The 144,179-nt window shown below is 41.3% G+C and overlaps 4 protein-coding genes and 2 long non-coding RNA genes across 9 annotated transcripts in view; 5 read left to right on the plus strand and 1 right to left on the minus strand.

Moving 5' to 3' along the window:
- Positions 1–1,264, plus strand: part of LOC106586782 (uncharacterized) — a 30,080-nt gene extending 28,816 nt beyond the window's left edge. For all 3 annotated transcript variants that reach the window (XM_014174407.3, XM_014174404.3, XM_014174405.3), the window contains 3 exons: positions 1–180; positions 272–392; positions 517–1,264. The exon at positions 1–180 is cut by the window's left edge and continues 953 nt beyond it. In XM_014174407.3, coding sequence (XP_014029882.3) covers positions 1–180; positions 272–392; positions 517–722 — 507 coding nt within the window. In that variant the 3' untranslated portion in view covers positions 723–1,264. The remainder of the gene's footprint in view (positions 181–271; positions 393–516) is intronic.
- Positions 1,265–1,557: 293 nt separating this feature from the next.
- On the plus strand, positions 1,558–4,004 carry LOC106586744 (uncharacterized). The gene is made up of 3 exons (XR_001324244.3): positions 1,558–2,098; positions 2,219–2,356; positions 2,566–4,004. It is a non-coding gene; the product is annotated as an uncharacterized LOC106586744 (long non-coding RNA).
- A 4,656-nt stretch (positions 4,005–8,660) lies between these two features.
- On the plus strand, positions 8,661–9,958 carry LOC106586743 (uncharacterized). The gene is made up of 4 exons (XR_001324243.3): positions 8,661–8,962; positions 9,063–9,122; positions 9,286–9,428; positions 9,531–9,958. It is a non-coding gene; the product is annotated as an uncharacterized LOC106586743 (long non-coding RNA).
- A 2,185-nt stretch (positions 9,959–12,143) lies between these two features.
- Positions 12,144–84,126, plus strand: LOC106586781 (alpha-1,3-mannosyl-glycoprotein 4-beta-N-acetylglucosaminyltransferase A). Of its 2 annotated transcripts, XM_014174400.3 has the most exons (17): positions 12,144–12,494; positions 12,648–13,195; positions 41,324–41,491; positions 45,153–45,293; positions 61,783–61,916; positions 62,771–62,817; positions 62,982–63,095; positions 70,150–70,225; positions 72,741–72,855; positions 74,126–74,256; positions 74,328–74,435; positions 74,645–74,719; positions 74,976–75,094; positions 78,840–78,918; positions 79,854–79,914; positions 80,472–80,584; positions 80,708–84,126. In XM_014174400.3, exons 2-17 carry the CDS (start codon positions 13,102–13,104, stop codon positions 80,732–80,734), a joined length of 1,602 nt encoding a protein of 533 aa, XP_014029875.1. In that variant the 5' UTR covers positions 12,144–12,494; positions 12,648–13,101; the 3' UTR covers positions 80,735–84,126. The 2 variants fall into 2 exon arrangements, with proteins under 2 accessions (XP_014029875.1, XP_045563820.1); XM_045707864.2 differs by lacking the exons at positions 12,144–12,494; positions 12,648–13,195; positions 41,324–41,491; positions 45,153–45,293 and adding an exon at positions 54,487–55,349.
- Positions 58,241–60,606, minus strand: LOC145864079 (uncharacterized). The gene is made up of 3 exons (XM_082969154.1): positions 60,307–60,606; positions 59,193–59,689; positions 58,241–59,084 (listed from the first exon to the last, which is right to left on the minus strand). The coding sequence occupies exons 2-3, from the start codon at positions 59,597–59,599 to the stop codon at positions 59,003–59,005; spliced, it is 489 nt and encodes a 162-aa protein (XP_082825280.1). The 5' UTR covers positions 59,600–59,689; positions 60,307–60,606; the 3' UTR covers positions 58,241–59,002.
- A 311-nt stretch (positions 84,127–84,437) lies between the features above and the next one.
- Positions 84,438–85,634, plus strand: coa5 (cytochrome C oxidase assembly factor 5). The gene is made up of 3 exons (XM_014174318.3): positions 84,438–84,678; positions 84,990–85,073; positions 85,179–85,634. The coding sequence occupies exons 1-3, from the start codon at positions 84,577–84,579 to the stop codon at positions 85,218–85,220; spliced, it is 228 nt and encodes a 75-aa protein (XP_014029793.1). The 5' UTR covers positions 84,438–84,576; the 3' UTR covers positions 85,221–85,634.
- The last annotated feature ends 58,545 nt before the right edge of the window (positions 85,635–144,179 follow it).

The following is a 144,179-nucleotide window of genomic DNA, read 5'->3' on the forward strand; positions in this document are numbered from 1 at the left end:
ACAACAACCCCAGTCCAACTCCTAGTGAGAGGTGAGAAGTTCCCTAGCGACCACAGGAATAGTGAGGGGGCGGCTGTGTCAACAGAGGAGAGGGTGGACCGGGACAGGCCATTGACTGTGGGAGGGACGGCAGCCTTTTTGGAGAAACGGGCAGAGTGGACCCCTCCTGCTGGAAGCAAGGTAACATCCCTGCTCTCTCTCACACATCATCTGAGAACAGAGGTGTCAATCAAATAGAGTTTCAGTTCACTCTCACTCCTCCCCAATACAGGTAGAGCTCAGGAGAACCAGAACCCCACCTGAGTCTCAGCCCACGGCTGAATTGGCTGCTCCTCCCAAAGCCACAACTATTCACAGAGACGCTAAAGATGCTAAACTCGACAGGAGGCCAGGTAGAGCGATGTTAACACATTGGATGGTTGAAATAGTGACTGATTTATATGTTATAGTAGCCATTAAGATAGTGTCCTATTCATTTCTATGGTCATCCTAACAGCCTCTGTGTTCCCCTCTTAGAATCGAGCCCAACCATAGTGGCAGGCAGACTTGCAGACCGAGAGGACAAATGGCTGAGGAAAAACATGCCAACTTCATTGTCTCCTTCATCATCACCTTCGTTATCATCCCCCTTGCAGACCATTTCTGACAGCGGGGGTCAGCCATCTTGGATGGAACTGGCCAAGAGGAAGTCAATGGCCTGGAATGACAAGACCATGGACTGATAGAATGAGAAAGAAAGAAAGAAAAGAAAGAGAGCGTCAGGGGGATATGTACTGTATATAGGGAGATAAAAAGAGAGAAGGGGGAGTTCCTTATTTGAATGCACTTATTGCTAATTGCTCTGGACAAGAGCTCCTTTGTAAGTTGTGAGAGTGACAGAGGGAAAGAAACATCAACAATGGTAGTGATGGGAATGTAGAGAGACTGAATGACAAAGTGAGATGTTGAGTTCATTGAAGTGGAATTTAATTGACCTTGGAAGCAACAGCTATTGGTCGAAACATGCTTCCCTTGAATGTACAGACGTGCTGTGTTTGCGAAACAACGTTTGTACTTCATGTTTCTTGTATGGGATAACTATGAAGCTGATTGGTTTTCTGTCAGTAAGTTCTTATCTTTTGAGTTTTGATCCAAACATATTTTTTTCCCCAAAGTCTGGGCTTATGTTGGAGATGGAAATAATATTGTTTGAATTATCTATGAATGCTTCATCAGAAATAAATCATTTATATGATACAGTAGTTGTAATAAATGTTGATATATCGGTGTGTTTTCTGTCAATAAGACAGTTGTCTGTCATTGTATTTTTGCTGACTATACAAACAGAGTATTAAAAGTACCCTGTCTGTGAACTCACTCCCCACAGGTGTCTCAGGTGGAGTCGGGATATGCAAAAAAAAACATTTCCAATAGGACAAATATAATCACACACAAAATGATTTAAGCATTTAATATCAAAACTATTTTGGTTATTCAAAGACAATGTAGGACTTCAGAAAGCTGCACAGAAATATAAAATGTGTCAAACCACATTTAAAGCAGCATGTATGACTAGTTCTGGCCTGGGAGAATTTCAGAACGGAGGGCGACATTCTCCCAGTCATTACGTGCTGTACCAGGGGGTGGCGCTGTGGCAATTCTTGTCTACCCCTTGCGCAACTAGTGTCTCCGCCTATCGCTCTCTGCTTACAATACGAAAACACACATACATGATTCACTAAACAGACAACTTCTCAAAGTTTTATGAAGACATACCATCTTTCCCAGGTATTATTTGGCGCTACACTCTTAGGAACTCTTGGGCTGTCGCGTCCAACGACCCCGTGTCCGAGTAGGAGGTCGCCCCCGTTGTGCTAGTGGACAACAGCGGGCTTTGGAAACCGGCATAACCGCACTTGGTGTTACAAGATGGTGCGGAGAAGCCCAAAGAAAGCGTCAAATCGAAAACCAAGGATGCAGCGCCCGTGTCCTCTGCGTCCAGGGTGTTCTCCTATCAGATGGAGGAGATGCCAGTGCCCCCTCACCAGGAGACGGCGAGGACCGCCAGATACATGGCCCACTACAGCGGCTGAGGATATCTCACCACCATCAAGACAAGGTACAGTACTACATTACAATTGCTCCATGAAGCACATTATCACTCAACATTTAGTATCATGTGTTGTGTTCAGATAACAGCCAGGTATAGCCTGTGTATAACAATATTTTGTGTCCACAGATAAAGGGCCTTCCTTTTGGGAATATCTTCTCGACAGGAGTCCTCTATTTCTACGTCACCCTGATGGACTGTAGCAGACCTGAGAAGCTTCCCATTCGCCTCGCTCACTTTCTCAGAGGCAGAGGGAGACTAATGCAGGTAGAATGGAGAGTGTGTAGTGGGTTGTGATACAACCTGTGATCGAACCAGGGTCTGTAGTGACACCTCTAGCACTGAGATGCAGAGCCTTAGACCGCTGCGCCACTTGGGAGCTCTTGGGTCCCCATCCAGTAATACATTGAAGTGGCACATTAAGGCTTGCTGCGTGTATGTCTGTGTTATGGTTCAACATTGTTATGTCTCCCCAGGCAGCAGATGTATGATCCTGAGGACCCTCGCTGTGCCAGACTGACTCTGACAGGCAAGATGGTGGAGGTGGAGTTCGCCAAGAAGGCCATGTTCTCCAGGTGTGTGCGCAGGGCACACTAATTGTTCGTCCTCCCTGAACATGTTTTGAGTGTCTGTCCAATTGTCTCTACATATGTGCAATGTGTGTGAGCCTTTGTACTTAGCATACCTGTCTGCGTGTTTATTGAGTAAAATGCTCTTGCTCGTCGACACCCTGTGATGAAGAAATGGCCAGTGGGACACAACTGGTTCTTGATGAAGCTGCAGCTAACCCAGGTCTGGCTCCAGGATTGGGTCGGAGGAGTGTCACTCATCCCCCTGGAAGACTACTTCAAAGCCACACCCTACTGAGAGGAACTTCATCCACAATGTATATGAAATCTGCTACACCGTGTCAGATACAACACACGGTACCAATACAAGACTGGTGCCTCCCTGTATGGCACAGCAGCTGTCATCACATTCATCACCACAAACACAACATAATGGGAGGCTCTAGAACCTTCAAACTCAACTCTGGACCTAGATGCCAGTTCCACTGTGTTTTTTCATTGTTGCCCTCTAATCAGGGACTGATTTACACCTGGGATACCAGGTGGGTGCAATTAATTCTCAGATGGAACAGAAAAGGGTAAGAGTTGAATAGCCCTGCTCTAGAAGCTTTTGTTCTGGAATATTTTGAAGTGAGATGGGAAATATGAAGAGGGTTTAGACCTTCTCTAGGCAGAGTGTGGTCTTACCATGGCTCATGCAGAGTAACAACAAATGTAAGATGTCATCCAGTTCAAGGGAAAGCTTCAGAATGTGAATATACAGACGTAGATATAGATGCCTTTAAGCAGACACTGGAGATTGTTAAATGTACAGAATGATTTACTTGCTTTGCAGATGTTGTTTATCCAATGCTACCACAAAGCTTTTTCACATAATCTTCTGTCCAACAGCTAGACAATGACAAACCAAAAACCTAGCTAAAACAGGCTCATGTCTGGTGGACAATAGATTGACTCTGATCTTGAGTTGTCAAGTCACATTTCTATTTTCTGCATAGGTCAAATAATGGACATGTTTTCCCAGTCTTTCAATCGCGGTATTGATGCAGTAGCCTAAAGCTGATAAAGTGTTATGATTTTTCATTTTTATAATTGAACCACTGTCAATGTAGGTATGCTCCTAATTATGCACCGATCAAAATGCCTTTTTCTATATTAACTGCTTTTCAAAAAGTATTTTGGTTGCACTTGCAGGCTATTCTTTGATTGCTGAAATCTCGTGTTTCCAGTCCGTCCACACTAGTCGCGGCGTTGAGTTTAATTGGCTACACATTATTAAAACAATTTTAGTCTTTGGTAAATAAATACTGGACCGATTCAGTCCAAACTGCATACAGTATTTCTAATTTTGTTGTCAATGTATTTGTTAATTTGTCAAACAGTATTTTGGGATTTTGGTGCTGAAGAGAGTGGGCTCCAGAGTGGCGCAGCGGTCTACATCTCAGTGCTAGAGGCATCACTACAGACCCTGGTTCGATTCCAGGCTGTATCACAACCAGCCGTGATAGGGAGTAGGGTTGCACATTTTGGGGAGTATTCAGAGGTGGACATTTTCCGTGGGAATTAACGGAAATATATGCAAATTAATATTAATACCATTTAAATATAGATGTTTTTTGCATTGGATATATTTACCATATCATATGGAGACAGAAACATAAACCTTTTACCTTATCATAAGTAGACATAATTGCAAATGATTAAATCCTTCCAATAGAAATTTAAAAAACGATTTAGTTACGAATTGAACTTTAATTAAATGAGTTGACTCTTCACATGGGATGATTTCACTGAACAACAAAAGAAAGGGAATATTGAATGATCCCCAGTGATCCATCGCATCTCCCAAAAACGTTTTCAACATACATCTGTAAAATGATAGTCTAGAAACTAAAGCTTTGGTTGTCTTCCTCTCAGGCTTCCATGTCTTCTCCCTGGACCTCCTCAATGTCCACCTCTTGAACATCAGACTCTGAGGCCTCATCTTCACTGTCACTTTCCAACCTTGTCAGGCTCAAAAAGCCTCAAATTTGCCAGGATGGCTACCAATTTTTCAACCCATGTATTGGTCAGCCTGTTGCGTGCTTTGGTGTGCGTGTTCCCAAACAAGGACCAGTTGCGCTCTGAGGCGGCTGATGTTGCTGGGATTTGGAGGATGATGGAGGCAACAGGGGAAAGAGCCTCAGATCCACAAAGTCCCTTCCACCAGGTGGCTGATGAGATATGTTGGCACGACTGCCATATTGTATCTCCATCCCAAAACCCTTGCTTGGAAGTGTACATCGCCAGACTGCCAAGAACCTCGACCTCATCCAGGCCAAGGTAGTGAGACACGGTAGTGATGACACCATAGGCCTTGTTGATCTCTGCACCAGACAGGATGCTCTTGCCAGCATACTTGGGGTCCAACATGTACGCTGCGGCGTATATGGGCTTCAGGCAGAAGTCTTCACGCTTTTTGATGTATTTCAGAACTGCAGTTTCCTCTGCTTGGAGCAACAGTGAAGTGGGCAGGGCAGTACGGATTTCTTCTCTTACATCTGCAAGCAGAGTCTGAACATCAGACAGAATGGCATTGTCTCCCTCAATACGTGCAATGACTACTGCTATAGGTTTCAGGCTGCTTACCACTCTCTCCCAAAGTACATCATCCAGGAGGATCCTCCTGATGGGGCTGTCCACATGGCCATTTCTTGGAGAGACTCCTTCCCCTCCAGGAGACTGTCAAACATGATGACAACACCACCCCAACGGGTGTTGCTGGGCAGCTTCAATGTAGTGCTCTTATTCTTCTCACTTTGCTTGGTGAGGTAGATTGCTGCTATAACTTGATGACCCTTCACATACCTAACCATTTCCTTGGCTCTCTTGTAGTGTATCCATTGTTTTCAGTGCCATGATGTCCTTGAGGAGTAGATTTAATGCATGAGCAGCACAGCCAATGGGTGTGATGTGAGGGTAGGACTCCTCCACTTTAGACCAAGCAGCCTTCATGTTCGCAGCATTTCCTGTCACCAGTGCAAATACCTTCTGTGGTCCAAGGTCATTGATGACTGCCTTCAGCTCATCTGCAATGTAGAGACTGGTGTGTCTGTTGTCCCTTGTGTCTGTGCTCTTATAGAATACTGGTTGAGGGGTGGAGATGATGTAGTTAATTATTCCTTGCCCACAAACATTCGTCCACCCATCAGAGATGATTGCAATACAGACTGCTTTCGCTATGATTTGCTTGACCTTCACTTGAACTCTGCATCCAGCAAATTAGTAGATAAAGCATGTCTGGTTGGAGGTGTGTATGCTGAGCAAAGAACATTCAGAAATCTCTTCCAATACACATGGTCTTTGAGCATCAGAGGTGAACCAGTTGCATACACAGCTCGAGCAAGACATTCCAGGAGGACCATGAGCTGTTGCTATCGATAAGGTGTCTGATTCATCATTTTCACCTCAAATAGAAGTATAGGGACTTTTGTCAGAGGTTGTGAGTGCTGAGGGAACTTTATGCACTTGGCCAGATTATTCTGCATCATTGTTGCATTCTTCACATATGATTTGGTTTGTATTTGCAAATGTACACAGCTTTCCTTCTACATTAGCTGCAGTGAAATGTCTCCACACATCACATAGTGCCCGTGGCATTTTCCTGTAAAGATTAGGAAAAATATTGTAAAAAAATCCCAAATACAATTCCATGTACAGATAAGTATTTAAGCAGTTAGATTAAACAACTCCTTTGTAAGATAAATGTTTTAAAATGAAACATGTATGGAAACAGGTGAATTAACACTCCTCAGTTAGCAGGCTCAAGCAAGCTAAAACCCACATGGCAGCAAAAACTAGCAGAAATTGTTAACAAGTTAGAAATGATTTAAACACACTTTGCTGTGGGCTACTATTTACTAGTTAACAAAAAATAATGTATGTCATGTAAAATATATTCACCCCACCCAGCATTGTAATCAAAACTTACCAGAAAGCATGTAGTCGTTGGCTCAGACAGTGTAGTAGTGTGGGCTCAATAGCATCTCATTAGTGTGCAAGATCTTGAGAATCCGCTGTACATGTGATGGAAGAGTGCACTGTGCACGCAGAGGGTTTAACCAAAATATGCCACAAGACCTATAATTGCCTTGTGTATCCCACAAAAAAGGTTCACTGTTAAGCTAAAATATTTGATGAATTTTAGCAAAATTACCCAAATTCCAGGGCTTAACTTCCCATGGAAAATTTCCGGAATAATTCTGGAAATTTACCGGAAAGTTTCCGATCCTTTGTGTAACCGATGTGAAATGGCTAGTTAGATGCTTCGGGGGGTGTCAGTTGTTGATGTGTGCAAGGGTCCCTGGTTCGAGCCCAGGTTGGGGCGAAGAGAGGGACGGAACCTACACTGTTACATTTGCAACCCTAATTGGGTGTCCCATAGGGCGGTGCACAATTGGCCCAGCGTCATCCGGGTTAGGGATTGGCTGGAGTAGGCCGTCATTGTAAATAAGCATTTCTTCTTAACTGACTTTCTTAGTTAAATAAAGGTTGAATAAAACATTTTTTAAAGAGTGGTGTGTGTTTTACTAGCTCGAGCATCCCATAAATTCTGCACAGCGCAGGTGCGTGTTGACGGTTAATACTTGGCAACCAATGGTGTCAAAAATGGTTGACAGATGTTTGGGAGACCAGTGCAGTGATTATTCCTTTGAAAACCGTAATTTGGCCACCTTCGAGAATAAATGCATTTCAGACAACAGTTTAGGGCATCAGGTAGCCTAGTGGTTAGAGCGTTGGTCCAGTAACCAAAAGGTTGCCGGATCAAATCCCCGAGCTGATAAGGTAAAAAAGAAAATCTGTCATTCTGCCCCTGAACAAGGCAGTTAACCCACTGTTCACCGGTAAGCCATCATTGTTGATAAGACTTTGTTCTTAACTGACTTGCCTAGTTAAATAAAAAATACCAGAGGGTAAGTGTGGCAAATGTAGTTTTTAATGGTTGTACTGTAATTTAGATTGCAGGTATCAAGTAATTAGATAACTAGCCAGCAGGTTCCGACTCTACCTTATGCTTGTTTACACTGAGCTGCGCTGGTGTCGGAACGCAATCATGGTTACATTACGACACAATGGAGCTGGCTTGAGGTATGGGTCAGAAAACATACCTCAATGCAGGGATGGGATCCCAGATAGCAAAAAATGTGATCCCGCTTGCTATTTGCCGTAGCCTTTATGTCCAAGGCTATACATTTCTACTACAAGTGGGCAAATGGCAAAGTTCAAGACCTGGGCCCAGATTCACAAAACCTTCTTAAGAAAAATTGCACTCATGAACTATCTTATGAGCTTATTATTTTTATTAAGACGCTTCTTAAGTTTATGCATAAGAAGTGTTTTGTGAATCTGGGGCCAGATTTGCATCTCTGTCGGATAGCCTCCACTCATAAGCCCTTGCTTGGCAGGCTGCTTTTGCACCTGTGTTACACCTAATGCTTTAGTTTAAGTAGATTAATGATATATTGACTATGGCCAAAAATAGCCTACATTTTTGCCATTGATTTAATATACTATATAATTGAGGCAATACAAACGGTTCCTTTCTAAGAATAAATGTCACTCACGAAACCGCTGTACCCACTTGAAGAAAAGTGTTGATCACTACGTACCTCTTAAACACCACAGAAGTAGCCAAAAAGCCTCAACAGGAAGTTATTTGTTACCATCTTCTATCGAGTTTACAAACCAAAGAAATTCCACAGGCTTTTGGAACAAAATTATTATTATTTTACATAACTAAACATTTGGAAATACCAAACAATAACACACTAGCAGCACCCATTCAGTCGGTTATGGATAGATGGAGCACCAATTCACTATCCTGGATTTTGAATCATGCATGGAGTGGCTCATTTGCAGGAGACAATAGACCCCGTTTGCTAGATAGCTTAGCTGGTGTTTTTATTTTTTTATTTATCAAGTTAAACCTAGTTTATATTCTGTTAATTTACCAGATTGGAATGCAAAGTCAGTTTGCTCAAGTAACTAACATTTACTGCTTTTCTTCATTTGTGAGTAGTGTTACTTGTGTAATGTTAACGTCAATGAGGACAATAACGCTAGATTGCCTAACTAGTTAACGTTACTTGCTAACGTTAGCGAGCTTAACTAGCTAGCTAGCTAGCTAGAAACATAAACTTGGCTGTTGCTAGCTAGCTAAATTATGGTAAATGCGGTTAAGTTGGGTAGTTTGCCATCTGGCCAGTAATGGCCAGCCCCAGCATCGTATTCACCACAGCACCATGTGGATGTGATAGCCATGGAGGTATGTAACGTTACATTCACTTGCCCAGATAAGACTGCCTATCTGTTCTTGCACAGTATTTACTTCATTTCAATGTAAGTAACGTTATTGTTTCAAACAGGGACAGGAGTGAAGCATTACGACGGGCCAACTGTGCCATGTTTGGGCTGCAGACATGAAGGTAATAACATAAACTGTTACCAACTTAAATGTAAATACTTATTGGAAATATCTGCCATCTATCTTTAGACTGTCACAATAAACGTATATAAAATATAGGGGGTGGGGGAGGGAAATATGTTAACATAGTGTGTAATTTCTAATAATTCTCTTGCATTTTGTAGCTTAGGTTTCTGTCTGTAATGGGGCCAAGGACCTGAAGTGGACAGTGTGGTGGATGCTACCTTGTATTCTGTCAGTCTTGCCACAACCTGGACAGGGGATAAGGCCTGTTTCAGGGACTGGTTTCTGAAGACTGTTATTCACCGTAAGTTGTGTTACTTGTTTTCTCTACTTTTTAAGAATATTCTTAAACTCGTAACTACAGGTGCGATTCAAATGTAACTCAATGTTCTTACTTTGTGTATAGGAGCCATTCGGAAGAACCATGCAATCCGGCATGCCACAGATGAGGGGGTCCAGATTCAGGTCACCCGTTACCTGAAAGGGGCCTCCGGTTGGAGGCGGCGCACAGGGATTCGCTGCAGTGAGGGTCAACATCAAGTCTCGGACAACCTGTCTCAAAGCCTGCTTCTACCCCACCAAACCACAAGACTGTTCCAACAGCCTGGGCTGACTACTGCACTCAACCACACACTTAACAGTTATTCATATTCTGTACACACTGAAATCCGTTTTGTCTACCGGACCAATGCAATAGTTCTGTCACCTTACTGCACTACTAATGTATATACATTTTACATTACATTTACGTCATTTAGCAGACGCTCTTATCCAGAGCGACTTACAAATTGGTGCATTCACCTTATGATATCCAGTGGAACAACCACTTTACAATAGTACATCTATATCTTTTTGGGGGGGAGGGGGGGTTAGAAGGATTACTTAATCCTATCCCAGGTATTCCTTAAAGAGGTGGGGTTTCAGGTGTCTCCGGAAGGTGGTGATTGACTCCGCTGTCCTGGCGTCGTGAGGGAGCTTGTTCCACCATTGGGGTGCCAGAGCAGCGAACACTTTTGACTGGGCTGAGCGGGAACTGTGCTTCCGCAGAGGTAGGGGGGCCAGCAGGCCAGAGGTGGATGAACGCAGTGCCCTTCTTTGGGTGTAGGGACTGATCAGAGCCTGAAGGTACGGAGGTGCCGCTCCCCTCACAGCTCCGTAGGCAAGCACCATGGTCTTGTAGCAGTCATATGATTGATATGCTGCAACTGCTCTACTTATTCCACTCACTATGCACATGGGCAAACAATGTCCATAGCCTACTATATCCCTATAGGCAATAATAAATAAAGGTTTATTTTATCTGCTGCCTGTTGTACCTGATTTTGTTTATTTAGTATTTTTATATTAGTATGTTATATAATTACAATATCACTAATTTGATTGCTTTCCTATGTTACTTATTTGATTACTGTCACTTTTGTCACCGTTGCACTGTGAGAAGCCTGAAAATACATAGCAATAACATTTTATTTGGCTGGATTTGATTTGTCGTCACCAGTGGATCCAGGTGAACAGGACTGGCCCACGTTATCTGATATTTTGCACACACAATCATTTGCAGTACCTTTCCCAATGGAGATGGCATCCAATGTACCTTAAATAATAAAAATCATAAGTTTTTTTAAATGTTGGCGACAGAGTAGGCATGCCACTGACTTTATGCTGAAAAAGTGTCTTTCCTCCGACTGGGCAGGTGAGGCTGTGTGAGGATTATTATATATTTTTTTAAAGTTGCAGCACGGCCTCTGTGGCGGGACGCCGGCCTCCCAAGTACTCATTGCTAACTGGGATTTGCCACTGTACTTCAAATTTTACCTTTATCCACACTGATACATCAAGAAGATTGAAGTACTGCAAGGTTTGCTGGAAAACTGCCCTTTTTGTACTCATGCTAGTTAGCAGTAGCCACCGCTAATATCATTCTATTATAGAATGTGTGTGCTGAATTGCATGCGCAAGCCAAGCGCCACCACTACAGTCAGTAGCACTGTCAAAGCTGTTTAAATAAAAAATATTTAAGTCTGCAAAAAAGCACAAACATCGGCCACAACGTGTTTACAATACCTTGTTGGTAAGCCATTATTTGTTCGACCGAATGGAAAAACGTCAATGAGCATTTGAGGGAGCAGGATCAAACATTTTAGCATTCTCCCAGACATGCAACCATCGCATAGGTAGGGAGAAAGGATGGTGATCCTGATGCTTCTGCCTGCCAGCCACATACCAAGCAGTTGCACCTGATTCCTCCTAGTTAGTCAAAATACAGAATAATAATCAAGCATTTTGTCAACATTAATGACCGTTTGGAAACTTGAGGTAGGCTGTCTCCCTACTACGTTGACTTCGGTTTGCAGTATGACAATCACAAATATCTTTGATCCAAATGTTATTAGCACTTCTGGGGTAGCTAGCGAGCTAGCTTTAGCTTGGTCAAACTTAAATTTATGTAATTAACTAGCTAGCTAGATAACAAACTAACAAGATAGCCAGCTATCTATCCTTGTTTCCCCAAGCTAACATTATAAGCAGCTAGCTAGCTTCATCTGGCCGGGTCCGACCATCATCAACCAAATACAAAAACTGTCTTATAAATTAGGGTTATTTCAGATGATGACACCTAGCTATATACATGTTGTTTTGCTATGTTTTTTTGTGGGAGAACATTGTTTGGATCCATCAGCTAGCTAGCTTTTTTTCTGATCAGCCTTGTCCCAGAGCTTGGGGAAGTGTGTCTGCCTCCTGCAGTAGGTGCGCAAGACAACTTTACCAGCATCATAGTATAGGTCTCGGTGAATCGCTGTGACATGAAATATAAGTGATTGTAATCAATGTGTAATATCTACATAAAACATTTATGAATGTGTTACATTATTGTACAATGTACAGTCATATTCAGATCCTGATTGGTCAACAAGCTTATTTGACACATATATGTTTTTACATGCAAAGACCCAACCCCTGCATTGTGGTACGTTTTCCATGATTGCGTTCTGACCCCAGTGCAGCTCAGTATAAACAAGCATAACAGTAGGGTCGGAACCTGCTGTCAAACTAGCTAATTTTATGCTGAAGAGTCAACGGAACAAGTCGCGAGCGAGCGTGTTGTGTGTGTGCTGTGCAGCAGTATAGCTAGCTAGCTAATCAGCCAGCGTGGGAGTCTAATCAGAAGACAGGTATCCAACTGTGAAGCTAGCTATATGTAGCCTGCCAGCCACTAGTGTAGTTAAATATTTTAATGAATCTCTTTAACCTTATCTTGCGAGGGGGTATGATAACTAGCTACGCTTAGGTATATGAAGAAGCACATCCACAACTTGGACTGGTTCCCAGCAAAGACTATCCTCTACACTCCATCTGCTGAATGTGTCAGGTAGCTAGTTACTTGTTTTTCTACCTTATAACTTACATCAGCACGTCAGTGGTTGCTGCTTGCTAACTTTGATCAGCTGAAAATACATATCTAGTTCATGCAGAGGTTCTCTTGTCAAACCAGTTGATTTCGGTTTGCTCTTGCTGTCCCCAGAATCATCCGAGTGCAGAACATTAAGGAGCCGTGTCAACACTTCTGTACAGGACCTTTCAGTTATCCTAATCACTTTGTGCAGTGAGTGGAGGGGAATAATAGCACCGCCCGACCATGCTCACATTTAAAAAAGGAAGAACTGCCTCGTGATTTACCACCCTCAAGCGAGAGAGAAATCATCATCATCCACCATAGAGCGAGAGGAGAGATCATCAGTCACTCACGGAGACGACGCGGAGGACTCGTCACGGCAGACGGGGACAGAGAAAGACGTCCATTCCCATTTCCAGTTAGCTAGCTTCTCAAACCTCCTCGCTTCCTTCCAACGTCCCCCCAGTACTACCCGAGTTGGGCGACCGTAATCACGCGCCTCCGCCTGGACTGACAACCCCGAGGGCGAGAGGCACGGCAGCCTCCGGTCCCCACGCTTCGTGGAGAGAATCGCTGAAATGAGATGAGGCTCAGAAATGGAACGGTTGCTACTGCGATAATTTTCTTCACGTCGTTTCTCAGCCTGTCTTGGTACACATCCTGGCAAAATGGCAAAGGTAAGTAAGCAAAGTCGGTTGTCAGCAGCTATGGTGTACTACCACTCGATTTCTGGCATAAGAATTTCCAGTTGGCTAGCCAGCAAACGGGCTTGACAGCTATTTGTTATGACTGGTTGATGGACAGAAAGCTAATATTTTCTAACTATATAGCTAGCTATGCCATTTAGCAGACGCTTACATTTTCCATATGGGTTGTCCTGGGAATCGGTGCCACTGCCCTGGCGTTACATTCACCATGCTCTACCAACTGAGCTATGGAGGACTTAATGCAGTGACAGAGAGACACTAAATATGAGTTGTTTTGTTGGCTGACTATGAAGCTTTATCTTCAAACCTGGACGTTGGGATACTGACACAGACAGCTACATAGAAGAGGGCTATTATGTGTACTGGTTATATATGGCAACCAGCCCTACACTGTCACAGTTAAACATGGCTTTCCATAAGAATGATATCATCCGGATGTCTGATGATAGCAGGTACCGAAGCCAGATACAGTAAAGCTATGTAAATCCACAGCCGTGCGAGATGAGGACAAGATCGATCCTCTTGCTCGTGTATTTTGACAGTTCGACAGTCAATAATTCCCCAGTTCGACCCGTCTAGTTATCGATTACAATAACATTTACATACACTTGTGCACTAAAAATGTAGTCCTAGTTTGTTGATAAGAAACCAACTGGTTTTTCTTTTTCATCCTGTTTCTTTCTTCTATCTTTTCGCGTTGAACCATATTTGGTGCTTAGTGAAATTTTCTGAAAGGATGCTTCATTTATACATCTGGCTCCTATCTGTGGTTTGTTATCTGCAGAGTGTAAATAATTGTGTCTTTTAGATCAATTCTAAGCCAAGGCATGTGATTAGGCTGTTTATCTTACCTTTATTTAACTAGGCAAATCAGTTAAGAACAAATTCTTATTTACAATGACGGCCTACTGGGGAACAGTGGGTTAACTGCCTTGTTCAGGGGCAGAACGACTTTTTTTTTTACCTTGTCAGCTCAGGGATTCAATCCAGCAACCTTTCGGTTACTCGCTGGCCCAACACTCTAACCACTGGGCTGCATGGTGCAACTAAAGGCTATTGATGATTTGAGAAAGTAGCAAAAAAAGCTTGTGCTCTGTGTTCCTTGCCTCAGGCTGCACAGTTGTTCTCTCATCAAGTGATCATATTTTCACCCATCAGACTATTCTCAATTTAATCTGGTCTTTACTAATATGTAAAATTAGTTTAGATTTAGAATGGCCCATTATCAAATGAACAGGGACAAAGGGGGAAAAACCCTGTCATCGGTTTACACTGTTTTGTAGGCTACTTGGGTTTTATAGCGTGAGATTAACCTGTCTGGGCTAGGGGGCAGTATTTTCACGGCCAGATGAAAAACGTACCCAATTTAAACAGGTTACTACTCTGGCCCAGAAACTAGAATATGCATATTATTAGTAGATTTAGATAGAAAACACTCTGAAGTTTCTAAAACTGTTTGAATGGTGTCTGTGAGTATAACAGAACTCATATGGCAGGCAAAAAACAGAGAAAATTCCAAGCAGGAAGTAGAAAGTCAGAGAATTGTAGTTCTTCTTTTGGTTCTCTATAGAAGCTACAGTGTCTGTGGGGTGACGTTGCACTTCCTAAGGCTTCCATTGGCTGTCTAAAGCCTTCAGAAAGTGGTTTGAGCATTCTCCTGTCACTGGGCAGATAATAGGAGCTCAGTTACTGAGTGGTCTGCCTGGCAACAAAGGGATTGGATATGCGCGGTCACGCAAGCACGCCGTTCCTTCTTTTTCTTCTTGAATGATTATGCTATTGTCCGGTTGAAATATTATCGCAATTTTACGTAAAAAATACCCTAAAGATTGATTTTAAACCGCGTTTGACATGCTTCTAAGTACGGTAATGGAACATTTTGACTTTTCGTCTCTCGTTCCACGCTCGCGCGTTATGCCTTTTGATAAGTGATCTGTACGCACGAACAAAACGGAGGTATTTGTACATAAATATGGATTATTTCGAACAAAAACAACATTTCTTGTGGAAGTAGCAGTCCTGGGAGTGCATTCTGACGAAGATCAGCAAAGGGAAGAGAATATTTCTAATACTAATTCTGAGTTTAGGTTGCCCCGAACTTGGCGGGTGTCTGAATAGCTCACCGTGATGGCTGAGCTATGTACTCAGAATATTGAAAAATGTGCTTTCTCCGTAAAGCTATTTTAAAATCTGACACAGCGGTTGCATCCAGGGGTAGTCCATCTATAATTCTTTAAATAATTGTTATATATTTTGTCAATGTTTATGATGAGTATTTTTGTAAATTGATGTGCACATTCACCGGACGTTTTGGTGGGAATACATTTTCTGAACATCACGCGCCAATATAAAATGCTGTTTTTGGATATAAATATGAACTTTATCGAACAAAACATACATGTATTGTATAACATAATGTCCTAGGAGTGTCATCTGATGAAGATCGTCAAAGGTTAGTGCTTCATTTAGCTGTGTTTTGGGTTTTATTGACACATGTCCTTGCTTGGAAAATGGCTGTGTGATTATTTTTGTCTATGTACTCTCCTAACATAATCTAATGTTTTGCTTTCGCTGTAAAGCCTTTTTGAAATCGGACAATGTGGTTACATCAAGGAGACGTGTATCTTTAAAATGGTGTAAAATAGTTGTATGTTTGAGAAAGTTGAATTATGACATTTTGTTGTTTTTGAATTTTCCGCCCTGATATTTCAGTGGCTGTGTCCCGCAGGTGGGATGCTAGCGTCCCACGTAGCCCATAGAAGTTAATATGTGCAGCTGAGAAATAAATTGAAGAACACTGCATGCTCTCGCTGCCAGGCAGGTGAAATTCCTGTTTGAGGAGCATGCTTTCGCTGCCAGACAGGTGATATTCCTGTTTGAGGAGCATGCTCTCGCTGCCAGACAGGTGATATTCCTGTTTGAGGAGCATGCTTTCGCTGCCAGACAGGTGATATTCCTGTTTGAGGAGCATGCTCTCGCTGCCAGACAGGTGATATTCCTGTTTGAGGAGCATGCTTTCGCTGCCAGGCAGGTGAAATTCCTGTTTGAGGAGCATGCTTTCGCTGCCAGACAGGTGATATTCCTGTTTGAGGAGCATGCTTTCGCTGCCAGACAGGTGATATTCCTGTTTGAGGAGCATGCTTTCGCTGCCAGACAGGTGATATTCCTGTTTGAGGAGCATGCTTTCGCTGCCAGACAGGTGATATTCCTGTTTGAGGAGCATGCTCTCGCTGCCAGACAGGTGATATTCCTGTTTGAGGAGCATGCTTTCGCTGCCAGACAGGTGATATTCCTGTTTGAGGAGCATGCTTTCGCTGCCAGACAGGTGATATTCCTGTTTGAGGAGCATGCTTTCGCTGCCAGACAGGTGATATTCCTGTTTGAGGAGCATGCTCTCGCTGCCAGACAGGTGATATTCCTGTTTGAGGAGCATGCTTTCGCTGCCAGGCAGGTGAAATTCCTGTTTGAGGAGCATGCTTTCGCTGCCAGACAGGTGATATTCCTGTTTGAGGAGCATGCTTTCGCTGCCAGACAGGTGATATTCCTGTTTGAGGAGCATGCTTTCGCTGCCAGACAGGTGATATTCCTGTTTGAGGAGCATGCTCTCGCTGCCAGACAGGTGATATTCCTGTTTGAGGAGCATGCTTTCGCTGCCAGACAGGTGATATTCCTGTTTGAGGAGCATGCTCTCGCTGCCAGACAGGTGATATTCTGCCCAAACTCTGTATGCCATGGGCTCTCCAACCCTGTTCCTGCAGCTACCCAGTGCTTAATTTGGGAAACCAAGTGAAATCTGTACGGGAACACCAATAGTAACATGTTTATGCAACAAAACATATTTTGCTAAACTGTTGACAGCCCGTCTGCGGGGAGAGAGAGGAGGAGAATGAAACGCATAGTGGTGAGATATTCTGTAAAGCTGAAGGTAATGTCACTTGGTTATGACAATAGAAAAAAATGCCCTATTACTAGGCTATTGAAAATCCAAAACAAATTCAGTAATTGTAGGCTAACTGTAAGCAGCCCTGCACATACCAACAGCATCGCCTAGGGCTATACGTTCTCTCCCAGACTCATGGATAGACATTTTGGAGTGTAGCATATGGTAACCAGTCCATCCAGTATGCATAATAACAGTCCACACTCAGAGGTGATTACTGAAATACGTAATATGCGGTAGGCTATATATTGTATAACGACACAATCATCATTTTAATTCCCCCCCCCCAAGAAATTGGGGCTTGGGCTCATAAGCCTATGCATAAGCTCTAATATGCATATGGCTGTTTTGAATGAATCATCACCTTTAGGAAGCGCTGTCCATTTCGTTGTAAGGCTTTGAAACAACATCTACAACAACCATGTTTTACACTGTTTCAACCTGCTGTTGAACTTTCTTCAAATTGATCATCACAGTGAGGTGAGTTTTAAAATATGATAGGCCTACTGTTATGATAAGTGTTTTGATGTGATTTTCGATTGTATTTCCATTGATGTCAGTGGTTAGACCAGGGGTGGGCACTCCAGTCCCCCCCCCCCCCCTTTTTTTCCCTCCATCCCTAGCAAACACAGCTGATTAATCAAATTGTATTCTAAACTGAAGATCATGATTAGGTGATTATTGGAGTCAGGTGTGTTAGCTGGGGCAAAACTGTGACACCAATCAGGCCCTCGAGGACTGGAGTTGCCCACCCCTGTTAGAGGGACAATAGAACCCTGAGGACCAGGCCATTAGGACCTGATTTTTGTTAGCAAGTTGGGTACTACAAAGGCAAGTCCAGAGTGCATAAGAGGAGATTACCGTGACTCAACGGTCACATGGAATTTGACTGCAGTCATGATGGTAATATGGTCACCGCAACAGCCCTAGTATTAATTACAGTAATTTACCGTTCTAATTCTTGAAGTGGAAACGTTTGCAGAGTTCATGACCTGCTACATTTGTGAGAAACAAGTTTTGGTTTATTTCATAACCATAATTTACGAGATTTGTAAAATAAAATAGTCTAATGTTGGAGTGCTCCATGTGTCTGGTTTCTCTGTCCTGATAATGTTGAGGGAGCGCCCCAGCATGTCTGGTTTCTCTGTCCTGATAATGTTGAGGGAGCGCCCGAGCATGTCTGGTTTCTCTGTCCTGATAATGTTGAGGGAACGTGTGCGCCCGAGCATGTCTGGTTTCTCTGTCCTGATAATGTTGAGGGAGCGTGAGCGCCCGAGCATGTCTGGTTTCTCTGTCCTGATAATGTTGAGGGAACGTGTGCGCCCGGGCATGTCTGGTTTCTCTGTCCTGATAATGTTGAGGGAACGTGTGCGCCTGAGCATGTCTGGTTTCTCTGTCCTGATAATGTTGAGGGAGCGTGAGCGCCCGAGCATGTCTGGTTTCTCTGTCCTGATAATGTTGAGGGAACGTGTGCGCCTGAGCACGCATAGAAGTACCCGGCCTGCTGCGCATAAATGTAGGCAAGTGTTTTTTTTAACATCCATTGTGAATTATAATATATGAACTATAGTTCCTCACAGTAAGCTATTTGAAGAATCTTTCCAACAATCTCCCCCTCTAACCACCAATCCTCAGTGTGAAAGAGCAATGGAAGTTGTAGGCCTACTGCTGCATTGGCCTATAGGCTATGAGTTCCATGCACTCATTTCTTTAGCCGTTGTCGTGGAAATGTTCGTACACAGGGACACTCAAAGTCGATCTTAAATTAATCATTGTTTATTGTCAGCGTGCTGGAGAGGTTCCAACCAACTCAATGCACCATAGTACACGTCAATCAGGAGCTCTCCCTGGGCAGACCCAGCAGTGTTCTTATACGGCTATACACAGACATGTTATTTGCATGATTTAGCATAATTAATTAATCATTACCATTTTGTTTCATTCATGTGACCGACCAATACTGGTTCTTAACATGTGACAGACCAAAACCTCACGAGGCTTCTCCTCTCTCTAAGCTGAGACATTGAAACTGAAATATCTTTCTTGTTCTCAAAACAACGTCTGGGCGTACTGCCAAATTGCAGCTACTGATAGGTGATTTGTACAGTCAGCCACGTGCATGAACACAGAGATTGGTTTATAGAACAGCACATGAATAGAACACAGAAATGTGTTATAAGCACAAACATAAAAATTCCCATTACACCGCCAATGAATCACGGTGTATCAATGTGTCCATAAGGCAGCGGCTGGTGAGCTCACATTAGTTGACTTTCAACTTTTAGGTTTTTATCATTTTAATTCAGATTTTTATGATTAACCACATGACAATGATTTTGAGAAACTAAAATATTATTATTGAAATTAAACTGTTCCACGAAAATACGCATATTAAAATCAACTGGCACTCAGACAATAGAAATGGTCGGATAAATTATAAGCTTCCCCAAACTTAACTCACAAGCCGCCTATTTAATTGCCTCTACGTTTCCAATGTTGGAATAAGCCTATAGGCTACTTTGAAGCAAGATAAGACCTGCCTCATAACATGAAATAAAACATTCAAGGTTTCAAACATTTTTAAGTATATTTTCAGAATGAGTACAGCCTCCAGCTCACATTGTAAAGTGGTGGGTGACACGCTGATAGCCTGTTGCCTGCACTTGAATGGTGAATGGGAGGCTTGCTTCAATTACCAGTTGAGAAATAAAAATAGTAGCTCTTTTTAATCGTGCACCAAAACAGTTTTTAATAGGTGATTGCATTTAGAATTGTTGTGCAATGAATTGGCTTATAAAAGCATGTTTTACTTCAGCAGCAACCCGCCGAGGAGCTACAGGATAAATCAACTCAAAATAAGCTGTGCGCTTGTGTATTAGTTGTGTTGGATAAATAAAACACATGACTGATGGAAATACACAGATGACAATTTTAATTCCACAAAATTATGCAAATGTACCTATAGACCGGTAAGCATGACGGTCATATGTATTTCCATTAATTAATAAAAAGCCTTCTTTTGCAAAGATATTTTCTTCGCTGGTCAACAGTTTTATTTGTAGGCTTTTCATTTTTTTAAATTAATTGCCAGCTAACGGAAACCCTGCCACACACATACTGAAATCAGAAATCCTCACAAATGAAAAGAACGAAAAGGGAACGAGAGACACCCAGGAATAGGCCTTGCTCTTGCACTGCATGATCTAACATTTCTGTCTGTCATCGTTAATTCCTAAAACTGGAGGAAGGATTGTGAAACTCACATTTATTTGTCACATGTTTCGTAAACAACAGATGTGGACTAAAAGTGAAATGCTTACTTACAGGCCCTTCCCAACAATGCAGAGAAAGAAAATAGACAAATAATAGAAAAGTCAAATGCATAATAATAGATGCACAATGAGTAATAATAACTTGGCTTTCGGAAAGTATTCATACCCCTTGACCTTTTCCACATTTTGTTACAGCCTTATTCTAAAATTGATGAAATTGTTTTTGGGTGTAAACTGTTGTATGCCAAGCAGTTGCCATACCAAGCTGTGATGCAGCCAGTCGAGATGCTCTCAATGGTAGAGCTGTAGAACTTACTGAGGATCTGAGGGCCCCATGCCAAATCTTTTCAGCCTCCTGAGGGGGAAGAGGCGTTGTTGTGGCCTCTTCATGACTGTGTTGGTGTGTTTGGACTATGATAGGTCCTTAGTAATGTGGACACCTAGGAACTTGAAGCTCTCGACCCGCTCCCCTTCAGCCCTGTCGATGTGAATGGGGGCGAGCTCAGCCCTCTGTTTCCTGTAGTCCACGATCAACTCCTTTTGTCTTGCTGACATTGAGGGAGAGGTTATCCTGGCACCACACTGCCAGTTCTCTGACCTCCTCACTATAGGCTGTCTCATCGTTGTCAGTGATCAGGCCTACCACATTTGTGTTGTCCGAAAACTTAATGATGGTGTTGGAGTCGTGCGCAGATCGCAGTCGTGGGTGAACAGGGAGTACAGGAGGGTCAGCGTGTTGGATGTGTTGTTGCCTACCCTTACCACCTGGGGGGTCTCGTCAAGAAGTTCAGGATACAGTTTCAGATGGAAGTGTTCAGTCCCAGGGTCCTTAGCTTAGTGATGAGCTTTGAGGGCACTATGGTGTTGAACGCTGAGCTGTAGTCAATGATCAGCATTCTCATGTAGGTGTTTATTTTGTCCAAGTGGGAAAGAGCAGTGTGGAGTGCAATAGAGATTGCGTCATCTGTGGATCTGTTGGGACGGTATGCAAATTGGAGTGGGTCCAGGGTGTCTGGGATAATGGTTTTGATTTGAGTGCTATGGGGAGATAGTAATTTAGACAGGTTACTTTGATGCTCTTGGGCACAGGGACTATGGTGGTCTGCTTGAAACATGTAGGTATTACAGACGGTCAGGGAGAGGTTGAAAATGTCAGTGAAGACGCTTGCCATTTGGTCAACGCATGGTCGCAGTACATGTCCTGGTAATCCGTCTGGCCCTGCGGCCTTGAGAATGTTGACCTGTTTAAAGGTCTTACTTGCATCAGCACGGAGAGCGTGATCATGCAGTCGTCCGGAACAGCTGGTGTTCTCATGCATGGTTCAGTGTTGCCTGCCTTGAAGCGAGCATAAAAGGCTCTCAGTTCATCTGGTAGGCTTGTCATTGAGCAGCTCACGGCTGGGCTTCCCTTTAATCTGTCATAGTTGGCAAGCCCAGCCACAGCCGACGAGCGTCAGTGCCGGTGTAGTTAGTCGGTCTTAGTCCTGTGTTGTTGCTTTGCTTGTTTAATGGTTCGTCGTGTGGCATAGCATGATTTATAATAAGCGTCCGGGTTAGTGTCCCCCTCCTTGAAAGCGGCAGCTCTAGCCTTTAGCCCGAACTGGATGTTGCCTGTAATCCATGGCTTCTGGTTAGGATATGTACGGTCACTGTGGGTACACCGTCATCGATGCACTTATTAAGGATGCCGGTGACTGATGTGGTAAACTGCTCCAAGTCATCGGATGAATCCCGGAACATATTCCAGTCTGTGCTAGCAAAACATTACTTTAGCATAGCGTCCGCTTCATCGGACCACTTCCGTATTGAGCTTGTCACTAGTACTTCCTGTTTCGAGTGTTTGCATGTAAGCAGGAATCAGCAGGATAGAATTATGGTCAGATTTGCCAAATGGCACTGCATGCATTCTTCCTCCACTCAAGCACCCAGCCTTGTGCATGTGTGGGTTTAGTGATGTTTACACCCAGCCTTGTGCATGTGTGGGTTTAGTGATGTTTACACACCCAGCCTTGTGCATGTGTGGGTTTAGTGATGTTTACACACCCAGCCTTGTGCATGTGTGGGTTTAGTGATGTTTACACCTAGCCTTGTGCATGTTTGGGTTTAGTGTTCTGTTTGTGTCTGCGTTAGGAGGAGGAACACAGACAGACGGACACCTTCCAGGGGGAGTTACAGAGCAGAGTAGTGTGGCACAATACTTTGTATTCATAGACACTCATTGGCTGCTCCCACTGGCCCAACAGTCAGTCAGACTCCATAGCTAAGCAGAGTTTTGCTGGCTATGGATAAGTGTCTCTTGTGTTTCTCACATTCAGACCAGTGTGTTGTCTGGGCACGATAGCCAAGTGTTGTTTAACCTCCCGGTTACCGCTCCCTCCCTGGGATGTTACTGATCTTGTCTCTCCCTGGTATACATTAGGTTAGATAAACACTGATTGGCTGTACCATAGCTTGCGTCTCTCCCTGGTATACATTAGATCAGATAAACACTGATTAAGCCTGAAGAGCTTGTTTTACAATTCATCACTTCCTCTCACAACCACTCCCCTGTCTTTCTGTCTCTATATCCCTCTTTCTTCTTTTTTTCTCTAGTCTTGCCCTCTTTTGCTTGTCTTTCTCGTCACCTCTCTCGGGGTCTCTGATCGTCCCCTCTCTCGGGGTCTCTGATCGTCACCTCTCTCGGGGTCTCTGATCGTCCCCTCTCTCGGGGTCTCTGATCGTCCCCTCTCTCGGGGTCTCTGATCGTCCCCTCTCGCGGGGTCTCTGATCGTCACCTCTCTCGGGGTCTCTGATCGTCCCCTCTCTCGGGGTCTCTGATCGTCCCCTCTCTCGGGGTCTCTGATCGTCCCCTCTCGCGGGGTCTCTGATCGTCACCTCTCTCGGGGTCTCTGATCGTCCCCTCTCTCGGGGTCTCTGATCGTCCCCTCTCTCGGGGTCTCTGATCGTCCCCTCTCGCGGGGTCTCTGATCGTCCCCTCTCGCGGGGTCTCTGATCGTCCCCTCTCTCGGGGTCTCTGATCGTCCCCTCTCTCGGGGTCTCTGATCGTCACCTCTCTCGGGGTCTCTGATCGTCACCTCTCTCGGGGTCTCTGATCGTCACCTCTCTCGGGGTCTCTGATCGTCACCTCTCTCGGGGTCTCTGATCGTCACCTCTCTCGGGGTCTCTGATCGTCACCTCTCTCGGGGTCTCTGATCGTCACCTCTCTCGGGGTCTCTGATCGTCACCTCTCTCGGGGTCTCTGATCGTCACCTCTCTCTATCTAGTGTATTTCATCGTCTCCCCTCTCTTTCACTCTGGGTCCTACTTTCTTTAATTCTCGTTTCCGTGTGGGTGTTTAGTCTACTTAGCCTCAGGCAGTGAGTCACTCTGAAAGTGAAGTATTTGAAAGCTCAGTGTTAGTGGGCATGCAGAGAACACTGTGGGAATGGTGTGGATAGGCCTAGATGCTAACTGTGTCTGTCTCTGTGGCTTTAGACCTATGTTTCTTGGATTGTGTAAGGTGGCTCTGCATTTAAGAGACTTGAGTGTGTTTGTGTGTAACCGTTGATTTTGTGTGTGTCATAATTGCAAACAGTTGTTTTCGCATTATTGAGTAATCCGACCTATCAATTTATTGCCGTCTCGTCACATGACTGAATAAGGGCTCTGAGAATCAGCTTTCTAAATGGCCAAGCAGCCTACTGAATGACCCACAAGAATGTGCACTTCTCAATCTGTGAGATCTCGGAATGTAGGGCAGCAAGATCTCCGACTGAAGTATCCTCCCAGCAGTGTGCTACTCTCTATTGACCAGACCTTGCTAATGGAGGTCAGTGCAGAACCTATGGAACAACAACTGCTCAATGGAACAGAAGTCTAAGTGCTGATATCTGTGGTGAGAGTTGGCTGCTTTCAGTAAAACGTAATGGAAGGAGACATTACTATTTGGCTAATCAACACAGTTGAGGTTAAAATAAATCCCTCCCTCCAGTTCTACCTCCATTCTCTCCTCTAACACTTCCTTCCATTTTCTCTCTTTCCGTCCGTGGGCATGTTTCTCCTCTCAGCTCTGGTCTGTCGTTCCTTTGTCTGTTCATGGCAAACACAATGGTCCCAAAATAGCTGGAGAAAGGTGTTATTATGACAAACGAATGCTACTGACTCTGAAGATAAGAGGGGAATTCTGATGCCCGTAGAGAGAGGGAGACAGAATGAGAGCGAGAGAGAGAGAGAGAGAGAGGGACGGAGATAGAATAAGGAAAAGCCTGTATATATCTCTATCTCTTTTGTGCTGTGTGTGTGTGTGTGTGTGTTGCTATGGGTTGTGTGGTGATATTTTCTGACGCTGAGAGATAGGGACTCTCTCAGCCAGATGCTTGTAATGGGGCCAAAGGGAGAGAAAGACAGAGGGAGGCGAAGCCAAGGGCCCAGATTATAGAAGGGAGGGAGAGAAGCCGGGGAGGGAAGGATTGAGGGGGGAAGAGGGGGAGGGAGAGAGTGCTGACAAAACCCTTCGCCCTGAAACTCTGGTGAAGTGTTTGTGCCCTGCTCTTCAGGATAAGGGTACACAGTACGAGCACGCACACAGTACACAGTACGAGCACGCACACAGTAAGAGCACACACACAGTACGAGCACACACAGTACACAGTACGAGCACGCACACACAGTACGTACACACACACAGTACACACAGTACGTACACACACACACGTACACACACTAGGGCTGTGGCGATCATGTAATTTTGGATGACTGTAATTGGCCAGCCAAATGATTGCAGTCACCGCAATAACCGTTCAAATAGCATTTAAAAAAAATATATGTGTATGTATGTGTGTATATATATATATATGTATGTATGTGTGTGTGTGTGTGTGTGTGTGTGTGTGTTATGGCAGTAATTCCATGTTGTCCATCCATAACCGTGGGTTATGCAGTAATTGTGGCAGCCCTAACACACACACACACTATCCCAGATGTAGGTCTACCTCCTCCTCTTAATGAACAGACTTATACAGTCTGTCCTCCATTAAGTCAGTTAACTAACGCTGCACTTTTTCCTTCCTCTTCCCAGGCTGAGTGTCTTCGTCTGCTGCACACTACTTCATTCATCCCTTCTCCCGTTCTCATCCGCCCCCACATTCAAAATCCTGATTAGGGAGGAAACAGGACCGTTGTCACAGTCTTATGGTTGTTCTTGTCCACTATGGACCACACATACCATTCACACAACCTATTTTCTTTAAGGCTGTTGCTTGACTGAAATGTCGACATGGTTCCTACTGCTGTCTCTTCGCCAAACTTCTGTGTCTGTCTGTCTGTCTGTCTGTCTGTCTGTCTGTCTGTCTGTCTGTCTGTCTGTCTGTCTGTCTGTCTGTCTGTCTGTCTGTCTGTCTGTCTGTGATGTTACAACGTTAGCATTATGGACCTGCCTTGACTCGGACGGTGGCAGTCATGTCTGTCTGTCTGTGATGTTACAACGTTAGCATTATGGACCTGCCTTGACTCGGACGGTGGCAGTCATGTCTGTCTGTCTGTGATGTTACAACGTTAGCATTATGGACCTGCCTTGACTCGGACGGTGGCAGTCATGTCTGTCTGTCTGTGATCTTACAACGTTAGCATTATGGACCTGCCTTGACTCGGACGGTGGCAGTCATGAAATGTTGTCATGCAGAAGACGGCTGGTCTTCTGACCGTTAATTAATAGAAACACATTTAGCATCTCCAGGCCTCCACCAAAAAAAGCTAGTGTGTGCAGTTGGAACATCTACATAAAAAACTATCACAATAAATCCAATATTTATTTTAGTCAGGTCTAAAGAAACATGATATGAAGAAAATGTATTTCAGAAGAACTGAATGTGGGTTGGCCTACTGTATGTGATCTGGCTATGCACCAGGCCATGCACTGCATTTCAAACAGTCAGCAACAATGTAATGAATTCAGGGCTTGTGAAGTTATACCTAGGCTGAACAGAAGACTTCCACAACCATAAGACCCACTAATCATTTAATTATTTATCTAAATAGATTAACCTGCTTTTTTTATTTGCAATGATCTGGCTTTCAAGTCTATGAAAATGACCTTTGTTACATATTTATCTAGAACCTGCATAATGCACATTCACTAATAATAGCTAATGTCTTGTAGCAGGCGTTTGGCTATAAAAAATGAACACAGGTCTCAACAGTCTCTCAAGCCCTCGTGCTAGTGATTAGCCAGCTAATCTTTATATTTCAAGTTTAGCCAACTTCGCTCTATTTGCTAACAAGGTTGAACGGTTGAGTTGTTATGAACACACCCTTCTGTTTGTCTCCAACTGTTTGAAAAGCATGTTAGCCTGTCCACTTGGTTCAGATGTTGAAATCAAGTGGCCTACCTTGTTTCTCAGAATGAGAACGAGTTGCCAATTCCTTATAATTATGTTTTATGCTTATTGCACATTTCTAAAACGCAGACTAGACAGCTAGTATAACAGTCTTTGGTTAAAATGCTGCTAGTGGTATGCCAATGCCGTGCGCGACAAACTGAGCATTTTCCAGAATCAATGTTAATTTATGCTCTCGTTTTAGTAGTCTGCTTTGCAGTCATTTTAGGAGTTGAGACATAAAAGGGTATTGTTAGACAAGTTAATTTCTCCTCTATTTCAGTAAAATAATGTCAATGTGTTTTGGTGTCCATATCACCGATTCTGTTGGACCGAAGCTCAAATGCAAATAGCGAGTTGAAACCGGATCTAAGCTTGTCGCCTGCCTTCCTGCCTTTGGGACAACGACTCCCATTATTTGGGCGGAGACGTGCATCTCGTTATTATACAAAGATCTCTGGTGTAAATGGGAAGGTGCACAGAGGAGTGAAGGAGACGAGAACAAAAATACAACATGAGAACAAGCAGACATAAACGCTCATGAAAACCAAAAATAACAAAACCATGATTCTTCCGATACAGGCATATGGAATATGGCGCAATTATAACTTTATTTTTATTTTTATGAATTCGATATATCGCCCAGCCCTAGTAGCATCCACATTCATGTTGAAATGTTTCTAAATGTATTCTATTCCTATTTACAATAAAAGTGACTCCAAAGTAACATTATTTACCATTCATTTCTATTGGGCACAAAATAATCTGAAACACAACCTAAACAAACGGCAAATGCATCCAACAAGTTTGGAGTCACACGCTTTATGTAATCATTGCGTGCTAGGAATATGGGACCAAATACTAAACTTTTACATACTCTAATATGCATTTAAGTGAATTTGTCCCAGTACTTTTGGTCCCCTAAAATGAGGGGGATGTAAACGCTTCACCCGATATGGATGAAAATACCCTCAAATTTTAAGCTGACAGTCTGCACTTTAACGTCAGTCATTTATATCGTTTCAAATCCCAAGTGCTGGAGTACAGAGTCAAAGAAAACTCACTGTCCCAATAGTTACAGAAGGCACTGATATTGAACTTAGCTCAATAAAATATCAATATTTTTCCCATTTCAGAGCAAGTGTGCATTTGAAGTGGCACGTTGAGCGTAAAAGTGATCATTTGAAACAGGTCCTATATGCTAGATTTAGAGTTATTTGGCAGCTTTAGTTGTGAATGATACAAACCTTAGAATGTCTTAGAAATCAAGACATATATGGGCTGCATGATGCGACTAAAGGATATTGATGATTTGAGAAAGTCACAAATAAAGCTGGCTCTCTCTTCCTTGCCTCAGGCTCCACCCGCTGTTCTCTCAAGTGCTCATATTTTCACTCAGCAGATTATTGTCAATTTAATCTGGTCTTTACTAATATGTACAATTTGTTTTGATTTATAATGGCCCATTATCACAGGGGCAGGAAGAGGAACAGGGGCAGGAAGAGGAACAGGGGCAGGGGCAGGAACAGGGGCAGGAACGGGGGCAGGAACAGGAACAGGGACAGGAACGGGGGCAGGAAGAGGAACAGGGGCAGGAACAGGGGCAGGAACAGGGGCAGGAACAGGGGCAGGGGCAGGAACAGGGGCAGGAGCAGGGGCAGGGGCAGGAGCAGGAACAGGGGCAGGAGCAGGAGCAGGGGCAGGAACAGGAACAGGGACAGGAACAGGGGCAGGAACAGGGGCAGGAGCAGGAACAGGGGCAGGAGCAGGAACAGGGGCAGGAACAGGGGCAGGGACAAAAAGACATGTCATCCATATGCACTCTAATAGTGAATGGAGGCCACTTTCCTGCTGGTTCGTTCTCAATCATGCTGGGTAGGCTACTCTGGTTATTTCACTCCACGCATCAACCACTGTTTGAGGAGCATGTAGCCTCTTGCTGCGTAACAGGTGATATCCCACCCAAACTCTGTATGCCATGGGCTCTCCAACTCTGTTCCTGCAGCTACCCAGTGAAACCAAGGGAAATCTGTTCAGGAACATCAATAGTAACATGTTTTCACAACAAAACAATGTCATTAAACTGTTGACAACCCCTCTTTGTGCGCTCGAGAAAGGAATGAAGGAGCGAGAGGAGATTGAAACGCACGACAGCCTATTAATTATGAAAATATAAAAAATGTCCTATTACTAGGCCATTCAAAATCAAATACAAATGTACTATAATTGTAGGCTAACTGTAAACCGTCTTGCATAATCAGTGAAGCAACATCATCGCCTAGGCCTATACGTTCTCTCCCAGACTCTTGTATAAAGAGTTTGGAGCATGGCATAAGGTAACCAGTCCATCCAGTATGCGTAATAATACAGTCCAGACTCAGAGGCCATTACTAAAATGTGTTTAATTTTGGAGTATAGGCTAGACCAGGTATTCCCAAACTGGCCTACGGGGGGACGCGCAATGCCGTCGGGGGTACGCCGAATAAAAAAGTGATTCACTTATATATATATATATACACACACACACACTTTTATTCTTCACATTTTCAAACAGTCCATTTATATTTTCCAACGGGGCTATACATTTAGGGGAGTTTTTTTCCTCACCTGAGTAGCCTCGTTTCACTGCCAAAAATAAAATTAAACCATCTAGTGTTCAGTGAAATAAAAACACAATGTCAAATACAGGTAGCCTAGTCAAATAATTAACATCCAATCACATTAACCGTTACTCTCTCGCAGGAATTCCACCCCGTATGTAGCTGCTGCTCATTCCGTTTGCTCGAAAATTGATAAATGGTTAAAAAAAAGTAAGGCCGGCATCCATAGAGACACATACCAGCTCTACTGGTAGTACTGCTACTACCTGTCGACGACACAAGTTGTTCTGCTTCCACAAGCACATCCAATGCTTAACATCAGTAATTCTACATGTGTTGTTAGCCCAGCTAGCATGGACACTGACAGTTGTGAATCTGATGCAGCCGAAGAGCTACTGCCCCTTTACCCGGGAAAGCACCAAACAAAAGACAGGGACGGTGGACCATCGAAGATGCACAAATATGATGAGAACTACATTGATTTGGGGTTTCACTTATATTGGGAGTAGTGCCTTTCCTCAGCCACAGTGTGTTATATGTGTAAAAGTACTATCTCACAACTCCATGAAACCTTCACTGTTGAGCAGACATTTAGATACAAAACATGCCAGTTTGGAATATAAGCCACAGGAGTTTGAGTGAGAATTAAGACGACTTTCAATTAGTAAGACGTGTATAAAAAGCAACAGATACCATTAATAAGAAGGGACTAGAAACATCTTATATGGTGAGCTACCGAGTGTCTAGGACATGCACGCACCATACTATTGTGGAGGACTTCTTCCTGCTGCTGCAGATATGACTGAGACAATGCTGGGGGATTGGGCCAAAAAAACTATACAGACAATCTCTTTATCAAACAACAGTTTCACAACACATCAGTGACATGGCAGGAGATGTTTTGAAACAATTATTGCTTCACATACAAGCCAGTGAATTCTATGTGTTACAGCTGGATGAGTCAACAGACGTGGCGGGCCTGGCACAGCTCCTGGTATATGTCTGTTACGTTTCTGGGGGGTCAATTAAGAAAGACATCCTCTTCTGCAAACCACTGGAAACCAGGACAACATGAGAGGATATTTTTTAAGTACTGGACAGCTTTGTGACATCAAATGGACTTTGGTGGTCAAGTTGTGTTTGGTATCTGTACTGATGGTGCAAAAGCCATGACAGGGAGACATAGTGGAGTGGTAAAGTGCATGCAAGCAGTTTCTCCCGACGCCACTTGGGTACACTGCAGCATCCACCGAGAGGCTCTTGCTGCCAAGGGAATGCCTGACAGCTTGAAATATGTTTTGGACACTACAGTGAAAATGGTTCACTTTGTTAAAGCAAGGCCCCTGAACTCGTGTATTCTCTGCACCATGCAATGATATGGGCAGCGACCATGTAACACTTTTACAGAAGTGCGCAGGTTATCAAGGGGCAAAGTATTGACACGTTTTTTTTTAATTGAGAGACGAGCTTAAAGTTATCTTTACTGACCATAATTTTCACTTGTCTGACCGCTTGCATGATGACGAGTTTCTGACATGACTGGCCTGTCTGGGTGACGTTTTTTCTCTCCTGAATGATATGAATCTAGGATTACAGAGACTCTCCGCAACTATATTCAATGTGCGGGACAAAATTGAGGCTGATTTAAAAAGTTGGAGCTCTTCTCTGTCTGCAATAACAAGGACACCACACAGGTCTTTCCATCATTGTATTATTTCTTTTTTGTATGCAAATGAACTCAAGCTTATGGACAATGTAAAATGTTATATAGCGAAGCACCTGAGTGAGTTGGGTAGGCAGGTACTTTCCTGAAACGAATGACACAAACAACTGGATTCGTTATCCCTTTCATGCCCTGCCTCCAGTCCACTTACCGATATCTGAACAAGAGACCTTTATCGAAAATGCAACAAGCGGTTCTGTGAAAATGGAATTTAATCAGAAGCCACTGCCAGATTTCTGGATTGGGCTGCGCTCAGAGTATCCTGCCTTGGCAAATTGCGCTGTTAAGACACTGATACCCTTTGCAACCTAGTACCTATCTGAGAGTGTATTCTCGGCCCTCACTAGCATGAAAACAACTAAATACAGGCACAGACTGTGTGTGGAAAATGATTTAAGACTGAGACTCTCTCCAATACAACACAACATTGCAGAGTTATGTGCATCCTTTCAAGCACACCCTTCTCATTAACCTGTGGTGAGTTATTCACAATTTTCAATGAACAAATAAGGTTTTATATGTAAGATGGTTTAATAAAGAGCAAAATGTATTGATTATTATTTGTGCCCTGGTCCTATAAGAGCTCTTTGTCACTTCCCACGAGTCGGGTTGTGACAAAAACTCACAATCATTCTTATGTTTATTAAACATATCGTATAGTGTGTGTGTGTGTGTGTGTGTGTGGCAGGCTTACAATGATGGCAAAAAACAACATTTGAGAGTGCGCTGACCCTGGTGCTAGAGGGGGTATGCAGCTGGAGATTGAATGTTTGAAGGGGTACGGGACTGTAAAAAGTTTGGGAACCACTGGGCTAGGCCAATCATGTACCAAAGACATCTTAAATCAGTTTTGTTTTAGGTTTTTCTGCTGTGTGTAATATGAGGTAGGCGATGTATTGTATAACGGCACAATAATTATTTGAAGGAAAATTTGTTACATTTTGGGCTTGGTCTTGTGTATAGGTTCATGCATTTTAATATGCGTATGGTGTTTTGAGTGAATCACCTTAGAAAGAGCAGCCCATTTTGTTGTGTTAGACTTTGAAACAACATCCACAATGACCATGTTTTCCACTCAACCTTTTGTTGAACTTCTTTCTTGAAATTAATCATCACAGTGAGGCGGAAAAATATTTAAAAAATTAGACTTAAAAAAAAATAGATATATTTGAAGCACGGTACTGTTTTGATAATAAATGTTTGATTTTGATTTTTAATTGCATTTGTATTACTGTCAGAGTGGTTAGAGGGACGATAGAGCCCTGAGTACCAGACCATTAGCGACCTGACGGTCATTAGCGTGTTCGGAGTGCATAAAATGAGATTACAGTGACTGCTGGTGTGGCAGTAATACAGTCACTACAACAGCCCTAGCCATGCCTCATAGGGTGGTGTCATTTCCTCTATCATTCTCATGGTTGTGACTGGGTCATGCTCATCTGTTGAAGCATAAGTCCATTGGTCTGTGTAGCCTGTGTTTGTGGATGGAGAAAAGGGGTTTTGGAAGGGCATTCGGAAAGTATTCAGACCCCTTGACTTTTTCCACATTTTGTTACGTTACAGCCTTATTCTAAAATGGATTAAAAAAATAAAAAATCCCCCCCTCAATCTACAGACAATACCCCATAATGACAAACAGGTTTTTAGAAAATGTTTCAAATGTATTAAATATAGAAATAGCTTATTTACATAAGTATTCAGACCCTTTGCTATGAGAGTCGAAATTGAGCTGAGGTGCATGATTGGAGACTGGCGCAGGAATACGTAATAGGGGGTAGTGAACGGAATGAGCAGCAGCACCGGGGGAATGCGTGACAACCTGTGGTAAATTCTATTGATTGGACATGATTTGGAAAGGCACACGCGTGTCTACATAAGGTCCCACAGTTGACAGTGCATGTCAGAGCAAAAATCAAGCCATGAGGTCGGAGGAATTTGTACATAGAGCTCCGAGACAGGTGTCATGATGTGACTTTCATTAATCTGATGACTTATGTATCGAATCAACTAACTATGTTTAATTGTTACTCTATTAAATTAATCATGTAACAATTAACTATTAGGATTTGGGACACCACGGAATACGTTTAACGAGTTACCATCTCCTGAATTAAACTCTAGATGATATAAGATATCTATTGATAACAGTCATTTATTTATCATTACTGATATCTATTGATAAGTCATTTATTTATCATTACTGATATCTATTGATAAGTCATTTATTTATCATTACTGCATATCAGTCTCAATTCTGAATGTCGCATACTCCTTGCATCTGCACAAAGCCCAGCTTTACTGATCATTCTGTACCACACGTTGATTTAATTGTTTATTTACTAACTAAATGATAACACAGGATACACACACGGTAAAGGTTATTGATTAGAAACTTAATACGGTCGCTAGAGGACTAACAACAAAATGACTGCTTGTTTATCAAAAGAGGGAGGAGTAGAGAGGAGAAAGAAAGAGAGACACGGAGGAAAGTACAGAGAGATCATTGAAGAAAAACTGCTCCAGAACGCTCAGGACCTCAGGGGCGAAGGTTCACCTTCCAACAGGACACACAGCCAATGTTATGCAGTAGTGGCTTCAGGACAAGTCTCTGAATGTCCTTGAGTGGCCCAGCCGGAGCCTGGACTTGAACATGATTGAACAACTCTGGAGAGACCTGAAAATCGCTGTGCAGCGACGTGCCCCATCCAACCTGACAGAGCTTGAGAGGATCTGCAGAGAAGAATGGGAGAATCTCCCCAAATACAGGTGTGCCAGACTTATAGCGTCATACCCAAGCAGACGCTAGACTTTAATCGCTGCCAAAGGTGATTCAACAAAGTACTGAGTAAAGGGTCTGAATACTTACGTAAATGTAATATTTCAGTTTTTTATTTTTAATACATTTGCAAAAAATAAATGTTTTTGCTTTGTCATTATGGGGTATTGTGTGTAGATTGAGGGGGAAAACAATTAAAAACATTTTTAGAATAAGGCTGTAACATAACAAAATGTAGAAAAAGCAAAGGGGTTTGAATACTTTCTAAATGCACTGCAGATAGAGTAAGGACAGGGACAGAGAGAGCAGGATGAGGAGAAGGAGCAGGGACAGACAGGGATGCTGAGGAGGAGGTGTGTGTGTGTGTGTGTGCCAGCCTTGAAAGGGCAGTGGGGTTTGGCATGATGACATGAGAGAACATTACACCAACTAGGGCTGGGCACACCAAACATGAAGATGTTTCCCGTTATAAATCAGACCTTTGGTAAAATGGTGGGGGCGTGAACGATCATTATAACTCCGCAATAACGTCCTTATTTGCTGTATACTTTGGAAGTACTGAAATTAGGCAAAGACCGTATCGAAAGGAAATAGCAAGTTCACCTTGATCAAATGTCTTTTTGAGGTGTTGGCAGAATGTTTTCTTTTCCAGTATCTGACCATTTATGAAAGACAAACACAATTGCAAATCATTGTGGACCTGGAAACAGATCGTTTGAATGCAATAATGTTTTGCATTCAATTTTTCCAGTGAGACATTGTCTACTCTGTACTGTAGTTTACTTCTTTCAGTGGTGCCCTACACACTACAATGCAACAGATCAACTGTCTGTTCACCTGTTAAATTCTACTCTGTTATAAACCGCACCCCCTGTCGTCTGCATAGAGCTAAAAGTAGACATTCTAGTAACTTAATAGGTCCAGCTAAATCAGAGATGCGCATGTTCATTTGTTATATGGCTACTTAGGGAATATGAACTGATCATGGCCAGAAAAGGTGAGTCATTTATTCTGCAATGGTTATGGTATATAGATGATGTTTATATATGAAATATTGTCTACTTGAGAAATTTGAAATTACATAGTTTACAAAAAGTGAACCATCTGTTCTACTATTAAACTGCACTTCGGATCGGATCACACAGAACAAAATAGGCTGCTTGAAACAGCTTATCTATTTACTCCTGCAAAGTGGCTCCAATCAAATGAGAGATGGGAGGAATGGTAGCCTATCCTAACATGTAGGCCTATAGGCTATTTCACAAGTAGAAAACCATCACAGTCAGAAAAGGTGAGGAATTTATTCTCCAATGGTGATGGAAATAACATGGATAAGAGTAAACATGCCTATTTTTTTTTTTAAATTAAAATATAAATTAGATTCTTGCTCTTCTCACTAACAGCAAATGAGTGCATCTTGTTATATTTAGCTACCTGTTCTTTTGTTATGAATAAGAGGGACATATTCCTGCACAAGGCTACTACTAGTCTACTGTTACTTTCTTGCTATGCAAGACTTCAGCCACTAGAAACTGATCCTCGTGGTCTAAAGTTTGGGGAGGATAAGCACATTCTCATGTCAAGTTCAGTTTTCATAAATGCCAATTTCTGCATGAAAACAAAGGTACAGTTGAAGTCGGAAGTTTACATACACCTTAGCCAAATACATTCACGCTTTTTCACTATTCCTGACATTTAATCCAAGTAAAAATTCTCCTATCTTAGGTCAATTAGGATCACCACTTTATTTTAAGAATGTGAAATGTCAGAATAATAGTAGAGAGAAGGATTTATTTCAGCTTTTATTTCTTTCATCACATTCCCAGTGGGTCAGAAGTTTACATACACTCAATTAGTATTTGGTAGCATCTGCCTTTAAATTGTTTAACTTGGGTCAAACGTTTTGGGTAGACTTCCACAAGCTTCCCACAATAAGTTGTGTGAATTTTGGCCCATTCCTCCTGACAGAGCTGGTGTAACTGAGTCAGGTTTGTAGGCCTCCTTGCTCGCACAAGCTTTTTCAGTTCTGCCCACAAATGTTGTATGGGATTGAGGTCAGGGCTTTGTGATGGCCACTCCAATACCTTGACTTTGTTGTTCTTAAACCATTTTGCCACAACTTTGGAAATATGCTTGGGGTCATTGTCCATTTGGAAGACCCATTTGCGACCAAGCTTTAACTTCCTGACTGATGTCTTGAGATGTTGCTTCAATATATCCACATAATTTTGCTCTCTCATGATGCCATCTATTTTGTGAAGTGCACCAGTCCCTCCTGCAGCAAAGCTCCCCCACAACTTGATGCTGCCACCACCGTCCTTCACGGTTGGATTGGTGTTCTTCGGCTTGTAAGCCTCCCCCTTTTTCCTCCAAACATAACAATGGTCATTATGGCCAAACAGTTCTATTTTTGTTTCATCAGACAAGAGGACATTTCTCCAAAAAGTACGATATTTGTCGCCATGTGTAGTTGCAAACCATATTCTGGCTTTTTTATGGCGGTTTTGGAGCAGTGGCTTCTTCCTTGCTGAGCGGCCTTTCAGGTTATGTTGATATAGGACTCGTTTTACTGTGGATATAGATACTTTTGTACCTGTTTCCTCCAGCATCTTCACAAGGTCCTTTGCTGTTGTTCTGGGATTGATTTGCACTTTTCGCACCAAAGTACGTTCATCTCCAGGAGACAGAACGCGTCTCCTTCCTGAGCGGTATGATGGCTGCATGGTCCCATGGTGTTTATACTTGCGTACTATTGTTTGTACAGATGAATGTGGTACTCTCAGACGTTTGTAAAATGCTCCCAAGGATCAACCAGACTTGTGGAGGCCTACAATTTTTTTTCTGAGGTCTTGGCTGATTTTCTTTTGATTTTCCCATGATGTCATCAAAGAGGCACTGAGTTTGAAGGTAGGCCTTGAAATACATCCACAGGTATACATCATTTTCTGGAATTTTCCAAGCTGTTTAAATGCACAGTCAACTTAGTGTATGTAAACTTCTGACCCACTGGAATTGTGATACAGTGAATTATAAGTGAAATAATCTGTCTGTAAACAATTGTTGGAAAAATGACTTGTCATTCACAAAGTAGATGTCCTATCCGACTTGCCAAAACTATAGTTTGTTAACAAGAAATTTGTGGAGTGGTTGAAAAACGAGTTCTAATGACTCCAACCTAAGTGTATGTAAACTTCCAAATTCAACTATGTTTTGGGGCATATTTTGTTTGTTCGCACAGTTAATAAATGAGACCCCTGGGGATTAGTGGCTTTGAGACAATTTGATGTGACTGCTCTTCTCTGTTCTGTTCTGCCAATCATTCTATCCTCTCTCTTTATTTCTCTCTCCACACATGCTCTCAGCATCACACACACATTCTCCATTTTCACTCTAATTGGGTATGACACAGCAAACAAACCTCTAATGAATGTCTTGATTTATTTTGATTGTGCCCGTCTTAACATGTTGTATGGGAATTGTTCCAGTCCCCTACCCCTATACAGGGTATTGCCTTTTGCAGAGATGCCTGGTTCTCCAGAGGACGCTAAAAGAAAGAGGGAGGATGGAGAGGGCGAGAGAGAAGGGGGTAGAGGGTAAAAGAGAACATTTCAGTAGGAAGTTAACTCAGCCACCCACATCCACATAAATATTGCAACACATACACACTAATACTGTCCCTTATTAACAGTCATGATCACACGGTCAGCTGCATGAATCGGTGACTGAGTGTTAGTGTGGGAGGGGATATTGTGGGTTGAGTATGGGTGTGAGACTGGATATTGTGGGTTGAGTATGGGTGTGAGACTGGATATTGTGGGTTGAGTATGGGTGTGAGACTGGATATTGTGGGTTGAGTATGGGTGTGAGACTGGATATCGTGGGTTGAGTATGGGTGTGAGACTGGATATTGTGGGTTGAGTTTGGGTGTGAGACTGGATATTGTGGGTTGAATATGGGTGTGAGACTGGATATTGTGGGTTGAGTATGGGTGTGAGACTGGATATTGTGAGACTGGATATCGTGGGTTGAGTATGGGTGTGAAACTGGATATTGTGGGCTGAGTTTGGGTGTGAGACTGGATATTGTGGGTTGAATATGGGTGTGAGACTGGATATTGTGGGTTGAGTATGGGTGTGAGACTGGATATTGTGGGTTGAGTATGGGTGTGAGACTGGATATTGTGGGCTGAGCATTGGTGTGAGACTGGATATTGTGGGTTGAGTATGGGTGTGAGACTGGATATTGTGAGACTGGATATCGTGGGTTGAGTATGGGTGTGAGACTGGATATTGTGGGCTGAGTATGGGTGTGAGACTGGATATCGTGGGTTGAGTATGGGTGTGAGACTGGATATTGTGGGCTGAGTATGGGTGTGAGACTGGATATCGTGGGCTGAGTATGGGTGTGAGACTGGATATTGTGGGCTGAGTATGGGTGTGAGACTGGATATCGTGGGTTGAGTTTGGGTGTGAGACTGGATATTGTGGGTTGAATATGGGTGTGAGACTGGATATTGTGGGTTGAGTATGGGTGTGAGACTGGATATTGTGGGTTGAGTATGGGTGTGAGACTGGATATTGTGGGCTGAGCATTGGTGTGAGACTGGATATTGTGGGTTGAGTATGGGTGTGAGACTGGATATTGTGAGACTGGATATCGTGGGTTGAGTATGGGTGTGAGACTGGATATTGTGGGCTGAGTATGGGTGTGAGACTGGATATCGTGGGTTGAGTATGGGTGTGAGACTGGATATTGTGGGCTGAGTATGGGTGTGAGACTGGATATCGTGGGCTGAGTATGGGTGTGAGACTGGATATTGTGGGCTGAGTATGGGTGTGAGACTGGATATCGTGGGTTGAGTTTGGGTGTGAGACTGGATATTGTGGGTTGAATATGGGTGTGAGACTGGATATTGTGGGTTGAGTATAGGTGTGAGACTGGATATCGTGGGTTGAGTATGGGTGTGAAACTGGATATTGTGGGCTGAGTTTGGGTGTGAGACTGGATATTGTGGGTTGAATATGGGTGTGAGACTGGATATTGTGGGTTGAGTATGGGTGTGAGACTGGATATTGTGGGTTGAGTATGGGTGTGAGACTGGATATTGTGGGCTGAGTATGGGTGTGAGACTGGATATTGTGGGTTGAGTATGGGTGTGAGACTGGATATTGTGAGACTGGATATTGTGGGTTGAGTATGGGTGTGAGACTGGATATTGTGGGTTGAGTATGGGTGTGAGACTGGATATTGTGGGTTGAATATGGGTGTGAGACTGGATATTGTGGGTTGAGTATGGGTGTGAGACTGGATATCGTGGGTTGAGTATGGGTGTGAGACTGGATATCGTGGGTTGAGTATGGGTGTGAAACGACACACACAGCATGCAAGCGAACAATGTCATTAGTCGGTGTGTTGTGCTGCAATGTTATTATTGTGTGACTCTATTCTGGTGGAAAGAGCGTTGGGTTAAGTGGGATGCTGGTGGAAAGAGCATTGGGTCAAGTGGGATGCTGGTGGAAAGAGCGTTGGGTCAAGTGGGATGCTGGTGGAAAGAGCGTTGGGTCAAGTGGGATGCTGGTGGAAAGAGCGCTGGGTCAAGTGGGATGCTGGTGGAAAGAGCGCTGGGTCAAGTGGGATGCTGGTGGAAAGAGCGCTGGGTCAAGTGGGATGCTGGTGGAAAGAGCGCTGGGTTAAGTGGGATGCTGGTGGAAAGAGCGCTGGGTTAAGTGGGATGCTGGTGGAAAGAGCGTTGGGTTAAGTGGGATGCTGGTGGAAAGAGCGTTGGGTTAAGTGGGATGCTGGTGGAAAGAGCGTTGGGTCAAGTGGGATGCTGGTGGAAAGAGCGTTGGGTCAAGTGGGATGCTGGTGGAAAGAGCGTTGGGTCAAGTGGGATGCTGGTGGAAAGAGCGTTGGGTCAAGTGGGATGCTGGTGGAAAGAGCGTTGGGTCAAGTGGGATGCTGGTGGAAAGAGCGTTGGGTCAAGTGGGATGCTGGTGGAAAGAGCGTTGGGTCAAGTGGGATGCTGGTGGAAAGAGCGTTGGGTCAAGTGGGATGCTGGTGGAAAGAGCGTTGGGTCAAGTGGGATGCTGGTGGAAAGAGCGTTGGGTCAAGTGGGATGCTGGTGGAAAGAGCGCTGGGTCAAGTGGGATGCTGGTGGAAAGAGCGCTGGGTCAAGTGGGATGCTGGTGGAAAGAGCGCTGGGTCAAGTGGGATGCTGGTGGAAAGAGCGCTGGGTCAAGTGGGATGCTGGTGGAAAGAGCGCTGGGTCAAGTGGGATGCTGGTGGAAAGAGCGTTGGGTCTAAGTGGGATGCTGGTGGAAAGAGCGTTGGGTCAAGTGGGATGCTGGTGGAAAGAGCGTTGGGTCAAGTGGGATGCTGGTGGAAAGAGCGTTGGGTCAAGTGGGATGCTGGTGGAAAGAGCGTTGGGTTAAGTGGGATGCTGGTGGAAAGAGCGTTGGGTCAAGTGGGATGCTGGTGGAAAGAGCATTGGGTTAAGTGGGATGCTGGTGGAAAGAGCGTTGGGTCAAGTGGGATGCTGGTGGAAAGAATAATAAGCAAGTGTGTGTGTGTGTGTGTGTGTAAGGACAGTTTGAGGCTTGTCAGTGACCCTGTCCTGCCCCATCCCACCCTCATCACTACCTACCATGAATAAATCAACCACCTTTACATGAATCACACTGACAATTATGACAGGATGGCACTGGAGAGAAGGGGGATGTAGAGAGTATTAGAGGAAGGGTCGAGGAAGGGAGGAGTGTACGGGAAATACAGTGAGGAGAAGAGGTAAAGGAGGGGGGACGGAATGGGGGAGGGGTGTGTAGAGGGAGGAAGGAATGAGAGGATGAGTGACCGGAGGAAGAGGAAAGAGACAGGTAGGGTGTAAGAGATGACAAGGAGGTAGAGGAAACAGGCGATAAGGGGACTAGAAAAGACAGAAGAAGAGAGGGAGTGGTTGTAACTGCACTGAGGATGACAATTCTTCTATTGACCCAAGGTTCCTCTCCACCCCTCCCCCACCTGCTCTAGTCCTGGGGAGAGAGGGAGAGAGCTCTTTGTTTGTTTGTTGTAAACATGTTATCCTCAAGGGGGAAGTGGTTTAGGAGCAGAGTCATCCATAACAACAGACACTTTTAACAACTCAATAGCTATGTGTGTTTTCAATCTAGAAAATGGAGTATGCCTGCCTGAAGCAGAGCCAGATTGGGTCTCAGAGCGATCTTTTGTCACAGGGTTTATTGCTTGTATTGGTTGTTGTTTTAAGCACTGCTAAGGGAGAAGCGTACTGCCCGCTCACAGAACAGTTTGGAAGGTTCTAAGAGCACTTCATATTCTATTTTGTATTAGAAGGTGTTACATGACTATTAGCCTACACTGGGACACAGTGTTGGACTAATGAGCAGAAGATCTAACCCCCCTCTCTCTCCATCCCTATAGAGAGGTTGGTAGCGTACCAGAGGGAGTTCCATGCCCTGAAAGAGCGCCTCCGTGTGGCTGAGCACCGGACCCTACAACGATCCTCAGAGCTCAACAACATCCTGGAGCAATTCAGACGGGCCATTGCAGAGACCAACAGCAGCAAGAATGCTCTCACCAACTTCTCAGGTCACACACACACACACACACACACACACACACACACACACACACACACACACACACACACACAGAGAGACAAATCCATCCATCCATGATGGATCTACACACGCCCGACACACATCCATCCAGGATGGATCTACACACACCCAGGATGGATCTACACACACCCGACACACACCCAGGATGGATCTACACACACCCAGGATGGATCTACACACACCCGACACACACCCATCCAGGATGGATCTACACACGCCCAACACACATCCATCCAGGATGGATCTACACACACCCAGGATGGATCTACACACACCCGACACACACCCAGGATGGATCTACACACACCCAGGATGGATCTACACACACCCGACACACACCCATCCAGGATGGATCTACACACGCCCAACACACATCCATCCAGGATGGATCTACACACACCCAGGATGGATCTACACACACCCAGGATGGATCTACACACACCCGACACACACCCATCCAGGATGGATCTACACACGCCCAACACACATCCATCCAGGATGGATCTACACACACCCGACACACACCCAGGATGGATCTACACACACCCGACACACACCCAGGATGGATCTACACACACCCAGGATGGATCGACACACACCCGACACACACCCATCCAGGATGGATCTACACACGCCCGACACACACACCCATCCAGGATGGATCTACACACAGCCGACACACACCCATCCATCCAGGATGGATCTACACACGCCCGACACACACCCATCCATCCAGGATGGATCTACACACGCCCGACACACATCCATCCAGGATGGATCTACACACGCCCGACACACACCCATCCAGGATGGATCTACACACGCCCGACACACACCCATCCAGGATGGATCTACACACGCCCGACACACACCCATCCAGGATGGATCTACACACGCCCGACACACACCCATCCAGGATGGATCTATACACGCCCGACACACACCCAGGATGGATCTACACACGCCCGACACACACCCAGGATGGATCTACACACGCCCGACACACACCCAGGATGGATCTACACACGCCCGACACACATCCATCCAGGATGGATCTACACACACCCAGGATGGATCTACACACGCCCAACACACATCCAGGATGGATCTACACACGCCCGACACACATCCATCCAGGATGGATCTACACACACCCAGGATGGATCTACACACGCCCAACACACATCCAGGATGGATCTACATTTACTAGCCTCTCAGGTTACCGATCACAATATACACACACATAAAGACCCATTCAAGCTGAATCCCCCCTTTGGGAACTCTGCCATTAATGTAGAAGAGATAATAGACTGGATCATTCAGTTCTCCTCCTATCTAATAGTGCCTTCCCCCTTAGTCTTACTGCTGCTCTCAGGCTTCAGACCATCTCCATCCTAACCAGGCCTTTAGTCATGCTAGACTTGAATTAACATCATGCTCTACTCCTCCCCTCCACCCGGGACTTTGCTCTGAATGGAATTGTTCTACTCGTTCTGCTTCTATGATTCCGTTTTTTCTCAAACATTCTGCAAATTCTATAATGACTGATTCTCAACCGGAGGTGATTACGACAACAAATGACTCCAAAGAGAAGACGTGGATATACATGTATGAATTAAATTCTGTATCTCCACATGGTTTAAACGAAGAACTAGATTTCACCTCATTCCTATAGGCCACATTTTACACTGTTAAACAAGAAGACTGTCCATAGCAGATTTTGCAAATCGTTTGAGTCGGTCCCACATATTTATGAACAACTGAGGCTGATACCCTTTGTAGTAAGCTATCTCATGTAATGATATAATGTATCCAAGTGAGCAGACACCTACAGTACCAGTCAAAAGTTTGGACACCTACTCATGAGGTAGTCACCTGGAATGAATTTCAATGTACAGGTATACTTTGTCAATTTGTGGAATTTATTTCCTCCTTAATGCGTTTGAGCCAGTCAGTTGTGTTGTGACAAGGTAGGGGTGGTATACAGAAGATAGCCCTATTTGGTAAAATACCAAGTCCATATTATGGCAAGAATAGCTCAAATAAGCCAAGATAAATGACACTCCATCATTACTTTAAGACATGAAGGTCAGTCAATCCTGAACATTTCAAGACCTTTGAAAGTTTCTTCAAGTGCAGTCACAAAAACCATCAAGTGCTATGATGAAACTGGCTCTCATGAGCACCGCCACAGGAAAGGGAGACCCAGAGTACCTCTGCTGCAGACGATAAGTTCATTAGAGTTACGAGCCTCAGAAATTGCAGCCCAAATAAATGCTTCAGAGTTCAAGTAACAGACACATCTCAACATCAACTGTTCACAGGAGACTGCGTGAATCAGGCCTTCATGGTTGAATTGCTGCAAAGAAACGACTACCAAAGGACACCAATAAGAAGAAGAGACTTGCTTGGGCCAAGAAACACGAGCAATGGACATTAGACCCGGTGGAAATCTGGCCTTTGGTCTGATGAGTCCAAATTTGAGATTTTCGGTTCTAACCGCCAAGTCTTTGTGAGACGCAGAGTAGGTGAACGGATGATCTCCGCATGTGTGGTTCCCACCGTGAAGCATGGAGGAGGAGGTGTGGGGGAGCTTTGCTGGTGACACTGTCACCAGCAAAGCGGTCTCTGATTTATTTAGAATTCAAGGCACACTTAACCAGCATGGCTACCACAGCATTCTGCAGAGATGCACCATCCCATCTGGTTTGCGCTTAGTGGGACTATCATTTGTTTTTCAACAGGACAATGACCCAACACACCTCCAGGTTGTGTAAGGACTATTTGACCAAGGAGAGTGATGGAGTACTGCATCAGATGACCTGGCCTTCAATCAACCGACCTCCATCCAATTGAGATGGTTTGGGATGAGTTGGACCTCAGAGTGAAAGAAAAGCAGCAAACAAGTGCTCAACATATGTGGGAACTCCGTCAAGACTGTTGGAAAAGCATTCCAGGTGAAGCTGGTTGAGAGAATGCCAAGAGTCTGCAAAGCTGTCATCAAGGCAAAGGGTGGCTACTTTGAAGAATTTGTTTAAAACTTTTTGGGGGGGTTACTACATAATTCCATATATGTTATTTCATAGTTTTGATGTCTTCACTATTATTCTACAATGTAGAAATAGTAAAAATAAAGAAAAACCCTTGAATGAGCAGGTGTCCAAACTTTTGACTGTTACTGTAAGTCAATTGATTCATGAATTGCCCTTCGTGCCCGCTCTCATACCCTATAATTCTGTATTTCTTTGTAACTAACTTGTATACAGGTAGACCAGAAAAGCCACATCCCTGATTGGCAGATGAATGTCAACCCTGATTTTGAAGCACCAGCTACTCATCAGTTGTTCTTTACAAATGCTCTTTTGAATTCGAATAAAATTGTACCTACACACTGAAGAAGGCTGCAAAGCCATAATGTCTGTTTACGCAATGCGGTGAAAATAATAAAACATTTTAAAAATGAAGTAAGCTTTATGCGCCATCTTTTTGAGTGCAGACCCATTACCCTTTTTATTTGTCTGAATTTGTGGGTTTAACACAACAGCCAAGCTTCTGGGAGAGTGCGATGGTCCCCTTTTCTCAACCATTCTACCAGTTGTAACTCTGATTCCTTCCTGTATCTCTATCAGATGAGACCCAGAAGCTGCTGAAGGAGCTGGCCAGTAGGAAGCCTCTCCAGGTGCCAAACATCTACCACCACCTGCCTCACCTGCTCAAAAATGAGGGCAGCCTGCACCCCGCTGTCCATGTCGGCCTGGGCCGTACCGGAGGTGAGAAACACACACGCATACAGGCAAGCACGCACACACTGCCTCTGTTTCCCGCCCTCTCAGTCCATGCTTCTTTTGTCATAACAGTTCTTACGTGGCCTGTGGCCTGGCTGATACATGTATTGTTAGCCCTGTTCTAGGCTTGTGTGTTCTCTATGGCCTGTTCTAGGCCTGTGTGTTCTCTGGCTGTTCTAGGCCTGTGTGTTCTCCTATGGCTGTTCTAGGCCTGTGTGCTTCTCTATGGCTGTTCTAGGCCTGTGTGTTCTCTATGGGCTGTTCTAGGCTTGTGTGTTCTCTATGGCGCCTGTTCTAGGCTTGTGTGTTCTCTATGGCTGTTCTAGGGCTAGCGTGCTTCGCTATGGCTGTTGTAGGCTAGCGTGTTCTCTCTGCTCTAGCGTGTAAGGTTGTGTTACACAGCCTTCCATCAGGACCTTTGAGCTCACAGCACAGTTGTGTGTGTGTGTGTGTGTGTGTGTGTGTGTGTGTGTGTGTGTGTGTGTGTGTGTGTGTGTGTGTGTGTGTGTGTGTGTGTGTGTGTGTGTGTGTGTGTGTGTGTGTGTGTGTGTGTGTGTGTGTGTGTGTGTGTGTTACTTCAGGCATAGATATGAGCGATTAGTCCCTCCATTGTAGCTGGGAGGCCAAGCTAGGCTCCAATCTCACTCAGTCCCCTATTGTCCCACACAGCCCGACCAGCCTGCTAACGTTACCCCGACCAGCCTGCTAACGTTACGTTAGCACTGCATGAGTCAGCCAGTTGCAATCTTCACCTAGCTTACAGCTACATTAAAGTAAACCAAAGTTTTGGAAATACATAGTTATCAAATAATGTTACGAGTATATGCAGTTAGCCAGCCAGCTAAAGTTGTTGTTACTTTTACCCCTTTTTGTCCCCAATTTTGTGGTATCCAATTGGTAGTTAGTCTTGTCTTATCGCTGCAACTCCCGTACGGACTCGGGATAGGCGAAGGTCGAGAGCCATGCGTCCTCCCGAAACACAACCCTGCCAAGCCGCACTGCTTCTTGACACACTGCTGGCTTAACCAGGAAGTCAGCCGCACCAATGTGTCGGAGGAAACACCGTCCAACTGATGACCGAAGTCAGTTTGCAGGTGCATGGCCCACCAGAAGGAGTCGCTAGAGCATAATGAGACAAGGACGTCCTGGCCGGCCAAACCCTCCCCTACCCCGGACATCGCTGCGCCATTCCGGAGGCTTTAAGTTCATTTTAACCTACTAACTAGCCTAGTTAGCCAACCACCACGGTCAACATAGCTAAGTAGTGAGCCAAGGAAACAACTAGTGTAGCACAGGTCCCAACCAACAGAACACAACAACAAAAACAACAACAAAAATCCAGCAGATAGAAATTAGAGAGAGCGGAGAATTACCGATTGACAGCTGAGTTAACTACCAAAGTCACAGAAGAGCCAAGGAGAGGCCGTTTCACCGGCCGAGGGAGAGTCAGCTAATCCAATAGTGATATAGTGAGGTAAATCTACACAGAATTTACCCGATTTACCTCCATCACTGCTGACACTCGTGATGTACCGGTAGGTCAGTAGGAAATACAGGTTGCAGGCTTCACACTCGGCACAGCACCTGGTTTCAATCAGTCTCGTACCGAATCCTGCATTCCGCTGGTTATACATACTAAGCCATCGAAGTCCTCTGGGTTGAAATGAGCACCACATACAGTAGACGTGCTCACTGTCTCAATCCCCCAATCCGCTCGCTTCCAATACAAACGGGTCCAAACTCAAAGCTAGCTTCTCGTTTTTGGGCCACAAATGAGTCGTTACACCGTCCTTGTGGGTATTACTGCACCAACGACGAACAACAGAAAACTGCTACAGTGCTCGCTCGACTACCAAACGCGCATGAAGTTATATGGTTTCTTCTTCGTGGATGTACATGGTAGCTCACCAGCGCCAGCACTTGGTTTGGAATGTAATTACATGCTAGCATGGATAGTAGCTGACGTTAGCCAGCTGGAACTAGCTCGGTAGCACCGGTTCTCCATATGACGTCGAGAAATCATGCATTGTGGGTAGTTCCGAAGATATCCTGAAATAAGTTAATTAATATATGTAAAAAAACAAAAACCCGCTAAAACATAAATATGTTTGTAGTTGTAGTCACGATCTGGTTACCTATAACTAAGTTACTAAGTCTTTGACCACACTGTGTTGTTACTTTGGTGAGTAAAAACCAATGCGTACTACCCTTTAAGATGATTATGGGCGGGGTGGGTGTTTTTGTGTGTGGCTTGTGTGTTAGACAGGGTTTAGGAGGATGAGCCGGGTCAAGGACTGGGAAGTAAGGTAAGGTGAGGAGAGTGTTAAAAATTGGGGACTTCCCAGTGACTAGACAGGCTTTAGGGAGGACAGACCATATTATAAAGGCTTTAGGGAGGACAGACCATATTATAAAGGCTTTAGGGAGGACAGACCATATTATAAAGGCTTTAGGGAGGACAGACCATATTATAAAGGCTTTAGGGAGGACAGACCATATTATAAAGGCTTTAGGGAGGACAGACCATATTATAAAGGCTTTAGGGAGGACAGACCATATTATAAAGGCTTTAGGGAGGACAGACCATATTATAAAGGCTTTAGGGAGGACAGACCATATTATAAAGGCTTTAGGGAGGACAGACCATATTATAAAAGGTAGAGAACACAGATTGGCAGTTTGGAACAAACACACAACACTGTGTCCCCTCTCTCTCGTCTCATCAAAGCCCAGTGACCCATCAGTATGAGGTTTTTCCAGATGGACCCAGAGACAAAGACAGAAGAAAACAACAATTTCTCATTTTTCTGTATGTGCGTGTGTGTGTTACCTGTGTGTTACCCGTCGACGTGGTCTTTCAAGGCTCTATGTCAGGTTTGTCTTGGAGGTAGAGGCTCTGATCCTCTGATGAGGCTTCTGTAGACAGATGATGCCTTCTCCTTTGTTGCCCTTCATTTAGTTTAGCCTCAGAGTTGTTTGGGTGTGGTGTGGGAGAGAGAGGGGTGGTCTTACTGCATGGACACGTTGTTGTTGTACTGCTCTACTGACAAGCCTCTGGGTTAAGATGAGACTAGTGACTGATAACAAGCCTCTGGGTTAAGATGAGACTAGTGACTGATAACAAGCCTCTGGGTTAAGATGAGACTAGTGACTGATAACAAGCCTCTGGGTTAAGATGAGGCTAGTGACTGATAACAAGCCTCTGGGTTAAGATGAGGCTAGTGACTGATAACAAGCCTCTGGGTTAAGATGAGACTAGTGACTGATAACAAGCCTCTGGGTTAAGATGAGACTAGTGACTGATAACAAGCCTCTGGGTTAAGATGAGGCTAGTGACTGATAACAAGCCTCTGGGTTAAGATGAGGCTAGTGACTGATAACAAGCCTCTGGGTTAAGATGAGACTAGTGACTGATAACAAGCCTCTGGGTTAAGATGAGACTAGTGACTGATAACAAGCCTCTGGGTTAAGATGAGACTAGTGACTGATAACAAGCCTCTGGGTTAAGATGAGACTAGTGACTGATAACAAGCCTCTGGGTTAAGATGAGGCTAGTGACTGATAACAAGCCTCTGGGTTAAGATGAGGCTAGTGACTGATAACAAGCCTCTGGGTTAAGATGAGGCTAGTGACTGATAACAAGCCTCTGGGTTAAGATGAGGCTAGTGACTGATAACAAGCCTCTGGGTTAAGATGAGGCTAGTGACTGATAACAAGCCTCTGGGGTAAGATGAGGCTAGTGACTGATAACAAGCCTCTGGGTTAAGATGAGGCTAGTGACTGATAACAAGCCTCTGGGTTAAGATGAGGCTAGTGACTGATAACAAGCCTCTGGGTTAAGATGAGGCTAGTGACTGATAACAAGCCTCTGGGTTAAGATGAGGCTAGTGACTGATAACAAGCCTCTGGGTTAAGATGAGGCTAGTGACTGATAACAAGCCTCTGGGTTAAGATGAGGCTAGTGACTGATAACAAGCCTCTGGGTTAAGATGAGGCTAGTGACTGATAACAAGCCTCTGGGTTAAGATGAGACTAGTGACTGATAACAAGCCTCTGGGTTAAGATGAGACTAGTGACTGATAACAAGCCTCTGGGTTAAGATGAGACTAGTGACTGATAACAAGCCTCTGGGTTAAGATGAGACTAGTGACTGATAACAAGCCTCTGGGTTAAGATGAGGCTAGTGACTGATAACAAGCCTCTGGGTTAAGATGAGGCTAGTGACTGATAACAAGCCTCTGGGTTAAGATGAGGCTAGTGACTGATAACAAGCCTCTGGGTCTAACGCACCCTGAGAGCTAGTGACTGATAACAAGCCTCTGGGTTAAGATGAGGCTAGTGACTGATAACAAGCCTCTGGGTTAAGATGAGGCTAGTGACTGATAACAAGCCTCTGGGTTAAGATGAGGCTAGTGACTGATAACAAGCCTCTGGGTTCAACGCACCCTGAGGACTAGTGACTGATAACAAGCCTCTGGGTTAAGATGAGACTAGTGACTGATAACAAGCCTCTGGGTTAAGATGAGACTAGTGACTGATAACAAGCCTCTGGGTTAAGATGAGGCTAGTGACTGATAACAAGCCTCTGGGTTAAGATGAGGCTAGTGACTGATAACAAGCCTCTGGGTTAAGATGAGGCTAGTGACTGATAACAAGCCTCTGGGTTAAGATGAGGCTAGTGACTGATAACAAGCCTCTGGGTTAAGATGAGACTAGTGACTGATAACAAGCCTCTGGGTTAAGATGAGACTAGTGACTGATAACAAGCCTCTGGGTTAAGATGAGACTAGTGACTGATAACAAGCCTCTGGGTTAAGATGAGACTAGTGATAATTACTTGGTTTAGGATCAAGAGCACTTTCTCACTCTCACTTTCCCTCATCTCTCTCTCATCTCTCTCTCATGTCTCTCTCATCTCACTCTCTCCCTCTGTCTCTCTGTTAGGGTTATTTATTTATAGCAGTGTAAATTGGGACATCACGCATGCTTCTGCCTGCCCACCACCTTCAGAGTGAGCAGGGGGTTACTGAACGAATGCGGAGCGAGAGATGGAGTTAAAAAAAGGAAAGTAGAAAGATGGAGTAGGAGGGATTTCTCTCCCCAGCCTGTCTTTTATGACTCATAGGGAACATAATGACTTATTGTATCTATTCATATTAATTCCGCTTTTTTTTGTCAATTTGTCTACGGTTTGTATGTTCTATTTTCATATAATAGTTTGGGAATGAGTGGTGTAAACCAGTGGTATTCAACCAGGGGTATTTAACCAGGGTTCCACGGGCCCAGGGGGTTCGAAAATATATACAGTGCATTTGGAAAGTATTCAGACCCTTTGACTTCTTCCACATTTTGTTACTTTACAGCCATATTCTAAAATGGATTAAATTAGTTTTTCCCCCTCATCAATCTACATACAATACCCCATAATGACAAAGCAAAAACAGGTTTTTAGAATCTTTTTGCAAATTTGTTACAAATAAAAAACTGAAATCACATTTACATAAGTATTCAGATCCTTTGCACAGTACTTTGTTGAAGCACCTTAGGCAGCGATTACAGCCTTGAGTCTTCTTGTATTTGGGGAGTTTTTCCCGTTCTTCTCTGCAGATCCGCTCAAGCTCTGTCAGGTTGGATGGGGAGCGTCGCTGCACAGCTATTTTCAGGTCTCTCCAGAGATGTTAGATCTGGTTCAAGTCCGGGCTCTGGCTGGGCCACTCAAAGGACATTCAGAGACTTGTCCCGAAGCCACTCCTGCGTTGTCTTAGCTGTGTGCTTAGGGTCATTGTTCTGTTGGAAGGTGAACCTTCGCCCCAGTCTGAGGTTCTGAGCGCTTTGGACCAGGTTTTCATCAAGGATCTCTCTGTTCTTTGCTCCGTTCATCTTTGCCTCGATCTTGACTAGTCTCCCAGTCCCTGCCGCTGAAAAACACCCCCACCGCATGATGTTGCCACCACCATGCTTCACCGTAGGGATGGTGCCAGGTTTCCCCAGACGTGACGCTTGGCATTCAGGCCAAAGTGTTGAATCTTGGTTTCATCAGACCAGATAGTCTTGATTCTCATGATCTGAGAGTCTTTAGGTGCCTTTTTGCAAACTCCAAGTTGGCTGTCAAGTGCCTTTTACTGAGGGAGTGGCTTCCATCTGGCCACTCTACCATAAAGGCCTGATTGGTCGAGTGCTGCAGAGATGGTTGTCCTTCTGGAAGGTTCTTCCATCTCCACAGAGGAATTCTGGAGCTCTGTCAGAGGGACCATCATCTTGGTCACCTCCCTGACCAAGGCCCTTCTCCCCCATTGCTCAGTTTGGCCGGGCGGCCAGCTCTAGGAAGAGTCTTGGTGGTTCCAAACTTCTTCCATTTTAAGAATGATGGAGGCCACTGTGTTCTTGGGGACCTTCAATGCAGCAGAAATGTTTTTGGTATCCTTCCCCAGATCTGTACCCCGACACAATCCTGTCTCTGTGCTCTACAGACAATTCCTTCGACCTCATGGCTTGGTTTTTGCTCTGACATGCACTGTCAACTGTGGGACCTTATATAGACAGGTGTGTGCCTTTCCAAATCATGTCCAATCAATTTAATTTACTACAGGTGGACTTCAATCAAGTTGTAGAAACATCTCAAGGATGATCAATGGAAACAGGATGCACCTGAGCTCAATTTTGAGTCTCATCGAAAAGGGTCTGAATGCTTATGTAAATAAGGTATTTCAGTTTTTTTTACATTTTTTTTTATTACGTTTGCAAAAAAAGTCTAAAACCTGTTTTTGCTTTGTCATTATGGGGTATTGTGGGTAGATTGATGAGGATAAACAATTAATTTAATCCATTTTATAATAAGGCTGTAACGTAAGAAAATTTGGAAAAAGTCAAGGGGTCTGAATACTTTCCGAATGCACTATATTTATAGTTTTATTTATTTTTTACAAAGTGGGAAAAATGTTTTATGTTTTTATTAATATTGCTAGCAACAACATTTGAAAAGAGGAGAACACCTTCTTTCTAATGATGTCAATTTTATTTCTCAACTCCTAGTTTTGAGAAAATTATACTCATCGTAGCCAATTACGCTCACTAGAGCATCTGACATACCACGTTAATGGAATTACGCTGTGACTGATTTTCACTAGAAATGTATGCCAAACAAAAACCATTGAATTCAAAGTTTTAAAAAAGCATTCAACTCTATGCACAATTATTACTTTGACATTTATTGGAAATACTGTGCAGATGCAAAGTTTGTCAACAGAATAAAACTGAGTGAGATTTTACCATAATTCTGTTATCAAACTTTGTATCTGAGCTGTTCTTCATGTAAATTTGTTTTTGTCAAATGTTCTGTGTAAATTTTTAAAGGCCCAGTGCAGTCAAAAACATAATTTGCTGTATTTTAAATATATTTCAACACTGAGGTTGGAATGATACTGTGAAATTGTAAAAATGATGATAATGCCCTTTTAGTGCAAGAGCTGTTTGAAAAGACCGCCTGAAATTTCAGCCTGTTGTGGTGGGATGGAGTTTTGACCTGCTTGGTGACATCACCTGGCAATAAATGAGTTAATAGACCAGTAAGAAAGGGTTCCAAGCCTCTCTGCCAATATCCGCTAGTTTTCAGGTGTCCCCTCTCCTAGACAGTTTTATCTAAATTCTTGCTTGAGAAATTACTCTTTGCTAAAAAGCGATTTTTGTTTCTTTTTGACCATTTTAATTGTAAACAATTACATTAAGTTACTTAATTGTTACCCAGAAATGATTTGATGTTGAGATTAAATTGGCTGCATTGGACCTTTTAAAAGCAGTCCTTGTGCATAGAGTTCTAGGGTTTGAAATCAATGGTTTTTGTTTGGTATACATTTTGTTTAAATAAAAAATCTGAGTCTTAGTGTTATTCCATTATCATGGAAATGCCCCATAGACTTTGAAAAGCACCTGCGAATAGGCTACCAGCGAGACAAGTGGCTGCTCGAAAGCTTTCTTGTGACTTGGACATTAATTTTTGCCAACACATGGCTAACTTTTGTTTAACCAGCTAAACAGCTGCTCTTTGCAAAAATGTGTTTTGAAATGTTGATTACTTCTTCTTGCCATTATCATTCACCTGATGACAAGACGTGACCTGTGATGGGGGTCCCTGGGTTGCCGGTTTGCCTGGGAAGGGCTCCCTGGACAAGGACTGGTTGAAAACCCCTGGTATAAACAGATGGGATTGCCATGTAGCCTTATATTTGAGTGTTATGCACTAGCCTAGCTAGCAGATAGCAAGGGGAGCTGATAGCATTCAGGTCCATTCAGCACTACTGGTACCGAATCTGATGTCTGAGAGTCTTAGGATCTAAACTCACACACAATACTCTTCTCTATCTCTACTAGGCCTTTCTATACACACACACACACACGTCAGTCGGTCCGTTCCGTCTCTGTGCGGACGTCAGATCACCAATCACCATTTACTTGTCTGTCAGAGGCACAGGTGGGTGTGATAATCAGGGTTATTTTCTGAGGGGGATGAAGGGGTTCAGTGATGGCATAAGAAGTCTCTCCCCCTCCCTTTAGCTTCTTGTATTTTCTGTCTCACTGTCTCCCTCCCCCCTCTCTCGGTCACACTCTCCATCCCTCCATCATCAGTCTGTCTGTCACGATCTCCCTTTTTTCTCCCTCTCAATTCAATTTCAATTTAAGGGCTTTATTGGCATGGGAAACATATGTTTACATTGCCAAAGCAAGTGAACTAGATAAACAAAAGTGAAATAAACAATCAAACATTTACACTTCCAGAAGTTCTCTCTGCCTCTTTTATTTGTTCTTTTCTTTCTCTATCTCTCTTTTTCTCTCCTTTCATCCTCGACCTACTTTCCTGGTTCTGTGTGTCTCTGTGCTGGGTGGAGAGACACAAAGCAAACCGAGGACCGATTCTCCACGCTGCACAGATCACACGCCACCATTCTGACACTTTCATTCTCTCTCTCCCCCTTCACTCATTCATTCACTCTCTTTCAGTCTGTTTATTGTGCCTCCCTCTTCCCCCATGTTTTCCAATGTTTGTCTCTAGAGCTAGCCCCATAAGAGATTAAAAACACACACACACACACACACACACTCCGTTGTTCTCTCACTCCTGGTGTGGTTGGATATTTTTTTTTGGGGGGGGGGGGGGGCAAAGCAAATATATGCAAATATTTTCCTGTTTTTCTGCCCTCTAATTTGAATATTTTGAAAGACAAACGTCTCCGGTCTAAGATAAAGATAGGGAGGGAGCGAAGAAATATATGTGCATAATGATCTGCTTGTCATTGTGTCAATAAGGAGAAAACACTGCATGAAACCACCTTTACTGTTCAGTTAAGACACACACTCTCCCTCATAAAGACAGACTCTCCCTCTCTTTCTCCCAAACACATACACACTGTTCCCAACTTTAAAAGCGTTAGGCACCAAACAGAATGTAAGGAGCACCAAAAATAGTATTTTTTTATACTTTAGGTTTCCATTAGGCCTATATGAATCCTACCTTTGATACATCTCATGAGTAGCACATTTTCATAGACCTACTGTCAGGTTACCAGGTTGTTAGCTAGCTAGGTAACATGACTGAACAAAGTTGTTTGTTATCAAACCAATAATTAGTGTCCGGATTTAGTTTAAAAAAGGCCCCCTGGTTTGTGAAATGAAATCAAATGCGCGCGACATCGTGCAGAAAGAACAAAAGGTATTTCTGGTAATATGGGTCATATTTTTAACCGTTTGAGATAGAGACGAGCCGTTTCTTTCCTGTAAAGCTGCAGACATGCCTCTTGTAAACAGGGTTTCCTCTCTGCGTGACGGTGAATTTCCAAAGCCTATCAGACTGGCCTGTACTGAGTACAGTGTATTCTTGGTTATACATTGTATACTTTCATCCCTGGTATCAACTTTTCTCGCTCTGCACGCTGCTCCAATGTATCAAATGTAAGAACAGAAGACTGACCAGGTTCTGCATCGCCCCTGGCTGTCACGGCTAAATGACATTGTAAAAACGGATGCAAGAAGAGGGACGGAGAGAAGCAGGTGAGTGGTGTCTGGAAGGGGGTACGGCTGGCGGGCTACGGCTGGCGGGCTACGGCCGACGGGCTACGGCTGGCGGGGTACGGCTGGCGGGCTACGGCTGGCGGGGTACGGCTGGCGGGCTACGGCTGGCGGGTTACGGCTGGCGGGCTACGGCCGGCAGGCTACGGCTGCCACACGTCATATGCACATGAAAGTGAAGTGGACTTTATGGAACTGGCGCATACATGAGACTAGTTGCAAAACTGACTTCATAAACATTTTTCTAACAGGTGCCAGCGGGTTGTTTAGAATGGTAGAAATGTCGTAGTGATGGGTTTGTATTTCTGAGCTTTAACTATTGTTAATCATTAGGTATAATAGCGACATGAGGGGGGCCATAATGAAGCTTTGGAGGGGCTGAGTGCAGCGGAAATGGTCACATGTGGCAGTACTGATAAGGGGAGGAACCGTTTAAGGCCCATATCACTCAGCTCCCAGCCTAGCAATAAGGATGCAATGTTTAGCGATAAGGAGGAGACTCCACCCAAAGTGGGGTATGTATACTACCACGGGTGGAACCATGTCCTTGTCTGTTCAGTTGTTCGATCCTTTGGGATCTTTGTTTAAACTTTCTTTAAGCTTTCGTATTGTCCGTCGAGTTATTACCCTGATAATTAGTACAATTTCATATGATACTACTGTTAGGTTCTACGGTATTCTAGAATGTTGGTATCATGACGTTTTGGTACTGCGATATGACCGTAGTACTAGTATACTATGCCACACCAACACACACGCTGTTCCCCAGTGAAAGAGATCCCTGGGCCTATTGTGTCAGTGTGGGACAAATGGAGGGATATGTGTTTAGTATTTCAGTGTGGTGTGGTTTTCAGGGGATCACCCCCTCTAAGGAAGATAATAGTCTGTCTGTATTCCCTATTCTACTCTCTCCCTTCAGGACACAGAATACAACTGAGAGCCAGGAGTATAACAATAGCTGCTGTCTCACCTCTCTCTCTCTCTCTCTCTCTCTCAATTCAATTTCAATTTAAGGGCTTTATTGGCATGGGAAACATGTTAACATTGGCTAAAACAAGTGAAGTAGATAATAAATAAAAGTGAAATGAACAATAAAAATGTACAGTAAACATTAAACTCACAAAGTTCCAAAATAATAAAGAAATGTAAAATGTCATATTGTGTGTGTATATATACAGTGTTGTAATGATGTACAAATAGTTAAAGTACAAAAGGGAAAATAAATAAACATAAATATGGGTTGTATTTACAATGGTGTTTGTTCTTTCCAATGTGTAAAGTAATTATCTTTTTGTTTTCTCATGATTTGGTTGGGTCTAATTGTGTTGCTGTCCTGGGGCTCTGTGGGGTCTGTTTGTGTTTGTGAACAGAGTGCCATGACCAGCTTGCTTAGGGGGCTCTTCTCCAGGTTCATCTCTCTGTAGGTGATGACTTTGTTATGGAAGATTTTGGAATCGCTTCCTTTTAGGTGGTTGTAGAATTTAACGGCTCAATTCTGGATTTTGATCATTAGCGGGTATCGGCCTAATTCTGGTCTGCATGCATTATTTGGTGTTTTCTGCATGCAGAGTCTCAATTTGGTGTTTGTCCCATTTTGTGAATTCTTGGTTGGTGAGCGGACCTTACAACCATAAAGGGCAATGGGTTCTATAACTGATTTAAGTATTTTTGGCCAGATCCTAATTGGTATGTCAAATTTTTTGTTTCTTTTGATGGCTTCTTGCCTTGTCTCTCAGATCGTTCACAGCTTTGTGGAAGTTACTTGTGGCGCTGATGTTTAGGCCGAGGTATGTATAGTTTTTTTGTGTGCTCTAGGGAAACGGTGTCTAGATAGAATTTGTATTTGTGGTCCTGGCAACTGGACCTTTTTTGGAACACCATTATTTTTGACTTACTGAGATGTACTATCAGGGCCCAGGTCTGACAGAATCTGTGCAGAATATCTAGGTGCTGCTGTAGGCCCTCCTTGGTTGGTGACAGAAGCACCAGGTCATCAGTAGACAGTGACTCACAACCTGGATTCCGTCTTATGTAGCAACATTTGAAATATTTTTTACATTTTTTTTTACAGTGGATAAAAGTAGAGTACAAAATGGAATATCATACACAGCATTTTTGAGGAACAATGGGAAAGTATTTCTACTTTGAAAGTTGATACACTTGTAAACTCACTTTTGAGAAAACGGCCTTTGAATGTTTTGGTACCTACTAGAGACCTCTTTGTCTCCACCCATTCAGCATTGTTCACACCCTCTTAAGCCTTTGCCCCACCCATCTCTTTATGATTCACATGTGAGGTCATGTGCTAAACATTGAGTAGTGTAATTAAAGATTAGACTAAAAGTGGTAGTAGCCTACAATAAGGAAAAGTTCCAGGTAAACAAAGTGTCCAGAAAAAAGATTTAATAAATATTAATGATGCTTACCCAGACACACTTGTCTAAATTGATGGGTCATGTGAAAGAAATGCTAGAACCCCCAGCCACATCTAGTGGTGGAAAAAGTAATATTTGAATAAAAGTATAAATCATTTCAAATTCCTTATATTAAATATATATATATTTATTATTATTATTATTTATTTTTTTTGGGGGGGGGGGGACGGAGAGCCAGACACTCAGTCATAATTTACAAACGAACCATTTGTGTTTAGTGAGTCTGCAAGATCAGAGGCAGTAGGGATGACCAGGGATGTTCTCTTGATAAGTGTGTGAATTGGACAATTTTCCTGTCAAAATGTAACAAGTACTTTTGGGTGACAAGGAAAATGTATGGAGTAAAAATTACATTAATTTTTTTAACGAATGTAGTGAAGTGAAAGTTGCCAAAAATATAAATAGTCATGTACAGTTACCACAAAAAAACTACTTAAGTAGTCATTGAAAGTATTTTTACTTAAGTACTTTACACCACTGCCAAAATGCCTTCACACCTCTACATTAGCATACTTTATACTGTTACACATGCACTTATCACATAGTATTCCATACGTAAGTTAAGGCCATGCAACCTGAGTGATTAAAAATGTTCAGTACTGTACATAAACAGATGCATGCGCCATATTTATGTGGTGGACACTTGATACGGTCACATGATATTGTTGTGGTATGTCACAAAATCACGTTATGACTACACCTCAATATTCATTTTATATATCAATATTTTGCTAAGTCTTGCTAAGAGGATGGTCTCTACAGAAGATGTAAACGGTACAGCTAAATGGTTACTTGCATAGCAGTAATATCAGAAATAGTGTCAATATAAATAGCATATATAGTATGTACAAGAACAATATCAATAACGATATCAGTGATATGCATACAATCAGGTGTAAAGTGGCTGAGCAGCAGGATAAACAATAGTAGCAGCAGCGTATGGTGTGTGTGTTAGGAGAGAGTCATGTGAATAGAGGCACTGCAGATAGGGATGATGACTGGTCCATCCAAACCACACATGAACAAGGGAATCTATATTCGGAGAGTCTGTTTCTGTCCTACCCTTGACTTTGGTGCAGGGCATGTGATGTCCATAGCCTCTTCGTCGCAAAACTCCCTGATCTTCTCAAAAATATTTGTCTAGCCGTGTCCAGTCCAAGTGGTGCTTGTACAGGCAGACCATCTATGGGAGGAAGGATGTCAGCGTTGCGCAGCAGCTGAAACCTGGTCCAGACAGTCTGAACGCTCCTTGGCGACAACACCAGGCTCAAGAGCATCGAAGCTGTAAAACAGAACAACAAAAAATCTGAAGACATTACAACCCTGCACAACATCAATTCACCTCTCAAGTTTAGATAAGAATAACCTCATAATGAACATGATTTTTTACCTGAAGTGTTGGTACTGCTTGATCTGTGGCAGCTGCCTGAAGTACAGAGTCAGGTGTTGTTGCCAGCCATAGCTTTCCACCAGCATCCTACCGTCCTCCAGTCCAACCAGCTGTGGGATGTTGACCCCTGTCACAGTGCTGTCCTTCACAACACCAGCAATCTCAGATAAAGTGTTCACTCTGGTCTTTCTGAAGGGCTGCTTGATGAGGCCGAAGAACCAGTCGGAGGCAAACTTGGTGTGGCCTGTGATCAGGAAGTGAAGGTCCAGATTGTGGTAGAGCTTGTGCATGGTCCACCAGCCACAATACCAGAGCACAAACTTGTTCTTGTTTTGTCCACTGCAGTTATCACAATTCAGGTCCACACGTATTTTCCCAACTCCGTAGTTGGTGAGGAAATGGTGCATGTAGTTGACGACTAGCTGCTGCCTTTGCTTGGGCCAGCTCTCTGTTTGATGACTGGTGGATTAGAGTCAGGCGTGTTCTACTGATTAATGCTGAAAGACACATTCCAGATGTATTATTATATAATCGATGCAAAATGGCATTCTGAGAGAACATCACTACACACAGTTCATACAGGTAATGTTAGCTACTGTAGCTAGCCAGCCATCTAATGTCAGCTGGCTAGCTAACAACAAGCTTTAACTAGCAATGCAAACCGATTGTCATATCTAGCTAAAGCTAACCAATAGGTTCAATGTTAGCTACCTAACATTAGGCTATAACTAGCAATGCATAATGGCATTCTGAGAAAACATCACTAACGTTACATACACCTCATACACATAACTTAATGTTAGCTAGCAAGCCAGCCACTCAGCTAACGTTAGCAAGCTAACAGCAAGCTTTAACTTGGGATCTTTTGTTTAGACATGTCACGTTAACGTTAGCTAGTTAAAAAATGAACTATACTCCCAATCCATAGAGTAACATTACTAGCAATACAAACCAGTTGTCATAGCAACCAAATAACGTTAGGTTTAATGTTAGTTAGCAAGCCAGCCACCGAACTCCAGCTGGCTAGCTAACAGCAAGCTTTAGCTTGCAATGAAAACAACTTTCTGACAAAATTAGAAAGGTATAATATCTGAATCTGTAGCTAGATTCTTACCTGTGTACATGGATGAAAGCTTCATGGCAGACTGCAACCCCTTTTATCAGACATCCTCTGTGCTGTTTCCGTTTAGTTTGCACAGCTTGTTTGGCCCGTTGTTTTCCACTGATTTCAAAACGTGTTATTTTCAGATTGAGAGAGAGAGTCAGCATTTGTCGTCCAGAAAGTAGTCCATCACAACTTTTTCCCATTGACCTTTGTCGATAGTGCCTGATAAATTCAGGGCAGCAATGTTATTGAGAGCAGTAGCAACATATTTGCAGTTCTCCATGGCTAAAGTAAAAAAAAAAAAAAAAATGCAGTAGAAAGGATTATCTAGGCATTATGAGCAGCTCATTTCATAGACCCCAAGAAGGAACACCGCAGACCAATCCAAACTCATCTCTCTGCATGTCCAGCCCACTCATTATTTCAGCCAATCATGGCTAGCAGGAAGGTTGCTGCCTTTCTCTGTGGCTAAACCAATTAGGCTCGTAATATAACAATTGTATTCGTATTTACAGATGACATACACGTTTGATATTAAGGCACATGAAAGTTCACATGTTCGAGAAGGCATTTTTGCAAAAAAACGCATTTTGATAAACATATTTTTTACGTTCAAAAGGCTCTCCTGTGAAGTCGTGACTTGCGACATACGCCTAGTTTCCTGAATCGGGTCACATTTGACTTCAGATTCTAATAGAGTGAGGACGGGTGCTGCAGACTGTTCTAGTGCCCTCACCAATTCGTTGATATATATATGTTGAAGAGGGTGGGGCTTAAGCTGCATCCCTGTCTCACCCCACGGCCCTGTAGAAATAAATGTGTGTTTTTGCCAATTTTAACCGCACACTTGTTGTTTGTGTACATTGATTTTCTAACGTTGTATCTTTTTCCCACAACACCACTTTCCAACAATTTGTATAGCAGACCCTCATGCCAAATTGAGTCAAAGGCATTTTTGAAATCAACAAAGCATGAGAAGACTATGCCTTTGTTTTGGTTTCTTTGTTTGTCAATTAGGGAGTGCAGGGTGAATACGTGCTTTGTCGTATGGTAATTAGGTAAAATGGCGATTTGATATTTGCTCAGTACATTGTTTTCACTGAGGAAATGTAGGAGTCTGCTATTAATGATAATGCAGAGGATTTCTCTCTCCCCTCCCTCTCTCTTTCTTTCTCTCTCTCTCGCTCGCTCTCTTTCTCTCTCTTGTGCTCTCTCCCCCCAACTCTTTCCCTCCCTCTCCCCTCCCTCCCTTTCTTTCGTCTTTTCTTTCTCCCTCCCACCAGTCTCTCTCTTTCTCTCTCTCCCTCTCCTACCTTTTCCTCAGTTAAACTTCTGCCTTCCATTCATTGAAAATTTTTGTTTTCTTGAAATACAAAGCAACTTAGTTACTACATTTAACACGTTCAGTTCTCAGCCTGTGTGTTTTTGTGTTTCTTCCTCTATGGTCTGACTCTGTTTTTACCTGGGTCATTTCATCTCCCCCAGTCTCCATGGTGATGGGTATTCCTACCGTAAAGCGTAAAGTGAAGTCGTACCTGGCTGAGACGCTGCACTCGCTCATCAACAAGCTCTCACCTGAGGAGAGACATGACTGTGTCATCATCGTCTTTGTAGGAGAGGTGGGGGGAAACACACCACACACACACACACACACACACACACACACACACACATCCACCAGGGTTTCTCACATTCAAAAAAGAGAGAAATTTACCGTCCCAATATGCATTGGGTGCGTAACCTGATTAAGGCGTCCACCCACGGTGCTCAGAAATACAAATCACATTGAGATTATGGTAATTTGTCTTTAAGATGTTAGAATAACTGCCACATTTACTTTTCCTCAGCCAACAATACCAGTAACAAACAGCAAAATCAGTAGCGTATGTCAATCTACTATCCCCCATAGTATAAAAGTGTACCTATTAAATTGGTCAGCTTGTCGTTCTCTGCGAGAATGAAATAGCCTATTCCAAACAGACTCTGGGACAGTTGTGGGACGATAGATCACAGATTCCTACAACCAGTAGACCTAGGCTACATCAAAACAGTGACACTGATGCAACAGACTTGGATTAGCTAACACAACGTGCCATTGGAACACATCAGTGATGGTTGCTGATAATGGGCCTCTGTACGCCTATGTAGATATTCCATAAAAAATCTGCCTGTTCTAGCTACAATAGTCATTTACAACATTAATAATGTATACACTGTCATTCTGATCAATTTGATGTTATTTTAATGGACAAAAAATGTGCTTTTCTTGCAAAAACAAGGACATTTCTAAGTGACCCCAAACTTTTGAACGGTAGTGTAGCTCATTCCATTATTCTGCTTTTAATTTTTTTTAAATGTGCCCAAATCCCTGACACACACACACACACACACACACACACACACACACACACACACACACACACACACACACATTGTGACATACAAATAATAACATTATTTTCTGTCTCTGTAGACGGACACAGAATACGTCCAAAGCGTGGTGACCGGACTGGAGAAAGAGTGAGTGACCTCACTTCCTGTCCCTAACTTCACACAGCTTCCTGTCTTTGTGATGACTGTTTCCTGTCTGATAATTCCCCTGACGGTTTAAAGAGAACAGAAGGAGAATTAAAAAAGTGTGTGTGTGTGTGTGTGTGTGTGTGTGTGTGTGCTGTCTATCCCAGGTTTTCTACAGAGTTCAGTTCAGGCCTGTTGGAGGTGATCTCTCCTCCTGCCAGCTACTACCCTGATCTCAAAGACCTCAAAGAGACCTTCGGAGACTCCAGAGAGAGGGTCAGGTGAGGGGAAACACCCAGTAAAACACACCACATTTGAACAGGGCTCCAGACATACATTTCTCCCTGGTGGCACTGCTGACACTAACATTTCAGTTTGAAATGTTTTACTATGAGGAGGTGAGTCTCGCTCATTACAGCAGCCGTCCCCATCAACACAGACAGACAGGCAGGGACAACAGCGGGAGCCTGGAGCCCTGTCATCTCCTCTGTCCCGTTCAGTCTGGAGCCCTGTCATCTCCTCTGTCAAATCAAATCAAATCAAATGTATTTTTATATAGCCCTTCGTACATCAGCTGATATTCTCAAAGTGCTGTACAGAAACCCAGCCTAAAACCCCAAACAGCAAGCAAAGCATGTGAAAGAAGCACGGTGGCTAGGAAAAACTCCCTAGGAAAAACTCCCTAGAAAGGCCAAAAACCTAGGAAGAAACCTTGAGAGGAACCAGGCTATGAGGGGTGGCCAGTCCTCTTCTGGCTGTGCAGGGTGGATATTATAACAGAACATGGTCAAAATGTTAAAATGTTAAAATGTTCATAAATGACCAGCATGGTCAAATAATAATAATCATAGTAGTTGTCGAGGGTGCAACAAGCACGTCCGGTGAACAGGTCAGGGTTCCATAGCCGCAGGCAGAACAGTTGAAACTGGAGCAGCAGCACGGCCAGGTGGACTGGGGACAGCAAGGAGTCATCATACCAGGTAGTCCTGAGGCATGGTCCTAGGGCTCAGGTCCTCCGAGAGAAAGACAGAAAGAGAGAAAGAGAGAATTAGAGAGAGCATATTTAAATTCACACAGGACACCGGATAAGACAAGAGAAATACTCCAGATGTAACAGACTGACCCTAGCCCCCCGACACATAAACTACTGCAGCATAAATACTGGAGGCTGAGACAGGAGGGATCAGAAGACACTGTGGCCCCATCCGATGATACCCCCGGACAGGGCCAAACAGGCAGGATATAACCCCACCCACTTTGCCAAAGCACAGCCCCCACACCACTAGAGGGCTGTCCCGTTCAGTCTGGAGCCCTGTCATCTCCTCTGTCCCTTTCAGTCTGGAGCACTGTCATCTCCTCTGTCCCCTTCAGCCTGGAGCCCTGTCATCTCCTCTGTCCCTTTCAGTCTGGAGCCCTGTCATCTCCTCTGTCCCTTTCAGCCTGGAGCCCTGTCATCTCCTCTGTCCCGTTCAGCCTGGAGCCCTGTCATCTCCTCTGTCCCTTTCAGCCTGGAGCCCTGTCATCTCCTCTGTCCCTTTCAGCCTGGAGCCCTGTCATCTCCTCTGTCCCTTTCAGTCTGGAGCCCTGTCATCTCCTCTGTCCCTTTCAGCCTGGAGCCCTGTCATCTCCTCTGTCCCCTTCAGCCTGGAGCCCTGTCATCTCCTCTGTCCCTTTCAGCCTGGAGCACTGTCATCTCCTCTGTCCCTTTCAGCCTGGAGCCCTGTCATCTCCTCTGTCCTCTTCAGCCTGGAGCCCTGTCATCTCCTCTGTCCCCTTCAGCCTGGAGCCCTGTCATCTCCTCTGTCCCGTTCAGCCTGGAGCCCTGTCATCTCCTCTGTCCTCTTCAGCCTGGAGCCCTGTCATCTCCTCTGTCCCTTTCAGCCTGGAGCCCTGTCATCTCCTCTGTCCCGTTCAGCCTGGAGCCCTGTCATCTCCTCTGTCCTCTTCAGCCTGGAGCCCTGTCATCTCCTCTGTCCCTTTCAGCCTGGAGCCCTGTCATCTCCTCTGTCCCTTTCAGCCTGGAGCCCTGTCATCTCCTCTGTCCCTTTCAGCCTGGAGCCCTGTCATCTCCTCTGTCCCTTTCAGCCTGGAGCCCTGTCATCTCCTCTGTCCCTTTCAGCCTGGAGCCCTGTCATCTCCTCTGTCCCTTTCAGCCTGGAGCCCTGTCATCTCCTCTGTCCCTTTCAGTCTGGAGCCCTGTCATCTCCTCTGTCCCGTTCAGTCTGGAGCCCTGTCATCTCCTCTGTCCCCTTCAGCCTGGAGCCCTGTCATCTCCTCTGTCCTCTTCAGCCTGGAGCCCTGTCATCTCCTCTGTCCCTTTCAGCCTGGAGCCCTGTCATCTCCTCTGTCCCTTTCAGCCTGGAGCCCTGTCATCTCCTCTGTCCCTTTCAGCCTGGAGCCCTGTCATCTCCTCTGTCCCTTTCAGTCTGGAGCCCTGTCATCTCCTCTGTCCCTTTCAGCCTGGAGCCCTGTCATCTCCTCTGTCCCGTTCAGTCTGGAGCCCTGTCATCTCCTCTGTCCTCGTTCAGCCTGGAGCCCTGTCATCTCCTCTGTCCTCGTTCAGCCTGGAGCCCTGTCATCTCCTCTGTCCCTTTCAGCCTGGAGCCCTGTCATCTCCTCTGTCCCTCTTCAGCCTGGAGCCCTGTCATCTCCTCTGTCCCTTTCAGCCTGGAGCCCTGTCATCTCCTCTGTCCCTCTTCAGCCTGGAGCCCTGTCATCTCCTCTGTCCCTCTTCAGCCTGGAGCCCTGTCATCTCCTCTGTCCCTTTCAGCCTGGAGCCCTGTCATCTCCTCTGTCCCGTTCAGCCTGGAGCCCTGTCATCTCCTCTGTCCCTTTCAGTCTGGAGCCCTGTCATCTCCTCTGTCCCTTTCAGCCTGGAGCCCTGTCATCTCCTCTGTCCCTCTTCAGTCTGGAGCCCTGTCATCTCCTCTGTCCCTTTCAGTCTGGAGCCCTGTCATCTCCTCTGTCCCTTTCAGCCTGGAGCCCTGTCATCTCCTCTGTCCCTTTCAGCCTGGAGCCCTGTCATCTCCTCTGTCCCTTTCAGCCTGGAGCCCTGTCATCTCCTCTGTCCCTTTCAGCCTGGAGCCCTGTCATCTCCTCTGTCCCTTTCAGCCTGGAGCCCTGTCATCTCCTCTGTCCCGTTCAGCCTGGAGCCCTGTCATCTCCTCTGTCCCTTTCAGCCTGGAGCCCTGTCATCTCCTCTGTCCCGTTCAGTCTGGAGCCCTGTCATCTCCTCTGTCCCTTTCAGTCTGGAGCCCTGTCATCTCCTCTGTCCCGTTCAGTCTGGAGCCCTGTCATCTCCTCTGTCCCTTTCAGTCTGGAGCCCTGTCATCTCCTCTGTCCCGTTCAGCCTGGAGCCCTGTCATCTCCTCTGTCCCTTTCAGTCTGGAGCCCTGTCATCTCCTCTGTCCCTTTCAGCCTGGAGCCCTGTCATCTCCTCTGTCCCGTTCAGTCTGGAGCCCTGTCATCTCCTCTGTCCCTTTCAGTCTGGAGCCCTGTCATCTCCTCTGTCCCTTTCAGCCTGGAGCCCTGTCATCTCCTCTGTCCCTTTCAGCCTGGAGCCCTGTCATCTCCTCTGTCCCGTTCAGTCTGGAGCCCTGTCATCTCCTCTGTCCCTTTCAGTCTGGAGCCCTGTCATCTCCTCTGTCCCTTTCAGCCTGGAGCCCTGTCATCTCCTCTGTCCCTTTCAGCCTGGAGCCCTGTCATCTCCTCTGTCCCGTTCAGTCTGGAGCCCTGTCATCTCCTCTGTCCCTTTCAGCCTAGAGCCCTGTCATCTCCTCTGTCCCTTTCAGCCTGGAGCCCTGTTGGAATCTAAACAATCACAGGAAGTTTCTCCGCCTTTCATCTTCAATTGGTGACAAACATTGGGAAACTTTCAAATAACGCCCCCACTCCGCCACTTTGGCACCTCTCCAGCCCAGCTCCACTGCTCACGCCCCATTGAAAATGACTTTGTTCTGGCTGTTGTTCGTGGATGTGTCATGTCCGTTGGGCATTGCTAGTGACAGGATGGCGAGGAGAGGAGAGGAGAGGAGAGGAGAGGAGAGGAGAGGAGAGGAGAGGAGAGGAGAGGAGAGGAGAGGAGAGGAGAGGAGAGGAGAGGAGAGGAGAGGAGAGGAGAGGAGAGGAGAGGAGAGGAGGGAGGGGGATGAGCGGGATGGAGGAGTGGGCCAGGTACTCAGTATTCCACAGGCATCCCTCAAAGTGAGCTCAAGGTCGATTGCATTCTTCCCTCTCTCTCCCACCCTCCCCTTTTCCCTCACTCCTACATTCTCTGCTGTTTGAACATCTTTCTCTTAAACTTCTGTACTTTTTTCGAGAACATGAAAAATGGTTCAAATACCACAATTCATGCACACACTTCTATTCAGCGGTACTGTGGTTAGGCCTAGGCTCCACCCAGTTTATCAAGAGGTTTACTATTCAAATAAATGATTACCGTTATGCAGTTACATTGGTCAAATCTAAGGCGAATTGATTGTATGATTTCTTTCATTTATTCATTAATGCATACATGGCTGTCTCTGATTTTTAAAATGTATTTAAAACATTTCAAATGTAATGATATTGAACTCAAAAAAGGGCCAACGATTGAACAGAGCAGTAGCTGGGTTTATCAGTCTTGATCAAGTGCCATTTTGTGACTGGCTAATATGCCTTATTCTTTTGCCCTGGTATCGTGTATCGAGTATTGTGATACTAAACCTGGTATCGGTATCAAAGTGCTGGTATCGTGACAACACTACTCTCGCTTTCTAATTATATCTTTCTTTCTTACTCTCTTTTCCTTTCTCTTCTTCTCTCTTCCACCTCCTTCTTTTCGCTCTCTCCCTCCTCGCTCTGTTTTATCTCTACCGCTTTCCTCTGCACACCCCTCCCTCTGTCTGATTGATGTTATCATATCATCCCTTCTCTCTCGCTCTTCTAGAAATGGTTTATCGCTTTAATTTGTTCTCTCTCCCTCTGTTTTCTCCGGCTTTCTCTCCCTCTGTCTCTCCCTCCCTCACACTCCATCACTCTGTGTCCCGTGAGAATCAGTGTTCATCCAACGCGACCACACATCTGACAGCGTGTGTGTGCTCAGTGGGATTTTTATTTCTTTAAAAAGGCAAGTCAGTTAAGAACAAATTCTTATTTACAATGACGGCCTAGGAACAGTGGGTTAACTGCCTTGTTCAGGGGCAGAACGACAGGTTTTTACCTTGTCCGCTTGGGGATTTGATCTTGCAACCTTTCGGTTATTGGCCCAACACTCTAACCACTAGGCTACCTGCTTCATTCTGTAGTTAGAGGACTCCTGATATCTCCAGGAGTGATAAATATCATTTTCGTCTTGTTGTTTAGTACTGTCTAGGGCCATCTACTTTTTAAGGGTCCACACCACTCTCTCAATTAAGTATCTTACCTAGTTGTTTTCGGATTATCTCATTTAGCATTTTTGTAGTTCTTTAGTCAAGTATGTGTGTGTTTTCTGTACCTGTTCGCTCCTGTCACTGTAGGATTTACAGATTCTCCCCACCCCTTGGCTGCAACCCTTCTAATTTAATGTGCCCTGCGTGCACAACCCATGTGGAATTCCTGGAACTGCTGATCTGCGGTCAAGAACGCTGAGTTCATCTCAGCCTATACTGCCCTTCAGTCCCTAGACTTTTTGGCCCTGACGGAGACATGGATCACCCCAGAAAACCCTGCTACTCCAGCTGCTCTCTCTTCATCTGACTAAGTTTCGACGTATTCTCAGTACTGGTGTCCCCCAGGGCTCGGTTCTAGGCCCTCTCCTCTTCTCTCTATACACCAAGTCACTTGGCTCCATTATATCCTCACTTGGTCTCTCCTATCATTGCTATCTGGATGACACTCAACTACTTTTCTTTTTCCACCCTTCTGACACCCAGGTGGCAACACCTATCACTATGTGCCTGCAGATATCTCAGCTTAGATGACGGCCCACCACCTCAAGCTCAACCTTGACAGGACGGAGCTGCTCTTCCTCCCACTGAAGGCCTGTGTCCCCCTCCCAGAGTGCAAAGAACCTTGATGTGACCCTGGACAACACCTTGTCGTTCTCTGCAAACATCACAGCAGTGACTCGCTTCTGTAGGTTCATGCTCTACAACATCCGTAGAGTACGACGCTACGTCACACAGGAAGTGGTGCAGGTCCCACAGGAAGTGGTGCAGCTTCCATCTGGACTACTCCATCTCGCTGTTGGCTGGGCTCCCGGCTTGTGCCATCAAATCCCTGCAATTTATCCAGAACTCCGCAGCCCGCCTGGTGTTCAGTTTTCCCAAGTCACCCCGCTCCGCCGCAAACTCCACTGACTTCCAGTCAGAAGCTTGCATCCACTACAAGACTTGCCTATGGGGCAGGAAGAGGAACCTTAAGACTATGCTCAAACCCTACACCCCAACCCAAGAAGACGTTCTGCCACCTCTGGTCTGTTGGCTCTCCCACCCTACGAGTAGACATCTCCCGCTCTGCCCCGTCCAAGCTCTTCTCTGTCCTGGCACCCCAATGGTGGAACCAGCTTCACCCTGAAGCTAGGACAGCAGAGACCCTGCCCATCTTCCCAAAACATCTGAAACCCTACCTCTTCAAAGAGTATCTTAAATAATCCCACAGCCCCCCCCACATAAACCCTCATCAACCACACATCCAACCCCCCCCAACAAAAACACTTGCCTTTCCTGAACTAACGCTCACACTTTTCCCCCTTAGTAGCTGTGACTTTGCTGATAACTGCATTATTGAGGAACATGTACCTACTATGACTGAGATATGTGGTTGTCCCACCTCGCTGAATGCACTAACTGGAAGTCGCTCTGGGTTAGAGAAGCCTTTATTCATCCTACTATTCTTCACAGGCCTTTATTCTTCCCACTGCCCTCACATCAGAAATGTGTTGATGTTCGTTCTCTCTCTCTCTCTCTCTCTCTCTCTCTCTCTCTCTCTCTCTTTCACAGTGTTTGAACTTAGTCTGATGTGTGCCTGTTGTGTGTTGCCCTTTGTAAGCACTATTCTTTTTCAGGGGGCTTATTGAATATTAATGAGAAGCCCCCTGGACTCCCTGCTGCTGGAAAGGTGGAAAGATTAACACAACTGTGTGTGTGTGTGTGTGTGTGCACGCCTCTGAGTGCATGGTGAACAGAGCTCATTAGAGCCACTTACAGCAGGAATTGACTGTACCTACTGCCCACCTGCTGTGTGTGTGTGTGCCAGCCTCAACACCTGCTGTCAGGCAGTGATGTGTACACCTGCTCCCTCCAGCCACCATGCATCAGTCATTTAGCAACAGGGTAGGAGGAAATGATTCCTAATCGTGTGTGTGTGTTGTAGATGGCGGACCAAGCAGAATCTGGACTATTCCTTCCTCATGATGTATGCTGTGAGCAAAGGAGTCTACTATGTCCAGGTATGTACGTTCTTGGAACACACACACATTCCGCCCCTAGCCCTATTAAAACTGCGTTCCCATGGCAACATGTTAGAATGTGCCCGGCAGGAGCAGTATGTGTCTGGGGCAGAGTTGTAGTACACCTAGTACCAACACACACACACACACACACACACACTTACTTCAGCATCAGAGGATGCGTTACCACGGAAACAGTGATGAGTCTGCAGTTTGGAACAATACATGCCCAATTTGGGCATGTTCTTTACATCAAACAAGGCCATTTGCAATTGTGTGTGGGTCAGAAGAGCATGGCGGAGAGAGATGGAGTTGCCTGCTCTTTTGTCAGATTTGGGCAGTATTTTCTCCTCCTTGTGAAGATCAGAGCTACTGTGATACTTTACTGGTTGTTCTGTCTGTTATATCATACCACCTGCTGATCCCTCCCTCATTCCCATAGACAGCAAGCATACATAGATATAATGAGCTACCACATCTCATCTTCTGTTAACCCCATCTGTCCTTTGTTTGTTTGTTTGTTTGTTTGTGTTGTGGTTGATGTTTTAATGTTCCATTCTGTGTTGACGTTGTCGCCAGGGGATGACAGAGGTACTGACTTCTGTCATTAACACTGTGTAGTTGACTTTACTGTTGTAGGCCATAGACCTTATGTACAGTACATTCAGAAAGTATTCAGACCCCTTGACTTTTTCCACATTTTGTTACATTACAGAAAAAATATATATCATCATCAATCTACACACTATGTTTTTAGATTTTTTTTTAGCAAAGAAATTAAAAACAGAAATACCCCTTTTCTATGAGACTCGAAATTGAGCTCAGGTGCATCCTGTTTCCATTGATCATCCTTGAGATGTTTCTACAACTTGATTGGAGTCCACCTGTGGTAAATTCAATTGATTGGACATGATTTGGAAAGGCACACACCTGTCTATATAGCAGTTGACAGTGCATGTCACAGCAAAAACCAAGCCTTGAGGTCGAAGGAATTGTCTGTAGAGCTCAGAGACAAGATTTGTGTCGAGGCACAGATCTGGGGATGGGTACCAAAAAATGTCTGCAGCATTGAAGGTCCCCAAGAACACAGTGGCCTCTATCATTGTTAAATGGAAGAAGTTTGGAACCACCAAGACTCTTCCTAGAGCTGGCCGCCTGGCCAAACTGAGCAATCGCGGGAGAAGGGCCTTGGTCAGGGAGGTGACCAAGAACCCGATGGTCATTCTGACAGAGCTCCAGAGTTCCTCTGTGGAGATGGAAGAACCTTCTAGAAGGACAACCATCTCTGCAGCACTCCACTAATCATGCCTTTTAAGTTAGAGTGGCCAGATGGAAGCCACTCCTCAGTAAAAGGCACAACAGACCGCTTGGAGTTTGCCAAAAGGCACCTAAAGGACTCTCAGACCATGACAAACAAGATTCTCTGGTCAGATGAAACCAAGATTGAACTTTTTGGCCTGAATGCCAAGCATCATGTCTAGAGTGGCTTTTCCCTGTGGCTCAGTTGGTAGAGCATGGTGTTTGCAACACCAGCATGGTGTGTGCAATGCCAGGGTTGTGGGTTAGATTCCCACGGGGGGGGCCAGTACAAAAAATTACTAAAATAAAATAAAAATTAAATAAAAAAGATGTATGAAATGTATGCATTCACTACTGTAAGTCACTCTGGATAAGAGCGTCTGCTAAATGACTAAAATGTAAATGTAGAGGAAACCTGGCACCATCCCTACAGTGAAGCATGGTAGTGGCAGCATCATGCTGTGGGGATGTTTTTCAGCAGCAGGGACTGGGAGTCAGGATCAAGGGAAAGATGAACAGAGCCAACTACATAGAGATCCTTGATGAAAACCTGCTCCAGAGCGGACCTCCAACTGGGTCGAAGGACAACGACCCTAAGCACACAGCCAAGACAACGTAGGAGTGGCTTCGGGACAAGTCTCTGAATGTCCTTGAGTGGCCCAACCAGAGCCCGGACTTGAACCTGATCAAACATCTCTGGAGAGACCTGAAAGTAGCTGTGCAGCAACGCTCCCCATCCAACCTGACAGCTTGATAGGATCTGCAGAGAAGAATGGGAGAAACTCCCCAAATGTGCCAAGCTTGTAGCATCATACCCAAGAAGACTCAAGGCTGTAATCGCTGCCAAAGGTGTTTCAACAAAGTACTGAGTAAAGGGTCTGAATACTTATGTAAATGTAATATTTCAGTTTTTCATTTTTAATACATTTACAATAATTTCAAAATAACTGTTTTTGGTTTGTCATTATGGGGTATTGTGTGTCGATTTTATGAGGGGGGATTTTTTTATATTTTTTGGCTTTAACGTAAGAGAATTTGAAAAAAGTCTGAATACTTTCTGAATGCACTGTACACAGCCAGTGTTTCTGTAGCCGCTATGCACAAGCTTAGCTCAGTGAGAGGGACTTGTATGGTGTTATGTTTGTCAGCTGTACCCCTGCAAGCCTCTCACCTCACCAGTCACTCTTTCTCCCTCACCACACCACCTTCACCTCAGTTGGAGGATGACATTGTGGCCAAACCAAACTACTTTGCCACCATGAAGAACTTTGCGCTACAGCTCTCCTCTGAGGACTGGATGATCCTTGAGTTCTCCCAACTCGGCTTCATCGGTAACGCACATGAACACACACACATGTACACACACACGTGCACAGTCTGAACATTTAGCAACCCTTTCTTTGCATGGGCTGCGTCTCCATCCACTGCATGCGCCGATGTCGGCCTTCCGCATATGTGGTGGAAGGTGGCAGAGCTACAGCGCTACAGTGTTTGTCAAACCAGGAGCCATTTTGAAAATCGGCCTTCTAACGAAATGTCTGTACTGTCCGAATGGTTCATGCTGTAAACGAATGACATCACCATCGAAAGCAGAGACGATTACGAACACGTTGTTTTGCCCTACGACACCCACAAGCCTCACAAAGCTGGTCTGAAACTAACCCGGTACCAGTTAAAAATATTCATGGCAGTACCTCAGTGCCAACGTAAAAAAAAGGGGTGAAAGCTGCAATATCTATCTTTTTGGGCATCCTGACAAAATTCACATAGAAGTCTGAGTTATAAAGATCTGTATTCTCATTGAAAGCAAGTCTAAGAAGCTTGGCAGGTAGCCTAGTGGGTAGAGCGTTGGGCCAGTAACCGAAAGGTTGCTGGATCAAATCCCTGAGCTGACAAGGTTGTACAGCTGACTAGGTATCCCCTTTCCCTTATTTGTCTTTGTACACCAGCTTCAAACAGCTGAAAATACAATATTTTTGGTTATGGAAAATATATTTCATAGCGGTTTCGACGGTACAATGATTATCTACACGACTGCTTGTTTTGTCACATAAATTGAAATTAGGTGAACTATTAGAATATTTGCAACCAGGAAATGGCACCACAAAAAATCATAAAAATAATTTCCTGAGATTTGGTATATATCTCAGATATGGGCTGACACTTCAAAAAAAAATTTGACTATCGTTTTTTTCCCCATGGATGAATATGTTATTCAATGTGTTTCTATGGGCTAATAGCAGTAAGGCCAAATTCAATGTTTCATCAAATAATCAAATAGCTTTGTATGACCATATTAAAACAATTCCATATGTTAGCTTAGTAGAAACCTAGACCCTTAGACTCCATGGGGTTATTAACGAACACTGACTGTCAGCTAAAATTACGGAACGTCAGCAAACATCAGGAGGCTTTTAGAGTGTAAAAAAACAAAGGTTTGAGTGGCCGTCCCACTTAACATACAACTTCTATGCGCTGTCTTCCACTCTCCATCTCGCTATCGATCCCCCAACCACCCCCTCTCCCTGTTTCACTCCCTCCTCCTTCTCCTCTCCCTCTCTCTCCCCATCGACCTCTCCTCTGTCTCCCTCCCTCTCTCAGGTAAGATGTTCCAGGCTCCAGATCTCAACCTCATAGTAGAGTTTATCCTCATGTTCTATAAGGAGAAGCCCATTGATTGGCTACTGGACCACATCCTCTGGGTCAAAGTGTGTAACCCAGAGAAAGACGCGGTACGTAGAAACTGTGTGTGGGGAGGGGGTATCTTCAACTTTTTTTCACCATCTACCCTTTCTTCCTGCAGAAGCATTGTGAGAGGCAGAAGTCGAGTCTGCGTGTGCGGTTCAGGCCCTCTCTTTTTCAACATGTGGGGCTGCACTCCTCTCTGGCCGGAAAGATCCAGAAACTCACTGTGGGTCCCAAACCTCTCATCCTCTCTCTAGCACCCTCCGTCTCACCCAAGATCACTCTCTCTGCATCAGCCTTTTACCATATGTCCAAACACCACCTCCATGTACCCAAATATCTCCTCAATCCTCCATACTAGGCCATGCTCACTTCCCCCTGGTATGACCACTTCCGGTCATATATGCTGCTGTCTCACTTCCACTTCCTGTTTAGGATAAGGACTTCCTGAAGCCCCTGCTCCATAAGATCCACGTGAACCCGCCTGCTGAGGTGTCCACATCTCTCAAGGTACAGCACCTTTAAATCACCCTCACAGACACCTTTCTGGCTTTACCTTCTTATGAGTTGAAAAATATATATTCTTTTAAAGCCTGTTTCACCATTGGCTTTTTATTTCAAAATGTAAGGTAGTACGATATTATTGTTTGATATAGTTATTTGTGAAGTATACTGAGATGTTTTGAATGCATTCAGCTGACTGCTGTGCTGTGCTCCGCTGTGCTGTGCTGTGCTGTGCTGCGCTGTGCTGTGCTGTGCTGTGCAGGTGTACCAGGGCCACACTTTGGAGAAGACCTACCTGGGAGAAGACTTCTTCTGGGCTATCAATCCTACTGCTGGAGACTACGTCCTCTTCAAGTTTGACAAGCCCATCAACATAGAGAGGTAAGGAGGGAGAGTGAGCTGTGTGTGTGCATTTCTGAGGGAAAAGGGATGTCGTGCCATACACACAATCTTCCTCTTCCACAAGCTTAAGCGTGCCTTTCTGGGGCTCAGTGTCTGCTAATGAGGATGTTCTAAAATAAGAACTCCCAGGACACCCTGGGTGATTCACAGAAAGAAAGAGCGGAAAGGGTTGGAGGGAGAAAGAAAGAAAGCACTAAGAAAGCGAGGTGGTGGAGGAAGGAGACAGAGATGAGGTGATGTGGATGGAATGGATGAGTAGAAAGAGGCTATAGAGGTGTTAGAGAAGTCAGGGAGCTTCAGGGTGATTGACTAAGAGGGAAAAGAGACCAACTCATCATTCTGTTTCATGTGTAGTGTTTCTGTTTCATGTGTAGTGTTTCTGTTTCATGTGTAGTGTTTCTGTTTCATGTGTAGTGTTTCTGTTTCATGTGTAGTGTTTCTGTTTCATGTGTAGTGTTTCTGTTTCATGTGTAGTGTTTCTGTTTCATGTGTAGTGTTTCTGTTTCATGTGTAGTGTTTCTGTTTCATGTGTAGTGTTTCTGTTTCATGTGTAGTGTTTCTGTTTCATGTGTAGTGTTTCTGTTTCATGTGTAGTGTTTCTGTTTCATGTGTAGTGTTTCTGTTTCATGTGTAGTGTTTCTGTTTCATGTGTAGTGTTTCTGTTTCATGTGTAGTGTTTCTGTTTCATGTGTATCAAATCAACATTTTATTTGTCACATGCGCCGAATACAAGAGTGAAATGCTAAACCAACAATGCAGTTTTGAGAAAATACCAAAATAAAAATAAGAAATAATTAAAGAGCAGCAGTAAAATAACAATAGCGAGGCTATATACAGGGGGTACTGGTACAGAGTCAATGTGCGAATGTGCGGTGACACCGGTTAGTCGAGGTAATATGTAAAAAAAAAGTAAAACCTTTATTTAACTAGGCAAGTCAGTTAAGAACAAATTCTTATTTACAATGACGGCCAAACCCGAACCAATTGTGCGCTGCCCAATGGGACTCCCAATCACGGCCGGTTGTGATACAGCCTGGATTTGAACCAGGGTGTCTGTAGTGACGCCTCAAGCACTAAGATGCAATGCCTTAGACCGCTGCGCCAGACCGCTGCGCCAGACCGCTGGAGCCCTACATGTTGGTAGAGTTATTAAAGTGACTATGCATAGATAATAACAGAGAGTAGCAGCAGCATATAAGAGGGTGGGGGGGCAATACAAATAGTCTGGGTAGCCATTTGATTAGATGTTCAGGAGTCTTATGGCTTGGGGGTAGAAGCTGTTTAGAAGCCTCTTGGACCTAGAGAGAACAGTCTATGACTAGGGTGGTTGGAGTCTTAAACAATTTTTAGGGCCTTCCTCTGACACTGTCTGGTATAGAGGTCCTCGATGGCAGGAAGTTTGGCCCCGGTGATGTAATGGGTCGTACGCACATACCAGGCAGTGATGCAACCCATCAGGATGCTCTTAATGGTGCAGCTGCAGAACCTTTTGAGGATCTGAGGACCCATGCCAAATCTTTTCAGTCTCCTGAGGGGGAATAGGTTTTGTTGTGCCCTCTTCACGACTGTCTTTGTGTGCTTGGACCATGTTAGTTTGTTGGTGATGTGAACGCCAAGCAACTTGAAGCTCTCAATCTGCTCCACTACAGCCCCGTCAATGAGAATGTGGGCATGCTCGGTCCTCCTTTTCCTGTAGTCCACAGTAATCTCCTTTGTCTTGATCACGTTGAGGGGGAAGTTGTTGTCCTTGCACCACACAGTCAGGTCTCTGACCTCCTCCCTATAGGCTGTCTCGTTGTTGTCGGTGATCAGGCCTACCATCTGCAAACTTAATGATGGTGTTGGAGTCATGCCTGACCGTACAGTCATGAGTGAACAGGGAGTACAGGAGGGAACTAAGCACACACTCCTGAGGGGCCCCCGTGTTGAGGATCAGCGTGGCGGATGTGTTGTTACCTACCCTTACCACCTGGGGGCGTCCCGTCAGGAAGTCCAGGATCCAGTTGCATAGGGAGGTGTTTAGTCCCAGGGTCCTTGGCTTAGTGCCCACAAAGCTCATCACTATGGTGTTGAACGCTGAGCTGTAGTCAATGAACATCATTCTCACATAGGTGTTCCTTTTGTCCAGGTGGGAAAGGACAGTGTGGAGTGCAATAGAGATTGCATCATCTGTGGATCTGTTGGGCCGTTATGCAAATTGGAGTGGGTCTAGGGTTTCTGGGATAATGGTGTTGTGAGCCATGACCAGCCTTTCAAATCATTTCATAACTACAGACGTGAGTGCTACGGGTCGGTAGTCATTTAGGCAGGTTACCTTAGTGTTCTTGGGCACAGGGACTATGGTGGTCTGCTTGAAACAAGTTGGTATTACACACTCGGACAGGGACAGGTTGAAAATGTCAGTGAAGACACTTGCCAGTTGGTCAGCGCATGCTTGGAGTACACGTCCTGGTAATCCGTCTGGTTCTGCGGCCTTGTGAATGTTGAACTGTTTAAAGGTCTTACTCACATTGGCTGCGGAGAGTGTGATCACAGTCGTCCGGAACAGCTGATGCTCTCATGCATGTTTCAGTGTTACTTGCCTCGAAGCATAGCAGGATTTCTTATAAGCTTCCGGGTTAGAGTCCCGCTCCTTGAAAGCGGCAGCTCTACCCTTTTAGCTCAGTGCGGATGTTGCCTGTAATCTATGGCTTCTGATTGGGGTATGTACGTACAGTCACTGTGGGGACGACGTCATCGATGCACTTATTGTTGAAGCCAGTGACTGATGTGGTGTACTCCTCAATGCCATCGGAAGAATCCCAGAACATATTCCAGTCTGTGCTAACAAAACAGTCCTGTAGTTTAGCATCTGCTTCATCTGACCACTTTTTTTTATTGACCGAGTCACTGGTGCTTCCTGCTTTAGTTTTTGCTTGTAAGCTGAAATCAGGAGGATAGAATTATGGTCAGATTTGCCAAATGGAGGGTGAGGGAGAGCTTTGTACGCATCTCTGTGGTCAAGTTTATTTCCCTCTGGTTGCACATTTAACATGCTGATAGAAATGAGGTAAAACTGATTTAAGTTTCCCTGCATTAAAGTCCCCGGCCACTATGAGCGCCGCCTCTGGATGAACCTTTTCCTGTTTGCTTATGGCGGGATACACCTCATTGAGTGCGGTCTTAGACAGCTACAAAAAATACAGATGAAAACTCTCTAGGTAGATAGTGTGGTCTACAGCTTATCATGAGCAAAACCTTGAGTCTTCCTTAGAGACCGCCACCCCTTGTCTAACCAGAGGCTGCTGTTCTATCCTGCCGATGGAGTGTATAACCTTCCAGCTGTATGTTATAAATGTCGTCGTTCAGCCACGACACAGTGAAACATAAGATATTCGTTTTTAATGTCCCGTTGGTAGGATATACGTGCTTTTAGTTCGTCCCATTTATGTTTCTGTTTCATGTGTTTTGTTTCGGTCTGTCGCAGCCAGTGACCTCTCGTGTTTGTGTCTGGGCTTGATTTGCACAAATTAGTCAGCCAGGGTACCATTATACGGATGACATTTCATTATCAGCTGTGTGAAGGGTCTCTGTGTGTGCACCACCGCTACCACAGGCTTGGTTTAAACATGGCAGATGTGTTGTTACAGAAAGCACAGCAAAGTGTGTGACAGGACAGTGTTACATGTGTAAGCAAGGTGTGAGTTTGCATATTCATGGGTGTGACATGTTATGTGATTGGCAGGTTCCTGTTCCGCAGTGGGAACCAGGAACACCCTGGGGACAGGATAGAGAACACCACTGTAGAGATACTGCCCTTCTCGGTAAGACGACATCATTCAGACAATGCAAAGACATCATTCAGACAATGCAAAGACATCATTCAGACAATGCAAAGACAACATTCAGACAATGCAAAGACATCATTCAGACAATGCAAAGACAACATTCAGACAATGCAAAGACAACATTCAGACAATGCAAAGACATCATTCAGACAATGCAAAGACAACATTCAGACAATGCAAAGACAACATTCAGACAACACAAACACTACATACAACAATGCGAAAACAACATTCAGACAACACAAAGACAACATTTGGACGACACAGTGTGCAATAATGATAATGTCAATAGTCAGGGCACTTGTTTCTGATTGGTTTATTGATCCACCATCACTCAAAATGTCTGTCAGTTATTGATTGGTTATTGACAGGATCATGAGCACAGCCTGCTCCATTCAATATCACTACCAGAGGCGGGAGATAAGCACTGTGAGGCTGCTGAGGGGAGGCTGCTGCGGGGAGGCTGCTGCGGGGAGGCTGCTGCGGGGGGGCTGCTGCGGGGAGGCTGCTGCGGGGAGGCTGCTGAGGGGAGGCTGCTGAGGGGAGGCTGCTGCGGGGAGGCTGCTGCGGGGAGGCTGCTGCGGGGAGGCTGCTGAGGGGAGGCTGCTGCGGGGAGGCTGCTGCGGGGAGGCTGCTGAGGGGAGGCTGCTGCGGGGAGGCTGGCTCATAATAATGGCTGGAACGGAGTAAATAGAATGGTATCAAACACATGGTTTCTATGTTTGATGTCTTTGATACCATTCCACTAATTCCACTCCAGTCATTACCATGAGCCCGTCCTCCCCAATTAAGGAGCCACCCACCTCCTGTGGTGTGCATTATACTGTATGTTAGTGTTAACAAGGCTCTCTACCTACCTAGTGTGTGCATAACATTACCAACATAACCACAACATGTGTCTGTGTCTGAAGGAAACTGGACCGAAGTCCAAAGAGAAATACAAGCGAACTGATGACCGCTTCTACAGAATCGGTGAGTGGCCCTGTACCAACCCTCGTATTCCGTTACCTTAGAACACATACACAGCCTGATCAGGTTACCCAGTCTCATTGTTCCTGCCACAGACTGATACACAGTGTACAAACTGCCTGTCCAAAGGTCCTCAATCACATCTCTCCTCTCCTCTCCTCTCCTCTCCTCTCGTTCTCTCCTCTCGTTCTCTCCTCTCGTTCTCTCCTCTCGTTCTCTCCTCTCGTTCTCTCCTCTCCTCTCCTCTCCTCTCCTCTCCTCTCCTCTCCTCTCCTCTCCTCTCCTCTCCTCTCCTCTCGTTCTCTCCTCTCGTTCTCCCCTCTTGTTCTCTCCTCTCGTCTCCTCTCCTCTCCTCTCCTCTCCTCTCCTCTCCTCTCCTCTCCTCTCCTCTCCTCTCCTCTCCTCTCGTTCTCTCCTCTCGTTCTCCCCTCTTGTTCTCTCCTCTCGTTCTCTCCTCTCCTCTCCTCTCCTCTCCTCTCCTCTCCTCTCCTCTCCTCTCCTCTCCTCTCCTCTCCTCTCCTCTCCTCTCCTCTCCTCTCCCTCTCCTCTCCTCTCTCTAGGTCAGTTTGAGAAGGGTGTGGCTGAGGGGGCTGTAGACACCTCCTTCAACCCAGTGGTGGCGCTGCGTCTCTCTGTCATCAAAGACTCAGCTGTCTGGGCCATCCTCAGCGAGGTCAGCCAATCACACGCCATCATCTGTCCTTTAATATTTTATGTCATGTTTATATTCTACCCAGCGGAATGTTATCCTGTATAACGAGAGCTGTGTGTGACGTGTCTGTGTGTCTCCCTGTAGATTCACATAAAGAGGAGAGCAGGCTGACATAAAGCAGGGGGCCACATCAATCCTGGGCCCCGGGGTGCTCGCAGACGCACCTAAAACTGACTGACCAGGGGCCTTCTGCCACCTAGCAACCAACAGTGACATCATCAGAGCGCACCAGAGCCGCTCCTCTCAGGGTTTCTAAGGGCGCTGTCACTCGATTGCTTTCTCTCTATTTCTGCCTATCCTTTCCTCGCTCTCTCACTCTCTTTTTGCGTGAATGTGAATACTACTGTACAGAAAAGAGCCAGATATAAAATATCAGAAGTAATTTGGTGTGTCCGGAAGAAATCCGTTTCCAGCTCTGACTGTCGAGGTAACGCCGATGGCTTGTGACTCGGAGAGACACACCTCAGCTGATCTGAGAGGCTGATATCACCAGGACGCTGGTGTTGTACATGCTGCTCTCTGCTCCATGTGCTCTTCATCTCCGCCTCTCTGATCTGTTCCACTGAGGTATTGCACTCACTAGAGCCATAGTAGAGCCCACTGCTGGTGACTGAAGAATGGCTCCATCAGCCTCAACAACCTGTTGCTTTTTGTTCTTTTCCACAGAGTTGTGTGTTTTAGGTAAACAGCAGGTAATAAATAGACAAACAAGTTGTCAGTCTTTCTTATGGTGAAGATAACTGCCTTTATTACTTCCTTCTTTTGAAGGGGATTACAATGACGATGGCAAACAAAGCAGAAACTAAATGTGGTTCCCCATCTTTAAAGTGACAGGTCTGCCAAACTATGCCCTGGGTAGAAGTCACCCATAGGTGCAGATCTTGGATCAGCTTGCCTTGCTCAAGTCTCAACCCAAACCATTCTGGGTAAAACACCTGAAACCTACCTAAGATCTGTGTCTGGGGCAGTTTCATCCAGTGGAGGCTGCTGAGGGGAGGACAGCTCATAATAATGGCTAGAATTGAGCAATTGGAATGGCATCAAGCACATGGAAACCATGTGGTAACCATGTGTTTGATGTATTTGATACCATTCCACTGATTCCACTCCAGCCATTATCATGAGCCCGTCCTCCCCAATTTAAGTGCCACCAACCTCCTGCGGTTTCATTTTATTCCATGAAAAATCTTTGTGACTGAAGGAAACCACATCTATCTCTCTACTTCCTGTTTGACAGGAAGTCAGTCTGAAAGACCTCTAGTGTCCTTTAAGTGGTAAACCAATCAGACTTTGGCCTTGACTTTGCTCACCTGAAGGGATGTATTGCTATATTCATTTTATTATTATTATTATTATTACTACGACAATGACGACGTATGAAGGTGACTTAATTTATTTAAAATAAATCTTTAATTTGTACAAGAGGTTCAAAGAAACAAATTGTTTATGCTACGGTAGTTGATGTTTGTGTGTTCTTTTTGTTCCCGAAACGAGCTGCTTGGTATTCCATGTTGTCTTGTCCTCTGGTTGGTTGAGATAGAGGTCTAACTGAATCTAACTGCTGATCCAGAGTCAGTTTTTGTATAACATTTCTCAGATGGTCCAAGTTAAAATGAAGGAGAGCTGACATCAGAACAGGCCATAAGCCAGAGATCCTAGCTGAGGTTGTGCTAGATCCATACCCATGTGCCTTAATAAAGTCCTGCTCCTCCATAATGAGTCCGGAGCAGAACTTCCCTTCATTCACTCCCTTCCCTCTACCCTACATAGAGGATGTTGACTCTTTTGAAGGGATTTGATTACGTGATACAGGATTTACAGATGACAGGGGTAGTGGTTCCTCCATAACTCGCCATCAATTGTACAGTGGGACTCATGTTTACCATCAGCAATGGGGGATTCATTAACTTCATTACATTTTATTTTGATGAATTTATATATTGAACAGATGATCAAATGCTATTTAGAACGTTGCACTGAGTTTTCAACTTACAGTTTTGAATGTTCCATTCTTTTTCTTTCTTTTTTTTGCTGGGCTTTCATTTACCATCTCCCGTTGGTTATGTCATTTTACACTTCTGACATCATCAGTGAGTTCTACCCCATGTGATGTCTGATTCTGTCCAATCATTCAATTGGAGACTGCTGGCAGTGGTTAGACAGGATGTTGCATTTATTCTATGTGCCATCTAGTTGCAGACGGATGCATGCATACCAGTGGAGGCTGCTGAGGGGAGGACGGCTCACAATAATGTCTGGAACAGAGCAAATGGAATGGTATCAAACAGCTAGAAACCATGTTTGATGCCATTCCACTAATTCCGTTTCAGCCGTTACCACGAGCCCGTCCTCCCCAATTCAGGTGACATTAACCTCCTGTAATGCTGACAGCCACGCTCCCCTGGGGGAGCATCTTGTCTACTCTGATTGTAGCTATACAGAAAAGCAATTTGCATTGCTCTTTGATGCATAGGTTCAGGATAGGTCAAAATGTTTTTTTTTTTCATGAGAAATGTTTATACAATAAGAGATTTTATGAAGATTTAGTTTTTGATCAAAAGTCCATCCACGTGAGAGAAGATTGTGATCGGTTTGATTGGGAGTGCTATTTTAAATGTCAAAGATGTGTGTGCATGCATGTCCAATTCTAAATCGGCCCCTACATCACAGCACTTAATGTTGATCTAGTAGGGTTGGACAACTACAGTATAAGGAACAAATCCCAGCTACACTATCAGAGGGCAAGCTGGTGCCTACCCAATCCTTTAAATAAAAACTCCTAGGTAGGATAAAGACTAGGGGTGGATTTGGGCAACACTTTCGAAAGCGGGCCACTTTGTACCAAGTTTGCTTGTCTGTAAATGTCCTTTATTTATTGTGTGATTGATTGATTGGTCAACTTTTTGAATGGAGCTGGCCCCTCCCCTGAGCCCCCTGGTAAAACCAGACCCTCTCGCTCACACCTGGGCCTTTATTTAAAGAGTGCAACGGATTAGAACCTTCAGATAGAAATCTATTCTGTAGATCCGATATGATTCTCTGTGTAGAAATGGGAATCGTGCCAGATCTATACATTACATTTCTATCTGCAACGCTCTAGCGAAGGATTTGCAACCTCCTGAATTAACCTCTTAAGGTGGAGGACGGCTTGAGCAGAGGGGAACACAAACTGTGTTTCTCACTAGTTTAATGGGGGTTACTTCCATCCTTTTTTTGTGCCCTTCATCCACGCTTATCTAAGATTGTATAGAAAAGCAATATGGAGGTTAGCCTATTATTGAGTCGCTTGCCTAGACCCTAGAGGTAGATGAAAGATAAGAGACAGCAAGACTATTAAGACAGTCAGGCTCACCCCACCCCTGCCTGCTTCCACCTTCTCTGTTCTCCCCATCAGGTCATGTGCCTTCATCACTACGTTAGTATATCTGCCTCTGATGATTTTGACATGGATTTACATGGACATCGTTGAAATAAATCATAATTGTTGATACAATTCACACCCATCTGTTTTCTGCCTTGGTTTCATTATTTCACATAATTCACTGTCTGATGGGAGAACGCCTCATTTCCATCAGCCACACATTCCTATAGAGCCAACCAGCTGGGTTCAAAATAAATCAAGAGATGGCATCAACATGTTGGAGTTGCTGTAGGATCTATGGAAACATCCTTGCCGTCGTGCTTCTTTTGATGTTGTGCTGAGAGATAAGCTTTGAGTGGCACCTAGCGGTATACTTGAAAAAGTACATGTTAAAAATCTCCTAATTTCGCTGAAACGTACAAAAACTACAAACACTCCCAGCATGCATATAGTTCAACTTTTGTATTCCCAGGATACTTTGCGAATCAAATATGGTGGCTTGCATTACAACGTTCATGTAACATACTGTAGTTAAATATATTCTTTAAATCTAAATTTCTTGCGTAATTGTCGTAAATGTAAGTGCAGCACAATGCCTAAATTCTACGAGGACAAAGAGGAGGATGGCAGGGCATGCTCAGGAATCAGGGAGGACTTCAAGGCATGTCTCCTTCAAAACGACTGCGTTGTAAAGGTAACGTTATGGAAAAGGATATCCCCTTTCATCTGAGGTTATGGTTTGCTAGCTAATATTATGCTTTACAGTTTTACTTGTATAACATCCCTTATTTCAAAGCGTAGGACTACCTTAAATTGTAAATGATGGCTTGTTGGTTGGTTGAGCCACACTTCCATTAAAAAAGAAAAGTGCAGCGCTTTCTACACCTGGATATTAATGCATGTGTTGTGTGGTCAACGTAAACGGTGAGAATGATCAATAACATATCAAAACACCAGTCTTGGTACAAACGTGTTTGACTAACTCCATGTTGTCCATTCCTGCAGGAGGGGAAGATGCCCAGTCAGTGTCTGAAGGAGGGCCACTGTAAAGCACTGCAGACCTCTTTCTTCGAGTGCAAGAGATCCATGGTGAGATCACCAGTCATCTCTGACATCAATGACATTTATTCAACACTTGGCAAATCCTTACTTATGGAACTGACTTGTTTCTGATCTTTCCCTCTATTTCAACAGTTAGATAACCGGTCCAGATTCAGGGGAAGGAAAGGCTACTGATGGACCAAAGTTGAAAATCTCTGCACTCGCAGCACTGAAATGATTAATTGTGAATAGTAGCAAAACTAACTTAAAGGGGTCCAAATGGGGGTTGTATTTTATTATGCTAACTTAACTTGAGGTGGTTCTGTGGAGAAAATATATGCTCTTCAAATAGGTATGTTGGACTTATTACCTCCTGAAGTGATGAGTGAGTCTGTGAATAGGCCTACCACAATTCAAACCATAGACACTTGGAAGTGTGTGGAAGAATGCTGGGCTGCTCTTCTGCTTCCATGTTCTGAAATGAGGGAACTTCAAGGAACTCTAAAGCAGGACTGTCAGCTCTCCCCTTGGCTGCTCTGATGATTGACAGACTGCTAAATTGGGCATCTGTTTTGAACAGTAAATGTAATAAATGTGTCATTGAACAGATTAAGTGTTTGCAAATGTGCTTAAACTGTGTCATAATGGAGTCTTCAATGCACACAACTGCTGGTATGAGTTTAAATTACATTAGATGTATTTTATTCCAGTTTTCTTTTTTACTGACAATACAGTAAAAATACATCACGGTATCATTCTTACAGAGCTGAGTGGACAGCAATATTAATAGAAATGGGGACATACATTTAATATAATTTCTTATGTAATATTTGTATTTAAACTCCTTCATGAATATAGGTAAAATGGTCGTTCAGATTTCTATGTACACTAATACAATTTTTTTTATTCATTTACCATACTCTCTTATCCAGAGCGACTTATATTGCATTTAGGGTTAATCAATCAAATGTATTTATAAAGCCCTTCTTACATCAGCTGATGTCACAAAGTGCTGTACAGAAACCCAGCCTAAAACCCCAAACAGCAAGCAATGCAGGTGTAGAAGCACGGTGGCTAGGAAAAACTCCCTAGAAAGGCAGGAACCTAGGAAGAAACCTAGAGAGGAACCAGGCTACGAGGGGTGGCCAGTCCTCTTCTGGCTGTGCCGGGTGGAGATTATAACAGAACATGGCCAAGATGTTCAAATGTTCATAAATGACCAGCAGGGTCAAATAATAATAATCACAGTGGTTGTACAGGGTGCAACAGGTCAGCACCTCAGGAGTAAATGTCAGTTGGCTTTTCATAGCCGATCATTCAGAGTATCTCTACTGCTCCTGCTGTCTCTAGAGAGTTTAAAACAGCAGGTCTGGGACAAGGTAGCACATCTGGTGAACAGGTCAGGGTTCCATAGACGCAGGCAGAACAGTTGAAACTGCAGCAGCAGCACGGCCAGGTGGACTGGGGACAGCAAGGAGTCATCAAGCCAGGTAGCCCTGAGGCATGGTCCTAGGGCTCAGGTCCTCCGAGAGAAAGAGGGAGAGAGAAAAAGAGAGAATTAGAGAGAGCATACTTAAATTCACACAGGACCCCGGATAAGACAGGAGAAATACTCCAGATATAACAGACTGACCCTAACCCCCCGACACAAACTATTGCAGCATAAATACTGGAGGCTGAGACAGGAGTGGTTGGGAGACACTGTGGCCCCGTCCAACGATACCCCCGGACAGGGCCAAACAGGGAGGATATAACCCCACCGACTTTGCCAAAGCACAGCCTCCACACCACTAGAGGGATATCTTCAAACACCAACTTACTATCCTGAGACAAGGCCAAGTATAGCCCACGAAGATCTCCCCCACGGCATGAACCCGAGGGGGGCCGCCAACCCGGACAGGAAGATCACGTCAGTGACTCAACCCACTCAAGTGACGCACCCCTCCTAGGGACGGCATGGAAGAACACCAGTAAGCCAGTGACTCAGCTCCTGTAATTGGGTTTGAGGTAGAGAATCCCAGTGGAAAGAGGGGAACCAGCCAGGCAGAGACGGCAAGGGCGGTTCGTTGCTCCAGTGCCTTTCCGTTCACCTCCTGGGCCAGACTACACTCAATCATCGGACCTACTGAAGGGATGAGTCTTCAATAAAGACTTAAAGGTCGAGACCGAGTCTGCTTCTCTCACATGGATAGGCAGACCATTCCATAAAAATGGAGAAAGCACTTAAGTATTGGTATTTATTAGGATCACCACTAGACGCTGCAAAAGCGTAAGCCACTCTTCCTGGGGTCCACATGAAACATGACATAATACATATTGACTAACTTTATTAGTCAAGGACTGAAATACATCAATTTAAAACGTCACACAGCCTACATATCAGTACATACCCACAATATCTAGGTCTAATACATAGTACAGTGCAAATGGCAATATATATAAAATGGCTGTGTCTCTTCACAGTCCCCCTCTTCCACAGTCCCCTTGCAAAATAGCCACTTTATTCAATAATAGATCTAAACAAGGTTTAGGGTTGAGCGAGTGATTTGTCCCAAAAATGATGCTTTTAGTTTGAGGTATTTATCACCAGCCTATTGCTAGTTCCCCATTCTAAAGCTTCCTGGAGCTCTATGTTAAGTCTCATTTATTTATTTTACTGTTGCAGCCGACGTGTATACTGTTGAGTCATCAGCGTACATAGATACATAGGCTTTATTCAAGGTCAGTGGAAGGTAATTTGTAAAAACAGGAAACAATAATGACCCAAGCAGGCTGCCCTGCAGTACACCACACTCAACTGAATTTGCATGAGAGAGACTTCTATTAACGAAAAGCATCTGTATTCTATTAGACAGGTACCTCTGTTCTATTAGATAGGTAACTCTGTTCTATTAGATAGGTAACTCTGTTCTATTAGATAGGTAACTCTGTGTTCTATTAGATAGGTAACTCTGTTCTATTAGATAGGTAACTCTGTGTTCTATTAGATAGGTAACTCTGTGTTCTATTAGATAGGTAACTCTGTTCTATTAGATAGGTAACTCTGTGTTCTATTAGATAGGTAACTCTGTTCTATTAGATAGGTAACTCTGTGTTCTATTAGATAGGTAACTCTGTTCTATTAGATAGGTAACTCTGTGTTCTATTAGATAGGTAACTCTGTGTTCTATTAGATAGGTAACTCTGTTCTATTAGATAGGTAACTCTGTGTTCTATTAGATAGGTAACTCTGTGTTCTATTAGATAGGTAACTCTGTTCTATTAGATAGGTAACTCTGTGTTCTATTAGATAGGTAACTCTGTTCTATTAGATAGGTAACTCTGTGTTCTATTAGATAGGTAACTCTGTTCTATTAGATAGGTAACTCTGTGTTCTATTAGATAGGTAACTCTGTTCTATTAGATAGGTAACTCTGTGTTCTATTAGATAGGTAACTCTGTTCTATTAGATAGGTAACTCTGTGTTCTATTAGATAGGTAACTCTGTGTTCTATTAGATAGGTAACTCTCAATACATAATAAGGCAGAGGATGCAAATCCATAACACATACATTTAGTCAGCAATAGGTTATGATCAATGACATCAAAAGCTGCACTGAAGTCAAACAAAACAGCTCTCACAATCTTCTTACTATCAATTTCTTTCAGCCAATGATCAGTCATTTGTGTCAGTGCTGAGCATATTGAGTGCCCTTCCCTATAAGCATGCTGAAAGTCTGTTAATTTGTTTTCTGTAAAATATTTTTTTATCTGATCAAACACAATTTTTCCCCAAAAGTTTGCTAAGCACTTGTAACAGGCTGATTGGTTGGCTGTTTGAACCATTAAAGGGTGCTCTGCTATTCTTGGCTAGTGGAATGACCTTTGACTCCCTCCATGTCTGAGGGCACACTGTCTTCTAGGCTTAAATTGAAGACGTGGGAAACAGGAGTCACAATGTATTCTGCTACCAACCTCAGCAATGTATCATCCGGGTTGTCGGTACCAGGAGGTTTGTCCTTATTTATCGATAGCAACAATTGTTTCACCTCTTCCACACCCACTTTGTGGAAGTCAAAACTACACTACTTGTCTTTCATTATTTGGTCTATTATGCATAAATATGAAGGCTAAGCATTTGTTGATTGCATGTCTTACTCACCTCAAGTGGATGGCAATATCAAAGGGTTTTGTTATGAACAAGCTATCTGTCTCAATGAAAGATGGAGCCGAGTTTGCTTTTTTTCCTAGAATTTCATTTAATGTACTACAGAGCTTTTTACTATCATTCATGTTTGTGCTATAGTATAGTTTCTTCTTTTTGTTTAGTTTAGTTACTGAATTTCTCAATGTACTGTATGTTTCCCAGTCTGCTGTATTGTCAGACTTATCTGCTATTCCCTTTGCCTCATCCCTCTCAGCCATACAGTTTTTCAATTCATCATCTACCCATGGAGATTTGGAAGATCTAACAGTCAGTTTCTTCATCCGCGCATGTCTGTCAGTAACCGGAAGAAGCAATTTCATAAATGCTTAGTTTAGCATCCAGATGTTTCTCATTACACACATCAGACCAACAAATATTTTTCACATCATCGACATAGAAATCATTGCGAAACCTCTTGCATGATCGTTTATGCTCAAGGGCACATCGACATCAACAGATTTTGCCCAGATTTGCCCTTTGTATTGAGCAGTCATACACTGTGTGGCCCTATTTCAGGAACCCACATATTTTCTGTCCAAGATCAAAGACATGAATACATGTTCCTTCTTAAAGTGATGGTAGAGAGGTTTTGTAAAAAAAAAAAAAAATCCTGCAATTCGTATGTTATGTTACGAATTCCAATTCATACAAAATGTTACAAATTTGTAAGTGCTTAATGTCCTGTTCAATCTCTTTAACCAGTTGAGTCTCTGTTCTCTAATCAGCTGTGTAAGTGAGAGCCACTGTTGTATTGTTTCTGTTAAGGAGGGATTATGGTGTGTGCTTCAGTAATTGTCTTGGGGTGACTGGATGAGGTTAGAGTTGTCATCAAACAGCTGTTTGTTTAGTTCTACAGTTTAGTGGTTAGCTCATCAGCTGCTCAAACCTCCATGTTCACCTTCCTCATGACAAAGGCCTTGAGTCCTCTTCAGCATGCCCAGCGTGTTCAGGAGCTCTATGCCATGTGGTCGCTCTCGGTGACGAAGGCGGCATCAATTGCCGCCTCCATAGCGTAGGAGTCACATGACACAAGTCCCATACTGTCAACCATCTGCGCTTGGGAGCGCTCGCTGTAGGACTCCTCCATAGTGTTACGGAAGATCCGGGCTATGAAGCAAGCCTTCTCTGACTCCTGAGCCAGCCAGCCATCACACCAAGACTATAGAGTGGAACCAGAACAGAAAAATATCAATCACAATGTAGAAGGTATTGGTAGTGTTTTATCATTTATTCAGGACGATGTAAGCTGCTTCCGTGATGGCGGTGAAGTTGAACTCTGCACACACTGTGGTGTTTCCTCTGGCTAAAGACCTGCAGAACACCGGCATCACATTAAAGTCTATGGCAATCCACCCATTCATCTATATACTTACCATTCATTTACCAGATAAGCTGATCTTCTGAAGCAAATAAATCATAGCCCTTACACTCTGTGTTGTCTCCCATGATGTAGAGGCCTTTGAGTTGGCAGGGAAGGGAGGGTTCCATCCTTACAGCCAGAGCTAGGTTGGTGAGGGGAGCCATGGCCACCAGAGATCTCTCGCTCGCTCTCTCACGTTTGGGTTCAGAACATCCGGGCCATGGAAGTGTCCCGCACTGACCACATTCCCATGGATGAGCTTGGCAGCACCTCAGAATACGGTGATCTACAACACGGAACACAGAGTGGTCAGAACCCCGCAAATTAGAACATTATAGTATTCCCTCGACGCTTTCACTTCATATGAATTCAATCTTAGAGCCCGGGCCTGTGTCAGTGGGCAAAAACAAATCTGGGTGCCAATCGGTTTCTTATACCGACAACGTTGTTGTTGTCATGGCAACGTTTGGTGTAAACTCCAACCTCTCTCCACAGTTCTGCTTTGCTCACTCTGCTACGTCTGTAAACAGATTCAATAGAACAGCACGTCAAATCAGTTATCCCTTTCCAGAGCTCTAATTGAGTAGAGCTCCACTGGCATGTGTCTGAGACGGAGATAACAACAGTGTATTGTCAGAGAGGAGGACAGAGAGGACAGACACTACATAGCATCCTTTTATGTGTCTGAGACGGAGATAACAACAGTGTATTGTCAGAGAGGAGGACAGAGAGGACAGACACTACATAGCATCCTTTTATGTGTCTGAGACGGAGATAACAACAGTGTATTGTGAGAGAGGAGGACAGAGAGGACAGACACTACATAGCATCCTTTTATGTGTCTGAGACGGAGATAACAACAGTGTATTGTCAGAGAGGAGGACAGAGAGGACAGACACTACATAGCATCCTTTTATGTGTCTGAGACGGAGATAACAACAGTGTATTGTGAGAGAGGAGGACAGAGAGGACAGACACTACATAGCATCCTTTCACAACATGTGATCATATTCTATGCACCATGTGATGGTGGAAGCACATTCCTTTGGGTGTTTGTTTACAGAGAAAAAGCTGCCTACACAATTTTATCTAAATAAACAATATGAATCTCATTGCCAGGGACTTACATCATCTACCTTTTAACAATATAAGAACTGAACACAACCACACTATACAGTATACCTTCTGGAAAGTATTTAGACCTGTTGACTTTTTCTACAGTTTGTTACAGCCTTATTCTAAAATGTAAAATTTTTGCTAATTTATAATAAAAAAATTACAGAAATATCACATTTACATTAGTCTTCAGACCCTTTACTCAGTAATTTGTTGAAGCACCTTTGGCAGCGATTACAGCCGCAAGTCTTCTTGGATATAACCCCACAAGCTTGGCAACCCTGGATTTGGGGAGTTCGATTACAGCCGCAAGTCTTCTTGGATATAACCCCACAAGCTTGGCAACCCTGGATTTGGGGAGTTCGATTACAGCCGCAAGTCTTCTTGGATATAACCCCACAAGCTTGGCAACCCTGGATTTGGGGAGTTCTTCTTTGCAGATCCTCTCAAGCTCTGTCAGGTTGGATGGGGAGCGTTGTTGCACAGCTATTTTCAGGTCTCTCCAGAGATATTCGATCGGGTTCAAGTCCGGGCTCTGGCTGGGCCCGGTGCTTTTGGCAAAATCCAAGCGGGCTGTCATGTGCCTTTTACTGAGGAGAGCCTTCCACTGTCAACTGTGGTACCTTTTATAGGCATTTTATGTGCCTTTCCAAATCATGTCCAATCAATTGAATTTACCACATGTGGACTCCAATCAAGTTGTAGAAACATCTCAAGGATGATCAATAGAAACAGGATGCACCTGAGCTCAATTATCGAGCCTCATAGCAAAGGCTCTGAATACTTATGTACATAAGGAATTTCCGGTTTTCTTTTTTTTAATAAATTTGCCAAAATGTATAAAACCTGTTTTTGCTTTGTCATTATGGGGCATTGTGTGTAGATTGCTGAGGATTTGTATTTATTTAATCCATGTTAGAAAAACGCTATAATGCAAAACATTTGGAAAACGTCATGGGGTCTGAATACTTGATAGAGTTCAGTGTGTCAAATTGGAGGGCCTGTTGTCCGGACCTCTGGCAGTCTCTATGGGTGTGCCACAGGGTTCATTTCTTGGGCCGACTCTCTTCTCTGTATATATCAATGATGTCGCTCTTGCTGCTGGTGATTCTTTGATCCACCTCTACGCAGACGACACCATTCTGTATACTTCTGGCCCTTCTTTGGACACTGTGTTAACTAACCTCCAAACTAGCTTCAATGCCATACAACACTCCTTCCGTGGCCTCCAACTGCTCTTAAACTCTAGTAAAACTAAATGCATGCTCTTCAACCGATCGCTGCCCGCACCCGCCCGACTAGCATCACTTCTCTGGACGGTTCTGACTTAGAATATGTGGACAACTCCAAATACTTAGGTGTCTTGTTAGACTGTAAACTCTCCTTCCAGACTCACATTAAGCATCTCCAATACAAAAATAAATCTAGAATCGGCTTCCTATTTCGCAACAAAGCGTCCTTCACTCATGCTGCCAAACATACCCTCGTAAAACTGACTATCCTACCGATCCTCGACTTCGGCGATGTAATTTACAAAATAGCCTCCAACACTCTACTCAACAAACTGGATGCAGTCTATCACAGTGCCATCCTTTTTGTCTCCAAAGCCCCATATACTACCCACCACTGCGACCTGTATGCTCTCGTCGGCTGGCCCTCACTACATATTCATCGCCAGGCCCACTGGCTCCAGGTCATCTATAAGTCTTTGCTAGGTAAATCTCCGCCTTATCTCAGCTCACTGATCACGATAACAACACCCACCCGTAGCACGCGCTCCAGCAGGTATATCTCACTGGTCATCCCCAAAGCCAACACCCACGTTGGCCGTCTTTCCTTCCAGTTCTCTGCTGCCAATGACTGGAACGAATTGCAAAGAACACTGAAGCTGGAGACGTATATCTCCCTCACTAACTTTAAGCACCAGCTGTCAGAGCAGCTCACCTATTGCTGCAACTGTACACAGCCCGTCTGTAAATAGCCCATCTACTGTCACGCCCTGACCAGGTGAACTCGGGTATTTTGGGTCAGGGTGTGTCATGTTGGGTAATTTTCCTTGGTTTGTTTTCTATGTTTGGGTTATAGCCTTGTGTTAGCTCTATGTGGTTTACTTCTATGTTGGGTTCTGTCGATTCCCAATCAGAGACAGCTGTCGCTAGTTGTCTCTGATTGGGATCACATTTAAGTTCCTCTTTCCCCTACGCTGTTTGTGGGGTGTTGCCTCTTTGTGTTAAGAGCAGTTAACGTAACGGCATTTTTCTTGATTTTGTGTACGTGTTTATTTCAGTGTAAAGAATAAACATGTGTTTGCTCCCAGCTGCGTTTTGGTCCGCTTCCTCGTCACCCGACGACGATCGTTACAGAACACCCCACCTAACCAGGACCAAGCAGCGGGAGGAAAAGGAGCGCGAGAGATGGGCTCGCGAGGGGAAGGAGTTCTGGACCTGAGAGGAGATCTTGTCGGGGAAAGGACCCTGGCGAAAGGATTCCCAGGTCGAGGAGGTGATGCCAGCCGGTGGACGAAGACACCCCCAATAATTTTTTTTGGGGGGGCTAATGGGGTGGTCCGGAAGGGCAGAGGAAGAGCCCAGACCACTGCTCTCGTGGGGGATGACGGCGGAGGAGGAGACGGAGATGAGGCGGTTGATTGAGGACCTGCTGAGGGAAGATCTGGAGGAGGAGCCATGGGATGCGGAGTTGCGCGCTGTGTCGCCAGTGCGCCCGCACAGCCCGGTGCGTCCGGTGGACATGCCCAGCACATGCCGTGCTAGGATGGGCATCCAGCCAGGACGAGTGGCTGAACCGGCTCCACGCTTTAGTTCACCAGTGCGTGTTCACAGTCCTGTCTGGCCCGTTCCTGTTCCCCGCACCAAGCCCACGGTGCGTGTCCACAGTCCTGTCCGGCCCGTCCCTGCTCCCCGCACCAAGCCAGTGGTGCGTGTTCCCAGTCCGGCCCGGCCCGTCCCTGCTCCCCGCACCAAGTCAGCGGTGCGTGTCCCCAGTCCGGGCCGGCTCGTTCCTGCTCCCCGCACCAAGTCAGCGGTGCGTGTCCCCAGTCCGGCCCGGCCCGTTCCTGCTCCCCGCACCAAGCCAGTGGTGCGTGTTCCCAGTCCGGCCCGGCCCGTCCCTGCTCCCCGCACCAGGTCAGTGGTGCGTGTCCCCAGTCCTGTCCGGCCCATCCCTGTTCCCCGCACCAAGCCCACGGTGCGTGTCCACAGTCCTGTCCGGCCCGTCCCTGCTCCCCGCACCAAGCCAGTGGTGCGTGTTCCCAGTCCGGCCCGTCCCTGCTCCCCGCACCAGGTCAGTGGTGCGTGTTCCCAGTCCTGTCCGGCCCATCCCTGTTCCCCGCACCAAGCCCACGGTGCGTGTCCACAGTCCTGTCCAGCCCGTTCCTGTTCCCTGCACCAAGCCCACGGTGCGTGTCCACAGTCCGGCCCGGCCCGTTCCTGCTCCCCGCACCAAGCCAGTGGTGAGTGTTCCCAGTCCGGCCCGGCCTGTCCCTGCTCCCCACACCAGGTCAGTGGTGCATGTCCCCAGTCCTGTCCGGCCCATCCCTGTTCCCCGCACCAAGCCCACGGTGCGTGTCCACAGTCCGACCCGGCCCGTTCCTGTTCCCCGCACCAAGCCCACGGTGCGTGTCCACAGTCCTGTCCGGCCCGTCCCTGCTCCCCGCACCAAGTCAGTGGTGCGTGTCCCCAGTCCGGCCCGGCCCGTTCCTGCTCCCCGCACCAAGCCAGTGGTGCGTGTTCCCAGTCCGGCCCGGCCCGTTCCTGCTGCCCGCACCAAGCCAGTGGTGCGTGTTCCCAGTCCGGCACGGCCCGTGTCCGGTCCACCGGTGCCAAATCCTGTTCCGGTCGACGGCTCCGCTCCAGAGCCTGAGCATGCCGCTCCACAGTGGTTCAGTCCGGGCCAGAGGGGTAGGGCTAAGGTGGAGGCGGGGGAAAGAACACGCCCGGGGCCAGAGCCTCCACCGAGGGTGAGGCGCCCACCCGGGTCCCCCCCCCAATAGACTTAAGTTTGGTGCGCCGGGACTACGCACCGTTGGGGGGGGGGGGGGGTGTACTGTCACGCCCTGACCAGGTGAACTCGGGTATTTTGGGTCAGGGTGTGTCATGTTGGGTAATTTTCCTTGGTTTGTTTTCTATGTTTGGGTTATAGCCTTGTGTTAGCTCTATGTGGTTTATTTCTATGTTGGGTTCTGTTGATTCCCAATCAGAGACAGCTGTCGCTAGTTGTCTCTGATTGGGATCACATTTAAGTTCCTTTTCCCCCACGCTGTTTGTGGGGTGTTGCCTCTTTGTGTTAAGAGCAGTTAACGTAACGGCATTTTTCTTGATTTTGTGTACGTCTTTATTTCAGTGTAAAGAATAAACATGTGTTCGCTCCCAGCTGCGTTTTGGTCCGCTTCCTCGTCACCCGACGACGATCGTTACATCTACCTACCTCATCCCCATATTGTTTTTTTCTGCTCTTTTGCACACCAGTATTTCTACTTGCACATCATCATCTGCACATCTATCACTCTAGTGTTCATTTGCTAAATTTTAATTACTTCGCTACATGGCTTACTTATTGCCTTACCTACTTACTCCATTTGCACACACTGTATTTAGATTTTTTTGTTGCACTGCTTTGCTTTATCTTGGCCAGGTTGCAGCTGTAAACGAGAACTTGTTCTCAACTAGCCTACCTGGTTAAATAAAGGTGAAAAAAATTTAATAAAATAATAATACTTTCCAAAGGCAATGTACCTCCAGTCTGTTACAGGCTTGAAGCACCCGCAGCGTGTTATTGCACACCTTCTCCACATTGGTGTTGCCATGGACACAGGTGATGCACAGGATGTAGCCACTGTGATACATTAACACAGAGACAGATCAAATATAACCTAGCCACTATGATACATTAACACAGGGTGAGAGAGATCAAATATAACCTAGCCACTATGATACATTAACACAGATACAGATCAAATATAACCTAGCCACTATGATACATTAACACAGAGACAGATCAAATATAACCTAGCCACTATGATACATTAACACAGATACAGATCAAATATAACCTAGCCACTATGATACATTAACACAGATACAGATCAAATATAACCTAGCCACTATGATACATTAACACAGGGTGAGACAGATCAAATATAACCTAGCCACTATGATACATTAACACAGATACAGATCAAATATAACCTAGCCACTATGATACATTAACACAGAGACAGATCAAATATAACATCGCCACTATGATACATTAACACAGATACAGATCAAATATAACCTAGCCACTGTGATACATTAACACAGATACAGATCAAATATAACCTAGCCACTGTGATACATTAACACAGGGTGAGACAGATCAAATATAACCTAGCCACTATGATACATTAACACAGATACAGATCAAATATAACCTAGCCACTATGATACATTAACACAGGGTGAGACAGATCAAATATAACCTAGCCACTATGATACATTAACACAGATACAGATCAAATATAACCTAGCCACTATGATACATTAACACAGAGACAGATCAAATATAACCTAGCCACTATGATACATTAACACAGATACAGATCAAATATAACCCAGCCACTATGATACATTAACACAGAGACAGATCAAATATAACCTAGCCACTATGATACATTAACACAGGGTGAGACAGATCAAATATAACCTAGCCACTATGATACATTAACACAGATACAGATCAAATATAACCTAGCCACTGTGATACATTAACACAGAGACAGATCAAATATAACCTAGCCACTATGATACATTAACACAGATACAGATCAAATATAACCCAGCCACTATGATACATTAACACAGAGACAGATCAAATATAACCTAGCCACTATGATACATTAACACAGATACAGATCAAATATAACCTAGCCACTATGATACATTAACACAGATACAGATCAAATATAACCTAGCCACTATGATACATTAACACAGATACAGATCAAATATAACCTAGCCACTATGATACATTAACACAGGGTGAGACAGATCAAATATAACCTAGCCACTATGATACATTAACACAGATACAGATCCAATATAACCTAGCCACTATGATACATTAACACAGATACAGATCAAATATAACCTAGCCACTATGATACATTAACACAGGGTGAGACAGATCAAATATAACCTAGCCACTATGATACATTAACACAGATACAGATCAAATATAACCTAGCCACTATGATACATTAACACAGATACAGATCAAATATAACCTAGCCACTATGATACATTAACACAGGGTGAGACAGATCAAATATAACCTAGCCACTATGATACATTAACACAGGGTAAGACAGATGAAATATAACCTAGCCACTATGATACATTAACACATATACAGATCAAATATAACCCAGCCACTATGATACATTAACACAGAGACAGATCAAATATAACCTAGCCACTATGATACATTAACACAGAGACAGATCAAATATAACCCAGCCACTATGATACATTAACACAGATACAGATCAAATATAACCTAGCCACTATGATACATTAACACAGAGACAGATCAAATATAACCTAGCCACTATGATACATTAACACAGATACAGATCAAATATAACCTAGCCACTATGATACATTAACACAGGGTGAGACAGATCAAATATAACCTAGCCACTATGATACATTAACACAGAGACAGATCAAATATAACCTAGCCACTATGATACATTAACACAGGGTGAGACAGATCAAATATAACCTAGCCACTGTGATACATTAACACAGAGACAGATCAAATATAACCTAGCCACTATGATACATTAACACAGGGTGAGACAGATCAAATATAACCTAGCCACTGTGATACATTAACACAGATACAGATCAAATATAACCTAGCCACTATGATACATTAACACAGGGTAAGACAGATGAAATATAACCTAGCCACTATGATACATTAACACAGATACAGATCCAATATAACCTAGCCACTATGATACATTAACACAGATACAGATCAAATATAACCTAGCCACTATGATACATTAACACAGATACAGATCAAATATAACCTAGCCACTATGATACATTAACACAGATACAGATCAAATATAACCTAGCCACTATGATACATTAACACAGAGACAGATCAAATATAACCTAGCCACTATGATACATTAACACAGATACAGATCAAATATAACCTAGCCACTATGATACATTAACACAGAGACAGATCAAATATAACCTCGCCACTGTGATACATTAACACAGATACAGATCAAATATAACCTAGCCACTATGATACATTAACACAGATACAGATCAAATATAACCTAGCCACTATGATACATTAACACAGAGACAGATCAAATATAACCTAGCCACTATGATACATTAACACAGAGACAGATCAAATATAACCTAGCCACTATGATACATTAACACAGATACAGATCAAATATAACCTAGCCACTATGATACATTAACACAGAGACAGATCAAATATAACCTCGCCACTGTGATACATTAACACAGATACAGATCAAATATAACCTAGCCACTATGATACATTAACACAGATACAGATCAAATATAACCTAGCCACTATGATACATTAACACAGAGACAGATCAAATATAACCTAGCCACTATGATACATTAACACAGATACAGATCAAATATAACCCAGCCACTATGATACATTAACACAGAGACAGATCAAATATAACCTAGCCACTATGATACATTAACACAGATACAGATCAAATATAACCTAGCCACTATGATACATTAACACAGAGACAGATCAAATATAACCTAGCCACTATGATACATTAACACAGATACAGATCAAATATAACCTAGCCACTATGATACATTAACACAGAGACAGATCAAATATAACCTAGCCACTATGATACATTAACACAGGGTGAGACAGATCAAATATAACCTAGCCACTATGATACATTAACACAGATACAGATCAAATATAACCTAGCCACTGTGATACATTAACACAGAGACAGATCAAATATAACCTAGCCACTATGATACATTAACACAGATACAGATCAAATATAACCCAGCCACTATGATACATTAACACAGAGACAGATCAAATATAACCTAGCCACTATGATACATTAACACAGATACAGATCAAATATAACCTAGCCACTATGATACATTAACACAGGGTGAGACAGATCAAATATAACCTAGCCACTATGATACATTAACACAGGGTAAGACAGATGAAATATAACCTAGCCACTATGATACATTAACACATATACAGATCAAATATAACCCAGCCACTATGATACATTAACACAGAGACAGATCAAATATAACCTAGCCACTATGATACATTAACACAGAGACAGATCAAATATAACCCAGCCACTATGATACATTAACACAGATACAGATCAAATATAACCTAGCCACTATGATACATTAACACAGAGACAGATCAAATATAACCTAGCCACTATGATACATTAACACAGATACAGATCAAATATAACCTAGCCACTATGATACATTAACACAGGGTGAGACAGATCAAATATAACCTAGCCACTATGATACATTAACACAGAGACAGATCAAATATAACCTAGCCACTATGATACATTAACACAGGGTGAGACAGATCAAATATAACCTAGCCACTGTGATACATTAACACAGAGACAGATCAAATATAACCTAGCCACTATGATACATTAACACAGGGTGAGACAGATCAAATATAACCTAGCCACTGTGATACATTAACACAGATACAGATCAAATATAACCTAGCCACTATGATACATTAACACAGGGTAAGACAGATGAAATATAACCTAGCCACTATGATACATTAACACAGATACAGATCCAATATAACCTAGCCACTATGATACATTAACACAGATACAGATCAAATATAACCTAGCCACTATGATACATTAACACAGATACAGATCAAATATAACCTAGCCACTATGATACATTAACACAGATACAGATCAAATATAACCTAGCCACTATGATACATTAACACAGAGACAGATCAAATATAACCTAGCCACTATGATACATTAACACAGATACAGATCAAATATAACCTAGCCACTATGATACATTAACACAGAGACAGATCAAATATAACCTCGCCACTGTGATACATTAACACAGATACAGATCAAATATAACCTAGCCACTATGATACATTAACACAGATACAGATCAAATATAACCTAGCCACTATGATACATTAACACAGAGACAGATCAAATATAACCTAGCCACTATGATACATTAACACAGAGACAGATCAAATATAACCTAGCCACTATGATACATTAACACAGATACAGATCAAATATAACCTAGCCACTATGATACATTAACACAGAGACAGATCAAATATAACCTCGCCACTGTGATACATTAACACAGATACAGATCAAATATAACCTAGCCACTATGATACATTAACACAGATACAGATCAAATATAACCTAGCCACTATGATACATTAACACAGAGACAGATCAAATATAACCTAGCCACTATGATACATTAACACAGATACAGATCAAATATAACCCAGCCACTATGATACATTAACACAGAGACAGATCAAATATAACCTAGCCACTATGATACATTAACACAGATACAGATCAAATATAACCTAGCCACTATGATACATTAACACAGAGACAGATCAAATATAACCTAGCCACTATGATACATTAACACAGATACAGATCAAATATAACCTAGCCACTATGATACATTAACACAGAGACAGATCAAATATAACCTAGCCACTATGATACATTAACACAGGGTGAGACAGATCAAATATAACCTAGCCACTATGATACATTAACACAGATACAGATCAAATATAACCTAGCCACTGTGATACATTAACACAGAGACAGATCAAATATAACCTAGCCACTATGATACATTAACACAGATACAGATCAAATATAACCCAGCCACTATGATACATTAACACAGAGACAGATCAAATATAACCTAGCCACTATGATACATTAACACAGATACAGATCAAATATAACCTAGCCACTATGATACATTAACACAGATACAGATCAAATATAACCTAGCCACTATGATACATTAACACAGATACAGATCAAATATAACCTAGCCACTATGATACATTAACACAGGGTGAGACAGATCAAATATAACCTAGCCACTATGATACATTAACACAGATACAGATCCAATATAACCTAGCCACTATGATACATTAACACAGATACAGATCAAATATAACCTAGCCACTATGATACATTAACACAGGGTGAGACAGATCAAATATAACCTAGCCACTATGATACATTAACACAGATACAGATCAAATATAACCTAGCCACTATGATACATTAACACAGATACAGATCAAATATAACCTAGCCACTATGATACATTAACACAGAGACAGATCAAATATAACCTAGCCACTATGATACATTAACACAGATACAGATCAAATATAACCCAGCCACTATGATACATTAACACAGAGACAGATCAAATATAACCTAGCCACTATGATACATTAACACAGATACAGATCAAATATAACCTAGCCACTATGATACATTAACACAGAGACAGATCAAATATAACCTAGCCACTATGATACATTAACACAGATACAGATCAAATATAACCTAGCCACTATGATACATTAACACAGAGACAGATCAAATATAACCTAGCCACTATGATACATTAACACAGGGTGAGACAGATCAAATATAACCTAGCCACTATGATACATTAACACAGATACAGATCAAATATAACCTAGCCACTGTGATACATTAACACAGAGACAGATCAAATATAACCTAGCCACTATGATACATTAACACAGATACAGATCAAATATAACCCAGCCACTATGATACATTAACACAGAGACAGATCAAATATAACCTAGCCACTATGATACATTAACACAGATACAGATCAAATATAACCTAGCCACTATGATACATTAACACAGATACAGATCAAATATAACCTAGCCACTATGATACATTAACACAGATACAGATCAAATATAACCTAGCCACTATGATACATTAACACAGGGTGAGACAGATCAAATATAACCTAGCCACTATGATACATTAACACAGATACAGATCCAATATAACCTAGCCACTATGATACATTAACACAGATACAGATCAAATATAACCTAGCCACTATGATACATTAACACAGGGTGAGACAGATCAAATATAACCTAGCCACTATGATACATTAACACAGATACAGATCAAATATAACCTAGCCACTATGATACATTAACACAGATACAGATCAAATATAACCTAGCCACTATGATACATTAACACAGGGTGAGACAGATCAAATATAACCTAGCCACTATGATACATTAACACAGGGTAAGACAGATGAAATATAACCTAGCCACTATGATACATTAACACAGATACAGATCAAATATAACCCAGCCACTATGATACATTAACACAGAGACAGATCAAATATAACCTAGCCACTATGATACATTAACACAGAGACAGATCAAATATAACCCAGCCACTATGATACATTAACACAGATACAGATCAAATATAACCTAGCCACTATGATACATTAACACAGAGACAGATCAAATATAACCTAGCCACTATGATACATTAACACAGATACAGATCAAATATAACCTAGCCACTATGATACATTAACACAGAGACAGATCAAATATAACCTCGCCACTGTGATACATTAACACAGATACAGATCAAATATAACCTAGCCACTATGATACATTAACACAGATACAGATCAAATATAACCTAGCCACTATGATACATTAACACAGAGACAGATCAAATATAACCTAGCCACTATGATACATTAACACAGATACAGATCAAATATAACCCAGCCACTATGATACATTAACACAGAGACAGATCAAATATAACCTAGCCACTATGATACATTAACACAGATACAGATCAAATATAACCTAGCCACTATGATACATTAACACAGAGACAGATCAAATATAACCTAGCCACTATGATACATTAACACAGATACAGATCAAATATAACCTAGCCACTATGATACATTAACACAGAGACAGATCAAATATAACCTAGCCACTATGATACATTAACACAGGGTGAGACAGATCAAATATAACCTAGCCACTATGATACATTAACACAGATACAGATCAAATATAACCTAGCCACTGTGATACATTAACACAGAGACAGATCAAATATAACCTAGCCACTATGATACATTAACACAGATACAGATCAAATATAACCCAGCCACTATGATACATTAACACAGAGACAGATCAAATATAACCTAGCCACTATGATACATTAACACAGATACAGATCAAATATAACCTAGCCACTATGATACATTAACACAGATACAGATCAAATATAACCTAGCCACTATGATACATTAACACAGATACAGATCAAATATAACCTAGCCACTATGATACATTAACACAGGGTGAGACAGATCAAATATAACCTAGCCACTATGATACATTAACACAGATACAGATCCAATATAACCTAGCCACTATGATACATTAACACAGATACAGATCAAATATAACCTAGCCACTATGATACATTAACACAGGGTGAGACAGATCAAATATAACCTAGCCACTATGATACATTAACACAGATACAGATCAAATATAACCTAGCCACTATGATACATTAACACAGATACAGATCAAATATAACCTAGCCACTATGATACATTAACACAGGGTGAGACAGATCAAATATAACCTAGCCACTATGATACATTAACACAGGGTAAGACAGATGAAATATAACCTAGCCACTATGATACATTAACACAGATACAGATCAAATATAACCCAGCCACTATGATACATTAACACAGAGACAGATCAAATATAACCTAGCCACTATGATACATTAACACAGAGACAGATCAAATATAACCCAGCCACTATGATACATTAACACAGATACAGATCAAATATAACCTAGCCACTATGATACATTAACACAGAGACAGATCAAATATAACCTAGCCACTATGATACATTAACACAGATACAGATCAAATATAACCTAGCCACTATGATACATTAACACAGGGTGAGACAGATCAAATATAACCTAGCCACTATGATACATTAACACAGAGACAGATCAAATATAACCTAGCCACTATGATACATTAACACAGGGTGAGACAGATCAAATATAACCTAGCCACTGTGATACATTAACACAGAGACAGATCAAATATAACCTAGCCACTATGATACATTAACACAGGGTGAGACAGATCAAATATAACCTAGCCACTGTGATACATTAACACAGATACAGATCAAATATAACCTAGCCACTATGATACATTAACACAGGGTAAGACAGATGAAATATAACCTAGCCACTATGATACATTAACACAGATACAGATCGAATATAACCTAGCCACTATGATACATTAACACAGATACAGATCAAATATAACCTAGCCACTATGATACATTAACACAGATACAGATCAAATATAACCTAGCCACTATGATACATTAACACAGATACAGATCAAATATAACCTAGCCACTATGATACATTAACACAGAGACAGATCAAATATAACCTAGCCACTATGATACATTAACACAGATACAGATCAAATATAACCTAGCCACTATGATACATTAACACAGAGACAGATCAAATATAACCTCGCCACTGTGATACATTAACACAGATACAGATCAAATATAACCTAGCCACTATGATACATTAACACAGATACAGATCAAATATAACCTAGCCACTATGATACATTAACACAGAGACAGATCAAATATAACCTAGCCACTGTGATACATTAACACAGGGTGAGACAGATCAAATATAACCTAGCCACTGTGATACATTAACACAGGGTGAGACAGATCAAATATAACCTTGCCACTGTGATACATTAACACAGGGTGAGACAGATCAAATATAACCTTGCCACTGTGATACATTAACACAGGGTGAGACAGATCAAATATAACCTAGCCACTATGATACATTAACACAGGGTGAGACAGATCAAATATAACCTAGCCACTATGATACATTAACACAGATACAGATCAAATATAACCTAGCCACTATGATACATTAACACAGTGTGAGAGAGATCAAATATAACCTAGCCACTATGATACATTAACACAGATACAGATCAAATATAACCTAGCCACTATGATACATTAACACAGAGACAGATCAAATATAACCTAGCCACTATGATACATTAACACAGATACAGATCAAATATAACCTAGCCACTATGATACATTAACACAGATACAGATCAAATATAACCTAGCCACTATGATACATTAACACAGATACAGATCAAATATAACCTAGCCACTATGATACATTAACACAGAGACAGATCAAATATAACATCGCCACTATGATACATTAACACAGATACAGATCAAATATAACCTAGCCACTGTGATACATTAACACAGATACAGATCAAATATAACCTAGCCACTGTGATACATTAACACAGGGTGAGACAGATCAAATATAACCTAGCCACTATGATACATTAACACAGATACAGATCAAATATAACCTAGCCACTATGATACATTAACACAGGGTGAGACAGATCAAATATAACCTAGCCACTATGATACATTAACACAGATACAGATCAAATATAACCTAGCCACTATGATACATTAACACAGAGACAGATCAAATATAACCTAGCCACTATGATACATTAACACAGATACAGATCAAATATAACCCAGCCACTATGATACATTAACACAGAGACAGATCAAATATAACCTAGCCACTATGATACATTAACACAGGGTGAGACAGATCAAATATAACCTAGCCACTATGATACATTAACACAGATACAGATCAAATATAACCTAGCCACTGTGATACATTAACACAGAGACAGATCAAATATAACCTAGCCACTATGATACATTAACACAGATACAGATCAAATATAACCCAGCCACTATGATACATTAACACAGAGACAGATCAAATATAACCTAGCCACTATGATACATTAACACAGATACAGATCAAATATAACCTAGCCACTATGATACATTAACACAGATACAGATCAAATATAACCTAGCCACTATGATACATTAACACAGATACAGATCAAATATAACCTAGCCACTATGATACATTAACACAGGGTGAGACAGATCAAATATAACCTAGCCACTATGATACATTAACACAGATACAGATCCAATATAACCTAGCCACTATGATACATTAACACAGATACAGATCAAATATAACCTAGCCACTATGATACATTAACACAGGGTGAGACAAATCAAATATAACCTAGCCACTATGATACATTAACACAGATACAGATCAAATATAACCTAGCCACTATGATACATTAACACAGATACAGATCAAATATAACCTAGCCACTATGATACATTAACACAGGGTGAGACAGATCAAATATAACCTAGCCACTATGATACATTAACACAGGGTAAGACAGATGAAATATAACCTAGCCACTATGATACATTAACACATATACAGATCAAATATAACCCAGCCACTATGATACATTAACACAGAGACAGATCAAATATAACCTAGCCACTATGATACATTAACACAGAGACAGATCAAATATAACCCAGCCACTATGATACATTAACACAGATACAGATCAAATATAACCTAGCCACTATGATACATTAACACAGAGACAGATCAAATATAACCTAGCCACTATGATACATTAACACAGATACAGATCAAATATAACCTAGCCACTATGATACATTAACACAGGGTGAGACAGATCAAATATAACCTAGCCACTATGATACATTAACACAGAGACAGATCAAATATAACCTAGCCACTATGATACATTAACACAGGGTGAGACAGATCAAATATAACCTAGCCACTGTGATACATTAACACAGAGACAGATCAAATATAACCTAGCCACTATGATACATTAACACAGGGTGAGACAGATCAAATATAACCTAGCCACTGTGATACATTAACACAGATACAGATCAAATATAACCTAGCCACTATGATACATTAACACAGGGTAAGACAGATGAAATATAACCTAGCCACTATGATACATTAACACAGATACAGATCGAATATAACCTAGCCACTATGATACATTAACACAGATACAGATCAAATATAACCTAGCCACTATGATACATTAACACAGATACAGATCAAATATAACCTAGCCACTATGATACATTAACACAGATACAGATCAAATATAACCTAGCCACTATGATACATTAACACAGAGACAGATCAAATATAACCTAGCCACTATGATACATTAACACAGATACAGATCAAATATAACCTAGCCACTATGATACATTAACACAGAGACAGATCAAATATAACCTCGCCACTGTGATACATTAACACAGATACAGATCAAATATAACCTAGCCACTATGATACATTAACACAGATACAGATCAAATATAACCTAGCCACTATGATACATTAACACAGAGACAGATCAAATATAACCTAGCCACTATGATACATTAACACAGAGACAGATCAAATATAACCTAGCCACTATGATACATTAACACAGATACAGATCAAATATAACCTAGCCACTATGATACATTAACACAGAGACAGATCAAATATAACCTCGCCACTGTGATACATTAACACAGATACAGATCAAATATAACCTAGCCACTATGATACATTAACACAGATACAGATCAAATATAACCTAGCCACTATGATACATTAACACAGAGACAGATCAAATATAACCTAGCCACTATGATACATTAACACAGATACAGATCAAATATAACCCAGCCACTATGATACATTAACACAGAGACAGATGAAATATAACCTAGCCACTATGATACATTAACACAGATACAGATCAAATATAACCTAGCCACTATGATACATTAACACAGAGACAGATCAAATATAACCTAGCCACTATGATACATTAACACAGATACAGATCAAATATAACCTAGCCACTATGATACATTAACACAGAGACAGATCAAATATAACCTAGCCACTATGATACATTAACACAGGGTGAGACAGATCAAATATAACCTAGCCACTATGATACATTAACACAGATACAGATCAAATATAACCTAGCCACTGTGATACATTAACACAGAGACAGATCAAATATAACCTAGCCACTATGATACATTAACACAGATACAGATCAAATATAACCCAGCCACTATGATACATTAACACAGAGACAGATCAAATATAACCTAGCCACTATGATACATTAACACAGATACAGATCAAATATAACCTAGCCACTATGATACATTAACACAGATACAGATCAAATATAACCTAGCCACTATGATACATTAACACAGATACAGATCAAATATAACCTAGCCACTATGATACATTAACACAGGGTGAGACAGATCAAATATAACCTAGCCACTATGATACATTAACACAGATACAGATCCAATATAACCTAGCCACTATGATACATTAACACAGATACAGATCAAATATAACCTAGCCACTATGATACATTAACACAGGGTGAGACAGATCAAATATAACCTAGCCACTATGATACATTAACACAGATACAGATCAAATATAACCTAGCCACTATGATACATTAACACAGATACAGATCAAATATAACCTAGCCACTATGATACATTAACACAGGGTGAGACAGATCAAATATAACCTAGCCACTATGATACATTAACACAGGGTAAGACAGATGAAATATAACCTAGCCACTATGATACATTAACACAGATACAGATCAAATATAACCCAGCCACTATGATACATTAACACAGAGACAGATCAAATATAACCTAGCCACTATGATACATTAACACAGAGACAGATCAAATATAACCCAGCCACTATGATACATTAACACAGATACAGATCAAATATAACCTAGCCACTATGATACATTAACACAGAGACAGATCAAATATAACCTAGCCACTATGATACATTAACACAGATACAGATCAAATATAACCTAGCCACTATGATACATTAACACAGGGTGAGACAGATCAAATATAACCTAGCCACTATGATACATTAACACAGAGACAGATCAAATATAACCTAGCCACTATGATACATTAACACAGGGTGAGACAGATCAAATATAACCTAGCCACTGTGATACATTAACACAGAGACAGATCAAATATAACCTAGCCACTATGATACATTAACACAGGGTGAGACAGATCAAATATAACCTAGCCACTGTGATACATTAACACAGATACAGATCAAATATAACCTAGCCACTATGATACATTAACACAGGGTAAGACAGATGAAATATAACCTAGCCACTATGATACATTAACACAGATACAGATCGAATATAACCTAGCCACTATGATACATTAACACAGATACAGATCAAATATAACCTAGCCACTATGATACATTAACACAGATACAGATCAAATATAACCTAGCCACTATGATACATTAACACAGATACAGATCAAATATAACCTAGCCACTATGATACATTAACACAGAGACAGATCAAATATAACCTAGCCACTATGATACATTAACACAGATACAGATAAAATATAACCTAGCCACTATGATACATTAACACAGAGACAGATCAAATATAACCTCGCCACTGTGATACATTAACACAGATACAGATCAAATATAACCTAGCCACTATGATACATTAACACAGATACAGATCAAATATAACCTAGCCACTATGATACATTAACACAGGGTGAGACAGATCAAATATAACCTAGCCACTATGATACATTAACACAGAGACAGATCAAATATAACCTAGCCACTATGATACATTAACACAGGGTGAGACAGATCAAATATAACCTAGCCACTGTGATACATTAACACAGAGACAGATCAAATATAACCTAGCCACTATGATACATTAACACAGGGTGAGACAGATCAAATATAACCTAGCCACTGTGATACATTAACACAGATACAGATCAAATATAACCTAGCCACTATGATACATTAACACAGGGTAAGACAGATGAAATATAACCTAGCCACTATGATACATTAACACAGATACAGATCGAATATAACCTAGCCACTATGATACATTAACACAGATACAGATCAAATATAACCTAGCCACTATGATACATTAACACAGATACAGATCAAATATAACCTAGCCACTATGATACATTAACACAGATACAGATCAAATATAACCTAGCCACTATGATACATTAACACAGAGACAGATCAAATATAACCTAGCCACTATGATACATTAACACAGATACAGATCAAATATAACCCAGCCACTATGATACATTAACACAGAGACAGATCAAATATAACCTAGCCACTATGATACATTAACACAGATACAGATCAAATATAACCTAGCCACTATGATACATTAACACAGATACAGATCAAATATAACCTAGCCACTATGATACATTAACACAGATACAGATCAAATATAACCTAGCCACTATGATACATTAACACAGGGTGAGACAGATCAAATATAACCTAGCCACTATGATACATTAACACAGATACAGATCCAATATAACCTAGCCACTATGATACATTAACACAGATACAGATCAAATATAACCTAGCCACTATGATACATTAACACAGGGTGAGACAGATCAAATATAACCTAGCCACTATGATACATTAACACAGATACAGATCAAATATAACCTAGCCACTATGATACATTAACACAGATACAGATCAAATATAACCTAGCCACTATGATACATTAACACAGGGTGAGACAGATCAAATATAACCTAGCCACTATGATACATTAACACAGGGTAAGACAGATGAAATATAACCTAGCCACTATGATACATTAACACAGATACAGATCAAATATAACCCAGCCACTATGATACATTAACACAGAGACAGATCAAATATAACCTAGCCACTATGATACATTAACACAGAGACAGATCAAATATAACCCAGCCACTATGATACATTAACACAGATACAGATCAAATATAACCTAGCCACTATGATACATTAACACAGAGACAGATCAAATATAACCTAGCCACTATGATACATTAACACAGATACAGATCAAATATAACCTAGCCACTATGATACATTAACACAGGGTGAGACAGATCAAATATAACCTAGCCACTATGATACATTAACACAGAGACAGATCAAATATAACCTAGCCACTATGATACATTAACACAGGGTGAGACAGATCAAATATAACCTAGCCACTGTGATACATTAACACAGAGACAGATCAAATATAACCTAGCCACTATGATACATTAACACAGGGTGAGACAGATCAAATATAACCTAGCCACTGTGATACATTAACACAGATACAGATCAAATATAACCTAGCCACTATGATACATTAACACAGGGTAAGACAGATGAAATATAACCTAGCCACTATGATACATTAACACAGATACAGATCGAATATAACCTAGCCACTATGATACATTAACACAGATACAGATCAAATATAACCTAGCCACTATGATACATTAACACAGATACAGATCAAATATAACCTAGCCACTATGATACATTAACACAGATACAGATCAAATATAACCTAGCCACTATGATACATTAACACAGAGACAGATCAAATATAACCTAGCCACTATGATACATTAACACAGATACAGATAAAATATAACCTAGCCACTATGATACATTAACACAGAGACAGATCAAATATAACCTCGCCACTGTGATACATTAACACAGATACAGATCAAATATAACCTAGCCACTATGATACATTAACACAGATACAGATCAAATATAACCTAGCCACTATGATACATTAACACAGGGTGAGACAGATCAAATATAACCTAGCCACTATGATACATTAACACAGAGACAGATCAAATATAACCTAGCCACTATGATACATTAACACAGGGTGAGACAGATCAAATATAACCTAGCCACTGTGATACATTAACACAGAGACAGATCAAATATAACCTAGCCACTATGATACATTAACACAGGGTGAGACAGATCAAATATAACCTAGCCACTGTGATACATTAACACAGATACAGATCAAATATAACCTAGCCACTATGATACATTAACACAGGGTAAGACAGATGAAATATAACCTAGCCACTATGATACATTAACACAGATACAGATCGAATATAACCTAGCCACTATGATACATTAACACAGATACAGATCAAATATAACCTAGCCACTATGATACATTAACACAGATACAGATCAAATATAACCTAGCCACTATGATACATTAACACAGATACAGATCAAATATAACCTAGCCACTATGATACATTAACACAGAGACAGATCAAATATAACCTAGCCACTATGATACATTAACACAGATACAGATCAAATATAACCTAGCCACTATGATACATTAACACAGAGACAGATCAAATATAACCTCGCCACTGTGATACATTAACACAGATACAGATCAAATATAACCTAGCCACTATGATACATTAACACAGATACAGATCAAATATAACCTAGCCACTATGATACATTAACACAGAGACAGATCAAATATAACCTAGCCACTATGATACATTAACACAGAGACAGATCAAATATAACCTAGCCACTATGATACATTAACACAGATACAGATCAAATATAACCTAGCCACTATGATACATTAACACAGAGACAGATCAAATATAACCTCGCCACTGTGATACATTAACACAGATACAGATCAAATATAACCTAGCCACTATGATACATTAACACAGATACAGATCAAATATAACCTAGCCACTATGATACATTAACACAGAGACAGATCAAATATAACCTAGCCACTATGATACATTAACACAGATACAGATCAAATATAACCCAGCCACTATGATACATTAACACAGAGACAGATGAAATATAACCTAGCCACTATGATACATTAACACAGATACAGATCAAATATAACCTAGCCACTATGATACATTAACACAGAGACAGATCAAATATAACCTAGCCACTATGATACATTAACACAGATACAGATCAAATATAACCTAGCCACTATGATACATTAACACAGAGACAGATCAAATATAACCTAGCCACTATGATACATTAACACAGGGTGAGACAGATCAAATATAACCTAGCCACTATGATACATTAACACAGATACAGATCAAATATAACCTAGCCACTGTGATACATTAACACAGAGACAGATCAAATATAACCTAGCCACTATGATACATTAACACAGATACAGATCAAATATAACCCAGCCACTATGATACATTAACACAGAGACAGATCAAATATAACCTAGCCACTATGATACATTAACACAGATACAGATCAAATATAACCTAGCCACTATGATACATTAACACAGATACAGATCAAATATAACCTAGCCACTATGATACATTAACACAGATACAGATCAAATATAACCTAGCCACTATGATACATTAACACAGGGTGAGACAGATCAAATATAACCTAGCCACTATGATACATTAACACAGATACAGATCCAATATAACCTAGCCACTATGATACATTAACACAGATACAGATCAAATATAACCTAGCCACTATGATACATTAACACAGGGTGAGACAGATCAAATATAACCTAGCCACTATGATACATTAACACAGATACAGATCAAATATAACCTAGCCACTATGATACATTAACACAGATACAGATCAAATATAACCTAGCCACTATGATACATTAACACAGGGTGAGACAGATCAAATATAACCTAGCCACTATGATACATTAACACAGGGTAAGACAGATGAAATATAACCTAGCCACTATGATACATTAACACAGATACAGATCAAATATAACCCAGCCACTATGATACATTAACACAGAGACAGATCAAATATAACCTAGCCACTATGATACATTAACACAGAGACAGATCAAATATAACCCAGCCACTATGATACATTAACACAGATACAGATCAAATATAACCTAGCCACTATGATACATTAACACAGAGACAGATCAAATATAACCTAGCCACTATGATACATTAACACAGATACAGATCAAATATAACCTAGCCACTATGATACATTAACACAGGGTGAGACAGATCAAATATAACCTAGCCACTATGATACATTAACACAGAGACAGATCAAATATAACCTAGCCACTATGATACATTAACACAGGGTGAGACAGATCAAATATAACCTAGCCACTGTGATACATTAACACAGAGACAGATCAAATATAACCTAGCCACTATGATACATTAACACAGGGTGAGACAGATCAAATATAACCTAGCCACTATGATACATTAACACAGATACAGATCGAATATAACCTAGCCACTATGATACATTAACACAGATACAGATCAAATATAACCTAGCCACTATGATACATTAACACAGATACAGATCAAATATAACCTAGCCACTATGATACATTAACACAGATACAGATCAAATATAACCTAGCCACTATGATACATTAACACAGAGACAGATCAAATATAACCTAGCCACTATGATACATTAACACAGATACAGATCAAATATAACCTAGCCACTATGATACATTAACACAGAGACAGATCAAATATAACCTCGCCACTGTGATACATTAACACAGATACAGATCAAATATAACCTAGCCACTATGATACATTAACACAGATACAGATCAAATATAACCTAGCCACTATGATACATTAACACAGAGACAGATCAAATATAACCTAGCCACTGTGATACATTAACACAGGGTGAGACAGATCAAATATAACCTAGCCACTGTGATACATTAACACAGGGTGAGACAGATCAAATATAACCTTGCCACTGTGATACATTAACACAGGGTGAGACAGATCAAATATAACCTTGCCACTGTGATACATTAACACAGGGTGAGACAGATCAAATATAACCTAGCCACTATGATACATTAACACAGGGTGAGACAGATCAAATATAACCTAGCCACTATGATACATTAACACAGATACAGATCAAATATAACCTAGCCACTATGATACATTAACACAGGGTGAGAGAGATCAAATATAACCTAGCCACTATGATACATTAACACAGATACAGATCAAATATAACCTAGCCACTATGATACATTAACACAGAGACAGATCAAATATAACCTAGCCACTATGATACATTAACACAGATACAGATCAAATATAACCTAGCCACTATGATACATTAACACAGATACAGATCAAATATAACCTAGCCACTATGATACATTAACACAGGGTGAGACAGATCAAATATAACCTAGCCACTATGATACATTAACACAGATACAGATCAAATATAACCTAGCCACTATGATACATTAACACAGAGACAGATCAAATATAACATCGCCACTATGATACATTAACACAGATACAGATCAAATATAACCTAGCCACTGTGATACATTAACACAGATACAGATCAAATATAACCTAGCCACTGTGATACATTAACACAGGGTGAGACAGATCAAATATAACCTAGCCACTATGATACATTAACACAGATACAGATCAAATATAACCTAGCCACTATGATACATTAACACAGGGTGAGACAGATCAAATATAACCTAGCCACTATGATACATTAACACAGATACAGATCAAATATAACCTAGCCACTATGATACATTAACACAGAGACAGATCAAATATAACCTAGCCACTATGATACATTAACACAGATACAGATCAAATATAACCCAGCCACTATGATACATTAACACAGAGACAGATCAAATATAACCTAGCCACTATGATACATTAACACAGGGTGAGACAGATCAAATATAACCTAGCCACTATGATACATTAACACAGATACAGATCAAATATAACCTAGCCACTGTGATACATTAACACAGAGACAGATCAAATATAACCTAGCCACTATGATACATTAACACAGATACAGATCAAATATAACCCAGCCACTATGATACATTAACACAGAGACAGATCAAATATAACCTAGCCACTATGATACATTAACACAGATACAGATCAAATATAACCTAGCCACTATGATACATTAACACAGATACAGATCAAATATAACCTAGCCACTATGATACATTAACACAGATACAGATCAAATATAACCTAGCCACTATGATACATTAACACAGGGTGAGACAGATCAAATATAACCTAGCCACTATGATACATTAACACAGATACAGATCCAATATAACCTAGCCACTATGATACATTAACACAGATACAGATCAAATATAACCTAGCCACTATGATACATTAACACAGGGTGAGACAGATCAAATATAACCTAGCCACTATGATACATTAAAACAGATACAGATCAAATATAACCTAGCCACTATGATACATTAACACAGATACAGATCAAATATAACCTAGCCACTATGATACATTAACACAGCGTGAGACAGATCAAATATAACCTAGCCACTGTGATACATTAACACAGAGACAGATCAAATATAACCTAGCCACTATGATACATTAACACAGATACAGATCAAATATAACCCAGCCACTATGATACATTAACACAGAGACAGATCAAATATAACCTAGCCACTATGATACATTAACACAGATACAGATCAAATATAACCTAGCCACTATGATACATTAACACAGATACAGATCAAATATAACCTAGCCACTATGATACATTAACACAGATACAGATCAAATATAACCTAGCCACTATGATACATTAACACAGGGTGAGACAGATCAAATATAACCTAGCCACTATGATACATTAACACAGATACAGATCCAATATAACCTAGCCACTATGATACATTAACACAGATACAGATCAAATATAACCTAGCCACTATGATACATTAACACAGGGTGAGACAGATCAAATATAACCTAGCCACTATGATACATTAAAACAGATACAGATCAAATATAACCTAGCCACTATGATACATTAACACAGATACAGATCAAATATAACCTAGCCACTATGATACATTAACACAGCGTGAGACAGATCAAATATAACCTAGCCACTATGATACATTAACACAGGGTAAGACAGATGAAATATAACCTAGCCACTATGATACATTAACACAGATACAGATCAAATATAACCCAGCCACTATGATACATTAACACAGAGACAGATCAAATATAACCTAGCCACTATGATACATTAACACAGAGACAGATCAAATATAACCCAGCCACTATGATACATTAACACAGAGACAGATCAAATATAACCTAGCCACTATGATACATTAACACAGATACAGATCAAATATAACCTAGCCACTATGATACATTAACACAGAGACAGATCAAATATAACCTCGCCACTGTGATACATTAACACAGATACAGATCAAATATAACCTAGCCACTATGATACATTAACACAGATACAGATCAAATATAACCTAGCCACTATGATACATTAACACAGAGACAGATCAAATATAACCTAGCCACTATGATACATTAACACAGATACAGATCAAATATAACCCAGCCACTATGATACATTAACACAGAGACAGATCAAATATAACCTAGCCACTATGATACATTAACACAGATACAGATCAAATATAACCTAGCCACTATGATACATTAACACAGAGACAGATCAAATATAACCTAGCCACTATGATACATTAACACAGATACAGATCAAATATAACCTAGCCACTATGATACATTAACACAGAGACAGATCAAATATAACCTAGCCACTATGATACATTAACACAGGGTGAGACAGATCAAATATAACCTAGCCACTATGATACATTAACACAGATACAGATCAAATATAACCTAGCCACTGTGATACATTAACACAGAGACAGATCAAATATAACCTAGCCACTATGATACATTAACACAGATACAGATCAAATATAACCCAGCCACTATGATACATTAACACAGAGACAGATCAAATATAACCTAGCCACTATGATACATTAACACAGATACAGATCAAATATAACCTAGCCACTATGATACATTAACACAGATACAGATCAAATATAACCTAGCCACTATGATACATTAACACAGATACAGATCAAATATAACCTAGCCACTATGATACATTAACACAGGGTGAGACAGATCAAATATAACCTAGCCACTATGATACATTAACACAGATACAGATCCAATATAACCTAGCCACTATGATACATTAACACAGATACAGATCAAATATAACCTAGCCACTATGATACATTAACACAGGGTGAGACAGATCAAATATAACCTAGCCACTATGATACATTAACACAGATACAGATCAAATATAACCTAGCCACTATGATACATTAACACAGATACAGATCAAATATAACCTAGCCACTATGATACATTAACACAGGGTGAGACAGATCAAATATAACCTAGCCACTATGATACATTAACACAGGGTAAGACAGATGAAATATAACCTAGCCACTATGATACATTAACACAGATACAGATCAAATATAACCCAGCCACTATGATACATTAACACAGAGACAGATCAAATATAACCTAGCCACTATGATACATTAACACAGAGACAGATCAAATATAACCCAGCCACTATGATACATTAACACAGATACAGATCAAATATAACCTAGCCACTATGATACATTAACACAGAGACAGATCAAATATAACCTAGCCACTATGATACATTAACACAGATACAGATCAAATATAACCTAGCCACTATGATACATTAACACAGGGTGAGACAGATCAAATATAACCTAGCCACTATGATACATTAACACAGAGACAGATCAAATATAACCTAGCCACTATGATACATTAACACAGGGTGAGACAGATCAAATATAACCTAGCCACTGTGATACATTAACACAGAGACAGATCAAATATAACCTAGCCACTATGATACATTAACACAGGGTGAGACAGATCAAATATAACCTAGCCACTGTGATACATTAACACAGATACAGATCAAATATAACCTAGCCACTATGATACATTAACACAGGGTAAGACAGATGAAATATAACCTAGCCACTATGATACATTAACACAGATACAGATCGAATATAACCTAGCCACTATGATACATTAACACAGATACAGATCAAATATAACCTAGCCACTATGATACATTAACACAGATACAGATCAAATATAACCTAGCCACTATGATACATTAACACAGATACAGATCAAATATAACCTAGCCACTATGATACATTAACACAGAGACAGATCAAATATAACCTAGCCACTATGATACATTAACACAGATACAGATCAAATATAACCTAGCCACTATGATACATTAACACAGAGACAGATCAAATATAACCTCGCCACTGTGATACATTAACACAGATACAGATCAAATATAACCTAGCCACTATGATACATTAACACAGATACAGATCAAATATAACCTAGCCACTATGATACATTAACACAGAGACAGATCAAATATAACCTAGCCACTGTGATACATTAACACAGGGTGAGACAGATCAAATATAACCTAGCCACTGTGATACATTAACACAGGGTGAGACAGATCAAATATAACCTTGCCACTGTGATACATTAACACAGGGTGAGACAGATCAAATATAACCTTGCCACTGTGATACATTAACACAGGGTGAGACAGATCAAATATAACCTAGCCACTATGATACATTAACACAGGGTGAGACAGATCAAATATAACCTAGCCACTATGATACATTAACACAGATACAGATCAAATATAACCTAGCCACTATGATACATTAACACAGGGTGAGAGAGATCAAATATAACCTAGCCACTATGATACATTAACACAGATACAGATCAAATATAACCTAGCCACTATGATACATTAACACAGAGACAGATCAAATATAACCTAGCCACTATGATACATTAACACAGATACAGATCAAATATAACCTAGCCACTATGATACATTAACACAGGGTGAGACAGATCAAATATAACCTAGCCACTATGATACATTAACACAGGGTGAGACAGATCAAATATAACCTAGCCACTATGATACATTAACACAGAGACAGATCAAATATAACATCGCCACTATGATACATTAACACAGATACAGATCAAATATAACCTAGCCACTGTGATACATTAACACAGATACAGATCAAATATAACCTAGCCACTGTGATACATTAACACAGGGTGAGACAGATCAAATATAACCTAGCCACTATGATACATTAACACAGATACAGATCAAATATAACCTAGCCACTATGATACATTAACACAGGGTGAGACAGATCAAATATAACCTAGCCACTATGATACATTAACACAGATACAGATCAAATATAACCTAGCCACTATGATACATTAACACAGAGACAGATCAAATATAACCTAGCCACTATGATACATTAACACAGATACAGATCAAATATAACCCAGCCACTATGATACATTAACACAGAGACAGATCAAATATAACCTAGCCACTATGATACATTAACACAGATACAGATCAAATATAACCTAGCCACTGTGATACATTAACACAGAGACAGATCAAATATAACCTAGCCACTATGATACATTAACACAGATACAGATCAAATATAACCCAGCCACTATGATACATTAACACAGAGACAGATCAAATATAACCTAGCCACTATGATACATTAACACAGATACAGATCAAATATAACCTAGCCACTATGATACATTAACACAGATACAGATCAAATATAACCTAGCCACTATGATACATTAACACAGATACAGATCAAATATAACCTAGCCACTATGATACATTAACACAGGGTGAGACAGATCAAATATAACCTAGCCACTATGATACATTAACACAGATACAGATCCAATATAACCTAGCCACTATGATACATTAACACAGATACAGATCAAATATAACCTAGCCACTATGATACATTAACACAGGGTGAGACAGATCAAATATAACCTAGCCACTATGATACATTAACACAGATACAGATCAAATATAACCTAGCCACTATGATACATTAACACAGATACAGATCAAATATAACCTAGCCACTATGATACATTAACACAGGGTGAGACAGATCAAATATAACCTAGCCACTATGATACATTAACACAGGGTAAGACAGATGAAATATAACCTAGCCACTATGATACATTAACACAGATACAGATCAAATATAACCCAGCCACTATGATACATTAACACAGAGACAGATCAAATATAACCTAGCCACTATGATACATTAACACAGAGACAGATCAAATATAACCCAGCCACTATGATACATTAACACAGATACAGATCAAATATAACCTAGCCACTATGATACATTAACACAGAGACAGATCAAATATAACCTAGCCACTATGATACATTAACACAGATACAGATCAAATATAACCTAGCCACTATGATACATTAACACAGGGTGAGACAGATCAAATATAACCTAGCCACTATGATACATTAACACAGAGACAGATCAAATATAACCTAGCCACTATGATACATTAACACAGGGTGAGACAGATCAAATATAACCTAGCCACTGTGATACATTAACACAGAGACAGATCAAATATAACCTAGCCACTATGATACATTAACACAGGGTGAGACAGATCAAATATAACCTAGCCACTGTGATACATTAACACAGATACAGATCAAATATAACCTAGCCACTATGATACATTAACACAGGGTAAGACAGATGAAATATAACCTAGCCACTATGATACATTAACACAGATACAGATCGAATATAACCTAGCCACTATGATACATTAACACAGATACAGATCAAATATAACCTAGCCACTATGATACATTAACACAGATACAGATCAAATATAACCTAGCCACTATGATACATTAACACAGATACAGATCAAATATAACCTAGCCACTATGATACATTAACACAGAGACAGATCAAATATAACCTAGCCACTGTGATACATTAACACAGGGTGAGACAGATCAAATATAACCTAGCCACTGTGATACATTAACACAGGGTGAGACAGATCAAATATAACCTAGCCACTGTGATACATTAACACAGGGTGAGACAGATCAAATATAACCTAGCCACTATGATACATTAACACAGGGTGAGACAGATCAAATATAACCTAGCCACTGTGATACATTAACACTGAGACAGATCAAATATAACCTAGCCACTATGATACATTAACACAGATACAGATCAAATATAACCTAGCCACTATGATACATTAACACAGGGTAAGAGAGACAAATTATAACCTAGCCACTGAGATACATTAACACAGATACAGATCAAATATAACCTAGCCACTATGATACATTAACACAGAGACAGATCAAATATAACCCAGCCACTATGATACATTAACACAGATACAGATCAAATATAACCTAGCCACTATGATACATTAACACAGAGACAAATGAAATATAACCTAGCCACTATGATACATTAACACAGATACAGATCAAATATAACCTAGCCACTATGATACATTAACACAGGGTGAGACAGATCAAATATAGCCTAGCCACTGTGATACATTAACACAGATACAGATCAAATATAACCTAGCCACTATGATACATTAACACAGATACAGATCAAATATAACCTAGCCACTATGATACATTAACACAGAGACAGATCAAATATAACCTAGCCACTGTGATACATTAACACAGATACAGATCAAATATAACCTAGCCACTATGATACATTAACACAGGGTAAGACAGATAAAATATAACCTAGCCACTGTGATACATTAACACAGATACAGATCAAATATAACCTAGCCACTATGATACATTAACACAGATACAGATCAAATATAACCCAGCCACTATGATACATTAACACAGAGACAGATCAAATATAACCTAGCCACTATGATACATTAACACAGATACAGATCAAATATAACCTAGCCACTATGATACATTAACACAGATACAGATCAAATATAACCTAGCCACTATGATACATTAACACAGATACAGATCAAATATAACCTAGCCACTATGATACATTAACACAGGGTGAGACAGATCAAATATAACCTAGCCACTATGATACATTAACACAGATACAGATCCAATATAACCTAGCCACTATGATACATTAACACAGATACAGATCAAATATAACCTAGCCACTATGATACATTAACACAGGGTGAGACAGATCAAATATAACCTAGCCACTATGATACATTAACACAGATACAGATCAAATATAACCTAGCCACTATGATACATTAACACAGATACAGATCAAATATAACCTAGCCACTATGATACATTAACACAGGGTGAGACAGATCAAATATAACCTAGCCACTATGATACATTAACACAGGGTAAGACAGATGAAATATAACCTAGCCACTATGATACATTAACACAGATACAGATCAAATATAACCCAGCCACTATGATACATTAACACAGAGACAGATCAAATATAACCTAGCCACTATGATACATTAACACAGAGACAGATCAAATATAACCCAGCCACTATGATACATTAACACAGATACAGATCAAATATAACCTAGCCACTATGATACATTAACACAGAGACAGATCAAATATAACCTAGCCACTATGATACATTAACACAGATACAGATCAAATATAACCTAGCCACTATGATACATTAACACAGGGTGAGACAGATCAAATATAACCTAGCCACTATGATACATTAACACAGAGACAGATCAAATATAACCTAGCCACTATGATACATTAACACAGGGTGAGACAGATCAAATATAACCTAGCCACTGTGATACATTAAGACAGAGACAGATCAAATATAACCTAGCCACTATGATACATTAACACAGGGTGAGACAGATCAAATATAACCTAGCCACTGTGATACATTAACACAGATACAGATCAAATATAACCTAGCCACTATGATACATTAACACAGGGTAAGACAGATGAAATATAACCTAGCCACTATGATACATTAACACAGATACAGATCGAATATAACCTAGCCACTATGATACATTAACACAGATACAGATCAAATATAACCTAGCCACTATGATACATTAACACAGATACAGATCAAATATAACCTAGCCACTATGATACATTAACACAGATACAGATCAAATATAACCTAGCCACTATGATACATTAACACAGAGACAGATCAAATATAACCTAGCCACTATGATACATTAACACAGATACAGATCAAATATAACCTAGCCACTATGATACATTAACACAGAGACAGATCAAATATAACCTCGCCACTGTGATACATTAACACAGATACAGATCAAATATAACCTAGCCACTATGATACATTAACACAGATACAGATCAAATATAACCTAGCCACTATGATACATTAACACAGAGACAGATCAAATATAACCTAGCCACTGTGATACATTAACACAGGGTGAGACAGATCAAATATAACCTAGCCACTGTGATACATTAACACAGGGTGAGACAGATCAAATATAACCTTGCCACTGTGATACATTAACACAGGGTGAGACAGATCAAATATAACCTTGCCACTGTGATACATTAACACAGGGTGAGACAGATCAAATATAACCTAGCCACTATGATACATTAACACAGGGTGAGACAGATCAAATATAACCTAGCCACTATGATACATTAACACAGATACAGATCAAATATAACCTAGCCACTATGATACATTAACACAGGGTGAGAGAGATCAAATATAACCTAGCCACTATGATACATTAACACAGATACAGATCAAATATAACCTAGCCACTATGATACATTAACACAGAGACAGATCAAATATAACCTAGCCACTATGATACATTAACACAGATACAGATCAAATATAACCTAGCCACTATGATACATTAACACAGGGTGAGACAGATCAAATATAACCTAGCCACTATGATACATTAACACAGGGTGAGACAGATCAAATATAACCTAGCCACTATGATACATTAACACAGAGACAGATCAAATATAACATCGCCACTATGATACATTAACACAGATACAGATCAAATATAACCTAGCCACTGTGATACATTAACACAGATACAGATCAAATATAACCTAGCCACTGTGATACATTAACACAGGGTGAGACAGATCAAATATAACCTAGCCACTATGATACATTAACACAGATACAGATCAAATATAACCTAGCCACTATGATACATTAACACAGGGTGAGACAGATCAAATATAACCTAGCCACTATGATACATTAACACAGATACAGATCAAATATAACCTAGCCACTATGATACATTAACACAGAGACAGATCAAATATAACCTAGCCACTATGATACATTAACACAGATACAGATCAAATATAACCCAGCCACTATGATACATTAACACAGAGACAGATCAAATATAACCTAGCCACTATGATACATTAACACAGATACAGATCAAATATAACCTAGCCACTGTGATACATTAACACAGAGACAGATCAAATATAACCTAGCCACTATGATACATTAACACAGATACAGATCAAATATAACCCAGCCACTATGATACATTAACACAGAGACAGATCAAATATAACCTAGCCACTATGATACATTAACACAGATACAGATCAAATATAACCTAGCCACTATGATACATTAACACAGATACAGATCAAATATAACCTAGCCACTATGATACATTAACACAGATACAGATCAAATATAACCTAGCCACTATGATACATTAACACAGGGTGAGACAGATCAAATATAACCTAGCCACTATGATACATTAACACAGATACAGATCCAATATAACCTAGCCACTATGATACATTAACACAGATACAGATCAAATATAACCTAGCCACTATGATACATTAACACAGGGTGAGACAGATCAAATATAACCTAGCCACTATGATACATTAACACAGATACAGATCAAATATAACCTAGCCACTATGATACATTAACACAGATACAGATCAAATATAACCTAGCCACTATGATACATTAACACAGGGTGAGACAGATCAAATATAACCTAGCCACTATGATACATTAACACAGGGTAAGACAGATGAAATATAACCTAGCCACTATGATACATTAACACAGATACAGATCAAATATAACCCAGCCACTATGATACATTAACACAGAGACAGATCAAATATAACCTAGCCACTATGATACATTAACACAGAGACAGATCAAATATAACCCAGCCACTATGATACATTAACACAGATACAGATCAAATATAACCTAGCCACTATGATACATTAACACAGAGACAGATCAAATATAACCTAGCCACTATGATACATTAACACAGATACAGATCAAATATAACCTAGCCACTATGATACATTAACACAGGGTGAGACAGATCAAATATAACCTAGCCACTATGATACATTAACACAGAGACAGATCAAATATAACCTAGCCACTATGATACATTAACACAGGGTGAGACAGATCAAATATAACCTAGCCACTGTGATACATTAACACAGAGACAGATCAAATATAACCTAGCCACTATGATACATTAACACAGGGTGAGACAGATCAAATATAACCTAGCCACTGTGATACATTAACACAGATACAGATCAAATATAACCTAGCCACTATGATACATTAACACAGGGTAAGACAGATGAAATATAACCTAGCCACTATGATACATTAACACAGATACAGATCGAATATAACCTAGCCACTATGATACATTAACACAGATACAGATCAAATATAACCTAGCCACTATGATACATTAACACAGATACAGATCAAATATAACCTAGCCACTATGATACATTAACACAGATACAGATCAAATATAACCTAGCCACTATGATACATTAACACAGAGACAGATCAAATATAACCTAGCCACTGTGATACATTAACACAGGGTGAGACAGATCAAATATAACCTAGCCACTGTGATACATTAACACAGGGTGAGACAGATCAAATATAACCTAGCCACTGTGATACATTAACACAGGGTGAGACAGATCAAATATAACCTAGCCACTATGATACATTAACACAGGGTGAGACAGATCAAATATAACCTAGCCACTGTGATACATTAACACTGAGACAGATCAAATATAACCTAGCCACTATGATACATTAACACAGATACAGATCAAATATAACCTAGCCACTATGATACATTAACACAGATACAGATCAAATATAACCTAGCCACTATGATACATTAACACAGAGACAGATCAAATATAACCCAGCCACTATGATACATTAACACAGATACAGATCAAATATAACCTAGCCACTATGATACATTAACACAGAGACAGATGAAATATAACCTAGCCACTATGATACATTAACACAGATACAGATCAAATATAACCTAGCCACTATGATACATTAACACAGGGTGAGACAGATCAAATATAGCCTAGCCACTGTGATACATTAACACAGATACAGATCAAATATAACCTAGCCACTATGATACATTAACACAGATACAGATCAAATATAACCTAGCCACTATGATACATTAACACAGAGACAGATCAAATATAACCTAGCCACTGTGATACATTAACACAGATACAGATCAAATATAACCTAGCCACTATGATACATTAACACAGGGTAAGACAGATAAAATATAACCTAGCCACTGTGATACATTAACACAGATACAGATCAAATATAACCTAGCCACTATGATACATTAACACAGAGACAGATCAAATATAACCTAGCCACTATGATACATTAACACAGATACAGATCAAATATAACCTAGCCACTGTGATACATTAACACAGAGACAGATCAAATATAACCTAGCCACTATGATACATTAACACAGATACAGATCAAATATAACCTAGCCACTATGATACATTAACACAGATACAGATCAAATATAACCTAGCCACTATGATACATTAACACAGGGTGAGACAGATCAAATATAACCTAGCCACTATGATACATTAACACAGGGTGAGACAGATCAAATATAACCTAGCCACTATGATACATTAACACAGATACAGATAAAATATAACCTAGCGACTATGATACATTAACACAGAGACAGATCAAATATAACCTAGCCACTATGATACATTAACACAGGGTGAGACAGATCAAATATAACCTAGCCACTATGGTACATTAACACAGATACAGATCAAATATAACCTAGCCACTATGATACATTAACACAGATACAGATCAAATATAACCCAGCCACTATGATACATTAACACAGATACAGATCAAATATAACCTAGCCACTATGATACTTTAACACAGATACAGATCAAATATAACCTAGCCACTATGATACATTAACACAGATACAGATCAAATATAACCTAGCCACTATGATACATTAACACAGATACAGATCAAATATAACCTAGCCACTATGATACATTAACACAGAGACAGATGAAATATAACCTAGCCACTATGATACATTAACACAGATACAGATCAAATATAACCTAGCCACTATGATACATTAACACAGGGTGAGACAGATCAAATATAGCCTAGCCACTGTGATACATTAACACAGAGACAGATCAAATATAACCTAGCCACTATGATACATTAACACAGATACAGATCAAATATAACCTAGCCACTATGATACATTAACACAGATACAGATCAAATATAACCTAGCCACTATGATACATTAACACAGAGACAGATCAAATATAACCTAGCCACTATGATACATTAACACAGATACAGATCAAATATAACCTAGCCACTATGATACATTAACACAGATACAGATCAAATATAACCTAGCCACTATGATACTTTAACACAGAGACAGATCAAATATAACCTAGCCACTGTGATACATTAACACAGGGTGAGACAGATCAAATATAACCTAGCCACTGTGATACATTAACACAGGGTGAGACAGATCAAATATAACCTAGCCACTGTGATACATTAACACAGGGTGAGACAGATCAAATATAACCTAGCCACTGTGATACATTAACACTGAGACAGATCAAATATAACCTAGCCACTATGATACATTAACACAGATACAGATCAAATATAACCTAGCCACTATGATACATTAACACAGATACAGATCAAATATAACCTAGCCACTATGATACATTAACACAGATACAGATCAAATATAACCTAGCCACTATGATACATTAACACAGGGTAAGACAGACAAATTATAACCTAGCCACTGAGATACATTAACACAGATACAGATCAAATATAACCTAGCCACTATGATACATTAACACAGAGACAGATCAAATATAACCCAGCCACTATGATACATTAACACAGATACAGATCAAATATAACCTAGCCACTATGATACATTAACACAGAGACAGATGAAATATAACCTAGCCACTATGATACATTAACACAGATACAGATCAAATATAACCTAGCCACTATGATACATTAACACAGGGTGAGACAGATCAAATATAGCCTAGCCACTGTGATACATTAACACAGAGACAGATCAAATATAACCTAACCACTATGATACATTAACACAGATACAGATCAAATATAACCTAGCCACTATGATACATTAACACAGATACAGATCAAATATAACCTAGCCACTATGATACATTAACACAGATACAGATCAAATATAACCTAGCCACTATGATACATTAACACAGATACAGATCAAATATAACCTCGCCACTATGATACATTAACACAGATACAGATCAAATATAACCTAGCCACTATGATACATTAACACAGACACAGATCAAATATAACCTAGCCACTATGATACATTAACACAGAGACAGATCAAATATAACCTAGCCACTGTGATACATTAACACAGATACAGATCAAATATAACCTAGCCACTATGATACATTAACACAGGGTAAGACAGATAAAATATAACCTAGCCACTGTGATACATTAACACAGATACAGATCAAATATAACCTAGCCACTATGATACATTAACACAGAGACAGATCAAATATAACCTAGCCACTATGATACATTAACACAGATACAGATCAAATATAACCTAGCCACTGTGATACATTAACACAGAGACAGATCAAATATAACCTAGCCACTATGATACATTAACACAGATACAGATCAAATATAACCTAGCCACTATGATACATTAACACAGATACAGATCAAATATAACCTAGCCACTATGATACATTAACACAGGGTGAGACAGATCAAATATAACCTAGCCACTATGATACATTAACACAGGGTGAGACAGATCAAATATAACCTAGCCACTATGATACATTAACACAGATACAGATAAAATATAACCTAGCGACTATGATACATTAACACAGAGACAGATCAAATATAACCTAGCCACTATGATACATTAACACAGGGTGAGACAGATCAAATATAACCTAGCCACTATGATACATTAACACAGATACAGATCAAATATAAGCTAGCCACTATGATACATTAACACAGATACAGATCAAATATAACCCAGCCACTGTGATACATTAACACAGATACAGATCAAATATAACCTAGCCACTATGATACATTAACACAGAGACAGATGAAATATAACCTAGCCACTATGATACATTAACACAGATACAGATCAAATATAACCTAGCCACTATGATACATTAACACAGGGTGAGACAGATCAAATATAGCCTAGCCACTGTGATACATTAACACAGAGACAGATCAAATATAACCTAGCCACTTTGATACATTAACACAGATACAGATCAAATATAACCTAGCCACTATGATACATTAACACAGATACAGATCAAATATAACCTAGCCACTATGATACATTAACACAGATACAGATCAAATATAACCTAGCCACTATGATACATTAACACAGATACAGATCAAATATAACCTCGCCACTATGATACATTAACACAGATACAGATCAAATATAACCTAGCCACTATGATACATTAACACAGATACAGATCAAATATAACCTAGCCACTATGATACATTAACACAGAGACAGATCAAATATAACCTAGCCACTGTGATACATTAACACAGATACAGATCAAATATAACCTAGCCACTATGATACATTAACACAGGGTAAGACAGATAAAATATAACCTAGCCACTGTGATACATTAACACAGATACAGATCAAATATAACCTAGCCACTATGATACATTAACACAGAGACAGATCAAATATAACCTAGCCACTATGATACATTAACACAGATACAGATCAAATATAACCTAGCCACTGTGATACATTAACACAGAGACAGATCAAATATAACCTAGCCACTATGATACATTAACACAGATACAGATCAAATATAACCTAGCCACTATGATACATTAACACAGATACAGATCAAATATAACCTAGCCACTATGATACATTAACACAGGGTGAGACAGATCAAATATAACCTAGCCACTATGATACATTAACACAGGGTGAGACAGATCAAATATAACCTAGCCACTATGATACATTAACACAGATACAGATAAAATATAACCTAGCGACTATGATACATTAACACAGAGACAGATCAAATATAACCTAGCCACTATGATACATTAACACAGGGTGAGACAGATCAAATATAACCTAGCCACTATGATACATTAACACAGATACAGATCAAATATAACCTAGCCACTATGATACATTAACACAGATACAGATCAAATATAACCCAGCCACTGTGATACATTAACACAGATACAGATCAAATATAACCTAGCCACTATGATACATTAACACAGGGTGAGACAGATCAAATATAACCTAGCCACTGTGATACATTAACACAGGGTGAGACAGATCAAATATAACCTAGCCACTATGATACATTAACACAGATACAGATCAAATATAACCTAGCCACTATGATACATTAACACAGAGACAGATCAAATATAACCTAGCCACTATGATACATTAACACAGATACAGATCAAATATAACCTAGCCACTATGATACATTAACACAGGGTGAGACAGATCAAATATAACCTAGCCACTGTGATACATTAACACAGAGACAGATCAAATATAACCTAGCCACTATGATACATTAACACAGGGTGAGACAGATCAAATATAACCTAGCCACTGTGATACATTAACACAGATACAGATCAAATATAACCTAGCCACTATGATACATTAACACAGGGTAAGACAGATGAAATATAACCTAGCCACTATGATACATTAACACAGATACAGATCGAATTTAACCTCGCCACTATGATACATTAACATAGATACAGATCAAATATAACCTAGCCACTATGATACATTAACACAGATACAGATCAAATATAGCCTAGCCACTATGATACATTAACACAGATACAGATCAAATATAACCTAGCCACTATGATACATTAACACAGATACAGATCAAATATAACCTAGCCACTATGATACATTAACACGGAGACAGATCAAATATAACCTAGCCACTGTGATACATTAACACAGGGTGAGACAGATCAAATATAACCTAGCCACTGTGATACATTAACACAGGGTGAGACAGATCAAATATAACCTAGCCACTGTGATACATTAACACAGGGTGAGACAGATCAAATATAACCTAGCCACTGTGATACATTAACACAGGGTGAGACAGATCAAATATAACCTAGCCACTGTGATACATTAACACAGAGACAGATCAAATATAACCTAGCCACTATGATACATTAACACAGATACAGATCAAATATAACCTAGCCACTATGATACATTAACACAGATACAGATCAAATATAACCTAGCCACTATGATACATTAACACAGATACAGATCAAATATAACCTAGCCACTATGATACATTAACACAGGGTGAGACAGATAAAATATAACCTAGCCACTGTGATACATTAACACAGATACAGATCAAATATAACCTAGCCACTATGATACATTAACACAGAGACAGATCAAATATAACCTAGCCACTATGATACATTAACACAGATACAGATCAAATATAACCTAGCCACTGTGATACATTAACACAGAGACAGATCAAATATAACCTAGCCACTATGATACATTAACACAGATACAGATCAAATATAACCTAGCCACTATGATACATTAACACAGGGTGAGACAGATCAAATATAACCTAGCCACTATGATACATTAACACAGATACAGATCAAATATAACCTAGCGACTATGATACATTAACACAGAGACAGATCAAATATAACCTAGCCACTATGATACATTAACACAGGGTGAGACAGATCAAATATAACCTAGCCACTATGATACATTAACACAGATACAGATCAAATATAACCTAGCCACTATGATACATTAACACAGAGACAGATCAAATATAACCTAGCCACTATGATACATTAACACAGATACAGATCAAATATAACCTAGCCACTGTGATACATTAACACAGAGACAGATCAAATATAACCTAGCCACTATCATACATTAACACAGATACAGATCAAATATAACCTAGCCACTATGATACATTAACACAGGGTGAGACAGATCAAATATAACCTAGCCACTATGATACATTAACACAGATACAGATCAAATATAACCTAGCGACTATGATACATTAACACAGAGACAGATCAAATATAACCTAGCCACTATGATACATTAACACAGGGTGAGACAGATCAAATATAACCTAGCCACTATGATACATTAACACAGATACAGATCAAATATAACCTAGCCACTATGATACATTAACACAGATACAGATCAAATATAACCCAGCCACTGTGATTCATTAACACAGATACAGATCAAATATAACCTAGCCACTATGATACATTAACACAGGGTGAGACAGATCAAATATAACCTAGCCACTATGATACATTAACACAGATACAGATCAAATATAACCTAGCCACTATGATACATTAACACAGATACAGATCAAATATAACCCAGCCACTATGATACATTAACACAGATACAGATCAAATATAACCTAGCCACTATGATACATTAACACAGATACAGATCAAATATAACCTAGCCACTATGATACATTAACACAGATACAGATCAAATATAACCTAGCCACTATGATACATTAACACAGATACAGATCAAATATAACCTAGCCACTATGATACATTAACACAGAGACAGACGAAATATAACCTAGCCACTATGATACATTAACACAGATACAGATCAAATATAACCTAGCCACTATGATACATTAACACAGGGTGAGACAGATCAAATATAGCCTAGCCACTGTGATACATTAACACAGAGACAGATCAAATATAACCTAGCCACTATGATACATTAACACAGATACAGATCAAATATAACCTAGCCACTATGATACATTAACACAGATACAGATCAAATATAACCTAGCCACTATGATACATTAACACAGAGACAGATCTAATATAACCTAGCCACTATGATACATTAACACAGATACAGATCAAATATAACCTAGCCACTATGATACATTAACACAGAGACAGATCAAATATAACCTAGCCACTATGATACATTAACACAGGGTGAGACAGATCAAATATAACCTAGCCACTATGATACATTAACACAGATACAGATCAAATATAACCCAGCCACTGTGATACATTAACACAGATACAGATCAAATATAACCTAGCCACTATGATACATTAACACAGGGTGAGACAGATCAAATATAACCTAGCCACTGTGATACATTAACACAGGGTGAGACAGATCAAATATAACCTAGCCACTATGATACATTAACACAGATACAGATCAAATATAACCTAGCCACTATGATACATTAACACAGAGACAGATCAAATATAACCTAGCCACTATGATACATTAACACAGATACAGATCAAATATAACCTAGCCACTATGATACATTAACACAGGGTGAGACAGATCAAATATAACCTAGCCACTGTGATACATTAACACAGAGACAGATCAAATATAACCTAGCCACTATGATACATTAACACAGGGTGAGACAGATCAAATATAACCTAGCCACTGTGATACATTAACACAGATACAGATCAAATATAACCTAGCCACTATGATACATTAACACAGGGTAAGACAGATGAAATATAACCTAGCCACTATGATACATTAACACAGATACAGATCGAATATAACCTCGCCACTATGATACATTAACATAGATACAGATCAAATATAACCTAGCCACTATGATACATTAACACAGATACAGATCAAATATAGCCTAGCCACTATGATACATTAACACAGATACAGATCAAATATAACCTAGCCACTATGATACATTAACACAGATACAGATCAAATATAACCTAGCCACTATGATACATTAACACGGAGACAGATCAAATATAACCTAGCCACTGTGATACATTAACACAGGGTGAGACAGATCAAATATAACCTAGCCACTGTGATACATTAACACAGGGTGAGACAGATCAAATATAACCTAGCCACTGTGATACATTAACACAGGGTGAGACAGATCAAATATAACCTAGCCACTGTGATACATTAACACAGGGTGAGACAGATCAAATATAACCTAGCCACTGTGATACATTAACACAGAGACAGATCAAATATAACCTAGCCACTATGATACATTAACACAGATACAGATCAAATATAACCTAGCCACTATGATACATTAACACAGATACAGATCAAATATAACCTAGCCACTATGATACATTAACACAGATACAGATCAAATATAACCTAGCCACTATGATACATTAACACAGGGTGAGACAGATAAAATATAACCTAGCCACTGTGATACATTAACACAGATACAGATCAAATATAACCTAGCCACTATGATACATTAACACAGAGACAGATCAAATATAACCTAGCCACTATGATACATTAACACAGATACAGATCAAATATAACCTAGCCACTGTGATACATTAACACAGAGACAGATCAAATATAACCTAGCGACTATGATACATTAACACAGATACAGATCAAATATAACCTCGCCACTATGATACATTAACACAGATACAGATCAAATATAACCCAGCCACTGTGATACATTAACACAGATACAGATCAAATATAACCTAGCCACTATGATACATTAACACAGGGTGAGACAGATCAAATATAACCTAGCCACTATGATACATTAACACAGGGTGAGACAGATCAAATATAACCTAGCCACTGTGATACATTAACACAGATACAGATCAAATATAACCTAGCCACTATGATACATTAACACAGATACAGATCAAATATAACCTAGCCACTATGATACATTAACACAGGGTGAGACAGATCAAATATAACCTAGCCACTATGATACATTAACACAGATACAGATCAAATATAACCTAGCCACTATGATACATTAACACAGATACAGATCAAATATAACCTAGCCACTATGACACATTAACACAGAGACAGATCAAATATAACCTAGCCACTGTGATACATTAACACAGGGTGAGACAGATCAAATATAACCTAGCCACTGTGATACATTAACACAGGGTGAGACAGATCAAATATAACCTAGCCACTGTGATACATTAACACAGGGTGAGACAGATCAAATATAACCTAGCCACTATGATACATTAACACAGGGTGAGACAGATCAAATATAACCTAGCCACTGTGATACATTAACACTGAGACAGATCAAATATAACCTAGCCACTATGATACATTAACACTGAGACAGATCAAATATAACCTAGCCACTATGATACATTAACACAGATACAGATCAAATATAACCTAGCCACTATGATACATTAACACAGATACAGATCAAATATAACCTAGCCACTATGATACATTAACACAGATACAGATCAAATATAACCTAGCCACTATGATACATTAACACAGGGTAAGACAGACAAAATATAACCTAGCCACTGAGATACATTAACACAGATACAGATCAAATATAACCTAGCCACTATGATACATTAACACAGAGACAGATCAAATATAACCTAGCCACTATGATACATTAACACAGATACAGATCAAATATAACCTAGCCACTGTGATACATTAACACAAAGACAGATCAAATATAACCTAGCCACTATGATACATTAACACAGATACAGATCAAATATAACCTAGCCACTATGATACATTAACACAGGGTGAGACAGATCAAATATAACCTAGCCACTATGATACATTAACACAGGGTGAGACAGATCAAATATAACCTAGCCACTGTGATACATTAACACAGATACAGATCAAATATAACCTAGCCACTATGATACATTAACACAGATACAGATCAAATATAACCTAGCCACTATGATACATTAACACAGGGTGAGACAGATCAAATATAACCTAGCCACTATGATACATTAACACAGATACAGATCAAATATAACCTAGCCACTATGATACATTAACACAGATACAGATCAAATATAACCTAGCCACTATGACACATTAACACAGAGACAGATCAAATATAACCTAGCCACTGTGATACATTAACACAGGGTGAGACAGATCAAATATAACCTAGCCACTGTGATACATTAACACAGGGTGAGACAGATCAAATATAACCTAGCCACTGTGATACATTAACACAGGGTGAGACAGATCAAATATAACCTAGCCACTATGATACATTAACACAGGGTGAGACAGATCAAATATAACCTAGCCACTGTGATACATTAACACTGAGACAGATCAAATATAACCTAGCCACTATGATACATTAACACTGAGACAGATCAAATATAACCTAGCCACTATGATACATTAACACAGATACAGATCAAATATAACCTAGCCACTATGATACATTAACACAGATACAGATCAAATATAACCTAGCCACTATGATACATTAACACAGATACAGATCAAATATAACCTAGCCACTGTGATACATTAACACAAAGACAGATCAAATATAACCTAGCCACTATGATACATTAACACAGATACAGATCAAATATAACCTAGCCACTATGATACATTAACACAGGGTGAGACAGATCAAATATAACCTAGCCACTATGATACATTAACACAGATACAGATCAAATATAACCTAGCCACTATGATACATTAACACAGAGACAGATCAAATATAACCTAGCCACTATGATACATTAACACAGATACAGATCAAATATAACCTAGCCACTATGATACATTAACACAGGGTGAGACAGATCAAATATAACCTAGCCACTGTGATACATTAACACAGAGACAGATCAAATATAACCTAGCCACTATGATACATTAACACAGGGTGAGACAGATCAAATATAACCTAGCCACTGTGATACATTAACACAGATACAGATCAAATATAACCTAGCCACTATGATACATTAACACAGGGTAAGACAGATGAAATATAACCTAGCCACTATGATACATTAACACAGATACAGATCGAATATAACCTCGCCACTATGATACATTAACATAGATACAGATCAAATATAACCTAGCCACTATGATACATTAACACAGATACAGATCAAATATAGCCTAGCCACTATGATACATTAACACAGATACAGATCAAATATAACCTAGCCACTATGATACATTAACACAGATACAGATCAAATATAACCTAGCCACTATGATACATTAACACGGAGACAGATCAAATATAACCTAGCCACTGTGATACATTAACACAGGGTGAGACAGATCAAATATAACCTAGCCACTGTGATACATTAACACAGGGTGAGACAGATCAAATATAACCTAGCCACTGTGATACATTAACACAGGGTGAGACAGATCAAATATAACCTAGCCACTGTGATACATTAACACAGGGTGAGACAGATCAAATATAACCTAGTCACTGTGATACATTAACACAGAGACAGATCAAATATAACCTAGCCACTATGATACATTAACACAGATACAGATCAAATATAACCTAGCCACTATGATACATTAACACAGATACAGATCAAATATAACCTAGCCACTATGATACATTAACACAGATACAGATCAAATATAACCTAGCCACTATGATACATTAACACAGGGTGAGACAGATAAAATATAACCTAGCCACTGTGATACATTAACACAGATACAGATCAAATATAACCTAGCCACTATGATACATTAACACAGAGACAGATCAAATATAACCTAGCCACTATGATACATTAACACAGATACAGATCAAATATAACCTAGCCACTGTGATACATTAACACAGAGACAGATCAAATATAACCTAGCGACTATGATACATTAACACAGATACAGATCAAATATAACCTCGCCACTATGATACATTAACACAGATACAGATCAAATATAACCCAGCCACTGTGATACATTAACACAGATACAGATCAAATATAACCTAGCCACTATGATACATTAACACAGGGTGAGACAGATCAAATATAACCTAGCCACTATGATACATTAACACAGGGTGAGACAGATCAAATATAACCTAGCCACTGTGATACATTAACACAGATACAGATCAAATATAACCTAGCCACTATGATACATTAACACAGATACAGATCAAATATAACCTAGCCACTATGATACATTAACACAGGGTGAGACAGATCAAATATAACCTAGCCACTATGATACATTAACACAGATACAGATCAAATATAACCTAGCCACTATGATACATTAACACAGATACAGATCAAATATAACCTAGCCACTATGACACATTAACACAGAGACAGATCAAATATAACCTAGCCACTGTGATACATTAACACAGGGTGAGACAGATCAAATATAACCTAGCCACTGTGATACATTAACACAGGGTGAGACAGATCAAATATAACCTAGCCACTGTGATACATTAACACAGGGTGAGACAGATCAAATATAACCTAGCCACTATGATACATTAACACAGGGTGAGACAGATCAAATATAACCTAGCCACTGTGATACATTAACACTGAGACAGATCAAATATAACCTAGCCACTATGATACATTAACACTGAGACAGATCAAATATAACCTAGCCACTATGATACATTAACACAGATACAGATCAAATATAACCTAGCCACTATGATACATTAACACAGATACAGATCAAATATAACCTAGCCACTATGATACATTAACACAGATACAGATCAAATATAACCTAGCCACTATGATACATTAACACAGGGTAAGACAGACAAAATATAACCTAGCCACTGAGATACATTAACACAGATACAGATCAAATATAACCTAGCCACTATGATACATTAACACAGATACAGATCAAATATAACCTAGCCACTATGATACATTAACACAGATACAGATCAAATATAACCTAGCCACTATGATACATTAACACAGAGACAGATCAAATATAACCTAGCCACTATGATACATTAACACAGATACAGATCAAATATAACCTAGCCACTGTGATACATTAACACAGAGACAGATCAAATATAACCTAGCGACTATGATACATTAACACAGATACAGATCAAATATAACCTCGCCACTATGATACATTAACACAGATACAGATCAAATATAACCCAGCCACTGTGATACATTAACACAGATACAGATCAAATATAACCTAGCCACTATGATACATTAACACAGGGTGAGACAGATCAAATATAACCTAGCCACTATGATACATTAACACAGGGTGAGACAGATCAAATATAACCTAGCCACTGTGATACATTAACACAGATACAGATCAAATATAACCTAGCCACTATGATACATTAACACAGATACAGATCAAATATAACCTAGCCACTATGATACATTAACACAGGGTGAGACAGATCAAATATAACCTAGCCACTATGATACATTAACACAGATACAGATCAAATATAACCTAGCCACTATGATACATTAACACAGATACAGATCAAATATAACCTAGCCACTATGACACATTAACACAGAGACAGATCAAATATAACCTAGCCACTGTGATACATTAACACAGGGTGAGACAGATCAAATATAACCTAGCCACTGTGATACATTAACACAGGGTGAGACAGATCAAATATAACCTAGCCACTGTGATACATTAACACAGGGTGAGACAGATCAAATATAACCTAGCCACTATGATACATTAACACAGGGTGAGACAGATCAAATATAACCTAGCCACTGTGATACATTAACACTGAGACAGATCAAATATAACCTAGCCACTATGATACATTAACACTGAGACAGATCAAATATAACCTAGCCACTATGATACATTAACACAGATACAGATCAAATATAACCTAGCCACTATGATACATTAACACAGATACAGATCAAATATAACCTAGCCACTATGATACATTAACACAGATACAGATCAAATATAACCTAGCCACTATGATACATTAACACAGGGTAAGACAGACAAAATATAACCTAGCCACTGAGATACATTAACACAGATACAGATCAAATATAACCTAGCCACTATGATACATTAACACAGAGACAGATCAAATATAACCTAGCCACTATGATACATTAACACAGATACAGATCAAATATAACCTAGCCACTGTGATACATTAACACAAAGACAGATCAAATATAACCTAGCCACTATGATACATTAACACAGACACAGATCAAATATAACCTAGCCACTATGATACATTAACACAGAGACAGATCAAATATAACCTAGCCACTATGATACATTAACACAGAGACAGATCAAATATAACCCAGCCACTATGATACATTAACACAGATACAGATCAAATATAACCTAGCCACTATGATACATTAACACAGAGACAGATGAAATATAACCTAGCCACTATGATACATTAACACAGATACAGATCAAATATAACCTAGCCACTATGATACATTAACACAGATACAGATCAAATATAACCTAGCCACTGTGATACATTAACACAGAGACAGATCAAATATAACCTAGCCACTATGATACATTAACACAGATACAGATCAAATATAACCTAGCCACTATGATACATTAACACAGATACAGATCAAATATAACCTAGCCACTATGATACATTAACACAGGGTGAGACAGATCAAATATAGCCTAGCCACTGTGATACATTAACACAGAGACAGATCAAATATAACCTAGCCACTATGATACATTAACACAGATACAGATCAAATATAACCTAGCCACTATGATACATTAACACAGAGAGAGATCAAATATAACCTAGCCACTATGATACATTAACACAGGGTGAGACAGATCAAATATAACCTAGCCACTATGATACATTAACACAGATACAGATCAAATATAACCTAGCCACTATGATACATTAACACAGGGTGAGACAGATCAAATATAACCTAGCCACTATGATACATTAACACAGGGTGAGACAGATCAAATATAACCTAGCCACTATGATACATTAACACAGATACAGATCAAATATAACCTAGCGACTATGATACATTAACACAGATACAGATCAAATATAACCTCGCCACTATGATACATTAACACAGATACAGATCAAATATAACCCAGCCACTGTGATACATTAACACAGATACAGATCAAATATAACCTAGCCACTATGATACATTAACACAGGGTGAGACAGATCAAATATAACCTAGCCACTATGATACATTAACACAGGGTGAGACAGATCAAATATAACCTAGCCACTATGATACATTAACACAGGGTGAGACAGATCAAATATAACCTAGCCACTATGATACATTAACACAGATACAGATCAAATATAACCTAGCCACTATGATACATTAACACAGATACAGATCAAATATAACCTAGCCACTATGACACATTAACACAGAGACAGATCAAATATAACCTAGCCACTGTGATACATTAACACAGGGTGAGACAGATCAAATATAACCTAGCCACTGTGATACATTAACACAGGGTGAGACAGATCAAATATAACCTAGCCGCTGTGATACATTAACACAGGGTGAGACAGATCAAATATAACCTAGCCACTGTGATACATTAACACAGGGTGAGACAG

Source organism: Salmo salar, chromosome 25 (assembly GCF_965601325.2).
Source record: "Salmo salar chromosome 25, fSalSal1, whole genome shotgun sequence".
Classification (NCBI taxonomy): Eukaryota; Metazoa; Chordata; class Actinopteri; order Salmoniformes; family Salmonidae; genus Salmo; species Salmo salar.

Coding starts and splice junctions, on each gene's coding strand:
- LOC106586781 (XM_014174400.3), top strand. CDS start 13,102: ATGAGGCTCAGAAATGGAACGGTTGCTACTGCGATAATTTTCTTCACG. Junction 75,095..78,839: donor AAGCCCATCAACATAGAGAG/GTAAGGAGGGAG, acceptor TGTGATTGGCAG/GTTCCTGTTCCGCAGTGGGA. Junction 78,919..79,853: donor TAGAGATACTGCCCTTCTCG/GTAAGACGACAT, acceptor CTGTGTCTGAAG/GAAACTGGACCGAAGTCCAA.
- LOC145864079 (XM_082969154.1), bottom strand. CDS start 59,599: ATGCACCATTTCCTCACCAACTACGGAGTTGGGAAAATACGTGTGGAC. Junction 59,085..59,192: donor AAGCAGTACCAACACTTCAG/GTAAAAAATCAT, acceptor TCTGTTTTACAG/CTTCGATGCTCTTGAGCCTG.
- coa5 (XM_014174318.3), top strand. CDS start 84,577: ATGCCTAAATTCTACGAGGACAAAGAGGAGGATGGCAGGGCATGCTCA. Junction 84,679..84,989: donor AAAACGACTGCGTTGTAAAG/GTAACGTTATGG, acceptor CCATTCCTGCAG/GAGGGGAAGATGCCCAGTCA. Junction 85,074..85,178: donor TCGAGTGCAAGAGATCCATG/GTGAGATCACCA, acceptor CTATTTCAACAG/TTAGATAACCGGTCCAGATT.